The sequence below is a fragment of the Styela clava genome, chromosome 12 (assembly GCF_964204865.1).
Source record: "Styela clava chromosome 12, kaStyClav1.hap1.2, whole genome shotgun sequence".
NCBI lineage: Eukaryota > Metazoa > Chordata > Ascidiacea > Stolidobranchia > Styelidae > Styela > Styela clava.
In genome coordinates this window covers 15109773-15253951 of record NC_135261.1, presented here as the reverse complement: position 1 = coordinate 15253951, position 144179 = coordinate 15109773, and the positions used below count along the sequence as shown (strand labels likewise).

The 144179-nt window shown below is 34.4% G+C and overlaps 11 protein-coding genes and 3 long non-coding RNA genes across 20 annotated transcripts in view; 8 read left to right on the top strand and 6 right to left on the bottom strand.

The window, feature by feature from the left end:
* The first annotated feature begins 2565 nt into the window (after positions 1-2565).
* On the top strand, positions 2566-4819 carry LOC144411690 (uncharacterized). Its single transcript, XM_078118621.1, has 4 exons — positions 2566-2576; positions 3530-3606; positions 3931-4160; positions 4425-4819. The coding sequence occupies exons 1-4, from the start codon at positions 2566-2568 to the stop codon at positions 4599-4601; spliced, it is 495 nt and encodes a 164-aa protein (XP_077974747.1). The 3' UTR covers positions 4602-4819.
* Positions 4820-9441: 4622 nt separating this feature from the next.
* LOC144430524 (uncharacterized) lies at positions 9442-11998 on the top strand. Its single transcript, XR_013479588.1, has 3 exons — positions 9442-9518; positions 10050-10121; positions 10210-11998. It is a non-coding gene; the product is annotated as an uncharacterized LOC144430524 (long non-coding RNA).
* A 5841-nt stretch (positions 11999-17839) lies between these two features.
* Positions 17840-19973, bottom strand: LOC120329786 (heterogeneous nuclear ribonucleoprotein F-like). Its single transcript, XM_039396566.2, has one exon. It carries the CDS (start codon positions 19867-19869, stop codon positions 18544-18546), a length of 1326 nt encoding a protein of 441 aa, XP_039252500.2. The 5' UTR covers positions 19870-19973; the 3' UTR covers positions 17840-18543.
* Positions 19974-28251: 8278 nt separating this feature from the next.
* LOC120329900 (leucine-rich repeat-containing protein 34-like) lies at positions 28252-32350 on the top strand. Its single transcript, XM_039396689.2, has 11 exons — positions 28252-28425; positions 28508-28645; positions 29167-29356; positions 29787-29887; positions 30347-30458; positions 30620-30751; positions 30903-31021; positions 31217-31372; positions 31491-31617; positions 31798-31910; positions 32187-32350. Exons 1-11 carry the CDS (start codon positions 28412-28414, stop codon positions 32248-32250), a joined length of 1266 nt encoding a protein of 421 aa, XP_039252623.2. The 5' UTR covers positions 28252-28411; the 3' UTR covers positions 32251-32350.
* A 979-nt stretch (positions 32351-33329) lies between these two features.
* On the top strand, positions 33330-36344 carry LOC120329953 (radial spoke head 14 homolog). The gene is made up of 6 exons (XM_039396760.2): positions 33330-33680; positions 33766-33911; positions 34447-34522; positions 34841-35001; positions 35284-35488; positions 36042-36344. Exons 1-6 carry the CDS (start codon positions 33482-33484, stop codon positions 36278-36280), a joined length of 1026 nt encoding a protein of 341 aa, XP_039252694.2. The 5' UTR covers positions 33330-33481; the 3' UTR covers positions 36281-36344.
* Positions 36345-36721: 377 nt separating this feature from the next.
* On the bottom strand, positions 36722-38398 carry LOC120329952 (tubulin delta chain-like). Its single transcript, XM_039396759.2, has one exon. It carries the CDS (start codon positions 38087-38089, stop codon positions 36722-36724), a length of 1368 nt encoding a protein of 455 aa, XP_039252693.2. The 5' UTR covers positions 38090-38398.
* A 147-nt stretch (positions 38399-38545) lies between these two features.
* LOC120329955 (UPF0538 protein C2orf76 homolog) lies at positions 38546-39598 on the bottom strand. Its single transcript, XM_039396761.2, has one exon. The coding sequence runs from the start codon at positions 39506-39508 to the stop codon at positions 39128-39130; it is 381 nt and encodes a 126-aa protein (XP_039252695.2). The 5' UTR covers positions 39509-39598; the 3' UTR covers positions 38546-39127.
* A 3715-nt stretch (positions 39599-43313) lies between these two features.
* LOC144430342 (uncharacterized) lies at positions 43314-48002 on the bottom strand. Of its 4 annotated transcripts, none has more exons than XR_013479473.1 (4): positions 47713-48002; positions 46361-46474; positions 45464-45666; positions 43314-44694 (listed from the first exon to the last, which is right to left on the bottom strand). It is a non-coding gene; the product is annotated as an uncharacterized LOC144430342 (long non-coding RNA). The 4 variants fall into 4 exon arrangements; XR_013479469.1 differs by lacking the exon at positions 47713-48002 and adding an exon at positions 47397-47690; XR_013479471.1 differs by lacking the exon at positions 47713-48002 and adding an exon at positions 46583-47386.
* Positions 48003-63658: 15656 nt separating this feature from the next.
* LOC120329988 (DNA repair endonuclease XPF-like) lies at positions 63659-68052 on the top strand. The gene has a single exon (XM_039396798.2). It carries the CDS (start codon positions 64581-64583, stop codon positions 67149-67151), a length of 2571 nt encoding a protein of 856 aa, XP_039252732.2. The 5' UTR covers positions 63659-64580; the 3' UTR covers positions 67152-68052.
* Positions 68053-75814: 7762 nt separating this feature from the next.
* LOC120330327 (uncharacterized) lies at positions 75815-87734 on the top strand. The gene is made up of 13 exons (XM_039397221.2): positions 75815-75936; positions 80704-80760; positions 80900-80920; positions 81114-81221; positions 81376-81537; positions 81868-82100; positions 82314-82402; positions 84009-84148; positions 84324-84455; positions 85064-85209; positions 85526-85711; positions 85782-85958; positions 86591-87734. Exons 1-13 carry the CDS (start codon positions 75882-75884, stop codon positions 86639-86641), a joined length of 1557 nt encoding a protein of 518 aa, XP_039253155.2. The 5' UTR covers positions 75815-75881; the 3' UTR covers positions 86642-87734.
* A 955-nt stretch (positions 87735-88689) lies between these two features.
* Positions 88690-118836, bottom strand: LOC120330154 (uncharacterized). Of its 3 annotated transcripts, XM_078118863.1 has the most exons (6): positions 91924-92029; positions 91444-91533; positions 90713-90922; positions 90162-90350; positions 89436-89712; positions 88690-89088 (listed from the first exon to the last, which is right to left on the bottom strand). In XM_078118863.1, the coding sequence occupies exons 2-6, from the start codon at positions 91493-91495 to the stop codon at positions 88932-88934; spliced, it is 885 nt and encodes a 294-aa protein (XP_077974989.1). In that variant the 5' UTR covers positions 91496-91533; positions 91924-92029; the 3' UTR covers positions 88690-88931. The 3 variants fall into 3 exon arrangements, with proteins under 3 accessions (XP_077974989.1, XP_077974991.1, XP_077974990.1); XM_078118865.1 differs by lacking the exons at positions 90162-90350; positions 90713-90922; positions 91444-91533; positions 91924-92029 and adding exons at positions 117676-117864; positions 117984-118193; positions 118714-118836; XM_078118864.1 differs by lacking the exon at positions 91924-92029 and having other exon boundaries at positions 91444-91570.
* Positions 96203-101434, top strand: LOC144430399 (uncharacterized). The gene is made up of 3 exons (XR_013479522.1): positions 96203-96404; positions 99622-99666; positions 101373-101434. It is a non-coding gene; the product is annotated as an uncharacterized LOC144430399 (long non-coding RNA).
* Positions 104790-138452, top strand: LOC144430780 (uncharacterized). The gene is made up of 13 exons (XM_078118862.1): positions 104790-104925; positions 105399-105578; positions 106075-106191; positions 106511-106651; positions 106924-107097; positions 107760-107951; positions 108215-108358; positions 108925-109077; positions 109803-109946; positions 135322-135465; positions 136032-136184; positions 136760-136903; positions 138166-138452. Exons 1-13 carry the CDS (start codon positions 104853-104855, stop codon positions 138261-138263), a joined length of 1857 nt encoding a protein of 618 aa, XP_077974988.1. The 5' UTR covers positions 104790-104852; the 3' UTR covers positions 138264-138452.
* A 5460-nt stretch (positions 138453-143912) lies between these two features.
* Positions 143913-144179, bottom strand: part of LOC144430367 (uncharacterized) — a 2250-nt gene continuing 1983 nt past the window's right edge. For both annotated transcript variants that reach the window (XM_078118281.1, XM_078118282.1), the window contains one exon: positions 143913-144017. In XM_078118281.1, coding sequence (XP_077974407.1) covers positions 143962-144017 — 56 coding nt within the window. In that variant the 3' untranslated portion in view covers positions 143913-143961. The remainder of the gene's footprint in view (positions 144018-144179) is intronic.

Below are 144179 nucleotides of genomic sequence, written 5' to 3'. Positions count from 1 at the left end.
GTTCAGAATAGTTGAATGAGTAAATAAAAAAATGGGTCGTAGTGACCTATAGTAGCTTTGACTCTTTTTAAGCAAAAACACATAAATACGCCATTTTGGTTATCCATTTGGAAGGATGCTGTTGCGTCGAATAAAGATCCCAGAAAAATACCATAACTACCATAATAATAAATTGAATAGAACATGAAAAAGGAATTATCTCAATCTTTCTGAAACATAAGGCCTCTATACTTGCTGTGGTTGCTTTTTGAAAACCTTGTTAGAAGCGTAGAAGTAAATATGTGAGATTTGACAAAAATATTTCAGTTGTTCACATCACTTTGTGTTGTGTGACATTATAAAAATTTGTTGTAAGTGATACTCAAGTGAGAGTTAGGATTTGCGTTATGTAGGAAGTAAAATATTAAATTTAATCTACCGTTACTTCCGCAATTTTAATCCCACATTCGCTCGTGCAGCATGTCACATTACGCCCTCGCTCCGACTACCATTGTACCGTTAAATCATAATTACCAGTCCGTTGGAACTCGGTCAAAATTCCCGTTTAGCTCAAAGTGAGCTTTTGTATCCAATCGACTCATTGTTTATTGCTATTGAGCTTTTTTACGCATATCAGTCATAATATTCAATGTGTAAATGCACGTATCCTGACTACATTAGCATAAACTGCCTCAAATCAAATGCACAATGTTGCAAAATAACAATTCAACCAAAATATTGAAATACTGAAAGAGAAAATTATAATCTGTTAAGCTCACAATATCTGGAAAAGAAATTTTGCTCTTAATCGATTCATTGTGTATCATTTCCCGCATATCAACCACAATATTTAGTCAGTCAGGCAAAATCAAATACAATATTCTGCTAACAAGCAATTCAACTCCTATCTGAAACTTTGTTATTCTACCAACCAACGAATTAGTGAACTCTTTAGTGTAACATATCTTACATATGTATGATAAGAAGGATCTCGATCTATTGAGAACAAGGTGTTTTTCTAATAACAATTCATAATATATATACTATACCCCACATATATATCAATAAAATTCTTCTGGAAATAAAGTGGTAGCTGAGTTCGTCATAGAATTTCCAGACATAACCGTTATGCTTACATCGTTTCCAGCAAATCGCTCTACTGATAAGCGTGCTGTTTAAATTTTTGCATCATGTAATCCTACCTAGTAGCATTAGGTCATTGTTATACTCCATCCTATAACGATAAGTGGATCAAAATTTCCGATTACTTCATGAAATAGTTTTCAGGGAAATTTATCATTGAATGAATGGAAGCTAAAAAGATTGCTCATGAACATATACTTCATAATAGGAAGTTGATATAATAAAATTGTATAAAATGAACGAAACAAAATATCTCAGAGCGTGATTTAATACGGATTGTCGAAACCCAGAACGCTTTCCCATATATCCACAACTATTTTTCCAAGCTTGATGTTTTCACCAATCGAAAGTTTACGGCCTATAGATACCCATTGATCTAACAACTCGAGTAAAATGTTTATAAAATTTCTATTTTGTTAAATATAAATCTCTGTCGACTCAAATTGTTTTCACTGTCTCTTATACAGGTGTAGACAAAATAAATAAAATAACGACCCAGTAAAAAAATATTTTTTAATTTTTTTTCCATATTTTTTGGTCACCTATTGTTTTGATTATCTAATATTGGAAAACTCCAACAAAATCTTTTTGAATTATCACCTTTGATTTATACAGGAAGTATCGTTTTTGCTGGCGCTTTTTTGAGTGGTACATTTTAGTATATATGAGGAAAGGTAAAAAAAAGTCCCATGACCACGCTATTTAAACATCAGATATATCATGAAGTGTTACCATCGCATTGCGGCAAGGAACGACGTCAAGCGAGCAGCAAGTTACCTACAAGTCAGCAAAATGAGATTCTATGTTATTGTCATTATGTCGTTTGTTTCGTCTCACTTTATGATGTCTGTACAAGGTAAGTAATACAAGTATAGCATAGTGATTCAATTATGGTATTATTTACATTAACAATATGTCACTGGAAACTGCTAATCCTGGCAATGTGAGAAGAGAAGGTAGGTTATGCTCGAGACAGAGCGATCTCTTACGAAAGAATATTTAAAGATAGTTTGTACTCGCTATGTATTCATATGATACATTGGTGATTGTTGTTATATTTCCATTGACAGATAAAAAAGTGTTCGCATTTTAGTTGGTTTTTTGACCAGATTGGTTGAAATGCTTGTCAGATAAACATTATATTTCCAAATTCACGTAAACATTTACAAAACTAAATATTTCATTTGTTTTATCTTTTTTCTTCTGTTCCTGGGTAAAAATTTTGTCATTCGAGTATTCCATATTTTCTAATTAGATGAAATTATAATTAATTTCTAGGAGTTAATTAACTGATTGAGTTTGATTTTTAGTTGGTTTTGGCCCTTGCGTAACCAAGATAAAGAACGGACGATTTGTCAGTCAAGGTCATTGCGAGAAAATTGAGAAGAAGGTAGATAGTTTTTTAATATAATAAAAGTCAAATAAAGCTAGTACCCAACAACTATGATAAAATTGTATCATTGTGATCATATTTTGCATTAAGTTTTATATGTCTAATATTTTATTTATCAAAAAATTCTTTGCGAGAAGAAACAAGAGAGCGATGCTCAAATATATGGACACGAAATTCAAAGTGCCGTAGTAATCGATGCAAACTGCCAGACCCGTCACGATGCCATAAAAACGTGGAAGATAGTCATCAGGATATCATAAAACAGTGTTACAATCTTTAACCACTAATAATTTCAAAGCAATTGGTCCATTAGTGAATGAGAACAGTGATTTTTTTCATAGGTTAACAATAAGCAGAATAATAACAACAACATAACGAGAATATCGGTCAGAGACCGAAGACATATCGATCGAAAGTTAGAGGATCCCCAAAACAGAAACTGCGGTTTCGATTCGAAAAATCCTGCAAACCCGAACTGGATTGTTTTAAATAGTTTTCAGCCAATATCAAAAAAGTAGGAAACGTCGTCGAAATACTACTCGAGGAAATACTTTTATGAAGAATTCTGCAAGTCCGAACTGGATTGTTTCGACTAGTTTCCAGCCAATAGCCTATTTACCAATCCTATATTTTGTGTCAAATACAACGGCGCTAACCAGGGTTGCGACGGCTATTCAAACACAGCCTAGCGATATTTTGGTGAGGAATTCTGCAACCCCGAACCTCGCTTTGTAAAAATCCAGATCTCTCCAACACTAATTCATCCAAAATCAATAGGCTTCTGGTCCGAGATATGATGAATGCACATGCAAAAGTTGGAGCAGATTCAACCACGCCTTCGTGAGATATCGCGTGCATCTAACAGACAAACAGACAAATACCTATTAACATACTTACCGATCTAAAGATCGATAAGTAATTACCGATCTAAAGATCGATAAGTAATAACAAAACGATTCATAGGTCCATTTCGCGTCCAGTAGGAAGAAAGTTTTAAAATCACATTGTTAGCAGTGTAATCCAATTGTTTTTTTTTTATTCAGAAATAATTGGCCAACTACGTAGAAATGTGGCAGCGAGAAAAGTGGAGGGTAGGTTGTGAAACCTTTTGTACTGCGGTTTAGTGGCGAAAAATATTATGTGGATATAAAAACCCAATAATGAATATATATTTTGTATTGAATATTATTGGTCTCTAAGAAATAACTATCGAACTTCCTCTTCAAAGAACTTTTGGTGAAAAATATGTCACTTGATTAAACATTCGGAATTTCAACTTCCATTCCGATAAAACATTAAATTTTCTAAATGTTTCGTGATCCCCTTGTGTGGAAATTTTAGGAAAAGTAGAGCATTTGTCATATGTTGTAATTCCAGTTTGAGATGTTTTGCATTTTAATGATTGCATTTTACAGAATCTTGTCCAATATATCAGGACAGTAAATGTTTTTGGCCTGTCAAAGCTGGTGAAAGAACAACAAATTTTGTTTCTGCCGTTTCCATTTGCGCCAAAATCGGACGAAAACTCGCTGATATCCAAAGCAAAAAGCAATATAGTTCAATCGTCTCGTACATCAGTGAATGGTTGGCAGAAGAGAAAAAAGGATATTTGCATGTCTGGACTGGAATGAAGTACAATCTAACGGTAAGTGAATGGCAAAAGTTCATCGCATTCCAATAACAACGGGTCTTAAAATCAGGTTTGCAAGCAACAAATAGTTTTCTGAATCAACTATAGTATAACGAGGATCAACTAATACATTAAGAAGACCAACAAGCATTAGTTGGAAACACGTTATACGCCTAATTCACTATTTTACCTAATTTGAAAGCCATCCACGCAATCTTTTCAGTTAGTTCAATTCATGGATAATTAGTTATCTCAAACGGTTGATTATTTTCATTTCAGATAAACAACCTGACGTTGTCTGATGGTACCAAGGCCACCTGGTTGTCAGATTATCCTATTCTACCGACTGAAACAAAAGGAATAAAAGTGGCAATTAGGGTATCGAAAACAGAACCCATGCACAAATTTGTTTACCTGGACAAGATGTACAAAGGCATGGGAGCCATTTGCCTGTAAATTTCAATGTCTGGAAAAGTTCGACTTTGACTAAAAACTGTGTCGTAAACTGTAATTTGTTTAAACTGAGATTTTCTTCAAACTTGTATAGATATATGCACACAATTTTTGTCATTGCTGTTCACAATTATTAATAATTATTATCAACACTAATTTCTGTTTAGGTTTAGAAAATGGAAAAAATATAGAGTATATAACTATAAAATTACCTGAGAAATAAAAAATAGATCAAACAAGCCTATCGTTTTGAAAGTTAGGATGAAATAGGGCGAATGAACAGTGAATAGGAAACACAATCAATGCTCGAATACACAGCGCGAGGGTCGCACATTAGTAGCGGCATTAACTGAGTATCGGAGTTAGCTGAAAAGATCGGCGGTCAAGCGTGACGCAATCAAGCCCTCTCATGCATCATAGAAAGTGATTCCGCAATTGCAACTCCGGTGAAATTGCACATGGGTGCAAATATTCGTGGGTAAAATTCAGTAGTTCAGCAAGGGGGAGTGAGTGGCCCTTGGTCGAACCCCATCTTTTGAATTTTTTTGAAAACCGAAAAAGTCGCCAATACCGCTAAAACGCAACCTTTGCTAAAATCGCCGATTGTTTTCATCATCGTGAGGTGTTATTTAGGCTGTAAACGCCTCTCTCTAAATCACAAATTTTCCACAATTTTGTGCCAGATACGATAGTTATAAAAATACTTTTTTTTTTGTACTCGTACGGAATTGTGAATCCGGTGCAAGGATGAGAACGCGACTTTTTTCCGGTTTTCCCGGTGATATAAAAGATAAATTAATTTAAAGTATATTCGATCAATTTTTATCGTACTGAAATAAATTTTATTCCGTGACTCCGTGAGTTTTTACAGCAGATTTACGTTATTTTCCAAAAGTTTTATCTTTGAGAGTAATCGGAGAAGCAGATTTGCCCTTTTTGGCTCTCAATTTTCTGGACCAGAAACAATTTTATTGGACTTAGGGCCCCTTTATTATGTTATTATAGAGGCTGGTATGGACTTAGCGCTTTGTATTATATTTTTTGAGAGGAGCTATGTCCAAAAAACGGACTTAGCCCCAACTTACAATGCAGTTATCCAGAGCTAAGTCCACTATAGTAGACACAGCTCTGTTTAGTTCTCAAATGCCCTAAAAAAAGCAGGGTTATGTCCATAGCTGTCTTGAGATCTAGAGCAGTGGTTCCCAAACTTTTTTGACCATCGCCCCCCTAAAGTAGTTTATACAACTTCATCGCCCCCCTCCACTACAAAAAAAAATGTAAAGCCAGGAACGCATATATTACAGACCAAATAAGAAGACAACTCATAATTTATAGTCTTTTTTAATGAGATGGATGAGCTTGGTGTTCGTCAGCGAGTTTATTATTATATCTAAAATTACCCCGTTTACTGATGGAAAGGCGATTTCGTTGTTTTGGTAGCAATAGTAGCACGGCAGAAAATCCCTTTTCATCATATAAGAGGTCGGAAATGAAACAATCCAGGGTTTTATCTTCTCAAAAACCGCCGTGTACTCTTGCCCTATAGCATTTAACTCCTTAAATACACCCCATTTCACATTAAAATAATGAAAACAAAGTTACTCTTTCTAAACTTATATTAATTATTTTCGTACATCTCGTTCATCCCTATAGCCTGATGACCTGCACTAAAATACACGATATATAACGGCCTTTGGTAAAATTCATCCACGATTCCTCATCCTATCACGTCATCCAGTCCATAGAATTAATCAGTCGATTGTTTGGGATTCGTGCACTCGGATGTGGAAGAAGTCGTGACCAACTAACGGATACGGCCCAGGGGTCGGCAAATTTTATGTCGCTCGCGGGACAAAATTTAGGGTTGCTAGTCTTTTACGGGTCGCATATATTTTTTGAAAAAGTTAAAAACGGAACAGCGTGCGAAAACTGCGACAATTCGTGATCTCAACTCAGTCGTCCTATTGAAAAATTATTACGATGACATTTATTGTGACATTGTCTTGTTGCTGTATTACGCTTGATAGCCTTACGACGACAAGATTGGAACATTTTCTAAATGGGCATCATTAATCCTAGTTCTTTGTAATGTTCATTTTCGAAAATAATTGTTTGCACAAATATGTACTTTCAAACATCGAAGTGAATATTTTCGCATGGTTTGTGAAATTTTGATGAAGATTTTTTTAAAGAAGATACATTCTTACAAAAATTAAGCGGTGAACGAATCTCTTGAATAGGCTATGAATTTAATTTTCTCATTGCATTGCAATATATTCGAAAAATTTACTGCGCTATTGAACCCCTGCACTCAACATCAACTTTTCTGCGTGTTTCCATTTGTCTAATTATAATTAAATTGTAGGCTCGTTAAATGAGTAGCTGTAGAATTTTTAGGATATAATGAAATTCAGTCTAAACGTGTCTCACGATAAATTCTGTTACGTAAAAAATGTAATTTACTCCTCGAGCGTAGATTATAAATAAAATTAATTCTTAGTCAAAACCGCCGCTTGGGTGTTTCCCCGGGCATAGACTTCCTTGTTTACTTTGTGACATTGGCTAATCAGCAAGATGCAAAAATAAACGTAACAATGCACCCTTTTACATCCACTCAGACACATTTCTCACTCAGACAGATTTTCAGGCGTGGTCGTGAAAATCACCTCATTTTCGCGTTTTTGAATTATATTCGTTAGTTTTAGTTGTTTTTTCGGAAATTCAAATATAAATCGAATAAGTCAATGATCACTTTGTCTTCCTAGAAGTTCCAGTTTAATTACAGTAATCAAAAATTAGTACAGAAATAGCTGTGATAAAATTCTTTACCGGTACTTTTAAAAAACAAATTGTTGAATGGTGTGAATTAGAATGATAGTTTGAAACAAATACCCCATTTTACAGGCAACAAGTCGCGAAACCACTCAGAATAAGCACTGAAAATTTTAAAGTGGTAAAGTATAGGAAGCATTTTCCGGGGTCAAAGGTCGGGGAAAGGTCCATTCAGTGAAGCATCCCGGGTCAGGTTATTTTACTCCGGCCGTATTTTGCCGACCATTGGGATACGCAAACTGCCGTACCTTACTGCGAAGACGAGTCCAGCAATCCTTTCGCTTGTGATAATCGCCCACGTGATTCAAACTTATGAAAGCACGCAGAGTACAGTAACCAAGTGTACGATGCGCCGAACAAAAACGGGTTTCGCGAAATCGCCCCCCTGTCGCCCCCTTCGACTTTTTCGCCCCCCTCTGTATCGTTTTCGCCCACCGGGGGGCGATATCGCCCACTTTGGGAATCACTGATCTAGAGCACCTAGAGATAAGGCAAATAGACCAAAATGTAGAGCTAAGTCCAGGAAAATCAGCAATTGAAAAATGTCATTTTTTGGAAAAGTGGACTTAGCACTGTTCGGTTTTGAGGTGTCGTTATGAGCTTTCAAAATGAATTACGCTATGTAATCAGCCGCTTTGACTTCGACGTGATAGAAACAGGTTATTGTTAACTATTTCGCTGATACTCGTAGCACGGCTAGACTTTTGTTTTGGCAGAAATTTCTTGGTGACGCGAGTCTCTGTCTCTGGCTATTTCCCATACCCCACCTGTACAGGCAACCGGAGGAGAGACGTGGTTTTCGCAACACTAAAAAAAGAGAAGTCGCATCACATTTTTCTCCCGGCTTATGTTCATCGTCAGTTCACCATATGATTTGGTTGTCTTGCTTAAAATGCTCATCTTTTGCGCACACTTGTTTAATAGGTCCGTTACAATCTAATTAAGAATGTATATTTTCAAATGAGAATTATGACGTATCTACTCTCACTGCCTTTGTTTTTACGATAAACCCCATTTGTTTATATGAGCTTCAGCTTTAGCCAAAGCGATTATATTAACTTTGGTTGCAACCAAGCTTGGTGGCTAAGAGGTTCAACGAAGTCTGAAATTGTTGCTTTTGTTCTAATGAAATGTAGCATGACACAGTGTTAATCTCGATTAGGAATGTAAGTTACGAATATTTCATATTCGAGTAGAAATTTGAATCAGAATGTTACGGTTCGAATATTTCCGAATCTGATTCTATTTAGTATGACGTTATTGGACACGTAGTGGACATAACGATTGTTTTGCATTTTAGGCTGGCACTCTTCTTAATTATTGTTATTATTCTTCGTCACCTTCATTATAAAATATATTTTCCCTTCGAATACTGGACCAATTGCTTTAAAATTCAGTGGTTAAAGTTTGATTTTTTTCTCCAGAAGGCTATTACTTTTATTTATTTCAAATATTTCTGTTAGCTCTGTGAGATTTGTTTTTGTTTGCTATGACGTCACCGAACGTTCTGCGGACGCATGATCACGTGCCATCGAACGTCGCGTGAAGGCGAATTCTGAAAATCGTTGCTCAAAAATTGTAAGTTTTTCGAGGTTATCGGTGATGCTAAACTAAAGGTACGGTTTGCTTCGCATGGTGTGAATATATTTGTAGACTGCGGTACCTGCTGTTATAATACCGTGATACTTTCATTTACTTAAAACGTGTCCATATATTTGAGCATAGCTCTCTTGTATTGTTATCATTAACTTTTTGAAAGATGAATTAACCACACGAAGAATTTTATTATTATCAAAATAAAGAATGCATAAAGTATATAATAGGCCTATGATAATTTTTGTTTCATAGATCTACGCTCTATAGTCTATATATTCAATGACATTAAACAACATGATGCGCAACTCCGGCATTTTTGGCCGAAGATCGTATCCGATAGCACGCTCCAATGCACATACTTGGCGAGACGAAAACGAGCGGATGTGTGCTGCTTTCAAGGAATAGCACGAATAGTGTTCGCGCCTGCTTTGACAGTTGTTGTCGATTTTAATGATATTTTGGAAAGTTGAGGTAAAAAGAAATCGGAAAACGGTAAGATAAATACTATTGTTGTATATCACACCCGGGCATCGCACTGTTAAGTACATGTGGAAAGCCAGCCTTTGTCAAATACTACGAAGTTATTACAGTATGGTACGTAGTTGCCCATGTGCCGAAATTGCATATTTACTTACCCCTTATGGTTTCAAATAGTTCATGCACCTCCGTTTAGATTTTTTTAATCAGTGAGGATATATACTCATTGCTGATTGCTGTCCATTGTAACATACTATTGCACATTCACTTTTATTTGCGTATTGAATCAAAGTGTTGACAAGTTCACCTAACATTTCACTCATACCGGTCTATATTGTATAGTCTGATCTCTCAAGTATTTAGAGCCACCAATGCTTGTAATTTTCTGACTAAACCCTTTTATTAGCTGGTTTATATACCAAATTCAGTAAAACATTTTTTACATAAAACATGAGATATTGGATTTATTAGCTTTTCCATTCTAAATCATATAGACTGCTTTATTTATTCTTAACGAAAATTAATAAATCTCCTCTCTTTCTTTAGATGTGAAAGTTGTGAACCAACCCGTCTAAGCATTGTGAGACTCCTGCAGCACAAGAGGCAATAGCAAAAATAGTAAGTATATCAATCAAGAAATTAAGCCGACATAAAGCAAAACTTTCAACTATTCGCCTAATCTCAATTTCCCATTATTTATTCACAGGACAACTATACCAGAAGGGGAGATATCAGAAATCTGGCGACATATCAGTGACAGTGTGATTCCAAGAAATATAATTAGAGTACTCCATGAATGTTTGCAATAGAAAAACAACCTATGGAAGCATGCAAAGACATTCGAGATTCGACCATCCGGTAGATTTGTGTATGGCCCCCACATCCTGCAGGGCTTGAGGAAAATAACTAAAAATTCCAAAGCGTAGGATTGCATAGGCGGTCTTCTTTGTAAAAAGGCACAAAACATGCCAGACATACTTAAAACAGCTTTGGAAAATGAGGATTACGGGTAACTCACTGCACCAGTGTTATATTTGGTTCATCAACTTTTGGTAGTATTATAGAAGAAATTCCGGAAGGGGTATAATCATCATTCATGATAAAATACTGTTTATATATATATTTTGGACAACTTCAATCTAGACCAGGGATGTCAAACTCGTGGCCCCAGAGAACTTCCAGTGCGGCCCTAGAACGCTTAACAATAATTGTAATAGTATTTTGGAAGTTTTTTTTTATCTAAATGTAATATATTTTTCAAACCTTTAAAAGTGAAATTGATTATTCACACAGAAAACAATTTACTGAAAGTAGTTTTGGAATATTGATTTTTTTTTGTCCCCATTTTGACCCAATTAAGAATACACAACAATCTAGCCAAAGAATACTTGAATAAAACACTTGAGTGATTAAATTAAACGCAAAGTACATGAAGAAGGTGGCATTTTCGAAGAAAATGGGAGTTGCAATATTTCTGCATTTCACAAAATTCTGAAGCACATTGTTTAATTTGTCATATTTTCATCAATACAATGAAAAAACACAATAAGCTCAGCAGTCAATATGACAAATTCGAAGACCAACTTCGAACAGAAAATTTCCATGTGTTTGTATATTAATATAATTATACAACGACTTAGTTACTAAAAATCAATATCAATAATAATTCAAGCAATCCTATGCCACGCAATGTGGTGCGAAATGTCTTGTCGAAAAAATCTGTCATTTGTTTTTTTACTGATCTATACATGAAATGAGTAACTTTTTTGCATTACTGGAATTAATTAAACATTCGCAAAGATCCAGATTAACCCATGATCATGTGACCTCGTTAGTTAGAGTTGGTACTATAATCATTTCAGCCTGGCCTTAGTATGCTGGTGACACAAAAAAGATGCCAAACGTCAGAACAAATGTAATTAAAAAAACATTGAGTATATACTGTAGTATTTTTGTTAATTTTAGGTTCATATATTTAGATTAAGTCATTTTTAGTGTATGTATTATTTTTTCCTTATCCAAAGCTTGTTCAAAAATGATTTTGATGGTTGTACATGGAATTTTATGATTTTTTATAATAAATACTGTAACTTGCTAATGTTGCAATAATAGTGGAATGCAAATATTAATATGTAATTGCATTTGAAATTGGAGAAAATAATAAAACTTAATCCAACTGTTTAGTTGCATCACAACATAGGTCACAAACTAAAACTATCTTAAAAATATCTTTCAAGTATACATTATCAAAAACTGTTTGCGGCCCTTTTTACAATTTCCAAAATGCAATGCGGCTCTCGAAAACCCATGAGTTTGACACCACTGATCTATTCTAGAGGATTCAAGCATAGCTTTGGGAAAGAATATCACTTCAATTAAATTAAAAAAAAACTCGCTATATTAAATACAAAATCGTTGCTATCATAAAGGTAAACCAATTCAGCCACTCGAAATATATTGGCCTTCACAAAGTAATGGAGGCAAAATTGAGAGTTCATTAGCTATGAACATTTGTTTCGTTGTCTTGAACTTTTCATACTCCACAGCCCCTGTTCATTTTTCTAATTTTAATTACCATGTGATGGTCATACTTATCTTTAACTTGTATTTTCTGTCATGATGTATTATCTCAATGTGTCAAACTATTAATTAGTGTGCATATTTTGCTTCCAGATGACATAAATGTATTGTCTTGTTTATTACCTCAGCTTGGAGTATTGACAAGAAAAAGGTGCCAGTAAATTAGGTAAAAAAGTTTTCAACTCTTTCCAACAATCAATGAGAATTATATGCGAAATCCCACAGAATAAAGTTGTCTAATATCGGAGGATGGCAAAACATATAGGTAGTTTCCATTCACACAAGCATTTCAAGAAGACTTGCTCGAGCCAAACTAAATGAGCATCGTCAAGTGATCGGTAAGGCTGCAAGTTGAATTCAGCCCTGGAACCTCCTGCATTGAAGATAATATTAATTAGTGGGCTATGAGCTAAATTCCTAAATTTAGACACAAACCTAATTTAACCTATCTACGATGCATTATGTACCAGCAATGTTACCTACAATAAACTGAATATGTAATATGTCTAATAAATTCACCTAGTTCGATAGGTGCAAACTTTGTGTTATAGAATTGTATCACAGCATCGTTAAGAGAAGTAAAAACAGTTGTGTAGGACACCCTCTTTAAATGAAAATGCAATGTTTAAGCGCAAACATCAAAATTACTAACTTTGAACTTTGTCATTATCTGCAAAATGTTCCACACAAATCTTCTTAGATAACTTCTTCTTCACAAACTTCTTAGATATAGAGATTATTTTCTTTTGTCACAGGCGCAAAAAGGCAGGTACTACACGTAAGAAAGACGCCGAGTAGCAAGAGCGAGCGGAAAACGGTCGCGAAAGGCGACGAGAAATATGTGAATTGGAGCGTATCATGAAATACAATCTTTCGCCTGCAGTCTTATGGAGTGACGTCAGAGTTACCTATCATGTTGTTTAATGTCATTGATATATTATAACATATTTATTTTCGATCACATAAATATTCGTTTTCGAGCAATAACGGACATACAGTGATAGTTTTCCTCCTGAATTGAACCAAATGATAAACGCTAGTTACGTTAAATGTGTTTAGTACTGATTGGGCCATAATTTTAAATAGTACAATGATTACAAAAGAAACATCGCAGACCTGCGTTTTTAATATGGAGCAAGAGAGCTATGTTCAAAAATATAGACACGGAGGGCAAAACTAAATATTTTATCAACAATTCCCGAAAATCATATGCTGTAATTTACCAGTAGCTGTGTCGGAAGAACGTCTCGGTTACACCACACGGACAAACCGTGAAGATATCGACTACCCAGGGTACCGGTGACGGTACATCAGTAGCTTTTCCAGGTTCCATGATCAATGTTCCCTCTAATTTTTGTAGTATGTGTGCGCAGAAATTTTGGTGTGTGCGCACTTTTTTGGAAATGACTGATATTTGTGCAAAAACTAATGAAGAAATTTGGCGTTCTAACCGGGTAATAAGGGGAATAAGCAAATTTTGGATATTCAATATGTTTTTCTATAGATTGTAAATGCTTTAGTGAAGGCTATATGTTATCAGTAGATAACAATGAACATACAGGGAAAATAATAAATGAAATTGATTGTAACAGATGGTTTTATTTGAATTCAAATAAAGGGTGAAAAAAGAACATTGTTACATTATATCGAAATACGTCTGTGCGCAGTAAATCTATGCGTGTGCGCAGCCTCTGAAAGCTGTGTGCGCGCGCACACGCGCACACCTTAGATGGAACACTGCCCATGATCCATTCTTCATGATTCACTTTCAACGTGAATTAAAGAACTAGCTGAACCGAGTCACTTCCGTATTACCAGATCAGGTATCGCAGTCTACGGTTCCCCATAAAAACCTTCCCACACTCGCGAAGCACGCAGGGTTGCCAGATCCCAGTGATAAAAAAGCCAAATCAAGACAGAAAAAGCCAACAATTTTAACAAGTAGGCCTACAAAAGCCTCACGATTTGAAACTCCTAGCACAATAGTGAATTCGCACAGTTTACAATATGCTTATTTATAGCCACTTGATTTAGTCAAAGTGACTATAAAGTCACTTTGGATTTAGTGGACCACATCGAATTTTCTACTAAAGGTTGTAGTTTTGGTTGCTATCATGATGTTTTCTACTTCAGCATGATTAAGGGTTTACGACTAAGAAGGATTATTGAATGGCAGAATTAGAACACATCTCCGACATAATACAGTCAAGCTGACATCCACATAAAAAGTTTAAAAAAATCAAAAAGCAAAAAAATGGAAATATTAAGCGGAGAGCACTATTTTTTCAATTCAATATATTATGCAATCCACCATGTATACCGCTTTAGTATGTAATAAATGTAGATATTTCTACTTAAACTTGCAAAAATCATACCTCAGAAAATTCTTCTAATATTTTACTATTGAAAATTTGTTTATTTTGAGATTGTTTTGAAGTGGTAAGTGGTTGAAGTAAACTGGTTCACATGTTTGAAGGCATAATTTTTACTAAAATTATCCAACCATGTGCCGCTTACTCAGGTACCGTAGTATACCGATAGTTAATTTTAGCCTTGTGCCCTAATTAATCACGTCGTCCGCGAGAACTTCGATTACTGCAACCAAACTAAAGCTCCTCGGAAGGCAAAATGACAATTAAGGCATACAACTATTTTTTGAAAACATAATTTAAAACTGACTGATAAAAACGAGGCCTGCTTGAACATATGTTTGAGCGCCTGCAATTGTTATGTCATTGTTGGCTTATTTTTGATCGGTATGTTAGTCGTGGTTTAGGGAAAATCTAAATGTTGAGTAGCTGAGCTTGCTATTCTTGCAAACTAAATACCGGTATTGTATTTTAATAATAGACAGTAGCATTGGACATCAAAAAAAGCCAAACCGAAATTCTGACGCCAAACGTGTTTCAAAAAAGCCAAAATCGTAAAATTTGGCCTCCCTGATTACGGGAGAGAAGTTTTAAAAAGAAATTAGGACTAGAGATGTACCGATGTATCGGTATCGGCCATTTTTTCGGTATCGGTTAGATTAAGGCCGATATTCCCGATATATTTACCTTTTTGATATGGTCCAGAATGTTTTAAAAGATAAGTTAGAATACTCCTTTTCAATTTATTTTTTGTCTGGAGAGATCGTGAGCTATGAGCCATACATGTCCCCACCCCCGCGAGAGAATGTGTTTTTAGCTATTTATCAGCTAAACTAGCTCAACTAATTTGGCTATTTTCGCTGTCGAATTTTTATATTGACATTTTTAATATTACATAGTTTTTATGAAGAAATATATTAACACAGCACATAACAAAAAGCAACTAGGCGCCCAGTTTTAAATCATACAGTGGAATTGGGGTCCTTCCTTATTAACGGCACATGGACTTTTAGCACGGGTATAAATTATGACTGTTTGTCGTCAAGTACGAGTGTCATTTAGTCCGTCGACATCGATAAACTAAATTCCGACACAATTATCCCACTACACAGGTATTAATTTTAATTCTGCTCAACTACACGATTTCTTTATAGATATATTGACTTGACCGCCTAGCCCTAGTCTGTCTCAAAATATATGATAGCAATTGTAAAATATTATAAAATAGTGAAGTAAAAAAACATCCTCAACGGTTATCGGTGGGCCTTCTTTTTGTTGGCTTTGACTTATTGCGTCGACGATTACGATTAGCCACTAAATAAAATATTTGTAAAATGCTTTTAATTTGAACGTAGGACGGCGGCGCTAGAATGTGTGGGTGATATTCTTTTAAACACGAATGAAGATATTCGAAGATCGCGATATTAACATTAAATTCAAATTGGACATCCCGGCTTATGAGTTTTCTAATTGAACACCGATATTACTAGCGTTACTGTACAATGTATCTTAATCAGTTACAACATGTGGATACCAAACATTAATTTCATATTATGTGATATATATTTTTTTCGATCTGAAATAATGTGTACTATGAACAACGCTCAAAGACCATTGTTTTAACCCTTCTGCCCTACACAGCATACCTAATTAAGTAATAATTACATAGTATCGGTATCGGAATATCGGCCTTTTTGTAGTATCGGTATCGTCGTTTTAAGATGGTATCGGCGACAAAAGTGATATCGGTACACCTCTAATTATGACATCGTGTTTGACCATGTTATGACGTGGTATAATTTTACATATGATAGATATGGATTATGAAGGCCCGTGACGTCATTTTCATTTGTGACTTGTTGCTCCACTTTGCAGATGTCAATTTTGTGAAGTGGATTTTTGCCCCACCGAAATTGGCGCTTCCGTAGTATGTGTATAGCAACTAACCCCCAAATGTACCCCATTTCATGTTGAAATCATCATGACAAAGTTAATTTTTCCCAAAATTCGAACAAAGACTTTCGTAGGAATCAAATTACACCAGTTTAAGAAACATAACAGGTCCCATCCAGTCATTATCAAATTAAAATCTATATTCTCAAGACCTTTGGCACTGATTGAAATAATTATATCTAAGTTCCCATCCGTACGATGTACATAATTACCTTTATTGAGATAATAGGAGTTTCTGTTTATAACGTGAATCACGAGCTCACGTTTACAGTATTTAATAAGGTTTATGATCAACGTATAAATACGACTCCGATATCTTTCGATAATTTTTCCCAAAATTCGAACAAAGACTTTCGTAGGAATCAAATTACACCAGTTTAAGAAACATAACAGGTCCCATCCAGTCATTATCAAATTAAAATCTATATTCTCAAGACCTTTGGCACTGATTGAAATAATTATATCTAAGTTCCCATCCGTACGATGTACATAATTACCTTTATTGAGATAATAGGAGTTTCTGTTTATAACGTGAATCACGAGCTCACGTTTACAGTATTTAATAAGGTTTATGATCAACGTATAAATACGACTCCGATATCTTTCGATAAGAAAGAGGGAAGACGATGTAAACCATTCTAAGCTAGTCTGGATAAATGTTTTAAGATTTGTATTCTGTGTATCGTGGAAATCTGAGAATAAAATCAAACAGAATTTACCCATTATTTATGCCATATGTGCACCAAGTTGGCGGACACCGGAACGTAGTATGTGTACCAGGTTAGAGTTAGGACATAATTTTATTCTAAATTTCCTTATTTTAGTTCTATTACGAGTTCGGGGACTAGTCAAGTGACTCCCGCAGTATTTATGCCCGAAATTATGACCTAACCGTAACCTGGTACATATACTACGTTCCGGTGTCCGCCATCTTGGTTCACACCACACGAGTACCGCAAAATTTAGGTTTCCCTCAAGAGAGGGGTTCACCACGAACTCAACTTCCTGCATAGGCAACTCAGTTGTTCAGTTTAAAAGGATACATAAATATTTATTTTACCATCTATAGTAGCCAAACCGCTACGAGTTTATTAATCGAACGCCGCGATTTCTAGTGTCGGAGCACAATGAAACGTCTACAGAAGAGCACATAATTTATAGTGGAAGGGTGGGTATTTTTAGCTTCTTCAGTTTTTACTAGAAAGGAATTATGTTTGCCAGCGCTTTACCACGTCGTCAGGTGATTGACCTTAAAAAGTTCAAAATATCGTTTTATTATACAAGTTTCATTTAGCTATGTAAGAGAAATTTATGTGAAATGAAAGACTCAATCCTAATTCATTGTAATGTCTTCTTCATTTGCAGATTACACACAAGGTAAATCCCCTGATAATACCGAAGAATGCCTACCATAAAGTAAAAATAAGAAAATGCTAATAGTTTATTACCATTTATTAGAGCCATCATCTATGACAGCCCATTCATCTACACTGGCGAGTTACAAGCCAGCCATTGCGATTTACTGAAACAAAACTACAAGCATTTAGGTGTCAGAAATATTAATAGATTTGCTTACGTTTGTTATACATTCCCAAATTCTTGACTTTACAAGCCAACACCAAATACTGCTAATGTCCAGAAAAATGGAAACTTGGTAAAATTGACCCGATTGATTAGATATAAAAACCAGCATTATTTCGAAAAAAACTGACAAATAAGTTTTGGTAATAGTTGGTACTCAACTATTCCTATTTTAAACAGTTTGCTTGGCACCAAACAAACTAATAGGGTATCATGATTGTTCAACATATTTGTGAAAGTAGTAATCACTACTTTTTTTTTGTAATAAATAATTGGTGTTGTTTTTCATTTATTAAAATATTAGAAAATAAAGAAGTTGTTTCCAGCTATTCAGCGACCACCTATAATTTTGTAGCAAGAAAATGGTTACGAAAGGAAGAATCTACTAATTGAAAGTTTTTTAGTGTGATGGAAGAATTTTCAGGGCCCATACCCATTCAAAACGATATTTCGTTACTTAAAATAAGTTAACAACAAATATACCACACATACAATCTGACATTACAGACTTGGTAGTCCCACACGAAGTCTAGTTTATCTCTATGAAGGCATAAGTTTCAAAATGGTTTATAATTTCCACCCCGACTGTAGGAATCGAAGTTGTCATAACCATAACCACCACTATCCCCGTAGTCATATCCACCCTGACGACCTCCACCTCCTCTGCCATATCCCTGGCGACTTCCACCATAACCACCTCCCGTGCGTGAATTTCCACCGTAACCTCCACCACCACGACCATATCCACCCGATCTTCCACCATCCCCTTCGCTCCCATCACATCGAAGAAATAATTCTATATAGCGATGTTGCATCATCGCTCTATCATTTGACATTGCCGCTTGGGCATCATGGTATGACGCAAAGTCGACATTCGCTTCCCCATTTAACCTCCCATCTTTCCCACGCTCCATGTGAATTGACACAGGAACAACAGGGGAGAAAAAACTGTTGATATCATCATCTCTAGCCTGGTAGGGCAAACCCCGCATGTGGACAGTATAACTACTACCAGAACCACCATTATCGAAGTTGTTGTCCCCGCTCCACCCACCACCATTTCTTCCATGTGAATAACCCTTTTGCCCGCCTCTTCCCCATGGTCCATAGCTACTAGAAGAATCACCATAGCTATCGTAGTCATCAGAGTAATCCCCACCACCTCTGTAACCTCCATAGCCACCCACGGATCTCCCACTATCATATCCTCGGTTGGGGCCCCTTCCACCACCGCCACCACCCTGTGAAGGCCTATCATAGGGACCCCTTCGGGGGTTGCTGCGTCCCAACCTTGGTATCCCGGACGTCGAGTCGCGAAGTTCAGACCTGTTACTTTTAAATATTTCAATGTACCTATGACCTATTTTTTGCTTATGCTTTTTCATAGCTTCATCAGCGATGTTTTGGCTGGCAAATTGCACATAAGCTTCCCCAGTGCAACGACCATTTGCGATTGTCATAGTAATCCCATTGGGTTTAATTTCTAACCCTGAAAAAAACTGGGCAATTTCCTCTTTCGAGCATTGATAGGGAAGACCCCGAATTCTTAATACACCATCATAATTTTCCTGCTCTACAGAATCCTGCCCACTTCGACCGAGGACATATTCCATTTCTTTACTTGTCGATTTAAATACCTCGATGTACCGCCTCCCCATCATTTCATGATCTTTTGCCAAAGCATTTTGCAAGTCCAAATCAGAATGAAGTTCTACATATGCCTCCCCGCTGGGCCGACCTTCCCTTGTGTATGTCTTGTGGATCCCTTCCTCCCCATTAACGATGTTAACATCAGTAAGAAAAGTAAGAATTTCTGCCTCGCTCGCAGACCAGGGCAAACCCCGAATTCGAACAATAAATGTCCCATCATTTTCCTCACCCATGTTGCCTTTTTTTAACTAAATGACAGACAGAAAATGACAAACAAATGACCTAGGTAATGGATATCTGGGCCCAATCCCTGTAAAACAGATCACAACATTTTGCGACATGTGAATAGTATTAATAATACAATCGCTTTGAATGAATATCCAATCAAATGCCACTAACCAAATTAATTTGTCAGTTAAATAGAACAAAGAAAATCGAAAAAATACATAACATCAGATAAATTACCAAACTGTCAAACCCAGAATACCATGTTATATTCTTTACTACATAATCCTTAAAAGTTATGTCTGCATTATTCATGAATGCTGGTCTCATAAGTCATAACTCTGTTATATTTTAGACTTAAAATCAGTGATACTAGCATGCCAACTGCTATATACATACAAGAAAGTCAACTGGTTTTCACAAAATCCAGCAATTACCAGCTAGTTTGCTGCATTTATACTTTGGACTGCCAAACACAAAAGAGATGGATATTTTCTTATTACAGTATTAAGCTCCGTTATACTAAATTTTATTCAACATTATAGTTGATATGGAAGAATTAATTTTGATAAGTTGACTGCAATACAAATGTTTAAATAGGGCTAATGCCCAATTATTTTAATGAGCCTAAACATATATGGTAACTGTAAAATTAAGTAACTATCTAAAACCGAATTGCAATCAGGGTACATAGTAGCAATTGATATATATTAAACTCTTCTCCAAGGAATTTGCAATGGATGTTTGAGTTGCTATGACTTTTTCTATCAACCAAGCAGCTAATATGTAAATCCAATTGACCTATGTTCGGCCTATGTACAGATTCCCCAAATTAATGGCCTATCGAAGGCACTGAATAAATTTAAAAAAATAGCAATATAACGAAAAATGACAATTCTGAAATGCAATTAAAATGTTATTACGTTACCTACACACTTAAAATAAAGATATATCTTAATAAGAATGTCCACAATATCATTGAATATTATTATAGTAATCTTGATGAAACATATATCTTAGTTTATCATGCCCACTGCAACATTCAGACATTAGGTATGCCCTAAGCTAAATAATACCATGCAGCAAATATTATTCCATATAACTCCAGATAGCGATATTTCTTCAAGAACCTATTTTACATTAATCCTAATGCGTAAATTTCACAAAAAAATTTATGTTCATTCCGTTATCACAGTGACAGCTCGGTAGTCGAATGACTCTAAACTGGAACAATTTCGTAGTAAACCAAAAAATTTGAGTAAAAAATGCTGCAGTACTCGAACGGGAATTCGGAGCTCGAACACCCGAGTCGAGTGAGATGAAGGCACCCGAATCGCTCATCTCGACTGCCTTTCGACCATACAATGAGCATCAGTTCAAGTCAGAACGTTAGCAGAATAATACATCTTGAGAAATTTGTGATTTTTCATGGCTCCAAGGAAAGTTGTAGAGGAGGAAACAGTGAAACCAACTATAGAGTTGGAAAATCAAATTATCGCAAAATATGAGAACGGTGTTGAGTGTCTGATCTCGCCTTACTGTAGAATATGGCATGGCAACGTCTACCATTTCCCCGTTTTTGAAGAAAAAAAAAAAATGATAAAGAAAACTAAGGTTGCACAGAGTAACAGGGAGCGACAGCAATTATTGTTACTTAGGTCATGTTTTATTGAAATTTCAGAATGTATAAGAACATATTGGAATAATTCCATTGTTTCTTATGGCAATAAAAGTTTTGGTACTCGAAGTCTTTAACAAAACGATAGTTGAAACCGATCACGGAAGAATTATGTTCGACTACCGAGGTGTATAACTTTATATCTAATGAATTTCAAAAACAACCAGACAAGACGATCTGCCGCAGCAACTTGTTCTGAAATGGAGGGACCGATAACAATCATAAACATAAAAAACAGATATATATATATAGATGCCTATTTGTTCGGCGTTATATAAGCACTTACAGCATTCATTTTTACACCACGTTGATGTTTGAGCGTATTTAAGCAGTTACATCGTTTGCTTCACAAGACCCAAATATACCGTATTGAACATAATGAAATCACCGTACGCTGTACCGGTACCGTACTTACAGATTCGTATGTACCGTACCGTGTTTACAGATTCAAAAATTAACGGTAGGCTACCTACTGAATTAAAACAGAAAAAACCGCCAGTCAGCCCAGGCTGCCAGGCGTCGGCCTCTTGCTCAAGATGGAGCACAAATCGTGATGTCGAATGTGGTTCCGTGACGGTTCTTTCCTTGGTCGCCAAATGGCCAACAATATTTCGACTCCATAATCAGCTTAACCAGTCGTATGTTAGTCGTTGGCTCAACAGACGATAAAATAATTGATGAAGATGAATTAATTAAAACTGAATATTGAAGAGGCGGTGTGGCACATCGTGCTATGCGCGATTCACGTAACCGCTGGTCGGTTACGGCTTCCTTCGCCAGCAAGTCCATGCTTTCGATAACAAATAACTGAATAACTAATCCCATACCCGACATGGACTGGTAACCGGACGGGAGGCCGTGGTCCGCCATTTCATTAAGCCGTGTTATCGACTTTCCTCTCCCCCGGGATAATATGTAAATTCTATACTATAAATAAAATTTTATCAAAAATAATGCACCTGTATGAAAACTTATAGAATTCAAATTTGAAGGTTTTGCCAAAAGAAGTGGAACGTGTTCTCTCACCTGAGAGTATTTATTTGCACACATACAATCGCAGAAATATAATAAAATAAGAAAAACGCGAGAAAAATAAGATCTATAACTCAGTGAATTTAAAAAAAAACAATAAAAAACAAGTACAAATTATTTGTTATATCGTACGTTATTGTTAATTATTGTTACGGTTATATGAGCCACGACCCCTCGCCCGTAACATGTCCATGTCGGTCATGGGAATAGTAAGGGATAACATATTTTGTAACCTCAAAGCGGGACGCCTCCAAAGACAATAGCTGTGAGTTTTCCAACTTTAAATTTACCGATTTTACATTACATTGACTACATTTAAAACCATCCTGACTGTCTTCATTGACCATATTGTCATCGAGAGTTCATGCGCCGTCTGTCTAAATATCGGTTTCAGTTCGAAAAAAATAGAAAGAAATTTACGTTAACGTTAAGCACCCTTTCGACGTACGTGGCTTGCGCGTAACATATTGTAGCAATTACCAGCTAACAATGTTAGCGGAAAACGACGAAACAAACAAAACCACGCATCCACCCCCACTAAGTAGGCTATCGGTACGCTACACATCAACAATGTCAATTCGTAATGTTCGTGACTGGCTGAACGCCAATACGGGACTTTTGACTGACCGGCCGAGACAAAACGTTAAAAAATGGGAATGTCCCGCTTAAAACGGGACGTATCGTAAGCCTAGGAATGGTTGACCATTTTTTCGTTTCAGATGCACGTTTTTTAGTAGAAGAAGTCGACGAGCCACGACTCCTCGTCGTAACCTGCCCATGTCGGTCATGGGATCATTTATTCATTTTAGATCAGGGGTTTCCAACCTTTTTCAGTTGGCGGACCGGTAAAATTTCAAAACGAATTTTGCGAACCGGGGGACTTTCAAAATTAACTAAAAATGTCATAAACACAAAACATAATCAAAAGAATGCAATTACGACAAAAGTTGGCGGTGAAAAAGAAGACAATCCAATTCAATGAGAAATTTTCCGCCTTTTAGGCCGCGAGCCGAGGCCCTGAAAAACGCCTAGAAAGGGAGTTTCGTAGCGCACATCTGGTAACTACCTGAAAGTGATTTTAAAATATTCCTTAAAAATGTAGTAACAAATATTGCCTTGTTTCCACTTCCAAAAGTTGCACGTTTTACGAAAAAGACGCTATTATTACAAGAAATATGTGCTACGATCTGTCCTATATTCTCTACATTTTCGGCAATGAACAATGACTTCTGCATGACGTAACAATTAAATCGTATCAGCTGTTAGCGAGCGGATGAATATTAGTTATTACTGCTCGACCTTGCGTTGAGTTGGGCAGCCTTTCCATAGCCCTGTTTAGTTATTATTAGTTAAGTTATGCTAAGAGTCTAAGACGTTGTTGAAAAATGTATAAGTAAGTTATTAAACACTTGTAGATCCTTACCACGGATATGTGCCGTGAGACGAAGCCTTGAAAACGCCCAGAAAATGAGTTTCGTAGCGCACATCTGGTAACTAAATAAATTCTTCAGTTTTGTGTGAAAATGAACATACTGAACGCAACACAGCTTGTTCCACAATCCTGATGCGAAATTGAATATAAGCGGTTCCCGGAAATTCAATAACCATAAGTTTACAACACATGCATAAGAACTATGCAATTCGAGATCCCTACAGCACACTAACACAAATGTATTTCTCTAATGTTTTGCCTGACCAAATCGGACTTCCTCAGTCAATCATAATTTATTAGGTAGATTACGAAAAATATGGCATACATGTAACCAACAACAAAAAATACTTTAATTGTGTGGTAATTGTGAGTCGCGAGTGACCTCGAAAGCAGCGACACCAACAACGCTGATTCACATTAGCGAATAAACTTTATGTAATAACCACAAGCAGTTTACAACACGAACAGTATAAAAAGCTACATCCATTTTATAGAAGCTATCAAACGTATTTATTTTTAAGCAATGAAGTCACAAATTAACATCGTGAGCACGAAAACACAAATAAATCAGTTATTTCTCACTTAGGAATTTACCGGAAAAGTCAAGAAAATTAAATGAATGTACAATATGTACATAACATAGTGAACAGAAATTTACAATTAGTCTTTTTTTAGTTTATGTGGTTATGTATTTGAACAAAGGCAATATTATTTCTAGAAACAGGACTTCGACACTAACAAATGTCCGAAAAAAAATAAAAATAAATGATACCTATTAAATCAACTGCAATATCTAATTCCCTTTTTTCTGAATTGTTTTCGAAATCCACTATCTCGAAAATCGACTTTTCCTCTATAAGTGTACTGTAATTTTTGCAGTCAATACAAAAACAAAAATCTGTAATTTAAGTTGATTTTGCCACACTTGCATAAATTATTTTGACTGATTTCCTACACTTGCAGTTTGCCAACTCAAGAACTGATTTGAAGGCCACATGCGTCTTCAGTGGATCATTGTTGGGTGGTAGAGTATAATCCTTATGTTTGCCAACCGACCAATAGACGTGCCCTGGTATCATTTACATTCTTCATATCCTCTTCATACAGTGAACAAAAAATGCCTCAGTTTTATTTATTAATGCCTCGTTAACCTCAAAAGATCTTTATAGTGGAGAAAAAAATGAATTGAAAACCTCCAAGTCTCCAACATGAGTTTGATGGGCAGTTCCAATTGCAGAAAAGTGCTAAAGTATTTCAATATGAATAGCCCAGTGTTCTTCAACCTTTTTTTATCAAAGTATACCTTTTACAGTTTTTCAAGAACTTTGTATACCTTACAAATACCAATGTTTATTTAAGGCTCAAATAAACAATAAATTTTAAGCACATATTGTACTGCAATATCACCATGCAATCTAATAGGCTAGTGACCGCAAGTTATAAATTTGACTGACTGCCTTAGCGTCGACGGGAATAATGTTTGACGTAAATCAAACAAAGTGCATGGCATCCGAAATCACCAACCCAGACACATGCCCGTATCATCTATATAATTTGTGATGTAACAACGTGCTCACGTCGGTTCTTAGCGTTAATTACATTTTACATTTCATGTGCGCCGCGTTTATCAGTTGTATACCCAACTTTTGTTCTGGTATACACCTGGGTATACCGTATGCCCGGTTGAAGAGCACTGGAATAGCCCATCTAAGCTGTTTGCAACTATTATGATTCCCATATACCTTTACGCTTCAAGACTTCTTGTTTAATCCATTTTATAGCACTGATAGCAGCAGGGATTGGAGCCTGCGTTATGTCGGATTGGTGGAACATTGCCATTTTCTTTTATTGTACAGTATCTAAAATGAGGAAGAAAACCATATTTGGAACGGCATGAGTGGCACCACTAAATACTAGCTAATAATACATAATGCATTTTATCTGATGTACTCAATGAGCGTATATATGCTCATTGCATGTACTACAGTCCAGCAGTGTTTGCATACCATTACTAGACTATATCTACACTAAATTTTGATATATCACAGTCTGAAATGCCCTATGACAGTATGAGTATGGACTATAGACTATATTTTAAAACATCAACTGTCTGTCTACAACTTGATTTCTCACCTCTCAATCGTTTCCAATGCTACTTTCTTTCCACACCGGCATAACTTATCATTGCTTCCCAGATTCTTGTCGACTCTATGAATTTAGATTTAGACCAACCGACATTAGTAAAATTGATTATTTTCTTCTCTTTCACACAACCGTGCATTACAGAAACAGACATTAATTTCTATTTCCAAATATGCTGTGGCCTATATAGTAGTATAAGTCTGCTGAATAGTCAAGAAGAGTCATTAAATTAATCATAAACATTTCATGCAAGCCAGAAAATATCAATGTTTGTGACATATTATTCTAGGTCTAGCCTTCCTTGGGGTTACCGCACTGTACCTATTTAACAACGTCTTATGAGCTAGTGCTCAACTAAAATTGCAATTCGTGGTAAGGATATACAAGTGTTTAATATCTTACTTATACTTTTCAACACCTCCTCAGAATAACTGAACTAATAATAACTGAAAACTAGATAGCTATGCTCAAATATATGAACACGTAGCGCCATTTAATGGCAATAATTTTGATGACGTCATAGCTTTTCTCTTCGAATACTGGACCAATTGCTTTGAAATTTTCAGTGGTTAAAGATGAAATTTTTCTCCAGAAGGCTATTACTTTTTTTTTGCTATGACGTCATCAAAATTATTGCCATTGGGTGGCGCTACGTGTCCACATATTTGAGCATAGCTCTCTTGTTGTAGTAAAAGTGTCTTTTCTGTGAAACGTGCAACTTTTGGAAGTGGGAACAAGGCAATATTTGTTACTAAATTTCTAAGGAACATTTTAAAATCATTTCCGGGTAGTTACCTTATGTGCGCTACGAAACTGAAAGATAAATGACCTCGGCTCGCGGCCTATTCGTTTCAGATGCACATACTTTAGTGTAAGTAGAAGAAGTCGTAAACGACCAGCGTTTACGCAAACAACCCTAGGGACAGCAAAGGGCCCAGCAATCTTCACACACATAATTTCCACCGAAGGATGACAACGGTGGAGGGTTGGGTTTAACGCTGAGCCGAATGTTTTTTTTTTGACTCATCACTAGGGCTGGGAATAGTTAACCGGTTAACCGATTTCAGATGGTTAACGGTTATGATTTATTTTAACCGTTAACTGACATCTCTGGTACAAATCATCTTTATACCGTACAATTTCGTTAAATATGATTACGTCATCTTAAATTTATCTCTTGCGTCGTTTAATTCAAAAAAATATTACTAACTGTGTGGGTAAGGACTCAATAAATGTAAAAAATAATGGAAGTACCAAGGTTGCTGATAATGAAAATTTACAATGATAAATTCAGAATCAGTTTTTGGTCGATTTCGAAATATATTGTTCACGATTTCATTGCAAAATCGGATACTCAATGTCATACAACAAGTGTGCAGTTGATGCCGTTTTCTCTATGAAATATATCTCGAAGTAGAATTTGCACATCAAACACTGAAAATTTGTCTCATAAATGACGTTTAACAACGGAATCGGGTTTTCTTAAATATTTCCACATGCCCGAACCACGCTGCCTATCTTTTGCAGCAGAGGAATCATGAAACTATCTCAATTCGTGAATAATTTTGAGCGATACCGAGATAAGAACACGCGAAATTGCTTTATAACCATTGTGACGTAACAAGCTGAAATTATAATTATTACGTCAAACGTCACGCGGCGGTTAACCGGTTAATTTTACCCGGTTAACGGTTAATATGTTTTCCCTGAAATTCCCAGCCCTACTCATCAACAGACTTTTTCCTTTGACAACCTGAAGCACTTGGAATATCTCGTTTTTACCGTCATCCTTATTATTCTGGTTCTTGGCAAATTTAGATTAATAAGTATAATTAATATAAGTATAAGTTTATTTCGTTATTTCGATTTTGTTTTTGCCGCCATTATTTTTTTGGTTCCGGGCTAATTTAGATGGCCAGCGCTTTCGCTGAATCTTGTCATGGCAACGGCTTCACTGTTTTCGCTACAACGATAAAGTATTGGACTAAAATTGTTTGCCCTCCTCTCTGCGTCCTGACGTCTAACGTTAACTAACCCTATAAATCAACTCGTGAATATGTGTGACTATTAGTACATGACTCTTATTGTATATAAAAGTATAGCTTATAACACAAATATGAGTATAGTTTTAGGAATTCGTATGTAGGTAGGATACAATAAAGGAGGATTGGGAAAATGTGGCAAAAAGTCTGAATCAATTCATCATTTTAGTGTTCGGTATGCAACCTGTAGCAAATAATTTTCCCATGCATAAACTGACTGGCTGATGTTTTTTGAACGGTAATTGTTATTTTTTTTTGCAAAGTTTGAATAAAAGTCTGGTGTTTTATTTTAGATTTACTATATTTATTTATTTGGTCAGCAATAGAAACTTGACAATGTCGACAAAAGCACCAAATGAAACTAGAGAAAGATATACTGCATTATGCAAGCAAAGGAATACACAACCTCATGAATATGTATTAAAAGCTCTCAATAAATCTGCCAAAGACTTCTTATTGTAAGTTCAAACATTTATTTCAGTAGAACAAATTCACTCAGTTGGATGCAAGGATCCTGTTTTTCTTATACTTGAAGTTATATATGGAACCGTATATTAACAAGCTGATTTCCTGATAATGTATGCTGCTTCAATTCTTACTGATACCTAAAAGCTCTTGTTTAAACATTGACAAATTATACTACAAAGTTCAGTCGATGACTATTAATGTGGTTTTTGCAATAACAAACATTGGGATTTTCATATTTATCCTGGGGTGAGGAAAGGCAATATGACTTGATCATATGGCGTGCCATAGCCTATCATCTGGCTACCAGTTCAAATCTGGTATGGGATTAGTTACTTAGTTATTTGTTTCAGATGCATAAACTTGATATGTTTGTTTATTAATTATAATATAGAATTACGATAGTCCTAATTACGGTATTCATTTAAAACAATCTTAGTAGGTTTTTGGTAAATGCGTATTGTTGGAGTAAATATAGCACAAGTATATTTATCTTGCTCAATGTTTCTTTTAGGAGTCAAACAGAAGAAATGCACGTTGACCTTGCCGGTAATAATAAATTATTAACACAAAGACGGCTGGAAGACGTTGATGTAGAAATCCTGTGTAGTATTCTGAGTAAAAGTACAGTTCTGGCATCCCTTGATCTACGATATAATAATTTTACGGATGTTGGAGCAGGTGCTGTTGCCAAATTGATTGAGGTGAGTTTTTTTAATAAGCAGTACCAACCTAGTTCTGAGCCTGCGGCTCAGCGGTGGGTGCACATGCTAAGCATTAGAAATAAGCTTGCCACTGCACCTCTGATTACACTGCTTTCGCAGGTATGGAACCAGTGTGAGATAACTCTGTGTGATAAGGTTGCTCGTTGCCCGCAGAGTGGTTGCTGTATCCAAGAAACTAATAACTGGCTAACTAATCCCATACTCGACATGGACTGGTAACAGTATTAGAGGCCGTAGTGAGGTGTGGTATGCAGTGCATCTACGAACCACTCTTTATGTATGATATAAAAATCTTATAAAATATAAATCTTTAGATTTTATCTACTCTAAACTATGTTTTCATGACGAAACTTTAATATTTATTTGCATATTATATCATTCTATTAGCATTGTATGTATTTGTATTCAGGAAAGTCCATGTGTTAAGAAAATCAATATAATGTGCAACGAACTAACGTCTGATGGAGCACAGAAAATTGCATCTGCATTACATGATAATGTGACATTGAGGTTTGTTCAATATTTTGTTGTTCAAATCATGATGTTATTTTTTGCAATACTCATAACTATGTGTCATTAGAAAAGGGTTATTATCAAGCATTATGCAATGAAACCATATAGTATATGAAATTTAGTTGAAATTTAACAATTCGATCGACAAGTTACTATTTAGGTAGTTTGAAGCACTTTCTTAATTTTTGTGTACATAATTTATTTATGAAATAGAAACCGAAATATATATATTTTCTGCAATAAGATGGCTTGTTTTATTTTAATTAATATTGTTTTGTTGAATATTCATTCATTATACAAATACTTCATATTGTTTCTTAGTTAATTAAATATTATTAATTTTGCAATCTATTGTAAAGTGGTGTGTTAAGATTGGTATTATAGCTCACAAGCTGAAGATCACATATATTTACAGCGATAACATATCATTTAATATTTATATTTTGCTATACTTAGGTCTTTGAAAATGAATGGAAATAAGATTGGAAATAAAGGTGGAATGTATTTTGCACAAGCCTTACAGATAAACACAAAACTGAGAGAATTAGACCTTGGTGACACTGACCAGGTAAACTCATTAGCATAGCTCTTAGCATATAGTATATCATCAATGGTTAATTTATTCAACATTTTTAGCTAACATTCATAAATTGTTTTACATGCTCATGACAAAGTGTAAGATTTCATCTCACTTTTTGCCCGATACATGAACTTATTTGTATATTTCAGGGAACTGAAAGCATGATTGCATTATCAACAGTACTGAATCAAAACAGACATCTACGAGCTTTAAATATAAATCGACCGTTGCTTTTTTCATGCCAGGAAGAAACAACAGTTCATTTTGGCAAAATGCTAAAGGTTAGATAAATTTAATGTAAATTTTACTTTCTGAAAACATAACACGGGAGGTAATAAATGTAGGATAATAGTTTTTTCATCTTATGCCATTACTTTGAAGTAATTCATCATGTTTTTGCACAAATCGAAAAATTTAAAATCTTTTTTGCAGGTAAACCACTCTTTGAGAGAAATTCACATGTCAAAATGTATGATTCGAGATTTTGGAATGGAAAGATTATGTGAAGGACTAACCGACAATTACACTCTCGTGTATTTGGATTTAAGCTGGTATGTCTATCATGCAAAATATTTTTCAGTGTTCTTCAACATATGTACATGCATTAATATTGTTATAAAAATCGGCGTAATGCCATATTGGTTAAATCTGTACCCCTAACTGTGCTGGCATCGCAGTAATCAGATTTTAAAACACTAATAAATTCTGAGACAAATAAAGTTCTGAACTTTTTTCATGAATTATAGCAACCGTATTACCAGAGATGGTGCCAAATGCATGTCTCATTTACTGCGAAAAAACACCCCACTGGAAATATTGGATCTTGGATATAACAGAATTGAAGATGACGGTGCTCAATATCTTAGTGAAGCAATTGGAACATATAACAGCAATTTAAAAGCGTAAGTACTACATACCGGTAGCTCAAAAGTATTTGTCCATTTTATTTCATAATATGGTCTTATCAGTAAGGCAATTCTTCATTGCTTTCTAAATGAATTGGTGATTCAATTGTTTCAGACTTGTAGTCACTTCCAATTGTATTGAAGGAAAAGGTTTAGTATGTATTGCAAAATCAATGAAGACAAACAATGTGTTGTCAAATGTTTATATTTGGGGAAACAATCTTGAAGAATCTGCATGCGACGTAAGTAATTTTTGCTATGACAGTTTACCTTCAATCAGAGAACTTCAAACTACCCAAAATCTATTAATATCTATTACCTACCGGTAATTGGCATAGGGAATGTACATACAAGGGAAGCATTCTATTCTATTATTCGGCCAGTCACATTAATAGTTGCCCAATAAAACATATGTTACACAGGCATTTCGAGAACTGATTGACCGCAGAAGATTGCTTCCTAAAAATACAGATGTTAAGCCATATGAAGTTGATGGCAAAAATTATCTGGCAGAACTTAGTCATGGTATCAAAAGGTATGATTTAATTTCTCAATATTGTAATAAATTTTCTGGTAACTATGAGTTGGGGGTTATGAAAGGTTTCGTTGTGAACTACTTGTCTGAGGAAATCTGATTTTGGTCAGACGAAATGTTGCAGAAATATATTTCTGTTAGTGTGCACCGGATTCTTGAATTGCATAGTAAAGTTATTTTTTTGGATAATACTTGCTAACATGTTTATTATCGAAATACTAATTCGATTACGAAAATATACTTTGTAAATCCATGTCAAAATTGAATTTTATTCAGATTCTATTATTGGACACCTTCATATGGAGCTGATGTTGTTGGTGGTGATGATGACTTGCTGTGAATGTATCTTTTTTGAGAACATATTTTGTCACCATTGCTGAATAATTATTTCTAGTCGCAAAATTTTTATATTTTCTCATTAATAAAAACTTCATATATCATAGCTTGTCTAAAGTTGTAAAATGTACCATCATTCATGTGAGAAGTGGGAAAAGTATTGTGTAGCAAATATATAACAGATAGGATAGGATTTACATATTTATCCTGGGGGAGAGGAAAGCCGATAAGACAGCTTATCCATATGGCGAACCACGGCCTCTCGTCCGGTTACCATTCCAAGTCTGGTATGGGATTAGATTTACTGTATTGTTTGTTTTCGAAAGCATGGACTTGGTGGTGGAGGAAGCCGTAACCGACCAGCGGTTACGTGAACCACCCAACGACGGCGAGGAGTCCAGCAATCCTTTCGCACATAACCATACCTGCATGGAATTCGAACATGCGAACCCACGCAGAGTACTTAGAGGTGCGGTGGCGAGCGTATTCCTAACGCTTAGCCCGTTGAGCCACACCGCCGCGCCGATAGTGACAAAGATAAGGAAATAAGGACTTCAGAAGAATTCAGTATTGAGAAAAGGATTGTTATGCCCATAGGAAATACCTACCACTTTGCAAGAACTAAAAATAAAACTGGCATTAGGTGAAAAGGCCCCGTGCGATAAAAACGCGATTGCCAAGATCGAATACCATGAGAGAGGTAATGATCTGCAAGGGGATTGCTGCAATCCTCACTGGCGTAAGGTGCTTCACAAAACGCCTTGTCGGTCGTAACAAGAGGCTGTGAGTAGTCACATGATTACGCTGTATCACTGGCTACTGTCTTTTCATGAATATATATGAAAATCCCATCTTATGTACAACAGCAGATTGGTACAAAAACTAGTAAAATTTGACTACCACGTTTGACCTTTGAACCTCAGTCCACAATGCACCACATATGGTCACAGCAAAGAGATAACCTTTCTAAAACATACATACAAAAAAACGTTATGAAAATAATTAATTATTATTAAGCAAATGACACATAAAACAATCAATATTGAGTTGGTTCTCTTTTCTTACATATAAAGTCTAAAATACGGTTCACCAAGCCGCTTGACATGAGCTGTTGCCAAGACGACGACTACGCGGGTCACGGAAGTGTTAACAAATCTATTATCGGACTTGGATATTTGATGTGGAATTAACCTAGGCTTTTAAGTGTATGCTTGTACGTAAACTGCAACGTAAATATGGCAAGTACAACAATATCGCAATCATTGCCACCAAATATTGACCCAACAAATGCACCTTTGGCATTTGGTGTGAGAGCTCTTCCAAAGATCAATAGAGAGCTCAAAGATGACACACTCATTATCAGACAAAGGGCTTTAATGGCTTTATGTGATCAAGTTCATAATCCTGAAAAAGTTCATGAATCAATTCAAGTCGGTGAGTTACCTATTAGTCACTAGGTCACCTGTCCTATTCAATTCGGTGTTTTTATACTCAGGATGTTTTTATACTCTATTTTCAGGATGTATGGACAGTTTGAAAAAGCTATTGAATGACTCCGACAACACAGTTAGACAGAAAGCAACTGAAGTTTTATCTATAATGGTAGCACACAATGTTGGTCGTAACTCATTCCTGGACAACAATGTGATAGCGTCACTATCCAAAGTAAAAACTTATCTTTTTTTTTAATATTATAATTTAACTTTATTTTATAATAAATAATTAAGAATTATACCGAGACTATATAAAAATTCTGATTTTTCGCCATATACTCAGGCTTTATGGGTGTGCAAAGATTAGGCATTTTGTCTTAGTAATCACCGTACTATGATAAATTGAATTTAAACCACTAACTTTTTTCAGCGTAAAAACCATATTATAATGTCCCATTTCTCAATAAATATTTCAATTTTCATTACATAGGTAGTCTGTAATGATATGCTTATTCCGATGAAACTGAAGTATTGAAAAATAACAAATTGGTGTTTGTATGCTGCTATAATAGCGGTGAAATCGACCATTAAAACTTCTTCCTCAAGGTTTGATTAATTTGAGACAATAGTAATGACCAGACTTATCAAGGTTGTATGCCGTTCTCCTTTTGTAAAACATGTCTTTAGGATCTATTCATGCAGATTTTCATTGAAGCAATTTGCATTTTATTGCATCGCTTTAAAGACAGACTTTTTACATGTTTTAGCTCTTTGACGATGAAGTTGAAATTGTTAGAAGAAACTGTCATCTGTGTTTAGAAATGCTTGCAGAAATACCATCTGGTTAGTTCTGATTAGGCACTAATAAATTCATTGGATTTTGCACTTTTTATATCAAACCAGCGTTGTCACAAGTCGGTTTTGCCTTCTTCCACCATCAAGTCCATGCATTAGAAACAAATAACCGACATGGATGAGTAACCAGATGAGAAGTCATGGTTTGCCATATGATTAAGCTCCCCCAAATAAATATTAAGTTCCTATTCTTATGAAATCTGTCTAAGGTGACAAAAAGCTATTTTTCATCTGTGGAATAAATATATATTGCACTGTATAGACTTGCCATATTTAAAGTTTGTTGATTAAATATACATGTTCCAGGTGCACAAGGAATCGTTGATGCAAAATTGATCCCCAAACTCGTTGAAAAATTGAAGATTGAACTTGATGAAGTTAAAGAATTAATTCTTGATACACTGCATTTCTGTATGCATGTTGATGCTGAAAGTGCTCTATCAGCTGGAATAATGCCAGTTCTAAAGGTATCTTTGTTATAAATAACAGCAAACATCAACTATGATGTCCAAGAAGGAATAGAGCACCTTTGCCGTGCATTGTTTGCAAATGATAGATTGAAATCAACCGAAAATTGATAGATAGAGGACACTGTATGTAAGACCATACCAGTTTCGAACTATTCAATTACAACCTCCCACTTTTTGGTATTATGTACGATATATCACTGGATCTTGTTATTTAAATGCTTCTATTAATGATAAATCATTTATCAATCCTAATTGCATGACAACCTACACTATATTTAGGAGCTTTTGGCTCATGATTCTCCACAAATCAGAGGGGCTGCAGCGAGAGATATGATGGATGTAACAGTTCCACTAGCAGGGAAAGTTGCTGCATGTAAAGATGAAAATATAGTCCCTGCATTGGTGAAACTATTATCGGATGCAAATACAGATGTAAAAGCTCGTGCAGCTGGCGCAATAATGACCATCACAATCACAACACAAGGTATTTGCTTTTTAAATGAGCAGCAAAAGAGCACTTTGACGAGTTATTTTTGTCTGAATGTATACCTGTACAATTAATTACATGCATTTCTATAACCCAATATATATCACATTGGGAATAACCATCGGAGACTATCACTGATGTCACCCAGCTCTAATTTTGTCAAATGTAAACACTGTATTTTTATTATGTTAGTGGTCAAACATCTGGCATCACACTTTCAAAATTATGTTCAGTAACATCATCAAAGACGCAGTATAATTTCAATATGGGTCTAAAAAGTTGTTTCAAGTGGTTTTGATCCTTGCTACATTTGGTGCATACAGTACTATTAGCAAAGAGAAAGGGGCAGTAGATAATAGACTTTTTTAACCAACCATTTTGACATGATTTTTATTTGATACCAAACACTGTTCAATTAAACTGCATTATTCTTTCTATTGCAGTTAACTCGAACTATGACTTGCTTATAAAAATGAGCACCAGACTGGGGTAAATCCCATCACCAGTAAAAAATGACAACTTTCATCAACTACATGTCTTTTTTACCCAGGTAAATACAAAGCACTAGAAGCAGAAGCTATCCCTGCACTTCGTCAACTTCTCTTTGATACGTCAAGCGAAACTCGTCTCAATGCAATCAAAGCTTTAACAACATTAGCAGAAGCTCCACAGGGTCGAGCAAAACTTTTAAACTTTGTTTCAGAGATTGAAGAGCGAGAATCGGATTCAAGTCGTGCAGTTGCTAGAGCGGCTCAAATCGCTAAAAACGTCATCACTTGGAAGCCTTAATCAGCTAATCGATGATTTTTTTAAAGTTTTAGTTTTTTTGTATTTAAAGTATATTTTTTGGAAATTGTATAATAGCAAGATAGAAAAACAAATGAAATCTATGCGCATTAATTGTGGTTTTGAGGAAGAATGGTACTTGTTTGGCAGTTTGTTATAAATCGATTCAATAGTATAATTGCCAGGATGACTTAAAAAAATAGTATTTATCTTTAATAGCTTGAAAAACAAACATACATACAGCATATGAATTTCATTGAGACCACACTCAAAAATTACAGCCAAATTTTACCTTTTTGCTTAAAGTGGGCAATTTGAAATATCCTAGATTGTGCTTATAAAAAAAACTTAATACTACATCAACACGATGCTTGAAATTAGCTGAAGTTCTTAAATCCAGTGTTTTTAGAGTAAAATAAGTACGGTAATCCTCTTGTGAAGAAATCACAATTTTCTGTAACTGTTAACTACATTTTCTACTTTAACAAATGCATTTAAAAAATCTTCTTCTTCGAGTCCATATTTCGTATATTGATGCAAATATGCTTTTGCTGTAAACATATTCCAAGCTTTGTTTATTACAGTGTCAAGCCCTTCAGTGCAAAAACTGTTGTTGCTGAGCATTGATACAGACTTTTCATACTGTCTGAAACGACGTTGTGTTGACCAAATATGGCATTGTTCATCAGAAGGAACCCACGAAGCGTATAAACGTGAATCAAAAAATTCTTGAAAGTCATTTTCTGTCAATTTTCCTGCACCCTCACCTCGTAAAAACAACATGTTCCCAAGGCTTTTGCTATGCTGTTTAGTGTAACTTGGCATACTCTTCTCCAATCGTACTTGCCAGTCCATGCCTTCATCAACAAAAAAATTGGTCAAATGCATCTGTTTCATGCGTTTCAAAAGGCTTGGCCAGTTAAAAGTACTAAATGCGATACTACGATCAGCCAAATGGGGCACTGATCTCAAAGTTAAAATTTTGTATTGAGAATGGCATGATGTGGATCGTACAATATCAAATAAAATGTCTTGTCGCTTATAAGGAAGTTCAAGAAGACTGTTGTTTGAGAGAGAATCTGCGGGCTGCAGAACAGAAGCAAGCTGATGTGCGGCGACTGTGTTTAAATGATTTATTGAAACTTTATCAATATTGAGTGATTTTGAACATACATTGTGCAAGTGATCATTATGCAATAATACTGATGCATCGGCGTGTGTAAGCACACATGAAAGAGTTAAAACAGCGTTATAGTTTTGCACTGCAACTTCCCCGGCTTTGTAAGGCATAACAATAGGATTCAGAATAACAGAATGTGGAAAATTGTCTTTAATAAGCTGGACCACATACGAACCAAGGCCTGAACCAGTTCCTCCAGCCAAACTCATGACAACGATAAATCCAGACAATCTATCGCACTTTTCTGCCTCTTTACGAAGCAAACTCAATACTTCATTTTCACATCTTGATCCGTGTATCTGAAATCCATACGACCAGTTATTTCCAGAACCTGACTTACGGCAAAGTTGCATACCAGCAGGATATGTCCATTTTCCACTTCTTCTGGCAGATTCAATAGCTTGATTGACAACTTTTGGCTCCATATCAACAGTCACTGCTCTGGCTTCATGAAAACCAGTTTTTGATTCTTTGAAATAGGTTTCAGTTGATATTCGGTGATATCTTTCATTCTGTGAGGCAGAAAAGCCAAGAGGACATTCCACGGCATCTTGATAAATTGTGTCAAGCAAATTATGACCCAACTGCGTGCCACACTGTCCTAGTTGAACAAGGACACTTGAAGATGTCATTCTGTCAAATATAAATCATAAATAGGTATTTCTATAGAGCAATTTTACAACATCACTCATAACAAAACTCTAGAGCTATCACTTTATGTCATGCAGGAAAGCATAATAAATTAAACACAAATTATTATACATCATGTAACCAGGTTATATCGCAATTGACTGATAGTAGTGGAAGACCAGCACTGACCATCATGAGTATGTGACACCCAGATTCAAATTGAGTCGAAAAAAGCAATAGACACAACAAGAAACTTGAGCAAAGTGACAAGGTTAGATAATCAAGAGAAATTTCAATACATAATTTGAGGAGAAAATTGAATAGGAGAAAACAGTTGAAATGTTTGCACAACAATATTTAAAAACACCAAATTCACTGAATCACTCACTGTGATGTCCACAATTACAAAGATCAAATTCATAATCGAGCGATCAATTCCTTTTTTTGAAAAACTACTATTTTCTTAATACAGTAATAGCTTTTAAAATATCAGTATTGTATAATCTGTGGCCGTATCTACTGGATGCCATGATGTGCATATCACAATAATTTTTGTTTCTTTCCTGTGCACTGATACATCAGCAATGTTTGTTCAAATTTATTTGGTGTTTCTGTGTTTTGTTGCCATTCATGCGCCTCTTTTTTTTCTATTTCAGTATTTGGGTGAATTTTGGAGAGCATTTGACTGAAAATTTCATAGAACGATTTCTTCACAAGCTCCCAGCATAGACAGTGTGCAGTAGGGCACACTACCGTGTGCAGTAGGGCACACTACCCAAATTCAAAGACTGTCCAGTCATCTGGCTCAATAAAATAAACGCTTCATGTCTCTCACAAACAAGGGGTGTCTGCCACCCCACACATGCGCCATGCTTGTCTCAATGATAATCTAAATTAATCCCAGCCGTCATATGATCAAAATTGCTGTTTTTTTGCTTAATGCTCTCAAATGCCACTGTAACCTTTGTGTGCCGTACTGGGGGTGTGTCACATTGCGATGAATTTGCAGATTTTCTGCAACATAGGCTACTACATAAGATTCACTGCATCCAATTTACTGTCGTTTTAGCGGATGTTTTGAATTTAGTATAATCTTCCATTTTGAAAAATGATATTTCTGTCTCATTTTCCACTCCTCCTTCTGAAAGGGAAATACCCTTTTCCAATATAAGAGTGTCATCGTCTTCTACATTTATTGCAAGATTACCAGATTTTGTGCCATGTGCTTTATGAGATATCTTCATAGTATCATAATCAAATTTTTTGAATGGCGGTGGAAGTCCAGGTCTTGAAGGAATTTCTTGCTTCACTAGCTTCATGAAATCACCAGTATTGAGTGATAAATCCACATTTTGAAAGACAACAGGCTTTACATTATTGTATTCGAATGAACGTATCAGACGAATAGTCAGTATAGCCATTTTACAGTTTTATATAGAAACAAATGACTAGACTAACAATGGATGGAGAAACACCAAAATTAATCCTATTATCCTACAGAAATTTTTGAAATAAATAAAAGTAATAACATTCTAGCAAAAATTACGATACCCCCATGTTCGTACTAAAATGGCTATGTCCCTTTCGAATTGTGTAGCTGACTAAAGTGTCCGTGTTTTTATATATTTTTATGTTTATAAACAGTTTATTTACCTTTGTTTAATGCTGTTTTGTCGGATCTGGACTCTAACCATTACATGTGAGAGAAAAACTGTGTCTTTCGCTCTCTTTCTCCGACCGCCGGGCTGGAGGTCAGTTCTGTTTTCAGTTCTCTAGTGATGTTTTGTTTAATCTGTTTGACTGGTATACGGTACCGGTATGTTTTTAATATATTGGAGTGCCGTACAATAAACAACCAATCCGGAACCCTTGAGTCTTCTGATTCTTTCAACACACAGAATAAAAACCTATCTGACAATTGCAATCGCGATATTTCCTACCAAAATGGCTATGTCCCTTCTAAAATTGCAATCCATATGATTTCCTACTAAAATGACTAGGCCTACCGGTACCGGTATGTCCCGGTCCCCTCTAAAATGCAATCCCGATATTTTCTTACTAAAATGGCTATTATCTCTGGTATTTTCCTAATAAAATGTGTCTTCTAAAATTGCGATCTCGATATTTTCCTACTGAAATGGCTATGTTCCCGATAATTTCGTACTAAAATGGCCCTATGTCAGTATGTCCCTACCAACGACTAACATACCATAGCCATTTTAGTATAGAAATATAGAGATCGCAAATGAAATGGCTATGTCTCTAATAAATGGCTATGTCCCTACTAAAATGGCTATGTCCCTTTAAAATTGCTATACATATATTTTCCTACTAAAATGGCTATGTCCTTACTAAAATGAAGCTGATCCCACTAAATTGCGATCCCGATATTTTCCTACTAAAATAGCTATGTCCTTACTAAAATGACTGTGCCCCTTTCTGAAATAGCGATCCCGATATTTTCATACTGAAACTGCTATGTCCCTAATCAAATGGTTATGTCCCTACTAAAATGGCTATGGAAAATATCGGGAACGCAATTTAAAAGGTACATATAGCCATTTTAGTAGGGACATAGCCATTTTATACCTACCCGTAGAAAGCCTATGTTATGGCTTTCGTGTCCATATATTTGAGGATCGCACTCTTGCCCTTTTGTTTTAAAATCGAATTTATTTGGTCACTATGATAGATACAAAAAAACAACAACAACAAACGGACAAACAAAATACAGAGGACCTGGAGGACGGGCATAACTTAATAGAAAAGTTAAAAACGTACGTGCCCGTCCACCAAAAACACGATATAAAATCGGGCAATACTTCTGAATTAAATTTAAAATGTGAGACGTGTATATGTAACACAACAGTGCTTTTCCTATAAAACTATAGAATAGAAAACACTCGGGGTGGATGGGCTTTGCTCATGTTGATATCACGCGATAAAACAAATACCAAAACAGTGGTGAGCTGTAGCCGGAACGGCGTTCCGGTTGTTGGACATTTTATTGCATTTGCGTTCCTGTTGTTGAAATCAAAATATTATAATAAGTTTAGTTTCTCTTGTAAACTTAGTTAATAATTTATGTTTTGTTACAGCATATTTCGTAATTCTTCTCACATCACATCAAGCAAATAATTAGTACAGCAGTAACGTGTAATAGAAGTTTCCTTGAATTTTGACCCCATAAAAATTCATCTGTTACATTTCTAATAATAACATTTGTATTGAATTGCTATGAATATTATTGTAATTTTACACAGACATATTTCAGATAACTTCTTCATATGTCATCGCAGTCCTTCGGCTCTATCTTGAAACATACACAAATTTCTGTAAATGCCCGCGTCATTTTGTTTCATAAGTACACTTAAATATATTACATTTTTGCGAATTAGGTGCGTTCCGGTTGTTACGATATTCCCAGCACATCACTGTACCGAAACACACAGCGCGTAACATTCTCTAGTCTTCTTGAGCAGACACATCTCACTCGACGACGGCCGGAATGGAATTTATGACAATGACGAAACAAGTGCAGTTTTTGCAGCCACTCAGAGTCAGACAGATGCTCAAGCAGGGTTGTAAACATTGCCTCGTTTGTGTAGTTTTGCGTATTGTATAACTTAATTGTCACAATGCCTTCCGAGAAGCTTCAGTTTGGTTTCAGTAATCAAAATTTAGTCTCACAAACGATGTGATTAACTAACGCTAAAATTAGCTATCAGTGAAATGAAAATGATTGTTTCAAAATTTGAAAAATATTATTTTTTTCATTAGTTAAGTACGGTACGCGGTATAGGGAGAATATTTTTAGGGTATGTCACAAGTTTTAGTAGAAACATGTAGGAATATCACATACTGAAGCGGCATCCTGTATTTGTATATATATATATATTGAAGTGTAAATTATAGCTAACCGCTTGATATTTTTTATTATTTGGTTTTTTGATTTTTTTAAACTTTTTTTATATAGATGTCAGCTGGACTGTATTGTGTCGAATGTAGATTCTGATGCTGTCATTCAAATAATTCTTTTTACTTTTAAACCATTTATCCCAATGAAGTGGAAATCGCCACGATAGCAACCGAAAATACAACTTCCAATGCGAAAAGACATTTGTGTGGCTCACTAAATGAACTGATGGCTCTACACTACATCAGCAAATCGTAAACTGTGCGAATCAACTATTGTGTAGGCCGTAGGGTGCCCATATTTCCAAACCCGAAAAGAAGGACACATCGTTTGGTAGAACAATATTTCACATGTGCCTTAGATATACATCATATATCTAGTTTCAACTAGATTCTTTAAGATTGAAAATAGAAATAACAATAGACGAAGTGACGACAATGCAATAATGCATTCTTGTATTGTCAACGAGCAACTGTAGCCGCAAGTAATGCACTCCGCTTCACTATCAATTAGATCTTTTTCAAATCTAAAGCATGGATATTTTTGCTTTAGTTCTTTAGTGAAAAAGGTTTTTCTTTCCGGCATAATGTACTGGGTCTACTGACATAATTTACTGCTAAAATAGAAATTTCACCAAATTGCTAAAAACAACCCAGATAGCACAACTACGTCGGAACAACCATGGCCGAACGTTGTTCGAACCACCGGCCCAATAATGGCGAACAACCATGTTCCAGCGAAGATTTGGCCGCTGGGCCAACGTCGGTCCTTTCGCTGTAATGCAACCGTGGCAAATGGTCGGGCCAACGTAGGCGATACGTTGTAACACAATCGTGAAATATGGCCGGTCCAACGTTGGCGATACGTTGTAACACAATCGTGACATATGGACGGGCCTACGTAGGTGACACGTTGTAATACAATCGTGGCACATGGTCAGGCCAAGTTAGGCGATGTGTTGTACAGACAGGGTATGGATCTATACTACATAGAAATTTCCCACTAATCTAACATTATTTATATAATAAAAAACAAAAGATAACAAAATGTCTTTATTTTACAAATATGTATACATGTAATAAAATTAATCGGAGTTCGTTGTCAGATCATCCAGAGCTGAAAAATATTAAAATTCTGTGTTAAATTGTAGTATTAGCAAATTACAGCACCAGAGTTCAAAGCCTAGTCTGAATGACTGCATCCCAACAAATTTTCAGAGTAGGAATCTTAAGCCAAGTTTGTGCAGTCGCAAATGTGTGAGTGAAGCTTACATTGACAAGACAATAATAATATCGGTTGGAAACCGAAGACTTATCGATCGATAGTTAGGGGATCCTCCAAAACAGAAACTGCAGTTTCGATTCATCCGCTCTTGTAACTTGCGCACTGCGCATCGCACACACACACTCGGCGGGTTTCAAAATTCTCTCGCTTTACAAAAATCTAGATCACTATATCAATAATTGATTGATAACTCGCTAATTATACGACATAATTCGCCCAAAATCAATAGGATCATGGTCCGAGATAAGATGAATGCACATGCAAAATCTGGAGCAGATTCAATCCCGCTTTCGTGAGATATCGCGTGCATCTAACAGACACACACACACACACACAGACATACATACAAATACCTATCAATATACTTACCGATCTTAAGATCGATAAGTAATAATTGAGAAATACAGAAATTCTTGATTCCGCAAGGGGGGCGTAGACAATGTTTTGAGGGGAATATTTGTTGGAGGGAATAATGATGATTTGAGATTTTATCTGACTAAAATGTCTTCAAATATTCCTTGTTGAAATTCATCTATATTATTAGAAACATCATGCACCATGATTAGTCTATTTGTTTAATTGATTTAAAATAAATTAATTTGTAACTTCATAATTTGCTGTTGTGCTAGGGGGGGATGATAATGTAAAAAGTACTGTACGGGAGCGATGAAACAAATAAGTTCGAAAACCACTGTTCGCCATTATGCACCAAACTCTGGCAACATTGGATTGGCAATTTGGCACTTGACTCTAACCATAATCAGCTTGGCGATATCTCCTTAATAAATATTTTTCTATACTGTTCACTTTTGTATACAAAATCTACATTCAATTTCTTTACTGTTCACAGTTGTTTACAAAATCATTATTCAATTTGACAATCATAATGATAAAAATGAATGGTGTGGCAACTGGCAAGTACATTTTGTTTACTACCAAACTTATCTGAATTTTCTCGCCTGTTTTTATTTTATTATATCTCTGTTGTTGTTGTGTGTGAGTAACTTAATTTAATTCATGAACACGATAGGCATCTTTTTGGCAAAACCTTATATTCTTTACGCTTCAATCTTAATTAAGGTTTTGTTTTCACTCCAGATTGTCAGATTCTATTTAATCAATTTTTGTTCATTTCCCTTATGAATTATCTTAAGCTGATTTGGAGTCAAAATAATCTTATACTTATAAAATAGAAGAGGGTAGAGCAGAGAAAGATGGTGGTACAATATGATAAACATATTACATACGTACCTATAATAGCAGAAACTAAGGGCGCCCCACTCACTCCTTATCCACCGCGTCCTGCACAGTTGAAAGAGCGGGAGAGTAAATTTGTTATAACTGAGCTCATGATTCTCCAATCCAGTCTTTCTCGGAGCAACCTCCAAGACTTGACAAATGTCTTATCTGGAATGAGTAAATAAGCACAATTATAAGAATACATCTAATGAAAAGGTTTTCATCCGTTGCAAAAGCTCTATGTTAAATTATCGCGAGTATCTACTCTAAAATATACACATATGTGTTTTGTCCACATCCCATTCGTATAAAAGTGAACAATTTTAATATTGCAATCAGATCGTATTTAGACATTTAAATAATCTTCCTTGAACATGAAGCGAAAATATTGGGCATATTGTATTTCATACACAAATTCGAAGCGCTTCATGCAGTCAAAAACAAAACGACAAAAAATAAAAGGCACTCAATAAGATGAGACCCAGCAAGGGTATTTTCACCTATTTTACTTTCATGTTCTGTTTGGCTTTCCAATTAATTATGGAGTAATCTGCAATATTTTAACATTGTACTAAAACTAAACAAATATTCTGAATCTCAGAGATTTATACATCGTGGTCTTCATACGATGGCATGTGTTACCGGTCAGCGAACTCTTAAATTAATTTTGCTTGCCCGCTGGCCGCTGGGGTAAAAAGGTTGGGAACCACTGAACTTAAGTACAAGTACAACCACGTTGCACTAATGCCCCGCAAACTTACAGTTGATTTTCATCAGAATGATTGAATAGAATAAATTGATTTTTAATGTTTTCTCGTTGTGGGGTCACAAGTATCTGTAGTCTGTGATTTTACAAAAATTGGGGTCGCGGAAAAAAAAGTTTGGGTACCACTGCCGTAAAGTGTATGTAATCAGCCTATAAAAGTATTCAACTTACGAGCGATTTTTTCATCCTTGAATGTTTTCTGGATCAAAATGTAATCAGACAATGAATTGACAATGAATTTCATCAATTCCTTTATGTCCGAGTCCACACTATAATCAGTGGAAAGTTGCAGATGCCGTAGCTTGTAGCATAAGAGTTTCTACCGCCTGTCCCAACAATTTTTCCATGGGTTGGATTGGAGCATGGCTTGATCTCTGAAAATCAAGTTAGTGTTACACAATATATAGTACATGATTGTCTTTCAGATGATAAACGTGAACGAATGGCCTATACTAATTACCAGAATATAAATTTTTCATTAATATTAGTTACCGTATTTTCCGGCGAATAAGACGAGGCCTGTTCTTAAGCCTGAAAAAATGGGTTTTTGCATATAACCGGCCGATGAGTCGGGGTAGTAAAATCGCATCAACGTCGGGAATCTCAAATTACCATGCAATGCCTTTCGAGCGGTCGCCGCGTTTGCGCATTGGTTAAAATAGCCTATGACTTTTTTTTGTAGCGTAATATTCAGTCCATATATGATAATGCAAATATGATAATCACAGCATTGAAATTTCAGATTCACAGCACGAGAATGTCGATTTATTTAAACTAACCTGATGAGGACGTGGGGGATGCTATCGCCGAAGGTATTTTATTGTCCGGGTTCAATAATAGGGCAACAAAAAAATGAAAATGATCATACTCACCTAATAAGACGACCCCCCCCCCCCAAAATCAGGCTAAAAATTTGGGTCTAGAAAAGCGACTTATTCGCCGGAAAATACGGTATTAACCACATGATGTTGTACTAGGTAATTATTCAACCGATATATCTAGCTATTGTGCAATATTTTATGGCACAGGTATGCAAGGAGCTACTATCAAACTATAAAACAAAAACACCTGTTTTGGGCATTGTCCGCATTGAAACATTGAGATGCTTGAAATGACACAGTGTATGATTGCGTGAAAGAGGGAATTGAAGCAGGTGAATTTTCCAGTCCATTGTCATAGGGCCTATTATAAAAATGGTATATATCATTAAACTTACAATGGTAATATTGACACTTGACAGAATATCTAATCGGTAATAAATATTTAGAACCGGAAAAAAATGGATATTACACAAAATATGTCCAAATATTTGTAAAGGATGTGTCGTACAATACTTCATGCTTTTAGAGTCGCTGGGCATTGCACAGTTGCATGCACATTTGGCAGTCATTGTACAGAGTGGGCTTCCCCCCAATCGCCCGAATCTTTTTTGCTAGCGGTCTACTTTCCAATTCACTTTAAAATATAATAACACTTAATTAAGGTTGGTTGGGTAAGATTACATAGCATACATACTGAAAATAAATCATATTAATATATATGATTACCCAATATAATTCTATTGAATTTTAAAACAAAATAGATATTATTCAAAAATCAGTAATTTATTTCTTAACAAAGCTGAAAATATGAAATAGAGCAGGGTTGGACAAAGTTCTCGGACCTCGGACAAGAATTTAAAAAAAAATTTAAAGTGTTACAAAAACAAAAAGGGAAAACAATAATCCTTGAGCTATTTTTTACCCAAAAACATCAAATTTTGGTTTCAGTTTGATTGTGGCAATTGTTAAAACATATTTTAGATTTCAGCCAATTGAGATCTGTATTTAGATTTGTTGAAATTCATCAGACAGAAGGTTCACAAATGTACAACTATTCAGATTACTGGATTAAGTCGTTCAACGGGTTGGATTTGGGCTGCGGAAATGTTTGCACTTATACAAATAAAGTAAATATAAAAAATCATATCCAGGGATGAAGGACCAATACCGGTATCGGTACTCGATAACGAATACTGGTAAATAAGAGATGGCAACCTCAGAAAGTTTAACAAAAAAATGTGCCAAAAGACCAAGTACGGTAATGTACTGTACCGGTACGGTACCTCATCTCGTTCTGTCGTTACCGGTACCTACGGTGTCCAGGATAAATATGTAACTTTTACCGGTATCTACCATAGGTACCGGTACTCGATAACGAATACTGGTAAATGAGAGATGGCAACCTAAAAAAGTTTAACAAAAAAATGCCAAAAGACCAAGCACGGTACCGTTACCGTACCTCATCTCGTTCTGCCGTTACCGGTACGGTGTCCAGGGATAAATACGGTATGTAACTTTTACCGGTATGGTACCCTATCACCCTTATGAACCGTGACCTGACAACGCACTCAGGGTACCGGTACCATGAGATTAACTTACACGGTTACAACTAGGCTATCTCTACTTTCGCCATTCTACTATGAAAGCATTAAAAGTTCAATGTCACTGTCCCATCCACGGTAAAAACCTCGTAACAGGCTATCGATTACGAGTACCGCCAAAATGAATGGCGACCTCATGTGCTATATTCGAATCGCGCGCGCATTTCTTCGCATAATGGAGTGTTTCGTTGAAGGCCAATCATGGCCTTACCATGGTAAATGGTTGTAAAACCGCGTACAACGGTTGCCGGCGGATTATAACGTTGGCCCAACGTAGTTGTGCTATCTGGGAAGATGAAATGACGTGAATATAATCGCAGAACAACACGATTTTCACGTGATGCATTTACATGCATGCATTCAACCTAGAGCAGTGGTTCTAAACTTTTGCGGGCCTGCCAAACACTATTGTGCTAGCTCCGGTTGAGCCCCATTCAACGGTTAAAATTACTGAATTAGGAGCGCAGTTAGAACTTCACAATAGAGAAGCTCATTTTGTGAATGGTTATAGAAAATAATAATTGTGGTGTAACCTTAGATATCAATATGCAGCGTGGAAATAGTCATTGTTGTGTCACAACGGTGCTGGCAGCAATAATCTTTTGTTGTATAAAAATTGCACTTTTGAGATCGGGAAGATGATACGATAACTCAAAAATGTTGGTAGCTCAGTCATTTCTCAAACTTCATTCAAATGCGAATTAAAGCGTTTTTTAATAGATATTGGCAGGGATTGACATAGTCTACCTTATGACTTAGCGTTATTTTGAAGCCGTCCAGAACGGATGATAATTTAGTTAAACTCTAACGAAATATTTGTTGCCACAAATTCCATTACTAAGTGAAACTAAAAACGGGTTGCTCCTATATCAATTTATATACACTTATTTCCTACATTCAGCCTGTTCGTAAAACCGTAGTGGTATATATTTACGGTAAAACGGAGCTACAATTTTTAAAAAGATTAGAAATGAGGTGTGGCACCGTAAATATGTGGTTGCACAGTGCACTCGCAATGGACTTTTCCTCTACCTTGGACCCCCGAAATTTATTCCTATACTTTAACATTGCAAAATTTTCGGGGCTATTTTATAAGTGCTTTTGCGAGTTAGCACCTGTAAAATGGGGTATGTGTTTCAAGCCATCAATATAAATCATCGCATACAACAATTTGTTTTTTAAAAGTACAGTACCGGTAAATTTTTTTAGCCTAGTCTATCACAGCTATTTCTGCACTAATTTTTATTACTGCAAGTAAATTGAAATTAAATTAAAAGCCATCATTATGATTCATCGCATACAACAATCTGTTTCTTCAAAGTACTGTTGGAGAATTTCAACCTAGTCCATCACAGCTATTTCTACACTATTTTTTAATACTGTAATTATATTAAAACTCCTAGGAAGACAGAGTGATCATTGAATTATCTGATTTACATTTAAGTTTCCGAAACACAACTGAAGACTAACGAATAGAGTTCAAAAACGCGAAAACGAGGTAATGTTTACACCACGCTTGAAAATCTGTTTGAGTGAGAAGAGTGACTGAGCAGATGCGAAAAGGGAGCATTGTTGCGTCACATTTTGCATCTTGCTGATTGGCCAATGTCATGACGTAAAAAAGAAAGTCACTTTTGGGGGAAAGGTCCGGTCCATAACTTAAAACCCCAAGGTTTGGGGTAACTTTAGAGCAGGGGTCGCCAACCTTTTGTCGCTCGCGAGCCAAAAATAAAGGTTGCAAGTCATTGGTGGGCCGCACATATTTTTAGAAAGTAAAAAATTGAATGGATCACGCACAGATCAGAAGTTAAATTTTAAGCAGCGCGCGAAGACTGACCATTTGAATATTTTTTGCGCCATTAAACCATTTGCACTTAGCATCAACTTTTCTGCGTTTGGTTGCCATTTGTCCAAATTATAATTAAATTATAGGCTCATTAAACGAGTAATCGTGAATTATATACTTGTGACGTTATAATATAATTTAGTCTACACGTAAATTCTTTTGCGTAAAGAATATAATCGACAAAACAGCTATAATTTGTTACTGTAATTCAGTGAAGCGTCGCGGGCCGGATTATATTGCTCCGCGGGCCGGATCCGGCCCGCAGGCTGTAGGTTGCCGACCCCTGCTTTAGAGCGTCCTCAGAGGACATAAAATTTTTAACTAAAAAGAAGTACAAATTCTCCAAAAGGAGGACGTATGGTCACCCTATTGTCTGATTGTGCCAAGGGCTTCGAATCTGACAAATCATGGCATTCAGGGGGCTTTTGAACTTAGTAAAATTGTTGGCTTTTTGGCTTTACTATGTCTTGATTTGGCTTTATTTGATCGCTGGGATCTGGCAACCCTGTTCATGACCACAGATTCAAACATGATTGTGTACATTGCGTGAAGACAAGTCTTGTAGAATCAATTCTGCAACTAATATCCTAGGTAAAGTTATCTAATTTATTTTGGAACTGTGCTTTTTTACACAAAATGTGTATGATTATGTTTTTACTGTGTTATTAAAAATAAACAATTTCGAGTTAAAAAAAAATAATGATAATAGAACTTTTGTTTTACTAGAATTTAATAATCAGCGTTTTTCACATTTATCATTAATTGAACGTAATGCAGTTATTTTTGAAAATGTTAATTCTAGTCAGCAAGTGTTAAAAATGTCATGACAAGAATTAGAAAATCCCTTTCAGCAAGGAGAAAATTAGAACAATGTAGACAAAAACCTAGTTTTAGAAAAGAGCCTGACATAATATGCAGACCTAGGTAAAGCTAGCGGCCACTTCCAGCGGACAGTTACCAATTTTTCCAAATTTGAACCCGCCATGTTCCACGACAGTTGTCGCGAATTCACTTAATTGCGGCTACATGCATGCAAAAAATTAGGTGATTCTCCCTTTTAGAAACTGACGACAGACCTGAAACATAATAAAAAACAAAAATGATTGAAACAACACATTTTTTCCTCGATAAAATGAATTATTGCTCAGAAGCTCATTTATCAACAAAATCTAAAATTCAACTGAGTTGAAGCGTAATTTATGCAAGAAATAATTTTTTCTCATCCAATTCATTAATACAGTGAATTTGATGAAGATATATAAAACATATATTAAATTTTAAAACAATTCCACTGTGCGGAAAGTTGGGAAATACCCCCCAATTAAAGGAAAATTTTTAGGAAATTGTCAAAATAACTCAGTTAAAGCGTCATTTATGCAGGGAATAATATTTTCTCATCCAATTCATTAATACAGTGAATTTGGTGGACAAATATAAAATACATATTAAAATTTAAAAAAAATCCACCTTGCGGAAAGTAGAAAAATTCCCCCCAGTTTAAGAAAAAAATATAGGAAATCTCTAATTTAACTCAGTTAAAGCGTAATTTAGGTAAGAAGGAATTTTTTCTCATCCAATTCATTAATGCAATGTGTTTGGTGGACAAATATAAAATAGATATCAAAATTTAAAAAAAATCCACCGTGCGGAAAGTAGAGAAATTCCCCTCAATTTAATGAAAATATTAAAGAAATCGTCTATCCAACTCAGTTAAAGCATAATTTATGCAAGAAAGAATATTTTCTCATCCAATTCATTTATACAATATATTTGGTGGACAAATATAAAATACATATTAAAATTAAAAAAAAATCCACCATGCGGAAAGTAGGGAAATTCCCCTCAAATGAAGAAAAAAATATGAGAAATTGTCAATTTGACTCAGTTAAAGCGTAATTTAGGTAAGAAGGAATTTTTTCTCATCCAATTCATTAATGCAGTGTGTTTGGTGGACAAATATGAAATAGATATCAAAATTTTAAAAAAATCCACCGTGCGGAAAGTAGGGAAATTCCCCTCAATTTAATGAAAATATTTAAGAAACCGTCTATCCAACTCAGTTAAAAAATAATTTATTCAAGAAAGAATATTTTCTCATCCAATTCATTAATACGGTGTATTTGGTGGACAAATATAAAATACATATTAAAATTTTAAAAAAATCCACCGTGCGGAAAGTAGGGAAATTCCCCTCAATTTAATGAAAATATTTAAGAAATTGTCTATCCAACTCAGTTAAAAAATAATTTATGCAAGAAAGAATATTTTCTCATCCAATTCATTAATACAGTGTATTTGGTGGACAAATATAAAATACATATTAAAATTTGAAAAAAATCCACCGTGCGGAAAGTAGGGAAATTCCCCTCAATTGAAGAAAAAATATAAGAAATCGTCAATTTGACTCAGTTAAAGCGTAATTTAGGTAAGAAGGAGTTTTTTCTCATCCAATTCATTAATGCAGTGTTTTTGGTGGACAAATATAAAATACATATTATAATTTAAAAAAAATCCACCGTGCGGAAAGTAGGGAAATTCCCCCCAATTGAAGAAAAAAATATAAGAAATCGGCAATTTAACTCAATTAAAGCGTAATTTAGGCAAGAAGGAATTTTTTCTCATCCAATTCATTAATGCAGTGTGTTTGGAGGACAAATATAAATAACATATTAAAATTTAAAAAAAATCCACCGTGCGGAAAGTAGGGAATTCCCCCTCAATTAAAAAATATATATAGGAAATCGTCAATTTCACTCAGTTAAAGCGTAATTTAGGTAAGAAGGAATTTTTTCTCATCCAATTCATTAATGCAGTGTGTTTGGTGGACAAATATAAAATACATATTAAAAGTTAAAAAAAATCCACCATGCGGAAAGTAGCGAAATTCGGTACTCTCGAAATATGGACACAAAGATGACGCACAACCTGAATATAAAAGGTGTACCAGGATAGGTTCAGAATTAGAATCTAGATTGTACGCTTTTGGGAGCGCAGGGAATAACCCATTTATGCACAAATTAATTTTTTCTCATCCAATTTATTGATACAGTGTATTTGATGGACGAATATAAAATACATATTAAAATTTAAAAAAAATCCACCGTGCGGAAAGTAGGGAAATTCCCCTCAATTGAAGAAAAAAATATAAGAAATTGTCAATTTGACTCAGTTAAAGCGTAATTTAGGTAAGAAGGAATTTTTTCTCATCCAATTCATTAATGCAGTGTGTTTGGTGGACAAATATAAAATACATATTGAAATTTAAAAAAAATCCACCGTGCGGAAAGTGGGGAAATTCCCCCCAATTTAATGGAAATATTTGAGAAATCGTCTATCCAACTCAGTTAAAGCATAATTTATGCAAGAAAAAATATTTTCTCATCAAATTCATTAATACAATGTATTTGGTGGACAGATATAAAATACATATTAAAATTTAAAAAAAATCCACCGTGCGGAAAGTAGGGAAATTCCCCCCAATTTAATGGAAATATTTGAGAAATCGTCCATCCAACTCAGTTAAAAAATAATTTATGCAGGAAAGAATATTTTCTCATCCAATTCATTAATACAGTGTATTTGGTGGACAAATATAAAATACATATTAAAATTTGAAAAAAATCCACCGTGCGGAAAGTAGGGAAATTCCCCCCAATTGAAGAAAAAAATATAAGAAATCGGCAATTTAACTCAATTAAAGCGTAATTTAGGTAAGAAGATATTTTTTCTCATCCAATTCATTAATGCAGTGTGTTTGGTGAACAAATATAAAATACATATTAAAATTTAAAAAAAATCCACCGTGCGGAAAGTAGGGAAATTCCCCTCAATTTAATGAAAATATTTAAGAAATTGTCTATCCAACTCAGTTAAAAAATAATTTATGCAAGAAAGAATATTTTCTCATCCAATTCATTAATACAGTGTATTTGGTGGACAAATATAAAATACATATTAAAATTTGAAAAAAATCCACCGTGCGGAAAGTAGGGAAATTCCCCTCAATTGAAGAAAAAAATATAAGAAATCGTCAATTTGACTCAGATAAAGCGTAATTTAGGTAAGAAGGAGTTTTTTCTCATCCAATTCATTAATGCAGTGTTTTTGGTGGACAAATATAAAAGACATATTATAATTTAAAAAAAATCCACCGTGCGGAAAGTAGGGAAATTCCCCCCAATTGAAGAAAAAAATATAAGAAATCGGCAATTTAACTCAATTAAAGCGTAATTTAGGCAAGAAGGAATTTTTTCTCATCCAATTCATTAATGCAGTGTGTTTGGAGGACAAATATAAAATACATATTAAAATTAAAAAAAAATCCACCGTGCGGAAAGTAGGGAATTCCCCCTCAATTAAAAAATATATATAAGAAATCGTCAATTTGACTCAGTTAAAGCGTAATTTAGGTAAGAAGGAATTTTTTCTCATCCAATTCATTAATGCAGTGTGTTTGGTGGACAAATATAAAATACATATTAAAAGTTAAAAAAAATCCACCATGCGGAAAGTAGCGAAATTCGGTACTCTCGGAATATGGACACAAAGATGACGCACAACCTGAATATAAAAGGTGTACCAGGATAGGTTCAGAATTAGAATCTAGATTGTACGCTTTTGGGAGCGCAGGGAATAACCCATTTATGCACAAATTAATTTTTTCTCATCCAATTTATTGATACAGTGTATTTGGTGGACGAATATAAAATACATATTAAAATTTAAAATAAATCCACCGTGCGGAAAGTAGGGAAATTCCCCTCAATTGAAGAAAAAAATATAAGAAATTGTCAATTTGACTCAGTTAAAGCGTAATTTAGGTAAGAAGGAATTTTTTCTCATCCAATTCATTAATGCAGTGTGTTTGGTGGACAAATATAAAATACATATTGAAATTTAAAAAAAATCCACCGTGCGGAAAGTGGGGAAATTCCCCCCAATTTAATGGAAATATTTGAGAAATCGTCTATCCAACTCAGTTAAAGCATAATTTATGCAAGAAAAAATATTTTCTCATCAAATTCATTAATACAATGTATTTGGTGGACAGATATAAAATACATATTAAAATTTAAAAAAAATCCACCGTGCGGAAAGTAGGGAAATTCCCCCCAATTTGAAGAAAAAAATATGAGAAATCGTCAATTTGACTCAGTTAAAGCGTAATTTAGGTAAGAAGGAGTTTTTTCTCATCCAATTCATTAATGCAGTGTTTTTGGTGGACAAATATAAAATACATATTATAATTTAAAAAAAATCCACCGTGCGGAAAGTAGGGAAATTCCCCCCAATTGAAGAAAAAAATATAAGAAATCGGCAATTTAACTCAATTAAAGCGTAATTTAGGTAAGAAGGAATTTTTTCTCATCCAATTCATTAATGCAGTGTGTTTGGTGGACAAATATAAAATACATATTAAAATTTAAAAAAAATCCATCATGCGGAAAGTAGGGAGTTCCCCCTCAATTAAAAAATATATATAAGAAATCGTCAATTTGACTCAATTAAAGCGTAATTTAGGTAAGAAGGAATTTTTTCTCATCCAATTCATTTATGCAGTGTGTTCGGTGGACAAATATAAAATACATATTAAAATTTAAAAAAAATCCACCATGCGGAAAGTAGGGAGTTCCCCCTCAATTAAAAAATATATATAAGAAATCGTCAATTTGACTCAATTAAAGCGTAATTTAGGTAAGAAGGAGTTTTTTCTCATCCAATTCATTTATGCAGTGTGTTCGGTGGACAAATATAAAATACATATTAAAAGTTAAAAAAAATCCACCATGCGGAAAGTAGGGAAATTCGTTACTCTCGAAATATGGGCACAAAGATGACGCACAACCTGAATATAAAAGGTGTACCAGGATAGGTTCAGATTTAGAATCTAGATTGTACGCTTTTGGGAGCGCAGGGAATAACTCATTTATGCAAAAATTAATTTTTTCTCATCCAATTTATTAATACAGTGTTTTTGGTGGACGAATATAAAATACATATTAAAATTTAAAAAAAATCCACCGTGCGGAAAGTAGGGAATTTCCCCCCCAATTTGATGAAAATATTTGAAAAATCGTCTATTTAACTCAGTTAAAGCGTAATTTATCCAAGAAAGAATATTTTCTCATCCAATTCATTAATACGGTGTATTTGGTGGACAAATATAAAATACATATTAAAATTTAAAAAAAATCCACTTTGCGGAAAGTAGGGAAATTCCCCTCAATTGAAGAAAAAAATATAAGAAATTGTCAATTTGACTCAGTTAAAGCGTAATTTAGGTAAGAAGGAATTTTTTCTCATCCAATTCATTAATGCAGTGTGTTTGGTGGACAAATATAAAATACATATTAAAATTGAAAAAAAATCCACCGTGCGGAAAGTAGGGAATTACCCCTCAATTAAAAAATATATATAAGAAATCGTCAATTTGACTCAGTTAAAGCGTAATTTAGGTAAGAAGGAATTTTTTCTCATCCAATTCATTAATGCAGTGTGTTTGGTGGACAAATATAAAATACATATTAAAAGTTAAAAAAAATCCATCATGCGGAAAGTAGGGAAATTCGGTACTCTCGAAATATGGACACAAAGATGACGCACAACCTGAATATAAAAGGTGTACCAGGATAGGTTCAGATTTAGAATCTAGATTGTACGCTTTTGGGAGCGCAGGGAATAAATGACCGTCTCACTGCTACTGTTCCCGACAGACAACTCAGTAACAATTCTACCTCTACATGATTCCAAATGGGATATAAAAGTATAATTTATTCAATCACAAGCAATTAAATAATTTTTATAATTCGTTTGTAACTGTTCTCAAATTTTTTGATCGGCACATACTTTCAGACTATTATTTACTCCTTTCAACTGATGACAAAGAATCGCCGTGATGTTTACGTTATGAATAGTTATATTGCTGGTTGTGTTTTTCACCAACATGCATCACCATCTAATGACTGATGTAAGTCAATCTTTCAATCTTTGATGTTTTTAATTTTTCAGGCGGATAGGAAACAACCAATAAATATATCCGAGGCTCGAGAACCCCGGTGTAATTGATATGTATAAGTTGATTTCATGATTACTTTTGTTACAAAAATATGAAAAAAACAATTTGACGCCGAACACCTCGGATTTGATGTAAAACTGCTGGAATATACTTGCGGAACTATGATCGAAAACCATTGGTATAAACAAAATTAGGGTTGGAAAAATCGACATTGTTTTTTTATCTAGAAAGTCCATATTCATCTTTCCTACAACACTTTAATATCATACTTATATCATCTCATTTGTTTTACAGTTAAATTTAGGAAACTATAGCGTGATTGTTTCTGCGTGCAGGATAAATGAAAATCACTGGGTTCTTTTGCTGAGGATGAAGTTTTGTTTTGAAATTTTAATAATATTCAATAAATAAGAAATTGTTGTGGCAAAATTACATATTGCCTTTTTGTATTTGATTCTTCATTTTGATTCGAACAAAATATCTTTGCAATTCATTGACACAACGACAATTAATTTCTACTTTCTGAATCCGTATGGAAGTTCAATTGAAGAGACCACTCACGCATGTGAAAATTATAAGTGAGTTCAATTCCTGAAATACATCTTATCGTTAGCCATTTCAACTACAAGCTAAAGTAGAAACTCAATAAACCTTTACTTCACTGTTGCCAGATCGCTTTCAAATCCTGGAGTGGATTTTTTAAAATTATCTTCTTTACAGTTATCCAGTCCTTTATTTTTAATATTCTATTTCTCTTGTTGAAAGTATTCGGCTGTTTTTGTAAAAACGTGTCCTGTTCTTACAAGTAATATATAAACTACATAATCACATTGTACCAGTAACAAACTGTATTTACAATTGGAATGACATTGACAATTGTGAATGACATTGAAATTGAATGAAAAGTATTGATTTTAAAAATCAAGTTACATGAGAAGTATATTAGTAAAACTGAATTTACACACGTTACAACACACAGAAACTGGATGAATTTACGAAAAGAATGCGAAAACTGGACACCAACGGTTACTGAACATCCCATTCAGAGGGATGGATCCAGTTGTGAAATTTACGTGATAAAGGTATATAGGAAGTCATACAAATTTAATTATCCATACATCAGTATATGTATATGAAAGGGCGAAAATTGCCAGTTGGGTGATTCAGAATTCCGGTATGACGAAATGAATATTTGATATTTAGATAATTATCTAAACATTACGCAGTTAAAAATACATTTTTGACAGACTGCGTGGAGACGTACTGCAGTTTTTGTGGGGAGACGGGAGAAGCAGAATGGGTAAGTAACCTAATAGGTGTTCAATAAATATGCAATATATAATTTTATATTCATGGTATTTTGACTTTTTTTAAAGATTGGCTGTGATGTGTGTCCACGCTGGTTTCATGCTGGATGCTACAACGGAGATATTGCGGAGATATTGGACGTACTTTGGAAATGTCCAGCATACGAGGCCGGTTGGCATTAAAACGCATTTGATGTAAAAATAAGTTTCAAAGGGTTGCCACTTGACACTAACAAGTAGATCAAATGGCCATTTCCCGTTAACCTGTCCATTGAGTACAGAGCCATGAATATACAGTAGAAGCGCTACCCACGAAATTAATTCGTTCCGAAGACCCGTCGTATTACATAAGGCGTTTTACCTGTAAATGCCCTAATCCGTTTTAAGTCCACGTAAAACTCGGACATCATTTTCGTATAAATTATATTAATGCTTAAAATCCAACAACTACATGTTAGAATTAGATTACAGCATAATAAATAAACAAAGAACATACGGAAAGAAGGAAGAACATAGTAATAACGAATAAAAACTAAGAACGGTATGCTTATGTACCTTTGTTTACCATCGTCATAATCAAATGATTGATTCCCAAATTACCGTCCGCCACTGATGGAGAATTAAGACCTGAAAACTTGTTTTATTTTTCAAGTCGGTTTTTACTTGATTTGAGTCGGCGCTAATCTTTCATGTCTGGTGTTATTATTTTAATTTTGCTTATTGATATCGCCAACTTAAAGTGAACGATATTGTCATCAACGACGTCGGGATAATGATAAAATCCGCGTTAGATATTAAATAACATTTAAAGGTCATTTTATAAACTCTTAATTGTAAGAAATGAAAAAAATTCCTGTTATGTTCGGTCGCTATCGAAATTGAGGGTGAAAACAATTAATTGCGACACAATTTGCTTTCAGATTTATTGGAATAGACGATAATAATTGTGAATATTGTGTAATAATTGTAATTGCGCTTTTTGAATTTCTTTCATGCTGGCCATAATTTATTGCCACGACGCGCACGGCTGATTTCAATTGCGATAAAAAATAGAATGGCTGTGAATATTTTTTTTTAAATCGAAAGTTTGACGGCGCTAGGAAATGTGCGTCATATTCGGTATTCTCAAAAACACCAAAAAAACGATATTCGAAGGTCGCAATATTCAAATATTAGGTTTGTATTGAACATCACTGCATTAAATTAATCTAAAATGAACAAATATCACTATGCAAGTTTTCGGAAAAGAATTGTTGGATTTTTCGTATCCAGAGCCTTTCGTACGGAGAGTTTCTACTGTATACAAGTTTTTCGTGATATTTTTTGCTTCCATTTTTTTGTGATTGGCGAATAAAAAACGATTTGTTGATTGATTCATGTGAAAACTTCATTTGGGAATTGAAAGTTTCTTCATACGTTTACAGTGATCGTAGCGGCTGCTATCGATCGTATCGTCGTTTCTTCCAACGTCTTGGTACGGTGTGCCATACTTCCTTTAGCTCTTTAATACAGTTTCACAGTCTTTCAAATTCTGAGATATTTTTTAACAACAGCATTAAAAGGTTCGGCGACATACATATTCGACATAACAAATGAAGCGCCATAAGTGTCAAATCGTTACTAATCTTGATGACGCCACCTCATCTGTTAAGGTTGACAATACTATTCTGATTTAGGCTGCTGATGTACTGGGTTAAGGCTGCACGTTCACCTAAGGTGACCCAAAGCTACCAGCATAAGTTACTACTGAGGTTTTACGGAAGGTAGTGCTATATGGAGTGAGAGGGGGTGTTACGAGGTTGTAGTGTAAACCAATAAAATGTAATAAGAACATGATAAAACTTCAAAAATAATATTTAGTTATGGAGGAGAATGGGAATGATCAATAAATATGACAAGATTTCGCTTTAATTTATATAAATTTACGATTCCGTTGATTTTAACATAAGTTAGATTTCTTAAATATTTCCATTAAATTGGGGGGAATTTCCCCACGTTCCGCACGGTGGATTTTTTTTGAATTTCAATATGTATTTTATATTTGTCCACCAAACACACTGCATTAATGAATTGGATGAGAAAAAATTCCTTCTTACCTAAATTACGCTTTAACTGAGTCAAATTGACAATTTCTTATATTTTTTTCTTCAATTGAGGGGAATTCCCTACTTTCCGCACGGTGGATTTTTTTTCAAATTTTAATATGTATTTTATATTTGTCCACCAAACACACTGCATTAATGAATTGGATGAGAAAAAATTCCTTCTTACCTAAATTACGCTTTAATTGAGTTAAATTGCCGATTCCTTATATTTTTTTCTTCAATTGGGGGGAATTTCCCTACTTTCCGCACGGTGGATTTTATTTAAATTATAATATAGATTTTATATTTGTCCACCAAAAACACTGCATTAATGAATTGGATGAGAAAAAACTCCTTCTTACCTAAATTACGCTTTAACTGAGTCAAATTGACGATTTCTTATATTTTTTTCTTCAATTGAGGGGAATTTCCCTACTTTCCGCATGGTGGATTTTTTCCAAATTTTAATATGTATTTTATATTTGTCCACCAAATACACCGTATAAATGAATTGGATGAGAAAATATTCTTTCTTGCAGAAATTATTTTTTAACTGAGTTGGATAGACGATTTCTTAAATATTTTCATCAAATTGAGGGAAATTTCCCTACTTTCCGCACGGTGGATTTTTTTTAAATTTTAATATGTATTTTATATTTGTCCACCAAATACACCGTATAAATGAATTGGATGAGAAAATATTCTTTCTTGAATAAATTACGCTTTAACTGAGTTAAATAGACGATTTCTCAAATATTTTCATCAAATTGGGGGGAATTTCCCTACTTTCCGCACGGTGGTTTTTTTTAAATTTCAATATGTATTTTATATTCGTCCACCAAATACACTGTATTAATGAATTGGATGAGAAAATATTCTTTCTTGCATAAATTATTTTTTAACTAAGTTGGATAGACGATTTCTTAAATATTTCCATTGAATTGAGGGGAATTTCCCTACTTTCCGCACGGTGGATTTTTTTAAAATTTTGATATCTATTTTATATTTGTCCACCAAACACACTGCATTAATGAATTGGATGAGAAAAAATTCGTTCTTACCTAAATTACGCTTTAACTGAGTCAAATTGACAATTTCTTATATTTTTTTCTTCAATTGAGGGAAATTTCCCTACTTTCCGCACGGTTGATTTTTTTTTAATTTTAATATGTATTTTATATTTGTCCACCAAATATACCGTATTAATGAATTGGATGAGAAAATATTCTTTCTTGGATAAATTACGCTTTAACTGAGTTAAATAGACGATTTTTCAAATATTTTCATCAAATTGGGGGGAATTTCCCTACTTTCCGCACGGTGGATTTTTTTTAAATTTTAATATGTATTTTATATTCGTCCACCAAATACACTGTATTAATGAATTGGATGAGAAAATATTCTTTCCTGCATAAATTATTTTTTAACTGGGTTGGATAGACGATTTCTTAAATATTTCCGTTAAATTGAGGGGAATTTCCCTAGTTTCCGCACGGTGGATTTTTTTTAAATTTTAATAGGTATTTTATATCTGTCCACCAAATACATTGTATTAATGAATTTGATGAGAAAATGAAAATATTCTTTCTTGCATAAATTATGCTTTAACTGAGTTGGATAGACGATTTCTTAAATATTTCCATTAAATTGGGGGGAATTTCCCCACTTTCCGCACGGTGGATTTTTTTTAAATTTTAATATGTATTTTATATTCGTCCACCAAATACACTGTATCAATAAATTTGATGAGAAAAAAATATTTTTTGCATAAATGGGTTATTCCCTGCGCTCCCAAAAGCGTACAATCTAGATTCTAAATCTGAACCTATCCTGGTACACCTTTTATTTTCAGGATGTGCGTCATCTTTGTGTCCATATTTCGAGAGTACCGAATTTCCCTACTTTCCGCATGGTGGATTTTTTTTAACTTTTAATATGTATTTTATATTTGTCCACCAAACACACTGCATTAATGAATTGGATGAGAAAAAACTCCTTCTTACCTAAATTACGATTTAACTGAGTCAAATTGACGATTTCTTGTATTTTTTTCTTCAATTGAGGGGAATTTCCCTACTTTCCGCACGGTGGATTTTTTTCAAATTTTAATATGTATTTTATATTTGTCCACCAATTACACTGTATTAATGAATTGGATGAGAAAATATTCTTTCTTGCATAAATTATTTTTTAACTGAGTTGGATAGACGATTTCTTAAATATTTTCATCAAATTGAGGGGAATTTCCCTACTTTCCGCATGGTGGATTTTTTTTAAATTTTAATATGTATTTTATATTTGTCCACCAAATACACCGTATAAATGAATTGAATGAGAAAATATTCTTTCTTGAATAAATTACGCTTTAACTGAGTTAAATAGACGATTTCTCAAATATTTTCATCAAATTGGGGGGAATTTCCCTACTTTCCGCACGGTGGATTTTTTTTAAATTTCAATATGTATTTTATATTCGTCCTCCAAATACACTGTAGTAATGAATTGGATGAGAAAATATTCTTTCTTGCATAAATTATCTTTTAACTAAGTTGGATAGACGATTTCTTAAATATTTCCATTAAATTGAGGGGAATTTCCCTACTTTCCGCATGGTGGATTTTTTTAAAATTTTGATATCTATTTTATATTTGTTCACCAAACACACTGCATTAATGAATTGGATGAGAAAAAATTCCTTCTTACCTAAATTACGCTTTAACTGAGTCAAATTGACAATTTTGTATATTTTTTTCTTAAATTGAGGGGAATTTCCCTACTTTCCGCAAGGTGGATTTTTTTTAAATTTTAATATGTATTTTATATTTGTCCATCAAATATATTGTATTAATGAATTGGATGAGAAAATATTCTTTCTTGCATAAATTATGCTTTAACTGAGTTGGATAGACGATTTCCTAAATATTTTCATTAAATTGAGGGGAATTTCCCTACTTTCCGCACGGTGGATTTTTTTTAAATTTTAATATCTATTTTATATTTGTCCACCAAACTCATTGCATTGATGAATTGAATGAGAAAAAATTCCTTCTTACCTAAATTACGCTTTAACTGAGTTAAATTGGAGATTTCCTATATTTTTTTCTTAAACTGGGGGGAATTTTTCTACTTTCCGCACGGTGGATTTTTTTTAAATTTTAATATGTATTTTATATTTGTCCAACTAATACACTGTATTAATGAATTGGATGAGAAAATATTATTTCCTGCATAAATGACGCTTTAACTGAGTTATATTGACAATTTCCTAAAAATTTTCCTTTAATTGGGGGGTATTTCCCAACTTTCCGCATAGTGAAATTGTTTTAAAATTTAATATATGTTTTATATATCTTCATCAAATTCACTGTATTAATGAATTGGATGAGAAAAAATTATTTCTTGCATAAATTACGCTTCAACTCAGTTAAATTTTAGATTTTGTCGATAAATGAGCTTCTGAGCAATAATTCATTTTATCGAGGAAAAAATGTGTTGTTTCAATCATTTTTGTTTTTTAATATGTTTCAGGTCTGTCGTCAGTTTCTAAAAGGGAGAATCACCTAATTTTTTGCATCCATGTAGCCGCAATTAAGTGAATTCGCGACAAATGTCGTGGAACATGGCGGGTTCAAATTTGGAAAAATTGGTAACTGTCCGCTGGAAGTGGCCGCTAGCTTTACCTAGGTATATGCAGGACAGGAACCTTTGACTAAATTTTATTTTTCTGCTATCAATAATTAAAAAACATGTAAAATAATGTATATTTAATGATAAACATGGTTAACTTCATCCGGAATCAACAATCTGACAATGGAACACTATCAATTACTGGACAATACTGGATGATGTTTATGAATACATGTGTTTATTATACGGTACAGTTATATGTAGCCTAACTATGTTTATTATTTATTCATCATTATCATTTAGGTATTTATTTTTACAAAACTGTTTTGAATCCACAATATGGAGCCCTAAAAAACAAAAGCATGCTAGGTAAACTGGTAAAGTACAAACTCAGAAACATATCAAATGTAGTACTGTAGTAGACAATATCATTGGATTACTGGGACAACGTATGACTTTGTTTACTTGGGTGTACATCAAGACTCCCAGTCATCTCAGGGCTTTCGTTTTAGCGCAATAACTCCCAAAAAGCGTGTGGTTATAGGAAAAAGTTGCGATGCACTGCCCAATGTGTTGACTCCTTTAATATAGGCTATATCTCTAGGCAATAACAGTTCGCACTTATTGTTGTTGGCAGCATGACCATGGGTATCTTTCTTTGCTTAGTGTTATTATGATTTTCATTGTGTAATATTACTGCCGTATTCATTCATTGTGTTTACTGCATGAATTTTTATAGAAATTGTATGTTTAAACTGCCTACCCAAGTAAGGTATCTACTCTGCTGCTTTGGGCGGTTATAAAGTCAGAAAGACCTAACTGGTTTATTCTACCAATGGATAAATTTGGAAATCTCTTATGCAGTTGTTTATTTAGTTACCATTGAAACTACATAATGAAATAAGACATTGATATAAAAATGTTTAACATTGTATTTTTTCTACAATCTTGATAGTTGTTAATATATTTTCTTACAACTGTATAACAATGATTTTGTTGGAATATGAGAACCAAATATTTCTTGATTTATTTGAAGAAAGTGCTCTTCTGATATTATGTGAGGGATTGGGAATTGATCGAATTTTTCTGAGTTTATTGAGATTGTACAGTGACCTGAAGGAATTGGTACTCGTGCTGAATACTGATGAGTTCCAGCAAGAGTATTATACACAAAGACTTAAAAACCTTGGAATTAAAAAACTGCCAATCGTGATATCTTCTGACATATCAGTGCAAGAAAGACAGAAACTGTATTTGCAGGGAGGAATCTATTTCATGTCGTCTCGAATATTGGTCATGGATTTGTTGGTTGAACGAATACCAATCCACTTAATAACAGGTATTCTCATTGCAAAAGCTCATAAATTAATTGAAGCGTGCCAAGAATCCTTTATCCTGCGTTTATATAGAGAAAAAAATAAAACTGGATTTATAAAAGGCCTTACAGATTCTCCAACCTCTTTTCTCGGAGAGTATGCAAAACTTGAAAAAGCGATGAAAAATATGTTTGTTGGTAAAGTTATGCTGTGGCCTAGATTCCATGCAAGTATTTTATCATGTCTGAAAAAACACGAACCGGAGGTTGTTGAAATTGGGATTGCCATGACTGAATCAATGACTGCAATACAAAATTGTCTTCTTGAAATCATTTCCGCTTGTCTTCAAGAGATTAAATCTTATAATCCAGGTCTTGATACTTCCGAGTTAACTCTTGAAAAAAGTCTGGGATCAAATTTTGACAAGAAGGTCAGGGCTCAGCTAGATCCAATATGGAATCAAATTGGCAGCAAAACGAAAAGTATGGTTAATGATCTTCGAATGCTGAGATCACTTTTACGAGGACTGACGCAGTATGATTGTGTCACATTTTTAAAAATGGTTGAAAATTTAACTGCAAATGAGAAAAATTTGGGAAGAAATACAGGATGGCTATTTTTGGATGCAACTGATAAACTTTTCATTCATTCAAGGCGGCGAGTCTACGGGAACAAAACAAAAAAGGATACTGCTATAAAAGATTCAGAGCCTCTTCTTGAAGAGTCGCCAAAATGGGCCATCTTATCAGATGTTTTAAATGATATCAAAGAAGCAAATGAAAAAACAGATGCAAATTTAGGACCAGGTTCCGTTCTTATATGTGCGAGTGATTTTCGAACAGTAGATGTCTTGCAGACTTACATGCAACTTGGCTCCAGGCAAACAATGGTTCAAAGTTACGAAAAACTTTTTGGCAAATCTCTTAGTAATTTAGGTGATATAACCAGTCCATCTTTGGTGAAGTCTGGAGTATTATCTGCCCCTGTGATTGGTCAGAGTACAGAAGAAGAATTTCAAAGTCTTATATTGTGTTCTGAAAATCCAAAAACTTATTTACATGCACTACACGGTAACGCTGACTTCTATAGTTTATCAAAAGCACTTGAAACTGTTAGTCCGCGTTTTGTGGTCCTATACAACAGCAGTATAAATTTCATTCGTCAATTAGAAGTATACAAAGCTTGTAAACCAGGTGTGCCTTTTCGTATTTATGTTTTCACTTACGAATCATCTACGGAAGAACAAGTGTATTTAACTACTGTGCGACGTGAAAAAGAAGCATTCAACTCCTTGATACAACAGAAGTCTACGATGGTAATTCCGAAAGAAATTGAAGGCAAGGTTGACCATGCTCCCAGGCTAAGTAGGGACCCAAAACCGGCCTATGAAAACACTGGAGGTTCTCGAAGGATTGGTGGTCAAACAGAAGACAGTGTTGAACACAGAGTTGTTATTGATATGAGAGAATTTCGTAGTGAATTGCCATCGCTTTTGTATAAAAGAGGTGTCAATATAGATCCAGTTACTATTGAAGTGGGTGACTATATTATTACACCAGAAATATGTGTTGAAAGAAAGAGTTTGACTGATTTGATTGGATCGCTGCAAAGCGGTCGCTTATACAACCAATGTGTTTCCATGTGTCGACATTACTCAAAACCTATGCTTATGATAGAATTTGATGCAACAAAGGCATTTTCTTTCAAAGCACGTGGTATTATGGCAAACACTACTTTGAAGGAATTGAATCAAAAACTTGTACTTCTTATAATACATTTTCCTAAATTGAGATTCTCCTGGTGCCCTTCGCCTGCGATTGCTGCTGAATTTTTTCATGAAATTAAAATTGGAAGGGCACAACCAAGTGCCATCGACGCCTCGGCTGTTGCATCAAAAGAAGAAAGTGGAGCCGCAAAATCAGATATTTATAATTCTGGCCCATATGATTTTTTGTTAAAAATACCTGGAATTGATATAATAAACTGTCGTCGAGTCCTCAATCATGTTAAAAATTTACTCGAACTCAGCACTCTCACTGAAGAACAACTGGCATCAATTTTAGATAGCAAATCAAATGCTCAACAATTGTATGAATTTTTTCATAAAGATTACAATCCTGATAAACTGCAGTTGGCTAAAATTGGATCGAAAGGTGGGAGGTCGAAGCGTCCGAACTCAGCTATGACGAAAGCTCAAACTGGTAAAAAACAAGAACTTTTAACGAAAGCTCAGCGAAAGTAATGAATAATATAGCAATCACTTTCATCTATGTAAGGATTCTAGTAAGGCATTTTTGTCTGTTAGCCCATTTGCAGGGAAACTATGAAGAAAATATTCTTTTTACACAGGAAATGCAATTTGTATGTTGTTATAACAACTATATGCCAGAAAGTATGTTGAATTAGCTGTTCCTATACTTGAATTGAAGTTAATGAGTCAATCAAAAAATTGTAGTTCTAAAGATAATTTATTAAGTCACCCAGTTTTTTCAATTTTTATACTTGTTTTCTGAAGCCATCTGCATATATTGCACTAAATGATATTCACAGATGGTACCAAGCAATACTTTCAACCTGTTTCATAATGGCAGGAATTTTATGAAAACAGAATAACAGATGGATCTTTTTGTAAATGTGCTCTAATAAAGGCCATGAGCACTTTTTCAAAAACAAATAATAATATATAGACCTGACATGCGCAAACTACGGCCCACAGGCCTGTTGGGTAATTCAATATGGCCCGCCTGATGCTGCCACCACCAAACTAAAACCAAATTTTGATGTCTTAGCTAAAAATAGCTTAAGAAATTTGTTAGAGATTGCTATTAAATCTAGCTTTGGCCCGAGTTTATTGTTTTCCGCTTTTGCTTTTTGTAACACTGTAAATATTGTTCATTAAATGTAACTTTTTACATCACACCTACATGACGGGCGGGCCAAATTTTGGGCCCCTGGTCTAAAAACCTTGCCCACCTCTGATATGGCGGATTACATATAATCAATTAAACAATTCACCAATAAATCCTGAACTTCTGAAATTGCATAAATAAATCTTTCCAATCATATTTACACGATATCATCCTTCATTATTTGTTTCTGCTATCACTGTGATATTTTTTGTATATATATGAAACTTTTCCGGATATCTGCAGGTGTAGTTATTTTTCAAACTTGATAGGCATGGGAAGCCGGAGCCCCATCTTTCTAACAGTGCAAAGGGACTTCTATATACTATATTGTGGCAGATCTTTCAGAAAAAGCAAATGCGCGTGTGAGTGATGGGAGGAATTGTTCATTCAGCTCAAATTTTTTGTGTAAATAGGTATTCAACCGCAACATTTCTCTACTTTGCATATAAATCTTTTCCATTTAAGATTTGTCTGCATTTTCTTTACTGTCCATACAAACCGTGTTTTGAGAAGATGCTAGCTTCATTAATGTATTGCTCCGGGATCCGGCCCGCGGAGTAAATAATCCGGCCCGTGGGCTACTCGTTTACCGAGTCTACAATTTAATTACAAGTAAAAATAACATGAGCTCTTTCAACGAAATAGCAAGCTTATTTGTGGGCGACAACCCATGGTACGCGTGCCAATTGTGGCACGCGAGAGGATTTGTAATGGCACGCCAAGCGATTTAAGGCAGATTCGTGACAAACCTTCTACATTCAAACAAAAAATACCAATTCGACAAATTGATGGGAATAAATTTCCAATATGCAACTGCAATCGACGGGATGCCGAAATCGGTGTAGATAGACGTGTGCGGTGCAGGTGACCCCTTTCTCCCTGAATCACAAAAATTATTTCACGACAACGATAATTATTACTTTCTTTTTGCCCACAATTGTAAATTCACTGAAAGCGAGATGCTGAATTCCAATAAAGGAGTGAATTGGCGGCGCAAATTTTTTGATTGAGAAACGGCAATATAAAATACTAATGAAAATGAAACCGCGAAAAATTTATTGTAGGAGGCCCGCGACAGATTGAAAACGCTTCTCTAAACATTGTAAATCGCAAAGATAAGTTTCTGCACATGGCACACATAGATTACGGCGCGTTGGGAACCATAACGCTATTTAAATCGAAACACAGTCATTTGTGCGCGGGATTTACCTTTTTATTCATTAATTTACATTGAAAATTTTAATCGAAAATTTCCGTGGTATATTATACAAGGTTGGAAACGCGACTTTTTCCCGAGTCGTGGTGACACATAAGACAAGAGAGCTATGCCCAAATATATGGACACGTAGCGCCACCCAATGGCAATAATTTTGATGACGTCATATCGAAAAAAAAAGTAATAGCCTTCTGGAGAAAAATTTTATCTTTAACCACTGAAAATTTCAAAGCAATTGGTCCAGTATTCGAAGAGAAAAGCGATTTTTTATTGATAATGACGAAAGAAAATAACAATAACAACAAAATTTCGAAACGATCGTTATGGCCACTAAACGTGTCCAACAAGAGAGCTACGCCCAAATATATGGACACGTCTGTTCGCAGTACAGTACGGTTTACCGTACCGTCAGATCACAGTCTACAAATATATTCACACCAAGCGAAGCAGTACAGTAGGACAGAAAATGGCGTCCGATGCCGCAGAACGTTTAATGACGTCATACCAAACAAAAACAAATCTCACAGAGCTAACAGAAATATTCTTATTTTTGATTAACTGATATACTTTATATGTATTTAATCGTCCTAAAGGGAAATTTATTAAAGAAATTGATGTTATTCTATCGACGATAACAATTCGCAAGATTGCAGAAAAGTATCGAAATTAAATACAATTAGTCATGTTTATCTCATATTTTTACATGTGTTTTTTGTTTTTTACTGGTTGGAAAAAATAAACTTGACTTGACTTGACTTGACTCAACAGATTGAGTGGTATATTAGACTAGTAATGTTTATATTCTGACCAGTGGCGTATCTACGTAAAATGGCGGCCATGGCAAAGTCTAAAAATGCGCCCCCTTGATAGTTGTTTGACAATGTATATGACTATTATTGAATTGAAGTACTTGTACGGTATTATTTGAGTGAAAATACGAGTTTCAGTTATTCCCAATCTGAAATTATTTGATTGAAACCTTTCATGATTAATACTTTTTGCCGTTTTTGCGCCCCTGTTCAAACGGCGCCCATGGCTCGAGCCATGGCTGCCACATCCTAGATACGCCACTGATTCTGACGCAAGAAGACGCAACCGCGAGTTACATCGTTGTACACAATTATATGAACATATAGAAGAAAAATTTAGTTTATTGTTGTTGTCATGAATTGGATATTTACGGGACAGAAAAGTCGGTATAATATGCTAAAAACTCGGCCTTTTTACCAAGCGCGTAATCGCGGTGACTGTTTCATAAGGGAATGAAAATTTTCGATTTTGAAACCTCCGCCTTCTGAAAGTCGAAAGGACGAAATAATAGCGTTCCCGTAGTATGTGCACCAAGATGGCGGACACGAGAACGAAGTATCTGTACCAGGTTAGGGCATAATTTTATTCCAATTTTTTTTACCGCATGCCGAAATCTCTCGTGAGTCAATTTCCATGCACGTTATCCAATAAAATTAATTTGTTTTTCATCCGCTTACTATTCAAATCAGGTAGTCGACCATGCAAACCAAGCACATAAAAATGTTTGGCACGCGAGATTAATTTTGCAGGCTTTTTGCAGGATTTGCGCCCCTGTTCAAACGGCGCTCATGGCACGAGCCATGGCTGCCACACCCTATATACGCCACTGGGCAAGTACCACATACGGATTCGAAGTAGAAAGTAAACAAGGAGAAAAAACCTGCAGTTTAATAGACAATATCCAAGTTCCCTAATTCAATTATAATTGGACAAATGGCAACATGTTGATAGCAGGGGTTCAATGGCGCAGAAAATATTCAAATGGGGCTCCTTAATATAAGGAAATAAAATCCATAGTCTATTCGAGAGTTGCATTACTGCTTGATTTTTATAAAAAGTATCTTCTCGAAGAAAATCTCCATTCAAATTTGACAAACTATGCGAAAAAATTCGCATCGATGTTTGAAATTCCATATGCTTGCGAACAATTATTTTCGAAAATTAAGTTTACAAAGAACAAGCTGAAAACTCGGATTAGCGATTCTCATTTAGTAAATAAATGATCTAATCTTGGCTTCATTCAGTGTGTCGCCGATGTCAAAAAGCTATCAAGCGTGGCGCGACAACAAAAGTCACATTAAATGTCGTTTGTAATTTTTTTCTTCTTTCAATAGGACGACTGAGTTAAGTTCAGGAGTTGTCGCAGTCTTCGCGTGCTGTTTGGTTTTTAACTTTCGAAAAAAGCTGTGCAGCCCGCCAAGACTCCCTTAATTTTGGCCCGCGAGCGACAAAAGGTTGCCGACCCCTGCACTAGACCATGCCATTTAGGAGGCCCCTCCAACACCACTTCATACCGAATCCTTTATGACGTAATGGCACGCATTTCACAGTTATTCACAGTAAAATGTATTCTGACGTCATAAGTAAATTTTCTATTTGTGTGAAATACCGAATTTTAATTGGATAGTAAGATGAGCTTAAAAATAATTTTCGAAGTTCGAGGCGTAATGAATGAAACGTATAAAACAGAAACAAAAACGGGGCAGGACAAACCTTGGTTCGATTCCGAGGCCTATTAATATTCAACTCGTATGAATATTAGTAGTGTTCAAATCATTGCCGAATTGACGTATTAAACATGTAACGAGATAGCGATCGGAGACCACCGACTTATCGATCTTCCACAAAAAATATAATTAATTAATTGATAACTCGCTAATTATACGACGTAATTCATCCGAAATCAATGAGCTTCTGGTCCGAGATTTGATAAATGCACATGCAAAATTTGGAGAAGATTCAACCTAGTTTTCGTGAGATATCGCGTAACATACGAAAGTGTCTAACAGACAGACAAACAAACAAATACCTATCAACATACTTACCGATCAAAGCTGATAAGTAATAATTATGACATATCAATATATTAGTTTATGGAGTGCCCAATTAAACAAAAAAATCATGACTGTCATACTGCATGACCGGGACGCCGGGACAGCTTGTCAAAATCAGGACTGCCAGGCTAAACTGGGACGTATATGGTGGGGTTTATAAATAGTAATACATAAAGCTCTGCTAATACGATTTACACATGTTAGATTCGGTAAGACTGTTTAGGCATATGGCAAACCACGGCCTGGTATGGGATTCGTTAGCCAGTTATTTGTTTCAGATGCATGGACATGATAACAATAATCATCCGTTTTTTTAAATAAACAGGTGGTATATAATTAACAATTCTTAGATTTGTTGTTGCAAAGATAAATTAGTATAGCAATATGTTGATATTCGAAACTAAAAAGGCGAAAGGTTTTCAAATTTAGACAAAATAATGTATTTGATCGTATTTACGGTAATTTTTCATCCTTTCCATCGGTGAATATTAATAGCTTTGACATCGAATAATAACGTAACGTAATAATGGCTATTTGGTCACTGTTTTGTCATCAAGCTGAAACTTTTGTGGTAAGAATAACTTGCATTACCATTTCATGCTCTCGAATTAGCTCTCTCGTATGCGTATTCAATCATCGGTATTGTTTGCTGTTATGTATTAAATTTGATGTGTAAACATTTGTGGCGACATGTTTTATTGTTTGACAAACTTGTGGGAACTTCTGCTCCGTTTTAAAGACAAAATATCGTTTAGATTTCGAAACACCATTGTTTCAAAAATGCCTAGCCATAGAAGACTCATAATGGATTTGTAATTTGATTCGAAGAATCTATCGGACGTTGAATATAGTTAGACTTTTATACACTTTGGCAGTCTGATACTGTAACTGATTTGAATACTATTTCGAATTTTTATCCAACTCAGGGACTGTAGAATTGCATTTAGCTCTGCACCATAATATATATGATGATCATAGCTAAGACAATGCGTGGCTGTCTTCAAGGGACGGAAAGGTTGGAACCCACAGTGATTTCCTACCTGCTTCTCTCCCCCTAAAATGTTGGCCATTTTAGGGGGAGATTTTTTGGCCATCGTTGAAACTTACCAAAGAATTGGGTTTATGATGTTCGGTCAAGGTCAAACGTACCAGATTAGAAATAACATATTTACACAAAACCACCGCTAGATTATACGATACGATCATTATTAGTTCATTCATAATTACAGTATGTCGTGTCAATGACGTTATAAATTGTTGAAATACCGGAGTCTTGGTAATGTGCTAATCTTAACTTCTCCACAGATTGTTATTTATGACCTCAGACTCATATGCGATGCTGATATATATATGAACGCAATATAAATGCTCTGACAATGGCTTTTAGACGTTCGAGGCAACAGCACCACCACCATTACCTTGGTTATTAGATGCCGCCGCCTAACCCTACTTTATCGTCATTAAATTCATGAAAAACATATATTGTACGGGAATTTGCCGAAATTAGTATATAACACGAAGACACTAGATATCTATTAGGATTAGCTATATGGAGTGTGTACTACTCAATAATGTAATGGGTAATTTTGATTATCATAATTACTTTCTTTATTCCTAATCACAATCTTGTGCCAAATGGTTGTAATTTGCCCCAAAATACCGCATAACACAAACGTTGTAACTTTTTGGTTTTATTCCCAATAATCTTTAGAAGCCTAAAATTGGGGAATTCCATTCGGGGTATATAAGATATAAAAATATATGTAATGTGTGAAAGTATATGAGGAAAATAAGAATACGACTTATTTTCCTGCGGAGGCAATTGGTGGTACTGATGACATTAATGAAATGCCGGGTAATCAAGAACACCTGTATTTGTCCGATAAATCAGTTGTATTATCCGTGTATTCTAATTCCAACAAGTTTTTGTGACTTCGACATATTATGAAAGACAATCGAGATATGTATTCACCATTTAACGATGCTAGCCGTATCAGATAATCGTTTTTGCTGTTGCGACTTGGCAAAGGTGACTGACCATGGCAAGTTTTATTGAAATGGAAAAGAGTCAACCGATAAGTCATACTTTTACAGCCTAATGAAATGTTATCACATATTACCTATAAAATATTCAAATATTGGCTTAGGATGTTAACAATGAGAAATGGTTCGACCAAATGATTGCTATAATAGATTTTATATACTCTGCTACCAGTTGGCGAGGCAACATGATGGTTTTGATGGTAAATGGTAACAAATTTTTAGCGAGCATCTTGCATCAGCCATAAAAAAAATTAAAACATGAAATTCTTATCAAATAATTGAATGAATATTTTCCAATGCAATAAACAGGTATATATGTTATCGTTTTTTTTTTGATTCGGCGTTACGATACTGTAACAAAGCTAGTAGCTAAAATACAATAGGTTGTTCCATGGTCCGGCCCTTAGCGTCACCACAATTTCACGTTTTCGCCCTTTGCGATAAGCAATTGCACGTCGTTGTTTTAGACCTTGTTTACTCGTGATCCTAACCCCTTGAAACACTGCAGTGACGCAGAAACATTTGATTATGACTCAACGTACTTGCGCAATGTTACACTGAATTGTCCCACCCTGCTGCCCAGTGGTTATTTCACAACGCAAATATTTACGGGGTGAGTATTATTTGTAGGGAGTGTGTCGCTTCATAAAACGTTAGATGCAACCAACCACATTGTCTTGGCCAATTATTAACAAATTATTGCGAGATATGTAGTAACATTTTTCGCTTTCGCGTAATTCAATTGCTTTTATAGGCATTTTACACAATCGCCCGACTAAGAGGCTACTTTACCTCATAAAGTTTCACAACATTAACGGTCTTACACTTTAATCCCTATAAGAAACAGCCAGGTGGGAGGGGCGCATATTGTTGCAAGAAGTCATTTTGAATCTAAAATTGAAATTCAGATTTGTTGGCGCAATGGAATATAAGTTAGCGTTTTGAAACAAACACGTTGAATCGGACTAGATTTTCATTTCGTGTTCTTTTTAATAACGAAGCTTACAAATTTATGATCGCGTATCCAGAGTTTCGTTCAATGCCAGAGTTCAACCAAAGTGTATCAATCGTATTAATGGCCACCTTCACACTGCGATGTTCATAAATTTAACTTTAATATAAGCAATAATTTACAGATCTTCAACGTGAATTAACCGTGAGGCTGTTTTCTATACCCATTATATATGTGTATATACATTGTAGATGATGTCTTTTTATTTTTGTCTCCTCAGTTATATATTAATTATCTGGGGTCTTGGGACAGAGGGTCTACGTCAGAGATCAACATTAAGATAAATTTGTTGGATTCCTAAAATAAGACTTGATCTGTCGCGGTCGTCTGGGATACGGAATGTGCAACGCCCATATGCCTAACCAAGTCGCGACATGTCCTGTGTATTCAACGTAAGAAAAAGGTTTCTCTAAGTTCGAAAGTCAGATCTCAAAACGACAAGCGGAATATAATCACGAATAAATAGCCAGAGCGTTGTAGAGTCCCAATGGTTCAGCAAGGGTTAGAATAGTTCTCCTAATTCTGTTTTAATATCGAAAAAAAAATTATATTTTATCGTGGTAGTGGTACTACATTTTTCTTTACCGTCGCAATATTTAAAGCGAAATTCATGACAATCGGGGAATTAAAATTAACCGTGGTTTATTTCTTATATTCATTTAATTATATAGGTCGCCTATTGACGATAACTCATATGTATATTTGAATTATATATTTTTGAAGTTACGTTCTCGTTGAGGCAAAATCCAAAATAAATAAGAATATTTTTTTCACTTTCCGAATCGTTGAAATGTGTTATAAAAATTGATTTTCTCGAGAATAGCAGATGTGACATATTGATTTTTATCTTTTCTGTCACTTTTATTTTTAGGATAAGGAAATTTAATTTTAATATATATTTTGAGATTCTCAACAGTACGAGAAAAGGATGAAGTTCGCTCTGATATTTTTGACGATTCTGATGACTTTCTGGCAACGATGCTGTGAGTGAACATTTTTCTTTTTTTATGACTGATTTTCATAACATTGTTTCTATATCTGAATAAAAAATTACCGTGGCTGTTATAACATTGCTAATTCAATGCGTTTGAAACAACAAAAGTTAGTTTCTTCATTTGTTCTAAAACTTCGACCCGTTTCAAAAATTCACTTATGGATGATTTTAACGTTATATTTATACAAACCATATTAATTAGGCGATTTTGATATAGTGTCAAAAAAGCTTTAAAGTATAAACGACTATGATACTCATGCCGTCAATGATTTCAACAGTAGGAAATGTGATGAATTCGATATAATTATAGATTTTTAGTTATCCTCCCAACGAAATCATATTTTCTTTTTGTACACAAATTGTACATATTGTTGTTATTTTTATTGTTGGGGAAATCGTTTTTCTTCGAAACGAATGTACTGAACTATTTCAAATATTCAGTAATCAAAGATGGTTAAATCCGCTAAAAGCAGCTAACCTTATATTATATTTTTTAATAGTCTCCGAGTTCTATGTGACATTTAATTTTACAAAAAAAAATTTCTGTTTTTTCCAAATTATGGAAACGCTTTTATTTGACATTTGAGCCTGTTATTTGGTATATATTTGAGCACTGCTCTCTTGAAGTTTCCTTATTTTATTGTTTTAATATTACCTTGAAGAGTCAAATGCACAGTGAATAACACATGCCATAAATGAGCAATGACTGACAAAGTAAAATTATTTTCGAATAAGACCCAGTTAGCCTATGTCAAGTAATTCAGATACCTGAAGCAATATGTAAAAAAGTAGGATGAAATATACGAGGCTAATTCAAAGGAATATGGTATTTTTTAGCAATTTAACAGGTCGACAATCGGGTAATACTTGTATCGTCGCAAAATCACTCGCAGTCATCCAGCGTTATGGTCACCATGACCACAATCGTAAATTCTAATGTGTGTGATGTATTAACTGTGTTGATAAATCGTCGGTAAGCATATATGCTAACGGTGTATTTTCGACACAACTGAGGCGCATGATGGGCACTTCCGGAGACCTCGTTAGCGTTGCTTAGCGACTGTTCAAACACCACCACACGAATTTAGTCAAAGTTTTAAATTCTTAATGGTGATTTGTTATGACACTTATATTGAGTGAGCTGTCGGATAAGAATATTTATGTTTGGTTCATGGTTGGTCAATCATATAATAATGTCACATCGAAAAAGGGGAATTTCCGCGCGCCTGTCTTGATTATTACAAATATCATAAATATTCTGATAAAATGTTTCTAAACTATCAGTGGGCAGTAACTACTATTTGCTTATTTCAATTTATTACGTTTTCAGAAGCCTCGTTATGTTTGGAGTTTTCGAATATTTGCTTCTCAGAATAAACAGCTAAACATCATATCAATCCTCTAATATATTGGTGACCTTGCGGCTGCGACTACAATCAATCGGACTTTGAGACTTCTAAATGATATAAATGATATTACATTTTGAATCATCGTGCCTACTAATGCATTTTGTTATTATTCACCAAATTGATAGGGTAAAAATAAAGCAACTGATGAGAACGTAATCCAAAATACCTAACTGTGTTCAGAATTAATTGCTTTGCAAAGTTAGTTTTGAAATGGTAGTACTAAATTCATTTTTACTTAATGGCGTTTTGGAAAATAGTTGATACCGACTCGATTTCCCACCGATTGACCGACACCAATAGATTTGTCTTTTGCTGATGATGGATGCATGACTATAATTCAACTTTCCATAATTTTAATCTAGAAACAAAAAATCATTCTTTTCATTAAAGTGGGATGAGCAAAGGAATTTGGAATGAATAACGTTTGGCTAGATATCTGATCTTTTTTAGCATGAACGATATTAAATATAGTAAAATGTTTTGAGGCCACAATGAGACATGATTAGTAATCGTCGCGAAAAAAAAGCACATTGCGTGCACATCATCGTTTGCCTTGGCGTATGTGAATTTATGAGAACAAGTCCGGACAAGTGAGCGTTGCTAAATAGAAAACAAACATTTTTACTATTTGTTTGATATTGAGTACAAGGGAGAAATCTTTTAAATAACTGAAATGGATCGCACAATGGATATCATAGTAAAATATATATTCTATGTAAATTTTTATTGTTCCGCTATATGGGAAGTTTAGTGCATTCCCTTGTTTCTTTGACGATATTTGTTTTTCGTAAACGATTCTCCATTCCAAATGTTTCCCATTGTTGCACAGGCCAATATAGTTAGACAGCGACTGAGTGCCTCGTATAAGTTTTGGAATAAAGTTATATATATGTACCAGTATTTTGTAAGATGACTCGAACACTGGAAAAGCGTATTAAAATATCTAATGCGAAAATGAGGACGATAACATTACCCTAATATACGTTCCATAAATCATTGCATACTTTTCAATTTATATATATAAAGCCTTTGATGTTTATTTACAGTTATTTAAACTAATTTCAATATATTTTTGCGCGACAATATTTATCCATCCAGAGATCCGCCTTATTATAGAATTTTCCAGATAACAGACTGAAATAAAACTGAATTCCGGTAAATTCAGGATTACAGATAACAACATCATTTATATAAGTGAAACTCCAGCCAATCATGAATAACTTCTAGTGACAACTAATTTTTTTTTTCAAAATACCCTTGTTACAAAAACTACATTCACTAACATTTGACTCTTTTGAACGGCAACATTGAGAGAACATCAGGAATTGATGAATGACTGTTTCACTAGCAAACAAATACGATAATTAGATCATATCATCGATATTGTAAATTTCAAACGTCATTTTTGTGCTATATATTGAAATATATAGTGATTGTACGTGCTCATATTGTTACCTTTGTTTGCGAACCATTAGCGAACGATAAATCTTTTAATAATTTGTGTTTGACTTTCTGTTTGTTCTCGATAACCATTTTATTAAAAAAAATAATTAAATCAAGAATGAAGGACCAAAAAGTCATCGAGTAATTTTAATATAAAGATAATTGTGTTTGACGTTAGATGAGTTTATTTACTGAAGGTCCGTTGTATCTTAAATCTTCTTTCGACGTGACATAGGCATCAACCCACATTTTCTGAAATTCAAAGTGTCCCTCAATAAATGCTAAATTTATCTTTCCTTCAACCACAAGAGAATTCCGTGTAAAAGGTATGCTTTGGGTTACAGGAAATAATAGTTAATTTGGATTTTACTACGACAGTGAGCAGTTATAAAATACTCAATTGAGCAATAAACTTCGACAAACGAGTATACTATCATTGCAACGCTACACCATATAAAATACCTGTATAACGCAGGTACATGTATAACCATAAATCCTATTTATCAGAAAAAGAAATAAAAAAGATTCATGAGATTTTCTGGATGGAACATTTACGATGCTTGGTGTGTTTGACAGCATCAAAAAATCAAAAAAATTTCATCCTGATCATACTTGATCTCTCATTTATGTGTGAATGTATCATTTAAGCGTGAATCAATCTTAAGATCTATAAATTACATAAAATTATATGCCAGACGATGATATTAATATCACCAAATATTTGATAATACTACCAAATGTATTTTCAGCACATGGGTCTTATTGTTTGAATTACGACTTGTTGACAGATTCCTGTTTGTCAAGAGAAGAGTAAGACCCGTTAAAACTGGAGCCAATCGCAGTTGCCCCATCTAAATTCTTCGTTTTTGAGTGTGTTAATTGTTAACTTACCGTTTGATGATATTATTATCTCGTACACAGAGCGAAATCTACCGTATAAAAAATGCCATAGGTATGTCGTAATGCAAAGTGAATTTCTCATTTGCAATCTTAAAACTTTGGCTTCTTTGGTATTGAACAAAACGGCCTATATTTATATGCTGTCATAAAAAGCATCTTCAAAATTACAGAAGTCTTATTAGAAATTATCAAATTTGGTTGTAATAATTGCGCGGTACATGTGTATTATGAATTCGTAGAACTCCAGTATAAATTTCTGATCTATAACAAGATCAAAACAAGATATACGACACTTACGAACTTACAGAAGATTGGGACAATGCGATGACTTCTAGTGCTATGGTGCCATACACAATATTATATTTGCGAGACGCTCATTCATAAATTTAATTTACTGCATGGCTTACCTATCCAGTATCAGGGTTATGTGTGTTTCCAAGCTAAAAGCCATCCTGTTTAACATGCGACTGTTTTAAAGCGAGTTTTTTTTCGGGTCGGGATTGTCTAAACTCAAAGGCGAAACGGCAAAAGCTACCACAGCTACGCGGAAATACAGCTCCGTCGCGTGACTGTGCAATATTTTGTTCTACGTATATATATTTGTAATTTTATGCAGCATGAAATGCGCTAATTCAAAGTGCTCACCAATTCAGTAATGAAAGAAGCTACTCCCCTTAAATGCTTTAGGAGCATTATACTTGACAAATAATTACGCCGTGTCATTCTATTTTATGATATTATCCTGCAAATTATTTTTCAACAGTACTGGTGCCATATCACACATCTTAGAAAAGTTTTCTGAGTTTATTATTCTCCCTATAGAAAAGTACTATAGCAATCCACTGACAATGATGAATTGCACACTGCTTTGTAAAACTTTCTAATATTAGTACCATTGCACTGACATGATGGAAGGTTTTCGATGGTGGTTCAACAATGACTTTATATAGAATTCAAATTGCCGAATTAGGGCAGTTTTAAAATGCCCGATTTTTATTTTTTAGATTCTCAAGAAACTACTGCGATGGTCTCACAGGAAACTACACCGGAGGTCATTGAAGGTAGGCATTTTCAATAAAAAGTAGTTTATTATAGATAAGTCAATGCAAACCTGATGAAAAACGTTACTAATTATGCTGAAGTAAAAAAACGTAAATGATATGTATTGTTGCTAACTTACTCTACTTTTCTGTTTTTCAGGTAGCGGAACTGAAGAACCACGTAAGTCACGAATATTTATAGTCTATTAAAGGGGATTTGATGAAATTTCCTTTGTTTGTTTATCACCGTTTTTTTATGGGAATTAAACAACAGTATCAAAACATGAATTGAATTTACTTCAACAACACGGCAGTCTGACTTTTTGCCGATGTTTTTTCTGATTCATTGTGTTGAATTTAACATATTTTTGCAGCTACATGTCCTCCAGATTATTGTGTTGCCGGTACGTGTTCAATTGTAGGCGGCGATCCCATGTGTACCTGTCAGGAAGGATACATAGGCGAGAAATGCGATTCCAAAGGTAATCTTTAAAGTTATATCATACTATAGCAAATATTATAAAATGTTTTGATACAGATGATAACGTGATTAAAAACTCGTTTACATTCTACATAAATATGGTATGTAGAGATATATTTAAGCTTAACACTCGATTATAATTGTTCTTAATGAAGGGTGTCAGGAAAAACAAGAGAAAGTCAGCAACACCGTAATTGATTCAAACTCCCTTTGCAATAACTCGGATCCAAGCAACAACACAATTCAGGTTACATTCTCGGCCACTGAACTTGGTTCGTCGTCAGCATCTAATACTTCCTGCACCACTTGCGATAACTGTGAGTTCTAGAAAGGAAATATAGATCGGAATTAATGTTCACTCCTGTCAAAATAACCAATCTTATTACGATCACGATCTGGAATATCTATTCCGTGTAGTTCGTTTTTAGCATTAATATATCGAAATGTAGATCTTTACTCGCCAGTGGTCGTACCTATTACATGTAGTTTGTTTCAACTGTTAACTCGTTCTTAACTGCTGAACTTCTGCTTGGATGCCCGCGCCATGTTTTGAAAAATGCATAAATTGAGTACGAATATAGGTCAGAAATAATGCTATTTTCGTTAAATGACCACATTTTGACAAGAATTACGCGCACATTCTGCAGTGTTAACGCCGATTGGACGAAGTCAATGCATTGAAGTCGACGGAAAGGCTACTTGGAGCACAGATCCATCATGGATCAATTGTGGTTCCACCACTGAAGATCGAGAACCAGAGGAAAATGCGGATATTTACGCTGCAGTGACCTCAGACACCAGCAGCATAACTGGGGAAGTAGCTGATGACTCTATTGCTGTTATTTCTGAAGTTTCCAACGCAACAACAGTCACCCAAAATGTATGTATATCAATATTTCTGTATTTATTGCTACAATTTGCTTAATTCTCCACTAAAACTAAATTGCAAGCAAAGTCAAGCTGTCAGTGTAAAAATTAGAAAAACTAACTTTAACATGATGCGTAATTCTTCCGATGTATTGCAAAATCATGTTGTTGGCATTCCTTTTAATTTCCAGACTTGTTAATTCACACAAACGTTTTTTATTCGCAGACTGCCGACGACGTCCTCACGATTACAAACAATCTTCTGCAGGCTACGAATCAAGATGCGCAAAGTACTGTTTCTGATAACTCTGACGTGTAAGTATAGTAGTAGGGAGATACCTTTTGCCTGTTTCTTTAATATGTTTACTACCATACAAGAATTAAAACAAGTAGTTATTGTTAATTTGAAGACCAAATTAGCTATTCAACTTAAACAATCTAACTGGAAAGCTATATATTATCACTGCTTTCCATATAGTAGGTCGGGGGAAGTCGGACCCACTAATAAGTTATTTTGAATAACTCTTCAAATAATGTCGCAGCTGCATTCGTTCTACTATTGATTCATGCACCCACCCTCCAGCTATCTTGCCACATTTGCACATTGTTGCCATAGCAACGAATCGGAATTTACGCCCGATTTTCGGCTAAAAAAATATCGGGGTAAGTTAGACACTTTGTGGGAAAGACGGACACACACCAAAATTAACTTGATGGTGTCTAGGATTTCGGTCATAAGATTTCGATCAACGCCTAGATGGCCCAGGATTATGTCTCTTAAATTTTTTTTAAACAGATCACTTTTCTTGCATATCAAAAAGTATGTCCGTCTTACCCCATAAAGGACATAACAGGGCAATTTTCAAAAGAGTTTGAACAGTTTTAGGAAAACTAGAAATTTAAAATTTAGTTTGCGCTTTTTCAACTGCAATTTTTATATCTTCTTTACACGGACTACCTCTAGAAGTATTTATTTTGTAATTTCTTGGCATAAACTTGGGCGTATTTTATACGCATATGGAAAAAATAATTTGACGGGGTAAGATGAAATTTTACGCCGGGCTTAACTTCTAAGAGATCCAATATAAATATGGCGATGAGTGTGCTTTTGATCTTTGTTGTAAAAGGGTACTTAGTACCAAAAAATAATTATTTATAAGTTTCGATGACGACGGCCCATTGACATTCCCAACAGACTATATTGAAAAAAATCCTCCCCCCTCCCCCACTCAAAATCCACCCTACCTCTTAAGTGACCCTGCCAACCCAAAAATGAGTACTGGCAGTCTGCTAAAGAATTTATTCGATCTGATGCAACTACTTTCAACAAATAAACAAAATAGAACCGAGTTCGCAGACTTTTCCGGCTAAAATTATTCTTCGCCACCATGGGACTCTATAATTTGACGTTTTTCTGTCCCAACAGAAACACCCCTTCCCCAAAAAGCACCGCCTTGTAAGTTGTCGAGCCTGAAATGTAAAATCTTGGTTCTGTCGTTGTTCGCATGATGTCGCTCTTTCACGCGATGCGTTTTGAGCGACGAAAAAGCGCGAGGTGTCGCTAGTAGGAGGATTTTATTTTGACTGACCATCATACCCCGGGTGTCCGAACTACCCCGACCTACTATATTTAAAATTATGTTAATATATATAATATGTTTCATATGTCTTGCCAAGCTGTATTTACCTATACTACATATATTGGTGCCACTTTGATATGTGCTTAATCTCATAAAGACAATCTGATAGAATTCAATTCCTAATCCCAGCTAAAATTACACAACTTCTGAGAACGCATACCAAAGTAAGCATCCTTATATTTATATAAAACATAGGTAACGTTCCGGTTTGGCATCCGAGGTGGTGAACGGGGCTCGAATTTGTTTTATACTTACCTTGTCATATTTTTTTTATCTTTCAGAATTTTACAATCCATCGATAATACAGCGGAAAGTGTTGAACTGTCATCTGCTGGGAGCTATGATAGCTATGAGAACACGCAATCAAATATAGCCTTTTCTGTAGTCGGACAATCGTCAACCGCTAGAGCATTTACAGTTGGTAAGATATTTTTGTAAATTTTAAGCAACATTTGAACATAATATTTTCCAGAATTTGAATAAGTTACTTTAGAAGTATTTAAATTTGTATGAATTTAGTGTCTTGAAAATCAGTTTTGACTTTTGAACTCCGGTAACCAACTAAAACGGAGTTTTGATTGAAATTTTCCTATTAGGTACCACATACTATTACGGACCAAGTGGAGATTGGGATGCGTCTTATAATCTAGCAGCCTCGTCCCTATCTCTAAGGGAAGGGACCACCCCAGCAGCTACATCCAGTTACATCAGCTCAACTGTAAAAGACAGTAAGTACATACATAAAATCCTAATAGTGTTACTTTCTCAAAAAGTAATCTGCCTTTTTTACAAAAAAGGCGTGCACAAATAGACGCATGTTAATGTGTACCGTTACGGTATCTTCCCCACTATTGTATCCGTAACATAGCAGTGTTGAGATTCAGGAGATTCGCGGAAACTCGTTCTTGGAATGTCGTGATATTCAGCGAATCAGATTGTCCAAAATGTAAGACGACCGTAGAAAATGGGTTACGTGCACCGTAGCTGAAGATCAGTGTAAAGGGCAGTGTTTACGTAGTCTTACGTAGTCACATATAGAACTTTTTGAAATGAGGAAACTTGTGGTAATTCGATACTAAGGAGGATACGTTCTTATTATTTTAAATTCTGTATGTATTACAAACTCGATTCTGTTTCGATATTTGTGTCAACTGTCCAGAAACGTATGAACAGCAGGTGATGAATATTCTTTGCTTTTTGACTTCCGGGGACATGTTACACTAGTATATGTATAACTATATAGCTTGGTTAAAAAGTTGTAGGGTTTTTTGAAGCAGTAGGCCCACCAAGTAATCAACGTTGACTACAATTTAGCATTTAATATTTTTTGTTGCAGCCAACGAACGTATCTCATTTAAAATTTACTCTGATGCAAATGAAATATTCACCACTCTACCTACCGACGTCATTTCTGTAAATGTCGTTTTTTCTGTGAGCGGAGGAGAAAATTTTTTATTGAACTTCAAGACCACTAAGAACCTGGTAACTGAATATATGGAATACTCATTTTTTACATTGTAACAGGCGATACATGTTACAGATTAGAACATCATTATCAATTTATAATACTGCACTAATTTACTACGTATTTTTTCCAATTCGCTTTAAATACATCGTCAGACAGCAAATAAAGTTGATGTTTTGGAGAAAATCATACTTTTTCCTATTTGGTGTTGCATATTAAATGCAATAACACCTCTGTTTCAGACAAAAACAACGAAATTTAATCCGATTGATGTAAGCGCGACTCAATTATGTCTATAGTAAACGTGTTATATGCAGTTTGTAAATGATACAGGGGTCTGCATGGCAAGACAACTACAATGTAACCAATAATGGAACTCATCGAGTGACGGAACGAGTTCAATGCCTGCTGTGGAATAGAGATAATGAATGGATTGACGGTAATTGCGACACATATGCAGGAGACGGAACTTATGCGTCCTGCCGTTGCCAACAAAGTGGAGAATACTTAATGAGAACTGTAAGATAGTAATATTTAAAATATCAGAGCATGAATTTCACAATTCTTAACATGAACTTTACTTGTTTAGTATGAAGTTGTCAATAAAATTGATCAAGGACTGTCAGGCGGAGCTATAGCTGGAATCGTAGTTGGATCTTTGATAGGCGCGGCGTTAATTGGCGGGGCAATTTATTACTTTGCATTCCATAAAAAGGCACAAAAGAAAAAGACACAGGTGAACCCTTCCACTGGCAATTTAAACAATGTAAGTTGTTCTTTGATGAATTTAGTTCTAGTTTTTACAAGCATGTTAATGATAATTTAAAAATGTTTTTTATATATGGCTTTAATATTTCATATTTCACATATCAGCATTTAGGCTTTATAAAACTTTGTATTCTCACTTTTCATTTTTGAGAAATTAGAAAAGAGGTATTTAAATACCTTTTAATTCACTCATATATTACATATGATTTTCTTGATTATAAAAATCTTATATTGCTGTAAATAAGCGGGCAAAAGCGTCGTTTATTCAAGTCGTAAAACAAAACAATAGAAATGCCCAATTATATGGACACAAAGACCAAAACGAACTAGTTTCAAATATGTTACAGTACCGGTAGTCTGACCACCAGGTCGATGAGAAACATGTCACTGTGCCCAATTTTTATTTTTGATGGCGTCATAATACAAAAAGTCGAAGTAGAAAACGAGTCCCAAATTTGAGAGCAATTGGCCAGTAGTTAAAGGGAAAGTGATTTTTTTACAACAACAAGAATACCTAGAAGAATACTAACAACAACATACTACCAGAACAATCTATTTGGTCAGCTTCATTTTGTGTCTAACACGAAACACACAACTTTCTAAAATATTTCATTTGTTTTGTTTTGCCAGGATCATGAAATGCAAGCGCATGCTAATGACGCCGCTGACAATGATGATTGATAAAAAGGCATTTGCATACGAAAGAACTACCAAGTTAGGATTTTTGTATTGGGACATTTCATCTTTTTACTGTTCATTCGTAATACGGCATTTTATAGATACTAGACATACTCACGCGCACTTAGCTTACACCTGGTAATATATTCTGTGGTCACACACCTGGCATTTCCGTCCTAATCTAAAACAAATATTATTCAAGTGTACTTTGCTCTGTGAAAGTTATTTTTTAAAATATTTAAATATTATTACATGGTGCCCTAACAATGAATTGCCGTTTCCACTGAAAGCTAATTTTGCAAATTCGCACTTTGCTTTAATAATGAGTACTTATGATTTATCTAGATATAGAACAATCTATTTTCGTACGGGGAGAGACATACTCAGTCATATACATTGAACACGATAAGATTACCTTTTTTAAATGTTCTAATGTCTAATGGATACAAACAGTTCGGAACAGTTCATTTTTTATATTAAAATGTAACAAGACAATAGATAATTCTAATTTTGTATTTGTGAGACAATTTGGCTAAATGAAAGATCACGAAAAAAATGTTTTTTTTTTAATGAATTTATTTTTATCTATTGCATATTCATCTGAGATCGAATTTGCATCAGTATTATCATTGATTACTTGAGTTGGGAAATAAACGAATTATTTTAAATATATTTACTAGATTCATTTGTAATTTGAGCTGAATGGCACTGCTTGAATATCACACTTAAGTGAAACACGTGGCTTTATTGTGACCGAATATCTTTGAGAAATGAACCATGTTTTCTATTTGAACAATAAAGATCTGAATTCATTATCTCGCTCACTGTTATTTTATGCAATTCTTATTCAATTCATGATTAATTTTCGGTGATTTGTCAATGAATTTATATTATAGGAAGTCCACTGTTATTTTCTCGTCAAAAGGTTGAAGAGTAGTCTATATATTATATACTCAATAATTTTGCTACTTTTTTCTAGAGATTATTCTCTCAATGAGCAGACATTCATTCATTTTGGTAACTATGTTTTGAATGTCATTATGATTTGTGAAGATTGTATCTGCTTTTTGTGAAATAAAAATATTATTTCGTTGTATTTGTAGTTCTCCAGGTATTTAAATCTCTGAAATATACACGGAAATAAAGAATAATATGTAACGGGACCAATCGAGAGGTTTTAGCGCATACTTCATACTTCCAAAGTCATAATACCTGGGTACGGGGTGCTATGCAACTATAGTAATTTTTAGATACCCATTTTAAACATAATATGTGCCTTACCCCAATATGTGGGACAATAATATGGTGAATAATGTAATAGAAAGATAAAAAAAAATCTGTATCATTAAATCCATTAAAACAACATTTTATCAATTTTGAATATTTCAAAACTATTTTATACCAGTCATAACTACATTACACTTCTCAGTTTGGTCGTCAGTGTAGCCGAGTAAATTTTAAACACATATTATATATATGATACCCAGCGCAACACAGGGTAAGGTTTTAGAGATAGCCCTAGTAATCTACGTATTTGCTGTCCAATGGAAGCGACATGAGCGATGAAATTTCAAATTCAAAGGAAGATTTGAGTTAAATCTTATAACTTACTTTCTGTTTATCAAATATGACAAAACACAACTTTGACCGAAGAGAAACCGAATAGATTAGCCAAGATTTATTTAATTTATTTTGAGGGCTTTATCCTAAAAGGAGGAAACTAGAAAATATATCTTGAGAAAATGAGAAAAATATTTCTTTTTATCTTTTCCACATCCCTAGCTTCGTAATAAAATATTTTGGTTAATTTGTCTTCAAATTTTAATAAAAAAGCAAGCTCGCAATGCACCCTTTTCTATGTAACTTTTTCAAAATTTCACACATTCTCTCTTTGTCTTGAAGGGCTTAACTTTACCTCGAAATACTTGTTTTTGAACGAAATATTTGTAGTTTAGACGTTTTTGAACTGATAGAAAATTGTGTATATGTGTACGGGCTTTACTACCATCATACTCATAATAGAACTATCCCGCCTTTATGTACATGGAGAAACAAATTACGATACCTTTTATTAAAAAAAAACTGAAAGTAATCAATCAATTATGGCTATGCAGTATAGTGTCACTCGACATGCATTAAAATAAGATATTTCGTTTGCTGGACTATGGGGTACAAACAATGAATGCAGTACAATCATTCCTATAAATAATGCTATGATACAAATCATAATCAGTGTAAAAAATAAAAGTATATTTGTGTCGATACAAAAGTTTTACATCGCGTTTGAAGTCCATCATTTATTTTCTATGTAAGATTCATACAACACATTATCTTTAACTTCTTTTTCGAAGTTGTTACCACATGCTTCATATAAAACGTTATCAATTGTTTCTGCGTTTGTGGACAAATCCATGTTTGTAATTCGCTCTTTTACTGAATTCTGGTGTTTTCTAAACAATAAACAAAACAATATTTTACTAGGAAAAACATGCAGATTTTGGGTATCTTGTAAATAAATTAAAACTATAAATGAAAAGAGAATATCGAATCCCGATTTGTATGCTAAATAAATGATAAATTTTAAAAATATTTCAATAATATTATTTTTGAATATATTCCTTAATCGTCTATTTTAGAAGATAATTTAAAATTCTTCAGTTTCACTCTTATCAATTTTCATTTTTGATGGATAAACCTATCTTATTCATATATGACAAGATTGTGAAGAATATTTGCCCTGAGACTTTAAAAATGATCCATTTATAGATGCTCGGGTATACATACAGATTATACATACCTCGTTATACACAGTATCAATAAAGTGAGTATCAATAGTAGAATTACGATCGCTAAAACGATTGCACCAATTACATATGGTGACATTAGGTTTAGTTGTTCGAAATTTTCTTTTGTCGAAGATGACGAATAATAATTGCTTGGTGTAAAATTCGTAGTTTGATTTTGAAATATTTTCAAATTGGTTGTTTTCAAAGCAAGCGTTGAGCTTATCGTTGTCGTTGTTGCTATCGAAGCCCCGATGCTCGCACTCGTTTCAGCTGCAGTTGTTCGTGGAACTTAAAAATAAATTCAAAGATTTATGTTAACTTTGCTTTATATCTAAAGGCAGTTTTGAAAATGTTCGCAAACGGAGTAGAATATTTCAATTGCATGTACATCCGAATTTACTATATGCAACAAGGTCATAAAACATTTTTCGGTACTCCAGAAGTATGTGCACCAAGATGGCGGACACCGGAACGTAGTATGTGTACTAGGTTGGGGGTGGGCCATAATTTAAGGTACAACTACTACGGGAGTCACTTGGCTAGTCCCCGAACTCGTAGTATAACTGAAATTAGGTAAATTGGAATAAAATTATGGCCTAACGCTAACCTGGTACACTACTACGTTACGGTGTCAGCCATCTTGTTGCACATACTTCTGAAGCGCCCATTTTTAAAATGTGGGATTGACGATATACTTGAGCTATTGAAATAAATGCTTTCTTCAAATATTTTCTCACCTTTTAAACATGGTTCTGTTACGTAATGTATCTCGACTCCATTTTCTGAACCCTTTTCGTATTCGATTGATGCGATTATATCAAAATTGTATATTTCCGCAACTTCACAGCCAGATATGAGGACCTCGTCATTATGACAGTTATCATAACAAACTTCAGAGGCAGTTTTGAGTTCAACTGTTCCAAGTTCTGTGAAATTACATTCTTTTTTATAATACAGTATTAAATAGAATATTAGGGCAAAATATCAAAAACAAGACGGTAGGCGCCCAGGATCTCCGCTGATGCATGAAGCGGCACGCACTTCAGTGAACTTCAGGTACTCCTGAAGTATGCGCACCAAGATGTCGCACATTACTAGGGTGATAGCATAACCCACGTGAGAAATTTTAACCGGATCGGCACCAGTTTAGACGCTACAGCTAAACACACAGACAGAAAGAACGACTGAGATTAAGGGTCTCCTAGAGCGGAGATCCAACAGACAGAATCACTCAGAATAATGGTCTCCTAGAGCGGAGATTCAATATATATATAAAGATTTTACTTACTGATACTCCCCCTCTGCTCGGGTTGACCATGTCGGCTAGGTTCTTCTAAATATCGTATATCTAATTTAACTTTGAAATATGGAAAAGATGTAGGATGTATTGTCCAGTAACATTTATTCAAGTTCGATGCATTAGTGAGTACCCCGTTCTCGTATGGTACAATAATAAGTGGTGAAGAGCTGCAAGCATGTCTATGTTCTTCGGTTGCCACTGAAAATGCAAGAACACGTGTTCTCAGCAATGGAAAACCAGGCTGTGTGACAAGTGTATTTTTTGTTACCACAGATTGGTAAAAAACTTTAATTTTTTCAACTACAAAGGGATGTGCATTTGTGTAGTTTATTCTAATGATATTATCAGACCAGCAGCGTGAAAAATATGTCTGTCATGTAACTATGTGTACCGGTTGCCAACAATATCTTCCCAATACTATTCTATTAATGTTTTATATTTACATTGGTTGAAACTTGATAAATATTTGTGGATGAGAATTTAATCGACTTCAGTTGAATTCAAATCGTTATAACGAAATCCATGCCGATTATACGTTTATTATAAGGAAAGTTGCAAGCCAAATATCTTCTGAATTAGATAGCTGTACTTGTTTATTTAAGTAGCCAACAAGCTAACTTCTTTCAAAAATATGCTAGCACAATTACCATGCAACATTAATTTATACAACAAAAACGATCCCAAAATATCAAAATATTTATATAAAACAATACACTTACCTGAAGTAACTAATAATGACGAAACAGCAAAAATCAGAGCAAAGTCAGGCATAATTATAAACGTACAAATTTTAACGCTGCTGTAGAGCGCTAAATAAAAATTTATTGATTAGTAAAAGATTTTTTTGTCGATCATACTTGATCAACTTCATTACAATTATATGTTCATTGATAGCTTATGCTTCCACGAATTACGCATTGCATGATTCCTCGATAAAAACACGTGATGCGACTTACTACACATCCTGTTTCGTTTTGCGACGAATTTTGTTGGATGTTATGAAAGTGAGTCATGTCAGACAAGAATATATATTGAATATTACTTTAAAATTATTTATATTACTTATAACATATTTTTCAGTTTCAGAATGTTTTTGATAATATATTTCAAAGTGATCTCTCATCCATGGCATTATTGTATGTTGTAGGTTTTTTTTGAAGGCTTGGAATTGGCATAGCATTCTATAAACATAGGCTTACCATACGTCCCGATTTAGGCGGGGCAGTCCCACTTTTCAACGTCTTGTCCCGTAGTCCCGGCCGGTCAGTCAAAAGTCCCGCTTTGGCGTCCAGCCAGCCATAATACACGGACCCCCCCCCCCCCCCCTAAAATTAATAGCGGATAATTGCTACACTCTTAAGCCAAAGGGCGTTTAGCGTTAACGTAAATTCCTTTATTTTTCGAACTGGAACCGATATTTGAGAGACAGCGCAACGAGACAGCTTTTACATTTTATGCAACTCAAATGGTAAAGAATTTGAGCTATGAAGGTTTTAGTCAGAATAAGTATTTGAACAACCGAATAGATATGATGAGTAATCACCAATGTTAAAATGGAAAGTTTTCACAAATCTTCTCTTTTTCTTGCATGTAACATATTAATCAATTTATAGAAAATCATTCTAATGATTTTCTTCACTTTAATAGAAAAAAATGAGCCTGTTGCAATCATAATTGTTTAAATGTTTCTATCGCCTGATCTGTTCAGGCTGAAACCTTGGCGATGAGGATTCGGACGAGAATATGGTCAATGTGATATTGACGCTATCATAAGAAATGAGAGCAATTCTTATTTTACTATCCAGCTGGATGTTAGTGAGTTTTATTGTCTACTCCACCATGTTCAATATCGAAAAGTAGGCAAACAGCAATTTTTTCAGTAGAAGACTTCTGTAGATTCTTTTTGCGATCGTTCAGGGTGTCTTCATTCAGAATTCTTGATCACGCAAGTATACATATAGGCACCTCGGGGTGCAAACTTTTCATGTTTATGCAATTCATTCCATACTGTTGCAAAGATATTTCAATCGATCACGATTTACCTTGTTTATTTCTTTTTATAGGCGGGACGAAGAATGATTTACGAAAAAAAATGCAAGAAACTGTATTAATTTATTTAGTTGGGGAATAATTGCGATGGTTACTTCAGAATTGGGTCTAGTTATAAATATGGGTATACATTATACATTATATTTTATCTCCAAGAGCCGATATCACAAGAGCGTGTAATGATTAAAAACAACAAAAGAGCTCTGCTCAAATATCTGTACACGAAAGGCGAGAACAAATATTTTATCATTAATTCCCCGAAAATCTTATACGGTAAATCTTAACCAGTATCCATATCGGGAGGCGGACAACTCGACTACACGGACAACTCATCACAGACAACTCTTCTACCCAGACTAGCGATAACGAAACAGGGACTGTCATAGCTTTTCCAGGTCCTGTGACAATGATTCATTTTTCATGATTCAGTTTCAACGTGAATTGAAATACCAACTGATCCGAGTCACTTCTGTATTACCAGATCAGGTATCACAGTCTACCGTTCCCCATAAAAAAAAGCTTCCCAATCGCTAAGCACGAGATCCGCCGACGTCCGCGGAACCGCAAGGTGCGCAAATATTGATGACGTTATAGCACACAAAAAACGAATCCCTTGGCTTAGAGCTCACAAAAATATTTGAAATAAATAAAATCAATAGCCTACTAGCAAAAAAATACAATCTTTAACCACGGAAAATTTTAAAGTAATTGGTTCAGTAATTAAAGAGAATAGCGACTTTTTTCATAACGATGGGAAGAAAAATTCTAACATAAAAGAACAACAACAACATGTTATCATAACGATTCATAGGTCCACTCCGTGTTCAACAAAATAGCGATGCTCAAATCCATGTACGGTATCTCAAAAATGTCTTGCCTCGCTTGTTCCCCTTATCCCACGCGTTACACTTGTATCATTTGTCCCACTTGTCTTACGTGTCTTACTTGTTCCACACTTGTTCTTAATACTTTGCTTTTCCATATTTGAAATATATATATATATATATAAAATATTCAGGTGGATAAAATGCATTTTGACATATTTTCTGTCTAGTTTTCATTTTCTAGAAACCTATTTCGATGAATTGTATGCACTTGGGAAAAACATCACTTGAACAATGAATCAGATAGAGCCTTTTTTTAATTTATGAAAATTGGTGTAAGGGTGAAATATACCCGATTAAACTGAAGATTGTAATCACTATTTATGACAGATATTCTTCAATGAAAAAAATTGAATGGGTATACATACATTAAGATAAAAATATTTTACATCTATTCTGACTATTGAATTAAAAAATTTGATTGTTCAATTGTTAATGTCCGAGTGATGACATGATGACAAGGTTATTTAGGTAATTATACACTTAATTAAATAATTAATTAATACACTTAACGTAATTTTAACGACTACTTCGCATAGATATGAGTATATTGTCGATTGAATCTGAAGTTTAACATAACTTTGATTGTGACATTATAAACAAGTAGTCTATAAAATGAAGTATTTATTAGTCGTAAGACACCATGTTGTCCGAGTTTCAAGAAATTCAGTGTCAGTAATATTTTAGATTACATGTGTCTATAGCAAGTTACTTTGTTTACCTGCTAAACACTTGTATCGCGTGTCTCATGTATTCATTTTCCCAAACAACAAAACTTTCCCAGAAACTTCCATAATTTGTTCAATAATTCCTGTCTGTATCTGTATATTTTGTGGATTATGAATTATATAAAAATATATAAATTTTCCCAATTTGAAAGAAAATTACATGGAGAGAAAGAAATGTTTTCCAGATTCACAAACAATAACAATTTCACTAGAAATTGGTATAAAAATGTTTATCCTAGAGAAAAAATCTACAAAGTTGTGAGTTGTGAGACATTGCGTTCCCAAAGCGCTAAAGCGCTTTCCATTTGAAATTTCAAGAAGACGCTAAATATAGACCTAAATATATTAGCGCCTGAAAAGAATGAATTCGTCAACTTGCCCCGTCGTGAGTTTATTTACCAAAATGTCAGTATAACAGCGGATTTGTTTGATTATGATTATTCACATACGAAAATGCATATCCATAGATATTATATTGTATATATACAATGCAAACATACTCGAGACATTGCCGTTTATCGATCGTAACCGTGTAAATTCAAGGTGCTCGAATAAAAAGGGAATCCGAGATTTTAGTTCAGTCGCTCTCTGATAGTAATTGAAGTGAAGTATTACCTCAGCCTTTTTCGCACCAAGTAAACAATGTAAAGTTGTAATACTATATTTGCATCGAACAGATCCAGAAACTTGACATTGAGCACAGGTTGCTGTTTAGACTACTTCATTATGAGTGAAGTATTGGTGAAGTATTCTGCGCCATCCCTTATAAAATTTTTGATTTGAGTATTTCACCTATTTGTTTTGACTCAAATGAATTAAACAAAGAGAAAAGTTAGAATATCTCAGCTAAATGCACAAATTATAAAACAGATGAAACTTTGCTGTTATATAATTTATTTAGTATTGGAGATAGTAGTTAGTGTAGCAATATCATTAGAAAGATACGCAGTGGACCTATAAATCGTTTTAATATTATGTTGTTAGATAGGAAATGTACATCTGGATAGTTTTGTTATTAAGTTGTTGTTTATCATCATCTTGTTAGTATTCTCTTTCTTCTTATTGTCGATGTGAAAAAAATTGCTTTCTTATTTTCTACTGGATCAATTGCTATGAAATTTGTAGTGAATAAAAATTGTTGTTGTCACTAGAACGCTATTTACTTTTCTTTATTTCTAAATATTTTATGAATCCTATGCGAACTGATATTTCATCTCCGCTGTATTATTCTATTTTGTTCATGGGAACACGGTTGTGTAGCTGCCAAACAGACCATTTTTCCGTAGTTTCATTGTGATGCTAGAAGTAGGCTATTTCAATAAAAAAATACAAAAGAAACAATGAAAATAATTTGAATCAGGCTCTTTTTTAAACAGGCTGTTAAACAAAACGAAAAATCATCTGCAAAAATTATTTGTATTAGTGGGCAGCAGTACTCTTGAATCATTTAGAATAGCTATCTTCACTATTGCTACAACATTCTTGCACTAACATACATACGATTAATCGGCGCAAGAGAGTAGAAGGATAAGGCTCTCAAAAAACTCAATCGACAGCAAAAAAATTGAACTCGAGAAATAGATTACTTTGTATTCTTGTGCTTCAACGTCACACATGAAACTAACTGAAACGACCTGATTGGAAAATATATCATAAAAATTGTCTGAGAAATCAATCGAATAATTTCAGCAAATGAAAAATTATTTCACAAATAGTTTAAATGAAATTGGATACAGCTGTTTAACAGTAATATATCAATACCATCAATAAACCAATGAAATTAATGATAATAATTCTATTTTTGTATTTGCAGAATTTAATAGAGTTGACAAAAACTAGCAGAAAACAACCTTTTCTTCTCATTTACTTATGATTACTTTTGGAATAATTACTTTCTGTTACAATCAGTGAACTTGGGAAAGCTGTCCACAATGGCTACCAAAGGCTGCAGTGTTGCTGCAATCATATTTATAAGTTTGTTTGTAAACACGTCTCACGGTCAGAACATTTCAACTGAAGGTATGGATTTAATGTTAAGCTTTGATTTAAATGGTATGAGTTAACATATATATGGTTCCATTACATTTGAACCCACGTACATTTGAACCCGTGACAATTGCACCTGCATACTATTGCACCTATGGAATTTTTTTTGTTTTACGGATATTTGAACCCATGCTAACCCTAACCCATGGGTTTCAGCACCCGCCTATAGATTGAAGCCGCGGATATACACATGGGTTCAAATGTACGGTAACCCATATATATATATATATATATATATATATAAATGATGTGTACAATTTTGGATTAAAATGAAATACTGAAATAATGACTGAAAGCATTATCTTGAAAGCTTAGAGAAAACTTGATTAGAGAAAACTTGATAACCCCAGTAAGGAAAAAAGTTTTAATATCATATCAGGAGAAAAAAAATTGCAGGCTCATTGTGCTCATTCAAATAAGTGAATATATTATATTAATTTTTAAAATTGCTGTACTTTTCCTGATGTGGAATGGCAAATTTTTGTGGTTTGATTTTAGAAAAATTGGGGACGCCGAAAAACAGTTTGCGAATCACTGGTCTAGCCAGAGAGTTAAAAGTATAATATTCATCAGTGTGAAACTGATCTTTATGATGATATTTAATCTTCTTTTTTTATCGTGTTTTTCAATTACTATTGGTGAATTGATATCAGGATGAATAACGGAAGGATGAATCTTAATTGAAAATCGATTTCTAGCGCCACATAAAAGAAAAAAACGCTCTTTAGAGTGGAAAAAGTGTCGTCGCGATGAAATCGCAAGCGAGTATAACGCAAAATCAGTTTTAGTATTTGTATAACATAAATGAGTGAGTTAATTCAGATTCATGGCATACACACATAGCTATGCTTACATTTGATTAGGGGTTACAAATAAACTACTGTAAATAGTTTGAATAAATCACTATATAATCCATATAATGCTTCATGCAGCGTTTTGAGATTTGATATTGTTGCTCAATGATATTCGCAGACCATCTGTTGCAATAATGCGTATAGCGATAATGCCTCAAGGAGGTGACAATACACATAGACAATCGTCATAACAAAGAAACGAACTGAGGGTCGTGATACATGGCACGAGAATATCGTCACGCTAATAACCAAATTGCGTATAAGTCATAGTTAGCAATTTTAAGAAAAACGTGAAAAAGCTTCCTAATGATAATATTATGCCATTGAAAGAATTTCCCGTAGTCAATTTTTTAGTCGTATCCGGATTTTGAATTAATCTGTATGATGTAGGCACATGGCGTCATAATGGCGCACTGTGACTTACGCAGAAATGTGCCTATGACTTGGGGACATACGCAATTTTGCAGCTTGACTATATCCATCAGTCCTGAAAACCAAACATTCGAAAAACAGATGTAATTTACAATATCTACGATGTCTAATCCCCAAAACAGCTTATCTGTTATTTACATTATTTTTTAGGTTTGAAATATATATTCCATCAATATAACGCGCTCGGTATACCCACCGAAAATAACACTGTGACGGAGAAATGAAATATTTTCACAGTTGTTTCCAGAATGATAAAATTTAAACAATATTTGTTCAAAACCCTCAGGAGTTTCAACGAAAGTAAAGTTTATGGCTTCTAATAAACTGTCTTAGACACTCCTAGGTCTAGTACAACAGCTCAATCAAAAACGACTTTTAGTTCCGACTGAAGATAAAGATACGGGATTGAATCGAATTTTGAATTGTTATGAACTCTAATTAGGGGTGACCGTACATTTGAACCCATGTACATTTGAACCCATGCGTATATCCACGGGTTCAATCTATATGCGGGTGCTAAAACCCATGGGTTAGGGTTAGTATGGGTTAAACTATCCGTGATACAAAAAAAATTCCATAGGTGCAATAGCATACAGGTGAAATTGTCATGGGTTCAAATGTACGTGGGTTCAAATGTAATGGAACCCAAATTAGGATATAATTTAGGGTTAATTTACTCGGTACATTGCGGAATTTATTTAAACGAAGGATCAAAATAAATTACTATAGAATGCATATAAAGCATCATGAAAAATTATTTTAGCCTAATGAAAAACTATATTTCGCTGTTTAATGATTTATTCTGCGGTAGGACCAACACACATTGCGATATTGCGTAGCAACCTTAAGGAGGTGTCAATACACATAGATCATCGTCATAGAAACCAACGAACTAAAGCAGTGGTCGGCAACCACCGGGCCGCGGCCCATCGCCGGTCCGCAGAAAGATTACTACCGGTCCGCAGAAAGGTGGCCTAAAACGGACAGAGCCCTAATAACACCTTTACAAACCCGACAAACACAACGCATCTGAACAGATGTCTGACTTCACAAACAATTTCCACGTCAATAGTTATGGTTAAACAAATATCAATAAAGCAATTCTCGAATGATTGCGCCCCAAGATCTAACAAAACTGAGAGTGTAGATATACCGGGAACATCATTCGCGAAGAAAAAAGACTTTCAAGCGCACGTACAGTGAATTGTATTTGCAATATGGATTCATATCTGCGAGTGAACGCAACAAAATTGTCCAGTTTGCGTACTTTGTCATAATAAACTCCTAAATGACGCAATGAAGCCTTAGAAACTTTTCGAACTATGAGGTTGTATCGTCGACGACGAGATTGTTGATTGTTGTAGGGTAGTTCAAATAATAATGAGTTGAAAAGCATCTTTGCGAAATATCCCTCCGCAGTTTTTTGGTTCATTATTCTAAATGAATACCCCGACGTTTGCGGCGCTGTTACCTTTTTCCTTGTGTCAAGTCTGGTTTGCAATATTGACAAATGTAAAAAAAAAATATATTAAAGTAGGCTGAACGTAAGAAACACGTGTATCACTGTGGACCGTGTCTTCAAATTGGGAACAGTTTATGGCCAGCAAACAAATGCAGATTTCGCAATAAATAACATCACCTTTGTTTTGAATATATATTGTCAACATGAGGGTGGTCCGCCAAAATTTTGGTCAGGCTTTACCGGTTCGTCACTTAAAAAAGGTTGCCGACCACTGAACTGAAGGACTTGGTGCATGACACGAGAATATGCGTGTTATGGATTGATTACAACACGTTCGTGTTTCTGCATTATCTATGCAAATCCTTTACAAATTTAACAGTATTCAATTTCAAATCTATTTTGAATTCATTTGAATATTAAATTTTTTCGTATTTTTTTTCAGGTACCCCTACTACTCTGCTAACAACGGCTGGAACCGTGAATACAGGTAACAAATTATGGTAGAAATTTCCCCTGCTTATTTTATCAACTACACACATATATGTTTATTGTATTAGACTTAGACTGTATTGACGACAGATGCACTGAGTTGCATTTTTGAAAACATCCATACTGTATATGTAATTGTTGCCCAAACAACCTCTAAGCGTCGGGGCAGTACGTTACTAAAAGCTGTGACCTCTGGCTTGATAGCCGATTAAAAATATAATATTTGGGACACAGGATACCCATATGGATTCTCAGTGGTTTACATCGCCCATCATTTTCTGATCAGTCGGTGCGCTACTACGCATGTTGCCAACAAAATATTACATCTTCAATACAAGTATATAAAAAAAAAATTCAAGTTATTACAGGGTGTATTGTGTAGTATCAAAGTTCTTATGCAAACGCTCGTAGTTGATTGTATGTGATTTTTTTTTTATTGTGATGGGTCCTCCTGATAACATAAATTACTGAAAACATGTGAAATATCACTCAGATAGTTCTCCGAGCGGTCACACGAAATAAAAACATGTTTCATCAATGACTCACTACGAAAAAAGGAGTCTTATGTCAGATTTTAATTGTGAAAATATATCTTCATTAAAATAAATGAAGAATTCACCTCGACCTTTGGCGGACGAAAAAACAAGATGGCGGTGAATCGAAATTTTTATCTGAATTGATTCGAATAATTTCCTATTCGATTCGAAATGCGCAGCACTATGCACTACAAAGCTATAAACCATATATTGAGCCCCACTTTGAATCACTTTGCAATAAACATATCCACTTGAATCCTTAGTGTTCGATTATGTAAAAAAAACGACAATGGTATAATTGGACGAAGCTGTGAAATGCCATTTGAAAATTGTTGTTTTATGATACCATTATTCCTCGAGCTCAATTTTGGAATTATATGACTTGAAGATATTTTTTATGATGATGTATATCTGCGCAGTAATCAAACAGTTTGAAAATTTAACGTTTTGTTTTTAAAGCTTGCTTTAACATTGCCATAAATTTGACGATGCGAAAGTTGTTATTTAGGAGCGATATTTTTAATCGCTGTGACGGAGAAATGAAATATTTACACAATTGTTTCTAGAATGATAAAATTAAAACAATATTTGTTCAGAACATTCAGGAGTTTCAACGAAAGTAAAGTTTATGGCTTGTAATAAACTGTCTTAGACACTCTTAGGTCTAGTACAAGCAGCTCAATCAAAAACGACTTTCAGTTCCGACTGAAGATAAAGATACGGGATTGAATCGAATTTTGAATTGTTATGAACTCTAATTAGGATATAATTTAGGGTCAATTTGCTCAGTACATTGATGCTTTTATTTACACGGAAGATCAAAATAAATTACTATAGAATGCATATTGAGCATCATGAAAAATTATTTTGGCATCATGAAAAACTATATTTCGCGTTTAATGATTTATTCTGCGGTAGGACCAACACACATTGCGATAATGCGTAGCAACCTTAAGGAGGTGTCAATACACATAGATCATCGTCTTAGAAACCAACGAACTAAAGGACTTGCTTGGTGCATGGCACGAGAATATGCGTGTTATGGATTGATTACAACACGTACGTGTTTCTGCATTATCTATGCAAATCCTTTACAAATTCAACAGTATTCAATTTCAAATTTATTTTGATTAATTCAAATTTTAAATTTTTTTGTATTTTATTTCAGGTAACGCGACTATTCTGCCAACAACGGTTGGAACCGTGAAGACAGGTAACAAATTATGGTAGAAATTTTTGGAAATTTTTCCTGCTCATTTTATCAACTACACACATACATGTTTATTGTATTAGACTTAGACTGTATTGACGACAGACGCACTGAGTTGCATTTTTGAAAAGGTTTATATATATATATGTAAGTGTTGCCCAAACAACCTCTAAGCGTCGGGGCAGTACGTTACTAAAAACTGTGACCTCTGGCTTGATAGTCGATTAAAAATATAATATTTGGGACACAGGATACCCATATGGATTCTCAGTGGTTTACATCGCCCATTTTTTCTTCTTCCGATCAGTTGGTGCGCTAGTGCGCATGTTGCCAACAAAACATTACATCTTCAATACAAGTATATAAAAAAAAATTCGCGTTATTACAGGGTTTATTGTGTAGTATCAAAGTTCTTATGAAAACGCTCGTAGACAACGTAATACGCTCGTAAGCAACCGCGTAGCTAGAATTTTTTCAATAACTGATTCTAAATAAAGTTCAGTTCTTATTATTGACAATAATAATACAATAAAGCTTTGTACTTGACGTAAATGTGACTCAAGACTAACATACAAAGTCTGCGTACATGTTTGTTGTATTCGATTGCTTGTTTTTGCATTTTTTGCTTTTGAAATTGATTATTTTGTAGATTGACAATAAATTTAGTTCGTTTAAATCTAAAACCGTGTAATGTTGTGTTAATTCCTAAATTTTTTCTGAAAGGAAAGTTTACAAAATTGAGTTTGTCCGAGAAACAAGAATTTCACTTCGATATTGATTGAGCAACAAAAAACATCGTTTGGATTATTCAAACATCTTTATTAATCTATAAACTATTTATAACATACGCTATTAAAATTATATTTTCTGATACCGACGCCTCCATTTCTCGCGTACTTATATATATAACCAACGCTTGTCGTTGGTCTTAAAGAAGACATGAACTCCCGCATTTCGTAGAAACACTTTTTGGCTTCTGTTTCTTCCAGGATATTCAGATAGATAACGCACGTAGCAATTGACACCACCAAATAACAGTATGATCTCATGTAAAACAGTGGGAAAATGTGTAACTTCTAATTGCAAAGGATTTATGAAAGAAACGCATTCAACCACGCATTGAAAGATATAGGCAATACCACGTAGAAGCAGACTATAATACATTTCATTATGGAGATTACCGTTGGTTTTACAGTATTAGAAGCTTTTTAATTGTAATATTCTTGGGACGAAATGAAATTATTTAAATTTTAATGAAAGTTATATTTATCATTGTAGACAATTATTTGTGTTTTTACATGTATATCAAAAGCATAATGTCGAGACATATTATGGTTAGAGTTTTGTTGCTTGCATGCATAACAGCAGTTAACAGTATCTGTACAACATCGGCAACAACAAATGTAACACCAACTCTGGCGGAGCCAGGTAATACTAAACCAATACACTACTAAGGACTGGGCTTCTTTGTATACCTGATGATTTCAAAAGCGAATTTTTTTCTGAATCGAATCTTGAATACTTGGAAGATTGTATGTGATTTTTTTTATTATTGAAATGGTCCTCTGATAACATAAATTACTGAAAACATGTGAAATATCACTCAGACAGTTCGCCGAGCGTTCAAACGAAATGAAAAAATATGTTTCATCAATGACTCACTACGAAAAAAGGAGTATTATGTCAGATTTTCATTGTGAAAATATGTCCTCATTAAAATAAATGGAGAATTCACCTCGACCTTTAGCGGACGAAAAAACAAGATGGCGGTGAATCGAAATTTTCATCTGAATTGATTTGAATAATTTACTATTCGATTCGAAATGCGCAGCACTATGCACTACAAGGCTATAAATTATATATTGAGCCTCACTTTGAGTCACTTTGCAATAAACATATCTTCTTGAATCTTCAGTGTTTGATTATGTAAAAAAAAAAACGACAACGGTATAATTGGACAAAGCTGTAAAATGCCTTTTGAAAGTTGTTGTTTTATGATACTATCATTCCATGAGCTCAATTTTCTCTCCAAACTTAGATATCTCCCTATGTAAATGATTTTTCAATGATATATATTTATTTTGAAATTATAGATAGTTTTTATGATGATGTATATCTGCGCAGTATTCAAACTGTTTAAAAGTTCAACGTTTTGTTTCCAAAGCTGGCTTTAACTTTGTCATAAATTTGACAATGTGAAAGTTGTTATTTAGGAGCGTTATTTTTAATCGCTGTGACGGGGAAATGAAATATTTACACAGTTGTTTCTAGAATGATAAAATTTAAACAATATTTGTTCCGAACACTAAGGAGTTTCAACGGAAGTAAAGTTTATGCCTACTAATAAACTGTCTTAGACGGTTCCCGTACATTTGAACCCACGTACATTTGAACCCACGACAATTGCACCTGCATACTATTGCACCTATGGATATTTTTTTGTTTGCGGATATTTGAACCCATACTAACCCTAACACCCGTTTTTAGCACCCGCATGTAGATTGAACCCGCTGATATACACATGGGTTCAAATGTACGTGGGTTCAAATGTACGGTCACCGTCTTAGACATTCTTAGGTCTAGTACAAGCAGCTCAATCAAAAACGACTTTCAGTTTCGACTGAAGATAAAGATACGGGATTGAATCGAATTTTGAATTGTTATGAACTCTAATTAGGGTATAATTTAGGGTCAATTTACTCAGTACATTGCTGCTTTTATTAACACGAAGGATCAAAATAAATTACTATAGAATGCATATGAAGCATCACGAAAAATTACTTTAGCAACATGAAAAAAGCAACCAACGAACTAAAGGACTTGGTGCATGGCACGAGAATATATGATATATAATATATATAATATGCTTTTACGTTATGTTTTACGTATAATTTATATCTAGTTATGAGCTTATATTAAGCTGCTACAACGTGAAACTGTATTTTGGTGAAAATGGATTGGTTTTTGAAAATTATCCTGATACTCGGAGTAGGATATCATGCCCACGGTAATCAATGACTTGATATTAATACATATATATATCATACAAAGCTACTCGGTTTCACTTGGCTCATTATATAGATGTTATAACGGATTCGTTCGCCTCAACTTCTTTTGTCTCCCCCAAAGTTTGTTCAATCATGTTATTATATTGGCCTGCAATCAGTATCCCCATACTGTCGATTTCGACTACAATTACGCTATATTACATGAGGTGTATTCTAATGAAAATAAAGTACACCAGAATCGAGAAAAATTCAAGTAATACCCGGTTCAACTATTGTCCATCTCAGTCTAAACAATATATATATCTTTATAAAATAATAAATAAATATTTTCTGAATGTGATATCCACATATTCCACTTTCAGCATTAACCTGCTATGAGTGCAGTGATTCAGATTTCGACGGTGAATCGACGGCCGCGGAGACATGCTTCATGGCTGCATCGTCGACACGGAACTGCTCATCGTCATCTGACTATTGTAGAACAAAGTTGACAATTACTGACGGTAATTCACTCGATTAGCAGTAAATTAATTAAATGATTTCAGAACATTGGAAATATAGTTCATTCATTATACCGAGTAGCTTTGTTGTACGAAGATTCAATACCAGATGGTACGATTGAATCCCAAAAGATTCATCTTAGTTGTATAACATGATATCTGTTGTGTTAGAATGGTTTCATTTCTGCATTATTGGTGGATTTTTTTGGATAAAACTGTATTCCTATGGTATATTGGTGAATAATTTGTATTACAAAAACTCAATGATACTGCGTTTATATTTACCCATCGACAAATTTGACAGTCTACATTCTACAATACCTTTGAATCTAATGCTACAAAAACTTAAGTTTTGTACTATTGCCAACAATACTTAAACCTATACAAAAAAAAAAGAATAACATATTTTATTAAAGGATTTTTCTTTTCAAATTGGCGGTATAAAGGGTATAAACTTGTTGCTTCATTTTCAAAAGGTGTTGTGAATGCTGTTTCTCGTAGTTGCCAAAGCAATGCCAGTGATCACGACATTCATTCAAATGCTGTACCATCAGTAACAACGTGCACAACAGTACTCGATTTCAAAGGAAACCCGACGGCAAAAACCGAGTGTTACTTTCCTTGTAAGGGAGATAAATGCAGCAATGTGACCATTGGTAAATATTATCCCAATACTCTGTCTGTACTAATAAAGTAGACTGGAAAGTAATGTTACAACCTCTACTATTTATATCACCTCCTGCAAGTAGTTTATGTATAGAGTTAAACATTCGTTTCAGGTTTATTGTAATGAATTGTTATTACATTCCTATTTAGGATTACATGGTTCGTAGAAATGGAGTCAACGTTGTTTATATCAAAAATATTTTACGTACAATTGTTATTAGCATTATGAGAAATTTTCCCATTTCTCGTGTTTTATATATTTATGGGTTCCATTACATTTGAACCCACGTACATTTGAACCCACGACAATTGCACCTGTATGCTATTGCATCTATGGAATTTTTTTTGTTTCACGATAGTTAAACCCATACTAACCCTAACCCATGGCAACCCGTTTTAGCACCCGCATATGCAAATGTACGGTCACCATAATTATGTGTTATTTAGTCAACAAATTTTGTAATGCTTTCTCTCCTATTATTTTAGTTTCATTGAAGAAATGTAATTCATCGTGTAACAATGGAAATTCTGGAGGATCTTGCGATTATATATCGGGAAAATGTGTTTGTAATAGTGGACACTATGGAGAACACTGCAACCTAAGTTAGTATCAATATTGCAATACTGATGGGTTTAATTATTCATGAGTTATATATGTTCAAATTGTAGAAATCTATTTACAATATTCAGTGTAACTCAATTCCTATGCACAAATTTTTGTTTGCTTTTGACTTCTTGTCTCCATTAATTCCAGAATGACATTAAACTAACATGATCAAAATACTAGAAATCTATATCCTTATTAAAGTAATACACTTCTAGTTTAGACTGACTTTGAAATATGGGTACTGCAGGAATCAAAATGACCATGTTTTCTTTTTAATTGCATGGTGTCAGATTCAATTCATTCGATATTTTACAGCCAAATTGGCAGGTGCAAAACGTAAATGTGTTCAATGCACATCCGCTTCTGGCATGAACTGTAGCAATTTCGCCGAGGCAAACGACTGTCCTGATAATAAAGCGTTTTGCTCTACAACCAATACGTCTTTGATAGATTCATGTAAGTTATATTATATATAAATTGCTTTTAAAAATTTTATTTTTCAGCTATTAAACTGGTATTCTATTTTTATTCTGCGATTTCAGCCCTATATTCAAAATCAAATCTTTAGTTGTATTGCCATGTGTTTTACGGTAGGTGTGCAGGACATTATTATGTTGTTTTGTTGTTACACTTAATTTGAATTTTCTCATATCTCATTGAAAATTCTACAGATGAATAACAACACCAAAAATTCGAAAACGTACTTACTTTATTTTATACTGATTCAGCTAACAAAGTGGTGCTAACAATTGTAACAAAGGGATGCACTCAAAGTCCCGGAGTCGCTGACGAATGCTTTTTTACGGACACTTTTACTGATACTCCTATCAATAACGGAGGCTTGTATAAAGAATTTACTTGTGTTTCAACGTGTGATACAGATGGTTGCAACAAAGTGGTGGGTACGTACAGTTTGAATTAATTTTACCATTTTGTATATAGTTTATTTATTATATATGTATTTGTCATGTAGTTAATCTATTCTGCCATGTACACAGCATCAATGCATCATTATTGAAAAGAATTAAAAAATCCAATGCATTGTGTCATGTGTACGAAATGTGAGGAATTACTATTTTATATGACTTATTCAAGTTTGTTTTTGTATGGAATTCATACTTCTATCCACACGTTAGGTAATAATTTTGTTGTATGTATGCAAGTTGAAATTAGCAAGAAATATTGCAGAGCAGGCATTGACATTGAGAAGACACATGTACTACTATTGTCACTGATTTCTTTGTATAAAGTATAACTTGTTCTAAGTACAGAATGAAAATATATAAAACTCTTATATTCGGTTTTAAGATATTTGTTTCCTCATTAAATAACGCAAATCGGATAAAATCGATGTGATATTTAACTTTCAACCAGTATTGATCATAATAACTTGAGATGCATCATTTTGTCAGGAAGATAAAATGGTTTGTATTTATTGTTCAATTTACTCACTTTCTTTGCTAAACTTGCTTTTCATTTATCGCATGTCATTTGGTCAACTGAGCAAATTTTATAAATTTCACCTCTCTATTTATTGCTTGCAATTTATGTGTATTACTTATAGCTGATGGGCAAAAATATACCGGGAAGTCGGCTCCAAAGCAGTGCGTGATATGCAACGACCTCACTGGATCGACGCAATGTAACCCAGGGAAAACAAACGTTCAAACTAGATCAGCTTGTCCCGGCTCAAATCTATGCAATATGTCTGTAACCTACCTAGTTTCGGAAAGGACTGATTTACCATATACTAGCGGTATGATGATTTGTAGTAGATATCTTTTCGAATAAACACAAAATGTTCCACTAACTGATATAACCAATATATACGCTGGGAGCAAAATAAGTTTCGTTGAACATATCATCAAAATATACTATAGCCATTTATGTGGATTTCCAATTGATGATTCAACTTTATAATCCAGATATTGGAAAGAATGATAAAATTAAATCATTTTTGTATTCTATCCCATGATAAAAAAAAGCAATGAGTTAAATATTAAAACAAACTTTACGTAGAACCGAGCTATACATTACGGAGTGTCACCCGTGGATGTGCATCAGCAGCAAAGGATGGATATCCTGTAAACAAACCTAGATTCCTGGATATTGAAGTTACTATCACTGAAACATGCGATGTTGATGGATGTAATGACAAATGGCGTAAGTTATTTTTGATAGTTTTTTATACAATTAATGAAATATGATTTTAGCGCATTGAAAAGTACCAACGGGTATGAAAATACAGCTAAAGACTAAAGAACAAACTTATTCGACATGGAATTAAAACTTTCATGCTTTTTTAATATCATACTTGCTTAGAAAGGATTTGTAAACTTCCATTGTCGTTTGGATCGCAACTGATGAATGTGAGTTTTTATCCGGAGAAAAATTGTAAATCCGGATAGGATTTATATTTTTATCCCTGGCAGAAGAAAGCCGATTGGAAAGCTTAATCCTATGGCGAATTACGACCTATCGTCCGTTTACCAGTCCATGTTGTGTGTGAGGTTAGTTGGCCATTTATTTGTTTCAGATGCATAGACTTAATTGGGGAGGAATATCCTGGTTGATTTGAACATGAGAACAGAGGTACGGTGGCGTGCGGATTGCTAACTCTTGACATGATGCGCCGTCTCGGCGACCCTAATCAAACTATTTTGTATTACCTCTTTACATTTAAATAAAGTGAATGCGCCATGCTTACGCTTTCATATATTTTTGTTCAGCTGAACGACCAAAGTGTGTTCAATGTGAGTCTGAACTTGACACTAATGGATTTGACAGCTGTCTTCTGAATCCGCCACCACCCACTGCATGTACTTACCCCTATCACAAATACTGTTACATACAAGACAATGGAATGACCCACAACGACATAAGTATGAATACTACTTGAGCCGTCATTTATTTTAAAATTGAAATGTACGATGCTGAAAGCTGGTAACCATGCCCAATCATCGTGTAAAATTTTCGAGACACCTTCCGTGTCAAAATATGCTTATATCAGGTATATTCACAAAAAAGCGATGGTTTCCGACGAAGACAACTTTGAAAGTAGCATATCACCGTGAATCAAAATAAATAAATTTTTCTGCTGAGATGGATGTAATATAGGTGTATATTGCACACGAAGTGGACTTATAGATGATTTTGTTATTATGTTGTTGTTTTCATGGTTTTTCTTATTTTCGTGGAAAAGTCGCTTTTCTCTTTATCTACTGGACCAAATCCGTCGAGATTTTCAGTGGTTGAAAGTTGTTGTCGTTGGAAGGCTATTACTTTTATATATTTTAAACCCCTTTTTGTGCTATATGGGATTCGTTTTCCACCATAAGGTTCTGTGTGATGACTGATGACTAATCAAAATTGAAAATTGCGCTTCAGGTGACTGTTCCGCATTTTGGTTCGCGATCGTTGCGATCTGGTGGTCAGTCAAAGACTGCGGTACCGGTACTGCTAAATATTCTATAGCGGTACTACTTCGTACACTGCTCTCTTGTTATTTCAATGTAAAATTTCTGTATACTTTGTAAGACAGCAATTTGTGTTTAGATGGTATTTACTATATATATAAGATTACCGTGTTCCGTCAAACTTTTTGTAGCGAGTATTCATGGATATCGGAGGTCTATTAAGCGTGGATGTTCGGCTACCATATTACCAAACGGTTGTTCAACTCATACTAATTTCCGTGGGGTGAAAGTCGATTCTTGCAATATGACATGCGAAGAAGATGAATGTAATGTTGGTAAGTAGTATGATATAAATCAGGGCTTCCCAAACTTTTGAGCTCGCGGCTCCTTCCAATATATCAAAATTTTTCGAGGCCCCTGTTCACGTTAATAATGCTAAACATTACGTATTACGTATTTTTGAAATTTTATTGACTCAGCTAATTCTTAACTTTTAGTAAGCCCACTCACTAACAAAACAAACAAACATTTACTAAATGGGTGCGAATGCTTTTTGCTGCATAGCAAGTCCAGCCGTGGCTCAATGTTTGTTAATGCAGGCCCCAAATGATAATGAATTATTATGTCTAGCCACCGACGACATGGCCTCTATCCGGCATTGTTACTCTCTCTTAAATGATCAAATTTAGCATAGGGGAAAATAGCAGGGAAAAAACTCACGGCGCACCTACACGAAAAAAAATGGTGCATTTAAATAAAACCAAATTTGGTCATCGTTAATGCGTACTTTATGCCTTTTAGAGTTTATAAACCAGTAGGCCTAAAGAATAAAGGTGAAAGGTTAACTTATCCCCCTTATCTCTTATTTTGAAGGAACTCGGTTCAGCAAATTAATAAACTGCAGCCTACGAAATAGGCAAGAATAGGCGCATTTTTTTTGACCTGGAATAGCAAGAAATCTTTCCTACTCTTTTTTAATGGATAATAATTTGTGTTTAGCAGTTATTTTAAATAAAAACGTGTTTTTTATAAGTAAATGGAAATCGATTTTCATATTTTTGTATATTTAAGAATTTCGTACTTCTCTCTTGTAATTTCTTGTTTTTGGAAAATGAAAATAGAAGACATTCCCCCAAAATGAGCCCTAGCGTTATTTTTCGAATGAAAATTGAAGCACGGGATGATGATGTATTCACTCGAAATCGTGAGATGTTTGTTTTACACTAGTTTTAATAAATGTATTTCCAATCAAGAGTCTGAAAAGTAAAATAGATATAGTAAAATTGGTGTTCTCTTCGCGGCCCCCAAAATTAGTTTCGCGGCCCTTCACGGGGCGCGGCCCCTAGTTTGGGACGCCCTGATATAAATGATGTTCTGTGTTCTATACTACTTGTACATCTGTATTTATGGTTGTTTTTAAATGAATCTTGCGGATATATTTCATTATGGATTTTAATGGAAGACGCTTTCAAATGTATCTAGGCTACATATGTCATCAACATGTGTACTTTAAATATTTTTTTGCGGTAAAATGCTCATTTTAATGAGATATACTTCGTAGCAGACCTATTTGTAACACTTTTTTTGATGTGTACAGGCTTTGGACGGGTTATGAATAACGCAGGCGTGATAGCCACCCACTATACTTCAGCCGTGGTGTTGTTTGCAATAATCGGAAGCCTAGGAAATGTGTAACTTGATGCTTAAATGACATTGTATTAACAGCGTGTCTCATGAAATCACTATATTTATTAACAAATGCTATGCTGTGTACCTAATAGTCTACGTCGAAGCTTTGCTGTAATTCACTTTTACACAAGTAAACGTCCATTTTTGTAATTAATATTTTGTCTTTTGTTCAATATAAAATGTTCATTTACATTTCATTTTGTGTTTTCAAACATTGCACTGCATTTCATAATTATTACTAGCTATAAAATAAACACTACGTTTTTTATATGAAGAAATATTCTTCAAAAAAAAAATACAATTTCAATTTATACTCTCTAAACATGTTTTATCTTATATGGTATTTTCACTCGCTATTTTCCGGAGAAATTGAAGTCAATCGTTGAATTCTATGAATTGTAGTTCGGTATTATACGAACATCAGTCTTGTGGGTAGTTTTAAAAAGTCTCTCATTGATGGGTCTGAATGTAGAATGCTTAAATTATGCATAGTGGTGATATTTTACACCGGTTGGTATTTTAGGGATATTATTGTTTATTTTGAATCAATTCAACAATGCAGCCATACATGGAAAATGACATATTCACCATGTTAAATTTAGTTGCATTTGTTCACATATTTGAGAATGATTTAGGTTAGCAACCTAGCAGTAAGCCTTTGTTGAATCTCCCAAATGTTAAACGTTGAAATAGCAAGTATATAAAAGAGCAGTAAATATTTTAATGCTTTTCTATGAAACGGTTATAAAAAATAGTATTGGGCCAATGCCTCTGCAATTTTCATTTGTGTTCACTTCGGTTTTGTGCTAGAAAATTAATTTAGTTTTAAGCCATTTACCAAAAAAATTTCAATAAATGTGCATTCTATAACATTAAACGCGACTACACTATTACTTTGTTGCGTGCTTATAAGATGTGAGTTGTAGATAGATTGGGCAATATTGCAACTTCGTGGAGAAAGCTAATTTTGTTATTCAAGTATTTTCAAAAATTATTTTTTTAACTGATTATTATATTAAAAAGGTTGAAGAAAAATGAATGTAAAAACTTGCCAAGCGCTTCTTATTGCAATAAATCCTTCAAAACGCCACAAATATCGATAGAGGCTCATGCACACCTTCTCAAGCTGTAGTTGCAACCGATAAGCCATTACGTGAACGATCCTGCTGCGATGAAACCATCTTGCGAAAATTGAAATGCGATCGAATAAATGAGTTTGTAGGACCTTGAAAATCTCACTTCAGCCGTAAAAAACAAAGTATGCTGAGCATAAATTAACCGAACAGTATTAACCGTAACAATGACTTCCTTTTATAAGAAAAATGTCAATACATGACCTCGAAATCCATATTATGGCGTCATAACAGATGAGTTGTGGCGTCTTTGCATCAGAGAACTCCTACAATTACCATAGGCTAGGTTAGGAGGTCTCATCGTTCATATCAGTAGTTTACCGCCGATATAAGCATGTTCTTCATTATCGCAACCCACTCGTTTTGCCGAAGGACTGCGCTTGATCGAATTGCTTTTGTTGTAGGCTCGTGAGCTAATTTTCATGATTTTTCTTCCTCAAAACGTCTCTCTGATATCTCGGCTAAACATTCCGGGTAAAATCTTATGACTTTGGTGGAGATATAAAGTGGCGATAAATGTACGCAATAGAGTCAAAAGTCAAAAAAAAAAATTTTACTTACATTTTTGAAATTATAGTTCCGCTGCGTGTGCAGCTGCCAGAATGCAACGTTTTGGCGTAGTTTCGCGGCGATGCAAGGGGTATTTCAATAGAAAATACAAAAAATACAGAAAAAAATTGATTTATGAACAAGCCCTTGTTTAAAAACACGATGTTTTTTTTTAGAATTTTTTAGATAAAAAACAAAACCCTAATTTTAAGGTTTTAGCCGCTGCTCAGCTGATCGGCATAGAAAAATTTTCGGCAGAATATGATTTAACCATATCTTTAACGATATCAGAATTACTTTGATCGAAGTACTCACCCTCTTATTGGGTAAACAATTCGATTGGAACACGACGAACAAGTGCGCGCAAAAGCAAATCCCAGTTGTCACCTCCTTAGCGACACCTGTGGGAAATTTCAGTTTAATACTGAAACAATATTCAAAACCATCATTGGTACAACCTTGAGACAAGTTGCAAATTTTCTGCTACTCCTGATTTATTGTTTGTCCTAAACTTTGTTTGGCCTGTCTTGGTAAATTTGTTCGTTGATTCCAACTGACGTGAGACTGGACGTCATTAAATATTGTCCGCGAATTTCTGTTTAGACAACTCTTGAATGAACTGTAATGCAGTGTAAGAGAATCATTTCATAACGCTTTATCTTTGTAGCATAAAAATTGCAGTTTGATCAACATACGTAGGAGAGAACTGTTATCCTAACTGCCTGGACTATATAAATTAACCCGCCTCACAACCATGATGGTATCACAAATAGATTAAAATAGGGCGAAATAGAAATTAGTTCAAATTGTTACTCAGGTACTATTTCATTTAATTTATCCTTGAATAGGTCTGTGCCAAATGTGAAAATTTAATTTTAGAGAAAGTGAGGTTCATCAATGAACAAATAAAGGTTGAAAATTGACAGTGGTATTCTAAAAATACGTCGTGTCACAACTGAAAGTGATGTATTCCAAGATGATAAAAATGAATCAACTCGAGCAAGGTGGTCCAAGGTTGTCGGCCTCGCGGGCCACACTATAATATTTGTATTGTTCGCGGGCTACAATAGTGCTAGAAATGAGTAAACTGTGCAATACAAAACAAACACTTTTATTGTCCAAACACATTGGTCATTATTTGTCATTTATCAAGCTAAAACATGCAAAAAACTCACTTAAACGTGCAAAAGTTTTACTATATCTAAATTTAGACTTCAAAATCTTCATAACGGAGAAAGTGCCATACAGAGAAAATGCCGTTTTAGTTATCATATTAATTGAATTGTTCAGCTTTTATATCAAACAATTGTTTGCAAAATAACTTACAAATAACTGCAGATTGATTGATTACCGAATTTTACCAAATTTGAGATACAAAAGGGTAATTACTAAATTTTCTGAGATATAGGCAGCATTTTTTGTAATACTGTTTAAGCTGATTGCAAAAAATACACCCGGCAGGAATTATATTGGTCGGCCATTACATTAATATTTAGTTATCAGGCATAGCTAACCTAGGCTAATAGATTCCTCATTCGGTTTTTAGTTTTCTATGTAGCCGATTTTGTTAGCATATATTCCCGACCGAAAATATAAAAACCAGGTAACAATTTAGACCAGCCAAGCACGTTATTCAATTTCGCTAGTGGCCTCAGCTAGCCATAACACTAGTCAATTCAATGACATTAGTAATGTAACAATATGTCAGAAGATTTTTCTGGTTATTTTTATGACGAAACAACCCCAAATGCGATTTTTTGTTTACCCTTGCGCAAATGCGACGTGGCCCGCGGGCCCGGGTTTGGACCACCCTGAACCTAGTACTTAGGTCAACAAAAACATATTATGGGGTTCAAAGTATATTTGTGAAATCCAGCTACTTTCATATTTTTTTCTGGATATCGATAAGGTTCAATTTTTAATGACAGGGTGGTTGATGCCCATTCAAAATTATGATTAATGTGTTGTTTGTCAAATTCGATAATTGGCCAAACTTGTCCAACAACTGGTACTGGCTACTCAAACAACTATACCAACATAAAGCAAATACTACCCGTATTTGCGTTCAATCGTAAATCAAAATCTTTATCAAAATTGGTTGGGAAATATTCTAAGCAAATGTGTGCACTGGTTGAGAATATACTAACGAATAAACGCATATTTTGGATAACTGTTGGAAGAAAAGCATTTATTTTAGAGGGACATGTAATTCCCATCTCCATGACAGCAAACTGGCGAGTAGAAGCAACGTTCTACTAATCAAACAAATGTTAAAGAATACATGTAACAAAGAGTTGTGGAGAGAAAAAAGGTTTATCTTCATTTATGCTGGAAAAAATCTTATTGGTAACAGTTTCGTTCGCGCTCGCTGGGAGGGCGTTACTCTTTTATTGAACTGTTGTCAAGCGTCTTAAATTTTTATGAAACTAAAAAATAATGCTTGAAGTTAGATACGAAGGACATGTTCGAAGTCAAAATTCGAAGCGGCGGGTTGCGCATCGTGCTAATTGTTGGGAATACGCGCGCCCTCACACTTTTAATTATCCTGCGCTGTTTCGCAGATTCGAATTCCCGGCGATAATTATGTACAAGAGGATTGCTGGACTCCTGCATCATAAAGTTCATGGATCGGAAATAAATACCTGGATAACTAATTCCATACCCGACATAGAATGTAAACAGGACGAAAGGCCGCGTGATACGCTATATGATTAAGACCGGAGAGCAAAAGGTGCACCGCAGCTGACGACTATGTTTGGAAGTTTTGTATTCGAATAATTAGAATACATTTTCTCAAATTAGGGAAGTTTTTGCTAATGAGTTCGATAAATAAAGGACAACCTGCTGTTAAAAATTTGAATTACATTTCTGGACATACCATAATTTAGAAATTATTTTCAAAGAACTTTTCTTTCTGATGAAACTTGAAAGAAAATGCGTAATGTTTTCTTGTGGAGCTATTAAACGTATACGCTGTAAATTTGATTAAATTTTAGTTTGTTTGTCATGTATTCTTGCATTTCAAAATTATGAAAAATATTTCCTCAATAAAGTCACCTATGCAATAGAAAGAATGCTGTAACGCCAATGCACGCAAATCACAAATTCAGGATATGGTTATAGGTTTATCGCGGGAATTTACGTATACTTTATTCGAGATTCTTAAATTTCAAAAATACAAAAAATTTTTGCCTTATTGCGATTGTGATTTTTCACAAAATATTACAAACCAACCAACATAATATACTCCACATATGCCTGAGATTCGTATGTCAAGAACATACCACGTTTTGCACTTACCATGCTTGTTTCCCGGTCACTTACAAGTGAAATTTCATTTAAATTACTGATATAAATTTAAGAAAAAATACGAATAGGGGGTGAGATAGTTGACGAAGTTTTCTACAGTTTGCTCAATACTCGACTAAAACTAAATCGCAACCAAAGTCCAACATTTGCCAAGTTGTCACTTTTTGGAAGAAATCCATTAAAGTGTGAAAATTCTAAAAATCAACTTTAACATGTTGCGTAACTCTGCCAATGTATTGCAAAATCATGTTGTTGTTATTCCTTTTAATTTCTAGACTTGTTAACCAACACAAATGTTTTTTATTCGCAGACTGCCGACGACGTCCTCACGATTACAAACAATCTTCTGCAAGCTACGAATCAAGATGCGCAAAGTACTGTTTCTGATAACTCTGACGTGTAAGTATAGTAGTAGGGAGATATCTTCTGCCTGTTTCTTTAATATGTTTACTACCATACAAGAAATAAAACAAGTAGTTATTGTTGATTTGAAGACCAAATTAGCTATTCAACTTAAACAATCTAACTGGAAAGCTATATATTATCACTGCTTTGAATATTTAAAATTATGTTAATATATATAATATGTTTCATATGTCTTGCCAAGCTGTATATACCTATACTACATATATTGGTGCCTCTTTGATATGATTGACTCAAAAAATTTGTTTTATACTTACCTTGTCATATTTTTTTCATTTTTCAGAATTTTACAATCCATCGATAATACAGCGGAAAGTGTTGAACTGTCATCTACTGGGAGCTATGATAGCTATGAGAACACGCAATCAAATATAGCCTTTTCTGTAGTCGGACAATCGTCAACCGCTAGAGCATTTACAGTTGGTAAGATATTTTTGTAAATTTTGAGCAACATTTTAACATAATATTTTCCAGAATTTGAATAAGTTACTTTAGAAGTATTTTAATTTGTATGAATTTAGTGTATTGAAAATCAGTTTTAACTTTGCTTTATATCTAAAGGCAGTTTTGAAAATTTTCGCAAACGGAGTAGAATATTTCAATTGCACGTACATCCGAATTTACTATATGCAACAAGTTCATAAAACATTTTTTGGTACTCCAGAAGTATGTGCACAAAGATGGCGGACACCGGAACGTAGTATGTGTACTAGGTTGGGGGTGGGCCATAATTTAAGGTACAACTACTACGGGAGTCACTTGGCTAGTCCCCGAACTCGTAGTATAACTGAAATTAGGAAAATTGGAATAAAATTATGGCCTAACGCTAACCTGATACACTACTACGTTGCGGTGTCAGCCATCTTGGTGCACATACTTCTGAAGCGGCCATTTTTAAAATGTGGGATTGACGATATACTTGAGCTATTGAAATAAATACTTTCTTCAAATATTTTCTCACCTTTTAAACATGGTTCTGTTACGTAATGTATCTCGACTCCATTTTCTGAACCCTTTTCGTATACGATTGATGCGATTATATCAAAATTGTATATTTCCGCAACTTCACAGCCAGATATGAGGACCTCGTCATTATGACAGTTATCATAACAGACTTCAGAGGCAGTCTTGAGTTCAACTGTTCCAAGTTCTGTGAAATTACATTCTTTTTCATAATACAGTATTAAATAGAATATCAGGGCAAAATTTTAAAAACAAGACGGTAGGCGAAAAGCGGAGATTCAATATATATATAAAGATTTTACTTACTGATACTCCCCCTCTGCTCGGGTTGACTATGTCGGCTAGGTTCTTCTAAATATCGTATATCTAATTTAACCTTGAAATTTGGAAAAGGTGTAGGATGTATTGTCCAGTAACATTCATTCAAGTTCGATGCATTAGTGAGTATCCCGGTCTCGTATGGTACAATAATATGTGGTGAAGAGCTGCAAGCATGTCTATTTTCGTCGGTTGCCACTGAAAATTCAAGAACACATGTTCTCAGCAATGGAAAACCAGGTGTGTAACAAGTGTATTTTTTGTTACCACAGATTGGTAAAAAACTTTAATTTTTTCAACTACCAAGGGATGTACATTTGTGTAGTTTATTCTAATGATATTATCAGACCAGCAGCGTGAAAAATATGTCTGTCATGTAACTATGTGTACCGGTTGCCAACAATATCTTCCCAATACTATTCTATTAATGTTTTATATTTACATTGGTTGAAACTTGATAAATATTTGTGGATGAGAATTTAATCGACTTCAGTTGAATTCAAATCGTTATAACGAAATCCATGCCGATTATACGTTTATTATAAGGAAAGTTGCAAGCCAAATATCTTCTGAATTAGATAGCTGTACTTGTTTATTTAAGTAGCCAACAAGCTAACTTCTTTCAAAAATATGCTAGCACAATTACCATGCAACATTAATTTATACAACAAAAACGATCTCAAAATATCAAAATATTTATATAAAACAATACACTTACCTGAAGTAACTAATAATGACGAAACAGCAAAAATCAGAGCAAAGTCAGGCATAATTATAAACGTACAAATTTTAACGCTGCTGTAGAGCGCTAAATAAAAATTTATTGATTAGTAAAAGATTTTTTTGTCGATCATACTTGATCAACTTCATTACAAATATATGTTCATTGATAGCTTATGCTTCCACGAATTACGCATTGCATGATTCCTCGGTAAAAACACGTGATGCGACTTACTACACATCCTGTTTCGTTTTGCGTCAGACGCGACGAATTTTGTTGGATGTTATGAAAGTGATTCATGTCAGACAAGAATATATATTGAATATTACTTTAAAATTATTTATATTACTTATAACATATTTTTCAGTTTCAGAATGTTTTTGATAATATATTTCAAAGTGATCTCTCATCCATGGCATTATTGTATGTTGTAGGTTTTTTTTGAAGGCTTGGAATGGGCATAGCATTCTATAAACATAGGCTTACCATACGTCCCGATTTAGGCAGGGCAGTCCCACCTTTCAACGTCTTGTCCCGTAGTCCCGGCCGGTCAGTCAAAAGTCCCGCTTTGGCGTCCAGCCAGCCATAATACACGGACCCCCCCCCCCCTAAAATTAATAGCGGATAATTGCTACACTCCTAAGCCAAAGGGCGTTTAGCGTTAACGTAAATTCCTTTATTTTTCGAACTGGAACCGATATTTAGAGAGACAGCGCAACGAGACAGCTTTTACATTTTATGCAACTCAAACGGTAAAGAATTTGAGCTATGAAGGTTTTAGTCAGAATAAGTATTTGAACAACCGAATAGATATGATGAGTAATCATCAATGTTAAAATGGAAAGTTTTCACAAATCTTCTCTTTTTCTTGCATGTAACATATTAATCAATTTATAGAAAATCATTCTAATGATTTTCTTCACTTTAACAGAAAAAAATGAGCCTGTTGCAGTCATAATTGTTTAAATGTTTCTATCGCCTGATCTGTTCAGGCTGAAACCTTGGCGATGAGGATTCGGACTAGAATATGGTCAATGTGATATTGACGCTATCATAAGAAATGAGAGCAATTCTTATTTTACTATCCAGCTGGATGTTAGTGAGTTTTATTGTCTACTCCACCATGTTCAATATCGAAAAGTAGGCAAACAGCAATTTTTTCAGTAGAAGACTTCTGTGGATTCTTTTTGCGATCGTTCAGGGCGTCTTCATTCAGAATTCTTGATCACGCAAGTATACATATAGGCACCTCGGGGTGCAAACTTTTCATGTTTATGCAATTCATTCCATACTGTTGCAAAGATATTTCACTCGATCACGATTTACCTTGTTTATTTCTTCTTATAGGCGGGACAAAGAATGATTTACGAAAAAAAATGCAAGAAACTGTATTAATTTATTTAGTTGGGGAATAATTGCGATGGTTACTTCAGAATTGGGTCTAGTTATAAATATGGGTATACATTATACATTATATTTTATCTCCAAGAGCCGATATCACAAGAGCGTGTAATGATTAAAAACAACAAAAGAGCTCTGCTCAAATATCTGTACACGAAAGGCGAGAACAAATATTTTATCATTAATTCCCCGAAAATCTTATACGGTAACTTACCAGTATCCATATCGGGAGGCGGACAACTCGACTACACGGACAATTCATCACAGACAACTCTTCTACCAAGACTAGCGATAACGAAACAGGGACTGTCATAGCTTTTCCAGGTCCTGTGACAATGATTCATTTTTCATGATTCAGTTTCAACGTGAATTGAAATACCAACTGATCCGAGTCACTTCTGTATTACCAGATCAGGTATCACAGTCTACCGTTCCCCATAAAAAAAACTTCCCAATCGCTAAGCACGAGATCCGCCGACGTCCGCGGAACCGCAAGGTGCGCAAATTTTGATGACGTTATAGCACACAAAAAACGAATCCCTTGGCTTAGAGCTCACAAAAATATTTGAAATAAATAAAATCAATAGCCTACTAGCAAAAAAATACAATCTTTAACCACGGAAAATTTCAAAGTAATTGGTTCAGTAATTAAAGAGAATAGCGACTTTTTTCATAACGATGGGAAGAAAAATTCTAACATAAAAGAACAACAACAACATGTTATCATAACGATTCATAGGTCCACTCCGTGTTCAACAAAATAGCGATGCTCAAATCCATGTACGGTATCTCAAAAATGTCTTGCCCCGCTTGTTCCCCTTATCCCACGCGTTACACTTGTATCATTTGTCCCACTTGTCTTACGTGTCTCACTTGTTCCACACTTGTTCTTAATACTTTGCTTTTCCATATTTGAAATATTTATATATATATATATATATATATATATAATATTCAGGTGGATAAAATGCATTTTGACATATTTTCTGTCTAGTTTTCATTGGAAACCTATTTCGATGAATTGTATGCACTTGGGAAAAACATCACTTGAACAATGAATCAGATAGAGCCTTTTTTTAATTTATGAAAATTGGTGTAAGGGTGAAATATACCCGATTAAACTGAAGATTGTAATTACTATTTATGACAGGTATTCTTCAATGAAAAAATTGAATGGGTATACATACATTAAGATAAAAATATGTTACATCTATTCTGACTATTGAATTAAAACATTCGACTGTTCGATTGTTAATGGCGGAGTGATGACATGATGACAAGGTTATTTAGGTAATTATACACTTAATTAATTAATTAATACACTTAACGTAATTTTAACGACTACTTCGCATAGATATGAGTATATTGTCGATTGAATTTGAAGTTTAACATAACTTTGATTGTGACATTATTAACAAGTAGTCTATAAAATGTAGTATTTAATAATCGTAAGACACCATGTTGTCCGAGTGTCAAGAAATTCAGTGTCAGTAATATTTTAGATTACATGTGTCTACAGCAAGTTACTTTGTTTACCTGCTAAACACTTGTATCGCGTGTCTCATGTATCCATTTTCCCAAACAATAAAAAGTTCCCAGAAACTTCCATAATTTGTTCAATAAAACTGTTGAGACGCAATTTTAAATGCGTATTAGATTGCAAAGCAATTTAGAGTGCAACCGATTATTGCACTTTAAACTGTTAGCAATAATTCAAATGACACGTTATTTACGCATTTGAATCACATTGTGGACAACTATTTGATTCTGTCAGTCCATTACAATCCGATTGACACTTGAATATTATCGGAATATCACTTATCAGTATTGCAATATCGGCAATATCGTATTTTTGAAATATCGGCGTATCGATATCGGATCGGCATCGGTGATAAAAGCGGTATCGGTATATCTTAATACATTAAAATTTTTGAATTAAGGAATATTTTTTTATAAAGAGTAATTACAATACTTTAATTCAATCAGATGTAGTTCACCTATACCCAATTTTCATAACCTTGGAACAAGTAGGACACATAGAACGAGTAGGACACGTTGGACAAGTGAGATAAGTGGGACAGGTAGGACACGTGGGACGAGCGGGAAACGATATTTTCTCAAGACACCGGTATATGGATACGGGTATGCAATTTGTCACAGTAGCCTACCGGTACCGTATCGCAGCCGAGCAGCAGATTTGCACTTACGCGAAAGCGAAACCACCACAAGGAGCGCAATTTATAATTTTGACGACGTCATCGCACACATAAACGAATCCCATTGAGGTCACAGAAATTCTTGAAATAAATAAAAATTATAGCCTTACAATAAATTTCAAAGCAATATTTCACAACAACTACAAGAAGAAAAGGATGCCTAACAAGATCAAGAACAGCGACATAATAACAAGCGATCCAGCGAAAAAAACAAAAAAAAATTTAGGATTTAGTTTTGAGTATTTTCAGTATTGTTGCTACACATATAAGTAGAGATTATTTGTAAAAAATGTTCAATAGATGATTAACTATTCTTTCCATAACTTCCAATCTGCCTGAAAATATTTTTACCAACCTGATTAATATTATGAAGAGTTCAAGAATTTCTTAGAAAGTCACATTTTCAAACTCTGTGGAAGCTTTAACTTCAAATACAGTAACTACCAATTTCGCAGTTCGCATGACGTAATTTGACCAAAAACAGCTAATTGTTTGCTACGAGAACCGCAGTTACAAACAAAAGAAATCAAATACGGTCCGTCCCCGCTCATTGAACAACTTTTACATCTCTTCGCATGTTGAAGATGATATCTTCAGTGCACCAATTGCCTTGCCAGACAATTACGGCACAAATCAAAGATTACATTGATAAAAATTACTTTATCTACTTTGATTAGCACTGCTGACGCAGCTTTTTTCATATTGGACTAAAATAATCAATACAGAAGTTTTTAGAGAATTTCGAGGGAATGTAAAGAGTTGCCGCCTAGCTATAGTATTGTAGACAATGAGTTAGTTGTGCATCAGAGCAAGTTGAGCTTGGCAGTAAAAAAATACGAGTCAATTTTAGGGTATACGAGAGAATCTCTAAATCGCCAACGGGGGTACTAATAAACGGAAATTTATATATGGATAACCGAGTCGTATCGCATTCCTGTCTGTATCTGTATATTTTGTGGATTGTGAATTATGATATATATATATATATATATATAAGTTTTCACAATTTGAAAGAAAATTACATGAAGAGAAAGAAACATGTTTTCCAGATTTGTAAACAATAACGATTTCACTAGAAATTGGTATAAAAATGTTTATCCTAGAGAAAAAATCTACAAAGGTGTTGTGAGACATTGCGTTCCTAAAGCGGTAAAGCGCTTTCCATTTGAAATTTCAAGAAGACGCTAAATATAGACCTAAATATATTAGCGCCTGAAAAGAATGAATTCGTCAACTTGCCCCGTCGTGAGTTTATTTACCAAAATGTCAGTATAACAGCGGATTTGTTTGATTATGATTATTCACATACGAAAATGCATATCCATGGATATTGTATTGTATATATACAATGCAAACATACTCGAGACATTGCCGTTTATCGATCGTAACCGTGTAAATTCAAGGTGCTCGAATAAACAGGGAATCCGAGATTTTAGTTCAACCGATCTCTGATAGTAATTGAAGTTAAGTATTACCTCAGCCTTTTTTGCACCAAGTAAACAATGTAAAGTGGTAATACTATATTTGCATCGAACAGATCCAGAAACTTGACATTGAGCACAGGTTGCTGTTTAGACTACTTCATTATGAGTGAAGTATTGGTGAAGTATTCTGTGCCATCCCTTATAAAATTTTTGATTTGAGTATTTCACTTATTTGTTTTGACTCAAATGAATTAAACAAAGAGAAAAGTTAGAATATCTCAGCTAAATGCACAAATTATAAAACAGATGAAACTTTGCTGTTATATAATTTATTTAGTATTGGAGATAGTAGTGTAGGAATATCATTAGAAAGATACGCAGTGGACCTATAAATCGATTTAATATTATGTTGTTAGATAGGAAATGTACATCTGGATAGTTTTGTTATTATGTTGTTGTTTATCATCATCTTGTTATTATTTTATTCTCTTTCTTCTTATTGTCGATGTGAAAAAAATTGCTTTTCTTATTTTCTACTGGATTAATTGCTATGAAATTTGCAGTGAATAAAGATTGTTGTTGTCACTAGAACGCTATTTACTTTTCTTTATTTCTAAATATTTTATGAATCCTATGAGAACTGATATTTCATCTCCGCTGTATTATTCTATTTTATTCATGGAAACACGGTTGTGTAGCTGCCAAACAGACCATTTTTCCGTAGTTTCATTGTGATGCTAGAAGTAGGCTATTTCAATAAAAAAATACAAAAGAAACAATGAAAATATTTTGAATCAGGCTCTTTTTTAAACAGGCTGTTAAACAAAACGAAAAATCATCTGCAAAAATTATTTGTATTAGTGTGCAGCAGTACTCTTGAATCATTTAGAATAGCTATCTTCACTATTGCTACAACATTCTTGCACTAACATACATACGATTAATCGGCGCAAGAGAGTAGAAGGATAAGGCTCTCAAAAAACTCAATCGACAGCAAAAATATTGAACTCGAGAAATAGATTACTTTGTATTCTTGTGCTTCAACGTCACACATGAAACTAACTGAAACGACCTGATTGGAAAATATATCATAAAAATTGTCTGAGAAATCAATCGAATAATTTCAGCAAATGAAAAATTATTTCACAAATAGTTTAAATGAAATTGGATACAGCTGTTTAACAGTAATATATCAATACCATCAATAAACCAATGAAATTAATGATAATAATTCTATTTTTGTATTTGCAGAATTTAATAGAGTTGACAAAAACTAGCAGAAAACAACATTTTCTTCTCATTTACTTATGATTACTTTTGGAATAGTTACTTTCTGTTACAATCAGTGAACTTGGGAAAGCTGTCCACAATGGCTACCAAAGGCTGCAGTGTTGCTGCAATCATATTTATAAGTTTGTTTGTAAACACGTCTCACGGTCAGAACATTTCAACTGAAGGTATGAATTTAATGTTAAGCTTTGATTTAAATCAGGGGCCGGATCCGGCCCGCGGAGAACTATAATCCGGCCCGCGGCGCTCCACTAAATTATAGTAACAAAACATCCGTTTTGACGAATATATTCTTTAGACTAAATTATATTATAACCTAATAATTATATAATTCACAATTACTCGTTTAATGAGCATATAATTTAATTATAATTAGGCAAAGGGCAACAAAACGCAGAAAAGTTGATGCTAAGTGCAAAGGGTTCAATGGCGCTGAAATTATTGAAATGGAATTTTATGAGATGCAATGAGGAAATAAAACTATATTCTAATCGAGAGATGTATCACTGCTTGATTTTTATTATGAAAAGTACCATCCGTTACGTTTTTAAACTTCCTAAAAATATGTGCGGTCCGCCAATGACTTGCTACCTTAATTTTGGCCCGCGAGCGACAAAAGGTTGCCGACCCCTGATTTAAATGGTATGAGTTAACATATATATGGTTCCATTACATTTGAACCCACGTACATGTGAACCCGTGACAATTGCACTTGCATACTATTGCACCTATGGAATTTTTTTTTGTTCAACGGATATTTGAACCCATGCTAACCCTAACCCATGGGTCTCAGCACCCGCATATAGATTGAAGCCGCGGATATACACATGGGTTCAAATGTACGGTAACCCATATATATATATATATATAAATGATGTGTACAATTTTGGATTAAAATGAAATACTGAAATAATGTCTGAAAGCATTATCTTGAAAGCTTAGAGAAAACTTGATTAGAGAAAATTTGATAATCCCAGTAAGGAAAAAAGTTTTTTTAATATCATAATAGAAGAAAAAAATTGCAGGCTCATTGTTCTCATTCAAATAAGTGAATATATTATATTAATTTTTGAAATTGCTGTACTTTTCCTGATGTGGAATAGCGAATTTTTGTGGTTTGATTTTAGAAAAATTGGGGACGCCGAAAAACAGTTTGGGAATCACTGGTCTAGCCAGAGAGTTAAAAGTATAATATTCATCAGTGTGAAACTGATCTTTATGATGATATTTAATCTTTTTTTTTTATCGTGTTTTTCAATTACTATCGGTGAATTGATATCATTTTGACGGAAGGATAAATCTTAATTGAAAATCGATTTCTAGCGCCACATAAAACAAAAAAAACGCTCTTTAGAGTGGAAAAAGTGTCGTCGCGATGAAATCGCAAGCGAGTACAACGCAAAATTAGTTTTAGTATTTGTATAACATAAATGAGTGAGTCAATTCAGATTCATGGAATACATAGATAACTATGCTTACATTTGATTAGGGGTTACAAATAAACTACTGTATATAGTTTAAATAAATTACTATACAATCTATATAATGCTTCATGCAGCGTTTTGAGATTTGATATTGTTGCTCAATGATCTATTTTTCGGTTGAACCAACAGACCATCTGTTGCGATAATGCGTAGCGAAAATGCCTGAAAGAGGTGACAATACACATAGACCATCGTCATAACAAAGAAACGAACTGAAGGTCGTGGTACATGGCACGAGAATATCGTCACGCTAATAACCAAATTGCTTATAAGTCATAGTTTTCATAATTTTGGGGAAAACGTAAAAAACTTCCTAATGATATTATTATGCCATTGAATAAAAATATTTTCCCATGGTTCAATTTTTTAGTCGTATCCGGATTTTAAATTAATTTGTATGATGTAGGCACATGACGTCATAATGGCGCACTGTGACTTACGCAGAAATGTGCTTATGACTTGAGGACATACGCAATTTTGCAGCTTGACTATACCCATCAGTCCTGGAAATCGAACATTCGAAAAACGTATGTAATTTACATTATCTACGATGTCTAATCCCCAAAACGGCTTATCTGTTATTCACAATATTTTTTTATGTTGGAAATATATATTCCATCAATATAACGCGCTCGGCACACCTACCGAAAATAATATTTTTCATAAATATCAAATATAAAGAATAAAAAAGCAATTAATCCTTAAATAAAAGCCAACTAGTATGAATTGGACTCAGAAAGTGGATATCACAAGTGCCCACTTTCCTATGCTGTAGTGTAACTTCAAATTTATAAACACTAAGCTAGAATCAATGATGTAAAAACTCGAAAAATACTCCGCCGGTGTTATTTTGCATTTGTGAGGCCCCAATGGTCTCGTGGAATTTAATATGACAGAACAATTGCAATAATGTGCATGTCACATGAATCTCCATTTTTATACGTTTCGAAATCCTTGGAATAAAATCTGAATTAACTGACAGGTGCGCAGCATTAACTATCAACTATTGTATAAAAAACTCAAATTCGCCAAAATATGATTTACGAAATTCGGTTATTAGCCTAACAATATTATAATTGATTATTGATTGATTGAAATTGATTACAGCACGGTCATGTTCATACATTATCTAAGTCTATGCTAATTCTTTACTAATTTTAACAGTATTCATATTTAATCTATCATTTTTTTTAAACATTATTGTATTTTGTTTTAGTTACCAACTCAACAAAATGACTGTGAACACAAATAGCACAGAAAACTCAGGTATAAAAAGTTTTGAACTTTACTGCATATTCTGTTGAATGTCTATATATATCAGACATTGACAAACTACGGCCCGCGGGCCGTATCCGGCCCGTTGGGTAATTCAATCAGGCCCCCCTTGTGCTGCAACAATCGAACTGAAACCTAATTTTGATGTTTTTTGAATCAAGGAATTTGTTGAGATTGCGAATAAATTTAGTTTTGGCACGAGGCTAATTGTTTTTCACTTTTGCTTTTGTAACACTGTAAATATTGTTCATAATATGTAACTTTTTTACGTCACACTTACATGGCCCGCAAGTCTAGATAGGCCCAATTTTAGGCCCCTTGTCGAATAACCTTGCCCACCCCTGGTCTATATTGTCTGTGTACATGTTTGTTGTATTCAATTGCTTGTTTTTGCATTTTTCGCTTTTGAAATTGATTATTTTGTAGATTGACAATAATTTTAGTGCGTTTAAACTTTAAACCTTGTAATGTTGTGTTAATTCCGAAATTGTTTCCAAAAAGAAAGTTTACAAAATTGAGTTTGTCCGAGAAACAAGACTTTCACTTCGATATTGATTGAGCATCAAAATACATCGTTTGGATTATTCAAACATCTTTAATAGTCTATAAACTATTTATAACATACGCTATTAAAATTATATTTTCTGATACCGACGCCTCCATTTGTGGCATACTTATATATATAACCAACGCTTGTCGTTGGTCCTAGAGAAGACATGAACTCTCGCATTCCGTAGAAACACTTTTTGGCTTCTGTTTCTTTCAGGATATACAGATAGATAATGCACGTAGCAAGTTGTTATTGACACCTCCAAATAACAGTGTGATCTCATGTAAAACAGTGGGAAAATGTGTAACTTTTAATTGCAAAGGATTTATGAAAAAAACGCACTTATCCACGCATTAGAAGATATAGGCAATATCACGTAGAACCAGACTATAAAACATTTCATTATGGAGATTACCGTTGGTTTTACAGTATTAGAAGCTTTTTAATTGTAATATTCTTGGGACGAAATGAAATTATTTAAATTTTAATGAAAGTTATATTTATCATTGTAGACAATTATTTGTGTTTTTACATGTATATCAAAAGCATAATGTCGAGACATATTATGGTTAGAGTTTTGTTGCTTGCATGCATAACAGCAGTTAACAGTATCTGTACAACATCGGCAACAACAAATGTAACACCAACTCTTGCGGAGCCAGGTAATACTAAACCAATACACTACTAAGGACTGGGCTTCTTTGTATACCTGATGATTTCAAAAGCGAATTTTTCTCTGAATCGAATCTTGAATACTTGGAAGATTGTATGTGATTTTTTTTATTATTGAAATGGTCCTCTGATAACATAAATTACTGAAAACATGTGAAATATCACTCAGACAGTTCGCCGAGCGTTCAAACGAAATGAAAAAATATGTTTCATCAATGACTCACTACGAAAAAAGGAGTATTATGTCAGATTTTCATTGTGAAAATATGTCCTCATTAAAATAAATGGAGAATTCACCTCGACCTTTAGCGGACGAAAAAACAAGATGGCGGTGAATCGAAATTTTCATCTGAATTGATTTGAATAATTTACTATTCGATTCGAAATGCGCAGCACTATGCACTACAAGGCTATAAATTATATATTGAGCCTCACTTTGAGTCACTTTGCAATAAACATATCTTCTTGAATCTTCAGTGTTTGATTATGTAAAAAAAAAACGACAACGGTATAATTGGACAAAGCTGTAAAATGCCTTTTGAAAGTTGTTGTTTTATGATACTATCATTCCATGAGTTCAATTTTCTCTCCAAACTTAGATATCTCCCTATGTCAATGATTTTTCAATGATATATATTTATTTTGAAATTATAGATAGTTTTTATGATGATGTATATCTGCGCAGTATTCAAACTGTTTAAAAGTTCAACGTTTTGTTTCCAAAGCTGGCTTTAACTTTGTCATAAATTTGACAATGTGAAAGTTGTTATTTAGGAGCGTTATTTTTAATCGCTGTGACGGGGAAATGAAATATTTACACAGTTGTTTCTAGAATGATAAAATTTAAACAATATTTGTTCCGAACACTAAGGAGTTTCAACGGAAGTAAAGTTTATGCCTACTAATAAACTGTCTTAGACGGTTCCCGTACATTTGAACCCACGTACATTTGAACCCACGACAATTGCACCTGCATACTATTGCACCTATGGATATTTTTTTGTTTGCGGATATTTGAACCCATACTAACCCTAACACCCGTTTTTAGCACCCGCATGTAGATTGAACCCGCTGATATACACATGGGTTCAAATGTACGGTCACCGTCTTAGACATTATTAGGTCTAGTACAAGCAGCTCAATCAAAAACGACTTTCAGTTTCGACTGAAGATAAAGATACGGGATTGAATCGAATTTTGAATTGTTATGAACTCTAATTAGGGTATAATTTAGGGTCAATTTACTCAGTACATTGCTGCTTTTATTTACACGGAGGATCAAAATAAATTACTATAGAATGCATATGAAGCATCACGAAAAATTACTTTAGCAACATGAAAAAAGCAACCAACGAACTAAAGGACTTGGTGCATGGCACGAGAATATATAATATATATAATATGCTTTTACGTTATGTTTTACGTATAATATATATCTAGTTATGAGCTTATATTAAGCTGCTACAACGTGGAACTGTATTTTGGTGAAAATGGATTGGTTTTTGAAAATTATCCTGATACTCGGGGTAGGATATCATGCCCACGGTAAGCAATGACTTGATATTAATACATATATATATTATACAAGGCTACTCGGTTTCACTTGGCTCATTATATAGATGTTATAACGGATTCGTTCGCCTCAACTTCTTTTGTCTCCCCCAAAGTTTGTTCAATCATGTTATTATATTGACCTGCAATCAGTATCCCCATACTGTCGATTTCGACTACAATTACGCTATATTACATGAGGTGTATTCTAATGAAAATAAAGTACACCAGAATCGAGAAAATTTAAGTAATCCCCGGTTCAACTATTGTCCATCTCAGTCTAAACGATATATATATCTTTATAAAATATTAAATAAATATTTTCTGAATGTGATATTCACATATTCCACTTTCAGCATTAACCTGCTATGAGTGCAGTGATTCAGATTTCGACGGTGAATCGACGGCCGCGGAGACATGCTTCATGGCTGCATCGTCGACACGGAACTGCTCATCGTCATCTGACTATTGTAGAACAAAGTTGACAATTACTGACGGTAATTCACTCGATTAGCAGTAAATTAATTAAATGATTTCAGAACATTGGAAATATAGTTCATTCATTATACCGAGTAGCTTTGTTGTACGAAGATTCAATACCAGATGGTACGATTGAATCCCAAAAGATTCATCTTAGTTGTATAACATGATATCTGTTGTGTTAGAATAGTTTCATTTCTGCATTATTGGTGGATTTTTTGGGATAAAACTGTATTCCTATGGTATATTGGTGAATAATTTGTATTACAAAAACTCAATGATACTGCGTTTATATTTACCCATCGACAAATTTGACAGTCTACATCAGTGGTTCTCAAACTTTTTTGAGCGCGACCCAAATCTGAGTTTCACGAATACTCGCGACCCAATCCTAAATAACGCAAAATGTGTTTTTAATGTTAGTACAGTTTGACTCAAACACTGACAACTATTTATTAGAAACAGTCCATTGACTCAGTGAGATTGATGAAACTGAAATTTTCTTTTCATTATATATTCAATACACAGCTCTATTTTACTGAGCGCAATACGCAAGTTGTCACGGGAATCGATGCGATTGCGAGCTTAGTTTTAATAACCGTCAGTGCCAAAAATCCTCGCTCGAACAAGTGCCTTGTCGCGAATTGTAGCAGAAACCTCGTCCGCTGTCCGTCGCAAACACGACATCCTAGCTGGCTTTTGATATCTCTCGCAATATACAACTTTTTACTCATCAAATGTGCACACACTGCTTCGTTCGCGGTAAATGGTGACTCGAGATGAAGTCACATTTTCTCTAGATATTGAATAATTTAATGTTGAGATGCGAGCTTTTTCATTGCGTCGTCTATTACAATTTACATTACCAAAAAGACACCCGTTTTTAGTTATTTTATTTTAATCCACTAAGACGACATTCCGCGAGGTCAACACAACGACAAGCGACGTGCATGGTTACCGATGCCATAAAATAATACACGTGACTGGCATATCAGAATTGTGATGTAACAATGAGCTCAAGACAGTTATTTCCGTGAATGAAACTTTATATTCCATTATTTTTAAATACCAGAGTTTAGGAGCTAAATTGAAACATTGGGAAAGCTGAAAATTCGTCCTTTTCCTCTTAGATTGTCCTTGCATTGACGACGCGACCCACTTTTAAACCTTCCGCGACCCATGTTTGGGTCGCGACCCATACTTTAAGAACCACTGGTCTACATTCTACAATACCTTTAAATCCAATGCTACAAAAACTTAAGTTTTGTACTATTGCCAACAATACTTGAACCTATACAAAAAAAAAAAGAATAACATATTTTATTAAAGGATTTTTCTTTTCAAATTGGCGGTATAAAGGGTATAAACTTGTTGCTTCTTTTTCAAAAGGTGTTGTGAATGCTGTTTCTCGTAGTTGCCAAAGCAATGCCAGTGATCACGACATTCATTCAAATGCTGTACCATCAGTAACAACGTGCACAACAGTACTCGATTTCAAAGGAAACCCGACGGCAAAAACCGAGTGTTACTTTCCTTGTAAGGGAGATAAATGCAACAATGTGACCATTGGTAAATATTATCCCAATACTCTGTCTGTACTAATAAAGTAGACTGGAAAGTAATGTTACAACCTCTACTATTTATATCACCTCCTGCAAGTAGTTTATGTATAGAGTTAAACATTCGTTTCAGGTTTATTGTAATGAATCGTTATTACATTCCTATTTAGGATTACATGGTTCGTAGAAATGGAGTCAACGTTGTTTATATCAAAAATATTTTACGTACAATTGTTATTAGCATTATAAGAAATTTTCCCATTTCTCGTGTTTTATATATTTATGGGTTCCATTACATTTGAACCCACGTACATTTGAACCCACGACAATTGCACCTGTATGCTATTGCACCTATGGAATTTTTTTTGTTTCACGGATAGTTAAACCCATACTAACCCTAACCCATGGCAACCCGTTTTAGCACCCGCATATAGATTGAACCCGTGGATATACGCATGGGTTCAAATGTACGTGGGTTCAAATGTACGGTCACCATAATTATGTGTTATTCAGTCAACAAATTTTGTAATGCTTTCTCTCCTATTATTTTAGTTTCATTGAAGAAATGTAATTCATCGTGTAACAATGAAAATTCTGGAGGATCTTGCGATTATATATCGGGAAAATGTGTTTGTAATAGTGGACACTATGGAGAACACTGCAACCTAAGTTAGTATCAATATTGCAATACTGATGGTTTTAACTATTCATGGGTTATATATGAATCTGTGTTCAAATTGTAGAAATCTATTTACAATATTCAGTGTAACTCAATTCCTATGCACAAATTTTTGTTTGCTTTTGACTTCTTGTCTCCATTAATTCTAGAATGACATTAAACTAACATGATCAAAATACTAGAAATCTATATCCTTATTAAAGTAATACACTACTAGTTTAGGCTGACTTTGAAATATGGGTACTGCAGGAATCAAAATGACCATGTTTTCTTTTTAATTGCATGGTGTCAGATTCAATTCATTCGATATTTTACAGCCAAATTGGCAGGTGCAAAACGTAAATGTGTTCAATGCACATCCGCTTCTGGCATGAACTGCAGCAATTTCGCCGAGGCAAACGACTGTCCTGATAATAAAGCGTTTTGCTCTACAACCAATACGTCTTTGATAGATTCATGTAAGTTATATTATATATAAATTGCTTTTAAAAATTTTATTTTTCAGCTATTAAACTGGTATTCTATTTTTATTCTGCGATTTCAGCCCTATATTCAAAATCAAATCTTTAGTTGTATTGCCATGTGTTTTACGGTAGGTGTGCAGGACATTATTATGTTGTTTTGTTGTTACACTTAATTTGAATTTTCTCATATCTCATTGAAAATTCTACAGATGAATAACAACACCAAAAATTCGAAAACGTACTTACTTTATTTTATACTGATTCAGCTAACAAAGTGGTGCTAACAATTGTAACAAAGGGATGCACAGAAAGTCCCGGAGTCACTGACGAATGCTTTTTCACGGGCACTTTTACTGATACTCCTATCAATAACCCAGGCTTGTATAAAGAATTTACTTGTGTTTCAACGTGTGATACAGATGGTTGCAACAAGGTGGTGGGTACGTACACTTTGAATTATTTTTACCATTTCGTATATAGTTTATTTATTATATATGTATTTGTTATGTAGTTAATCTATTCTGCCATGTACACAGCATCAATGCATCATTATTGAAAAGAATTAAAAAATTGAATGCATTGTGTCATGTGTACTAAATGTGAGGAATTACTATTTTATATTATTCTTCAAGTTTGTTTTTGTATGAAATTCATACTTCTATCCACACGTTAGGTAATAATTTTGTTGTATATATGCAAGTTGAAATTAGCAAAAAATATTGCAGAGCCTGCATTGACATTGAGAAGACACGTGTACTACTAGTGTCACTGACTTCTTTGTATAAAGTATAACTTGTTCTAAGTACATGATGAAAATATATAAAACTCTTATATTCGGTTTTTAGCTATTTGATTCCTCATTAAATAACGCAAATCGGATAATATCGATGAGATATTTAACTTTTAACCAGTATTGAACATAATAACTTGAGATGCATCATTTTGTCAGGAATATAAAAAAGTTTGTATTTATTGTTCAATTTACTCACTTTCTTTGCTAAACTTGCTTTTCATTTATCGCATGTCATTAGGTCAACTGAGCAAATTTTGTAAATTTCATCTCTCTATTTATTGCATGCAATTTATGTGTATTAATTACTTTTAGCTGATGGGCAAAAATATACCAATAAGACGGCTCCAAAGCAGTGCGTGATATGTAACGACCTCACTGGATCGACGCAATGTAACCCAGGAAACTCAAACGTTCAAACTAGATCAGCTTGTCCAGGCTCAAATCTATGCATTATGTCTGTAACCTACCTAGTTTCGGAAAGGACTGATTTACCACATACTAGCGGTATGATGATTTGTAGTAGACATATTTTCGAATAAACACAAAATGTTCCACTAACTGATATAACCAATATATACGCTGGGAGCAAAATAAGTTTCGTTGAACATATCATCAAAATATACTATAGCTTTTTATGTGGATTTCCAATTGATGATTCAACTTTATAATCAAGATAATGGACAGAATGATTAAATTAAATCATTTTTGTATTCTATCCCATGATAAAAAAAAGAAATGAGTTAAATATTAAAACAAACTTTACGTAGAACCGAGCTATACATTACGGAGTGTCACCCGTGGATGTGCATCAGCAGCAGAGGATGGATATCCTGTAAACAAACCTAGATCCCTGGATATTGAAGTTACTATCACTGAAACATGCGATGTTGATGGATGTAATGACAAATGGCGTAAGTTATTTTTGATAGTTTTTTATACAATTAATGAAATATGATTTTAGCGCATTGAAAAGTACCAACGGGTATGAAAATATAGCTAAAGACTAAAGAACAAACTTATTCGACATGGAATTAAAACTTTCATGCTTTTTTAATATCATACTTGCTTAGAAATGATTTGTAAACTTCCATTGTCGTTTGGATCGCAACTGATGAATGTGAGTTTTTATCCGGAGAAAAATTGCAAATCCGGATAGGATTTATATATTTATCCCTGGCAGAAGAAAGCCGATTGGAAAGCTTAATCCTATGGCGAATTACGACCTATCGTCCGTTTACCAGTCCATGTTGTGTGTGAGGTTAGTTGGCCATTTATTTGTTTCAGATGCATAGACTTAATTGTGGAGGAATATCCTGGTTGATTTGAACATGAGAACAGAGGTACGGTGGCGTGCGGATTGCTAACTCTTGACATGATGCGCCGTCTCGGCGACCCTAATCAAACTATTTTGTATTACCTCTTTACATTTAAATAAAGTGAATGCGCCATGCTTATGCTTTCATATATTTTTGTTCAGCTGAACGACCAAAGTGTGTTCAATGTGAGTCTAAACTTGACACTAATGGATTTGACAGCTGTCTTCTGAATCCGCCACCACCCACTGCATGTACTTACCCCTATCACAAATACTGCTACATACAAGACAATGGAATGACCCACAACGACATAAGTATGACTACTACTTGAGCCGTCATTTATTTTAAAATTGAAATGCACGATGCTGAAAGCTGGTAACCATGCCCAATCATCGTGTAAAATTTTCGAGACACCTTCCGTGTCAAAATATGCTTATATCAGGTATATTCACAAAAAAGCGATGGTTTCCGACGAAGACAACTTTGAAAGTAGCATATCACCGTGAATCAAAATAATTTCAGTGAGATTTTCAGTGGTTGAAAGTTGTTGTCGTCGTTGGAAGGCTATTACTTTTATATATTTTAAACCCCTTTTTGTGCTATATGGGATTCGTTTTCCACCATAAGGTTCTGTGTGATGACTAATCAAAATTGAAAATTGCGCTCCAGGTGACTGTTCCGCATTTTGGTTCGCGATCGTTGCGATCTGGTGGTCAGTCAAAGACTGCGGTACCGGTACTGCTAAATATTCTATAGCGGTACTACTTCGTACACTGCTCTCTTGTTATTTCAATGTAAAATTTCTGTATACTTTGTAAGACAGCAATTTGTGTTTAGGTGGTATTTACTATATATATAAGATTACCGTGTTCCGTCAAACTTTTTGTAGCGAGTATTCATGGATATCGGAGGTCTATTAAGCGTGGATGTTCGGCTACCATATTACCAAACGGTTGTTCAACTCATACTAATTTCCGTGGGGTGAAAGTCGATTCTTGCAATATGACATGCGAAGAAGATGGATGTAATGTTGGTAAGTAGTATGATATAAATCAGGGCTTCCCAAACTTTTGAGCTCGCGGCCCCTTTCAATATATCAAAATTTTTCGAGGCCCCTGTTCACGTTAATAATGCTAAACATTACGTATTACGTATTTTTGATATTTTATTGACTTAGCTAATTCTTAACTTTTAGTAAGCCCACTCACTAACAAAACAAACACACATTTACTAAATGGGTCCGAATGCTTTTTGCTGCATAGCAAGTCCAGCCGTGGCTCAATGTTTGTTAATGCAGGCCCCAAATGATAATGAATTATGATGTCTAGCCACCGACGGCATGGCCTCTATCCGGCATTGTTACTCACTCTTAAATGATCAAATTTAGCATAAGGGAAATTAGCAGGGAAAAAACTCACGGCGCACCTACACGAAAAAAAATGGTGCATTTAAATAAAACCAAATTTTGTCATCGTTAATGTGTACTTTATGCCTTTTAGAGTTTATAAACCAGTAGGCCTAAAGAATAAAGGTGAAAGGTTAACTTATCCCCCTTATCTCTTATTTTAAAGGAACTCGGTTCAGCAAATTAATAAACTGCAGCCTACGAAATAGGCAAGAATAGGCGCATTTTTTCTGACCTGGAATAGCAAGAAATCTTTCCTACTCTTTTTTAATGGATAATAATTTGTGTTTAGCAGTTATTTTAAATAAAAACGTGTTTTTTATAAGTAAATGGAAATCGATTTTCATATTTTTGTATATTTAAGAATTTCGTACTTCTCTCTTGTAATTTCTTGTTTTTGGAAAATGAAAATAGAAGTCATTCCCCCAAAATGAGCCCTAGCGTTATTTTTCGAATGAAAATTGAAGCACGGGATGATGATGTATTCACTCGAAATCGTGAGATGTTTGTTTTACACTAGTTTTAATAAATGTATTTCCAATCAAGAGTCTGAAAAGTAAAATAGATATAGTAAAATTGGTGTTCTCTTTGCGGCCCCCAAAATTAGTTTCGCGGCCCTTCACGGGGCGCGGCCCCTAGTTTGGGACGCCCTGATATAAATGATGTTCTGTATTCTATACTACTTGTACATCTGTATTTATGGTTGTTTTTAAATGAATCTTGCGGATATATTTCATTATGGATTTTAATGGAAGACGCTTTCAAATATATCTAGGCTACATATGTCATCAACATGTGTACTTTAAATATTTTTTTGCGGTAAAATGCTCATTTTAATGAGATATACTTCGTAGCAGACCTATTTGTAACACTTTTTTTGATGTGTACAGGCTTTGGACGGGTTATGAATAACGCAGGCGTGATAGCCACCCACTATACTTCAGCCGTGGTGTTGTTTGCAATAATCGGAAGCCTAGGAAATGTGTAACTTGATGCTTAAATGACATTGTATTAACAGCGTGTCTCATGAAATCACTATATTTATTAACAAATGCTATGCTGTGTACCTAATAGTCTACGTCGAAGCTTTGCTGTAATTCACTTTTACACAAGTAAACGTCAATTTTTGTAATTAATATTTTGTCTTTTGTTCAATATAAAATGTTCATTTACATTTCATTTTGTGTTTTCAAACATTGCACTGCATTTCATAATTATTACTAGCTATAAAATAAACACTACGTTTTTTATATGAAGAAATATTCTTCAAAAAGAAAATACAATTTCAATTTATACTCTCTAAACATGTTTTATCTTATATGGTATTTTCACTCGCTATTTTCCGGAGAAATTGAAGTCAATCGTTGAATTCTATGAATTGTAGTTCGGTATTATACGAACATCAGTCTTGTGGGTAGTTTTAAAAAGTCTCTCATTGATGGGTCTGAATGTAGAATGCATAAATTATGCATAGTGGTGATATTTTACACCGGTTGGTATTTTAGGGATATTATTGTTTATTTTGAATCAATTTAACAATGCAGCCATACAAGGAAAATGACATATTCACGATGTTAAATTTAGTTGCATTTGTTCACATATTTGAGAATGATTTAGGTTAGCAACCTAGCAGTAAGCCTTTGTTGAATCTCCCAAATGTTAAACGTTGAAATAGCAAGTATATAAAAGAGCAGTAAATATTTTAATGCTTTTCTATGAAACGGTTATAAAAAATAGTATTGGGCCAATGCCTCTGCAATTTTCATTTGTGTTCACTTCGGTTTTGTGCTAGAAAATTAATTTAGTTTTAAGCCATTTATCAGAAAAATTTCAATAAATGTGCATTCTATAACATTAAACGTGACTACACTATTACTTTGTTGCGTGCTTATAAGATGTGAGTTGTAGATAGATTGGGCAATATTGCAACTTCGTGGAGAAAGCTAATTTTGTTATTCAAGTATTTTCAAAAATTATTTTTTTAACTGATTATTATATTAAAAAGGTCGAAGAAAAATGAATGTAAAAACTTGCCAAGCGCTTCTTATTGCAATAAATCCTTCAAAACGCCACAAATATCGATAGAGGCTCATGCACACCTTCTCAAGCTGTAGTTGCAACCGATAAGCCATTACGTGAACGACCCTGCTGCGATGAAACCATCTTGCGAAAATTGAAATGCGATCGAATAAATGAGTTTGTAGGACCTTGAAAAACTCACTTCAGCCGTAAAAAACAAAGTATGCTGAGCATAAATTAACCGAACAGTATTAACCGTAACAATGACTTCCTTTAATAAGAAAAATGTCAATACATGACCTCGAAATCCATATTATGGCGTCATAACAGATGAGTTGTGGCGTCTTTGCATCAGAGAACTCCTACAATTACCATAGGCTAGGTTAGGAGGTCTCATCGCTCATATCAGTAGTTTACCGCCGATATAAGCATGTTCTTCATTATCGCAACCCACTCGTTTTGCCGAAGGGCTGCACTTGATCGAATTGCTTTTGTTGTAGGCTCGTGAGCTAATTTTCATGATTTTTCTTCCTCAAAACGTCTCTCTGATATCTCGGCTAAACATTCCGGGTAAAATCTTATGACTTTGGTGGAGATATAAAGTGGCGATAAATGTACGCAATAGAGTCAAAAGTCAAAATAAAAAATTTTACTTACATTTTTGAAATTATAGTTCCGGCTGCGTGTGCAGCTGCCAGAATGCAACGTTTTGGCGTAGTTTCGCGGCGATGCGAGGGGTATTTCAATAGAAAATACAAAAAATATAGAAAAAATTTGATTTAAAACAAGCCCTTGTTTAAAAACACGATGTTTTTTTTTAGAATTTTTTAGATAAAAAACAAAACCCTAATTTTAAGGATTTAGCCGCTGCTCAGCTGATCGGCATAGAAAAATTTTCAGCAGAATATGATTTAACCATATCTTTAACAATATCAGAATTACTTTGATCGAAGTACTCACCCTCTTATTGGGTAAACAATTCGATTGGAACACGACGAACAAGTGCGCGCAAAAGCAAATCCCATTTTTCACCTCCTTAGCGACACCTGTGGGAAATTTCAGTTTAATACTGAAACAATATTCAAAACCATCATTGGTACAACCTTGAGACAAGTTGCAAATTTTCTGCTACTCCTGATTTATTGTTTGTCCTAAACTTTGTTTGGCCTGTCTTGGTAAATTTGTTCGTTGATTCCAACTGACGTGAGACTGGACGTCATTAAATATTGTCCGCGCATTTCTGTTTAGACAACTCTTGAATGAACTGTAATGCAGTGTAAGAGAATCATTTCATAACGCTTTATCTTTGTAGCATAAAAATTGCAGTTTGATCAACATACGTAGGAGAGAACTGTTATTCTAACTGCCTGGACTATATAAATTAACCCGCCTCACAACCATGATGGTATCACAAATAGATTAAAATAGGGCGAAATAGAAATTAGTTCAAATTGTCACTCAGGTACTATTTCATTTAATTTATCCTTGAATAGGTCTGTGCCAAATGTGAAAATTTAATTTTAGAGAAAGTGAGGCTCGTCAATGAACAAATAAAGGTTGAAAATTGACACTATACCTTGCGGGTCACACTATAATTTTTGTATTGTTCGCGGGCTACAATAGTGCTAAGAATGGGTAAACTGTGCAATACAAAGCAAACACTTTTATTGTCCAAACACATTGGTCATTATTTGTCATTTATCAAGCTAAAACATGCAAAAAACTTACTTAAACGTGCAAAAGTTTTACTATATCTAAATATAGACTTCAAAATCTTCCTGACGGAGAAAGTTCCATACAGAGAAAATGCCGTTTTAGTTATCATATCAAGCAAGCATTGTGATATTTTCCCTCCCATATCTAGTCAAAAATCTGTTTGAATTGGTCAGCTTTTATTTCAAACTCATGTTTGCAAAATAACTTACAAATAACTGAAGATTGATTGATTACCGAATTTGAGATACATAAGGGTAATTACTAAATTTTCTGACATATAGGCAGCATTTTTTGTAATACTGTTTAAGCTGATTGCAAACTATACACCCGGCAGGAATTATATTGGTCGGCCATTACATTAATATTTTGTTATCAGGCATAGCCAACCCTGGCTAATAGATTCCTCATTCAATTTTGAGTTTTCTATGGAGCCGATCTTGTTAGCATATATTCCCGACCGAAAATATAGAAACCAGGTAACAATTTACTATAGCCAAGCACGTTATTCAATTTCGCTAGTGGCCTCAGCTAGCCATAACAATGGTCAGTTCAATGACATTAGTAATGTAACAATATGTCAGAAGATTTTTCTGGTTATTTTTATGACGAAACAACACCAAATGCGATTTTTTGTTTACCCTTGCGCAAATGCGACGTGGCCCGCGGGCCCGGGTTTGGACCACCCTGAACCTAGTACCTAGGTTAACAAAAACATATTATGGCGTTCAAAGTATATTTGTGAAATCCAGCTACTTTCATATTTTTTCTGGATATCGATAAGGTTCAATTTTTAATGACAGGGTGGTTGATGCCCATTCAAAATTATGATTAATGAGTTCTTTGTCAAATTCGATAAATGGCCAAACTTGTCCAACAACTGGTACTAGCTACTCAAACAACTATACCAACATAAAGCGAATACTACCCGTATTTACGTTCAATCGTAAATCAAAATCTTTATTAAAATTGGTTGGGAAATATTCTAAGCAAATGTGTGCACTGGTTGAGAATATACTAACAAATAAACGCATATTTTTGACAACTGTTGGAAGAAACGCATTTATTTTAGAGGGAAATGTATTTCCCATCTCTATGACAGCAAACTGGCAAGTAGAAGCAACGTTCTACTAATCAAACAAAAGTTTAAAAAATATATATAACAAACAGTTGTGGAGAGAAAAAAGATTTATCTTCATTCATGTTGGAAAAAATCTTATTGGTAACAGTTTCATTCGCGCTCGCTTGGAGGGCGTTACTCTTTTATTCAACTGTTGTCCAGCGTCTTAAATTTTTATGAAACTGAAAAATAATGCTTGAAGTTAGATACGAAGGACATGTTCGAAGTCAAAATTCGAAGCGGCGGGTTGCGCATCGTGCTAATTGTTGGGAATACGCGCGCCCTCACACTTTTGATTATCCTGCGCTGTTTCGCAGATTCGAATTCCCGGCGATAATTATGTACAAGAGGATTGCTGGACTCCTGCATCATAAAGTTCATGGATCGGAAATAAATAACTGGATAACTAATTCCATACCCGACATAGAATGTGAACAGGACGAAAGGCCGCGTGATACGCTATATGATTAAGACCGGAGAGCAAAAGGTGCACCGCAGCTGACGACTATGTTTGGAAGTTATGTATTCGAATAATTAGAATACATTTTCTCAAATTAGGGAAGTTTTTGCTAATGAGTTTGATAAATAAAGGACAACCTGCTGTTAAAAATTTGAATTACATTTCTGGACATACCATAATTTAGAAATTATTTTCAAAGAACTTTTTTTCTGATGGAACTTGAAAGAAAATGCGTAATGTTTTCTTGTGGAGCTATTAAACGTATACGCTGTAAATTTGATTAAATTTCATTTTGTTTGTCATGTATTCTTGCATTTCAAAATTATGAAAAATATTTCCTCAATAAAGTCACCTATGCAATAGAAAGAATGCTGTAACGCCAATGCACGCAAATCACAAATTCAGGATATGGTTATAGGTTTATCGCGGGAATTTACGTATACTTTATTCGAGATTCTTATATTTCAAAGATACAAAAAATATTTTTCCTTATTGCGATTGTGATTTTTCACAAAATATTACAAACCAACCAACATAATATACTCCACATATGCCTGAGATTCGTATGTCAAGAACATACCACGTTTTGCACTTACCATGCTTGTTTCCCGGTCACTTACAAGTGAAATTTCATTTAAATTACTGATATAAATTTAAGAAAAAATACGAATAGGGGGTGAGATAGTTGACGAAGTTTTCTACAGTTTGCTCAATACTCGACTAAAACTAAATCGCAACCAAAGTCCAACATTTGCCAAGTTGTCACTTTTTGGAAGAAATCCATTAAAGTGTGAAAATTCTAAAAATCAACTTTAACATGTTGCGTAACTCTGCCAATGTATTGCAAAATCATGTTGTTGTTATTCCTTTTAATTTCTAGACTTGTTAACCAACACAAATGTTTTTTATTCGCAGGCTGCCGACGACGTCCTCACGATTACAAACAATCTTCTGCAGGCTACGAATCAAGATGCGCAAAGTACTGTTTCTGATAACTCTGACGTGTAAGTATAGTAGTAGGGAGATATCTTCTGCCTGTTTCTTTAATATGTTTACTACCATACAAGAATTAAAACAAGTAGTTATTGTTGATTTGAAGACCAAATTAGCTATTCAACTTAAACAATCTAACTGGAAAGCTATATATTATCACTGCTTTCCATATTTAAAATTATGTTAATATATATAATATGTTTCATATGTCTTGCCAAGCTGTATATACCTATACTACATATATTGGTGCCTCTTTGATATGATTGACTCAAATTTGTTTTATACTTACCTTGTCATATTTTTTTCCTCTTTCAGAATTTTACAATCCATCGATAATACAGCGGAAAGTGTTGAACTGTCATCTGCTGGGAGCTATGATAGCTATGAGAACACGCAATCAAATATAGCCTTTTCTGTAGTCGGACAATCGTCAACCGCTAGAGCATTTACAGTTGGTAAGATATTTTTGTAAATTTTAAGCAACATTTGAACATAATATTTTCCAGAATTTGAATAAGTTACTTTAGAAGTATTTTAATTTGTATGAATTTAGTGTATTGAAAATCAGTTTTAACTTTGCTTTATATCTAAAGGCAGTT

Excerpts from the sequence above, each read along its gene's own strand:
- LOC120329952 (XM_039396759.2), bottom strand. The coding sequence starts at position 38,089 with ATGACATCTTCAAGTGTCCTTGTTCAACTAGGACAGTGTGGCACGCAG.
- LOC120329955 (XM_039396761.2), bottom strand. The coding sequence starts at position 39,508 with ATGGCTATACTGACTATTCGTCTGATACGTTCATTCGAATACAATAAT.
- LOC120330154 (XM_078118865.1), bottom strand. The coding sequence starts at position 118,765 with ATGCCTGACTTTGCTCTGATTTTTGCTGTTTCGTCATTATTAGTTACT. Across the intron at positions 89,713-117,675 it reads AACAGAACCATGTTTAAAAG|TTCCACGAACAACTGCAGCT; the intron begins GTGAGAAAATAT and ends TTTATTTTTAAG. Across the intron at positions 89,089-89,435 it reads TTGATACTGTGTATAACGAG|AAAACACCAGAATTCAGTAA; the intron begins GTATGTATAATC and ends TTTATTGTTTAG.
- LOC120329988 (XM_039396798.2), top strand. The coding sequence starts at position 64,581 with ATGATTTTGTTGGAATATGAGAACCAAATATTTCTTGATTTATTTGAA.
- LOC144430780 (XM_078118862.1), top strand. The coding sequence starts at position 104,853 with ATGGCTGCATCGTCGACACGGAACTGCTCATCGTCATCTGACTATTGT. Across the intron at positions 106,652-106,923 it reads TACGTCTTTGATAGATTCAT|CTAACAAAGTGGTGCTAACA; the intron begins GTAAGTTATATT and ends ATACTGATTCAG. Across the intron at positions 107,952-108,214 it reads TGATTTACCATATACTAGCG|AACCGAGCTATACATTACGG; the intron begins GTATGATGATTT and ends AACTTTACGTAG.
- LOC120329786 (XM_039396566.2), bottom strand. The coding sequence starts at position 19,869 with ATGGGTGAGGAAAATGATGGGACATTTATTGTTCGAATTCGGGGTTTG.
- LOC120330327 (XM_039397221.2), top strand. The coding sequence starts at position 75,882 with ATGAAGTTCGCTCTGATATTTTTGACGATTCTGATGACTTTCTGGCAA. Across the intron at positions 82,403-84,008 it reads GTTTCTGATAACTCTGACGT|AATTTTACAATCCATCGATA; the intron begins GTAAGTATAGTA and ends TTTATCTTTCAG. Across the intron at positions 85,210-85,525 it reads TCAAGACCACTAAGAACCTG|GGGTCTGCATGGCAAGACAA; the intron begins GTAACTGAATAT and ends TAAATGATACAG.
- LOC120329953 (XM_039396760.2), top strand. The coding sequence starts at position 33,482 with ATGGCAAGTACAACAATATCGCAATCATTGCCACCAAATATTGACCCA. Across the intron at positions 34,523-34,840 it reads GCTTGCAGAAATACCATCTG|GTGCACAAGGAATCGTTGAT; the intron begins GTTAGTTCTGAT and ends TACATGTTCCAG. Across the intron at positions 35,489-36,041 it reads CATCACAATCACAACACAAG|GTAAATACAAAGCACTAGAA; the intron begins GTATTTGCTTTT and ends TTTTTTACCCAG.
- LOC120329900 (XM_039396689.2), top strand. Across the intron at positions 29,888-30,346 it reads CATGATAATGTGACATTGAG|GTCTTTGAAAATGAATGGAA; the intron begins GTTTGTTCAATA and ends TGCTATACTTAG. Across the intron at positions 31,911-32,186 it reads CTTAGTCATGGTATCAAAAG|ATTCTATTATTGGACACCTT; the intron begins GTATGATTTAAT and ends AATTTTATTCAG.
- LOC144411690 (XM_078118621.1), top strand. Across the intron at positions 3,607-3,930 it reads GGCAGCGAGAAAAGTGGAGG|AATCTTGTCCAATATATCAG; the intron begins GTAGGTTGTGAA and ends TGCATTTTACAG. Across the intron at positions 4,161-4,424 it reads GAATGAAGTACAATCTAACG|ATAAACAACCTGACGTTGTC; the intron begins GTAAGTGAATGG and ends TTTTCATTTCAG.